Raw genomic sequence first — 141,341 nt, 5'->3', positions numbered from 1 at the left:
AGATGTAGAGCACGGGGCATTAAACCAGCCTTCGGAGACCACAGCAGGAAAAACGCTGCCGTGTTACACTGTCAGATTCAAGCGCACTGGTGTGACCACATTAGCAGCCCTTGCAACGCCACAGAGAGCAGTGCATTGTGGTAGCTATCCCAGCATTCAAGTGGCTGCAATGTGCTTTTCAAATGGGGGGTGGTGGAGTGTGACAGGGAGTGTGTTGTGTGTATGTGGGAGGAGAGAGAGTTGGTTTTTGGGGTGCCGAGAGCGTGTCAGAATGCTGTCTTGTAAGTTCAGACCCCCCCTCCCCCCGCCTCTCTCTCACACACACAGAGCAAGCAGCATTCCACAGATAAGCAGCTGGCTGTCAGAAAGGAGCTTTGAAAGGGGATATCTGCATTTCTACAGCCAAGTTCAAAACAATGACAGGAGTGGCCACTTGACTTCAGGGGATTATGGGACGTTTCTGGAGGCCAATCACAGTGCAGTAATGCAACAACTCTTTCACACTGATGCCTGGGTGTTCCAGCCTAGGTGCAGCAAGCTTTATGCTTCTCGTGGAGGTGGATTACCAGGAGCACTCCAGCTGTAGAGTCCGGCCGCTCTAAGTGCCCTGCCAGTGTGGATGGGTTGGGAGTTAGGGTGCCTGGGGCTGCTTTAATGCTCTCTAACTTGCAAGTGTAGCCAAACCCTGAGAGAATATCTCAGATGAAATGAAAATTGTCAGGGAATTTGAACAACCCTATGACCAAGTGGCTGTGCTTGGCCAGCTTGTTGGGAAGACAATGGTGTTGGGACAGGAATGTATCCATGATGATTTTTTAAGTGAGCAGTCTGCACTTCAGAGTGTGAGGACAGATTTGGTTACTGATGTTTCAGAGCAGAACAGTTTTATGGATGAATGCTTAAGGATGCAGGGGAGAGCAAGCATACAACCTCACAATCTTTGGATTTGTGTGGTATCTCTTTAAGACAGAATCCAGCCTTGAAATTGGTAGCAGTTAAGGATCTGAATACTGGTGAAAAGGGTCCTGTCTGCGTTAATGCAAATTACCTGGCTGACAGGAAGAAAGATTTGCTATTAGCTGTTAGCAAAGAGAGCCCACCCCATCAGGCAATGGATTCTGTTCAGCAAGAGAAATCAGGGTTTGATTCTTCAGGACAAGGAGGAAAGAGAGAACTTTATTTTGCAAAGGAAGCCACAGGTTAACCCTAAAATGCCAAAACCCCAATATTATTGGGCCAAAGGTGTGGCATAATAAAAATAATTGTAGATGGACACTTGCAATGGATTTGTTGTTATTGCTAATTGCGATTTTTGTTACTAATGTGTTGTTATTACCAAGAACTGTAAAAATGTATAATGTGCCTAATCTTTTGGAAAAACCCTTGAACACGTTAAGAGTGATACATAAGAACACATTTTATGTTAAAAGGCCTTGTAATGCTGATGTGGCACAGTTAGTGCCTGTATACAGTCTTGGAACTTTTCACAGGAGAAAAGACATTCCACACCTGATGTGCTGTATGAAAAGAGAAACTGAGGCACACTTCTATATTGCTTTCACAGCTAAATGCCACGATTCCTATACTATGGACAACATTAATATTTACATTGACTTGATATTAATTGGGTTCCAAACATTTGCTAGAGCTTGTACGGATAAAGTAGCGATGTTCTTTAGCTCTTGGCAAGATCACATAAGACATATAGGAACCATGCTGCTAGAGTAGATCCAGTCCGCTATTGTACTAACCAGGTTTTACCTTGAGCTTGTAAAGAGATTAAATCATGTTATTGAACATGACTTTGATTAACCATTTCTGTTATACACTAATACAGCTTCTAACCCAATACTAGCTGTAGTAAATGAGAACCAAGGATGGGGAGCTCTTGGGATGCAGTCAGCAATGTTTGTATCATCCCTTCCTGCATCAGTTTTGCATTGGGGGTGTGACGTTATTGACATGAACTGTGACCGTATAGATCACTGTTGCAACCAAGGTCCTATAGTGGCTTCAAATCTTGTACAAAGGAGGTCTAGTAAGGTGTCTATGAAAAAGTTGTAATTTGCTGGTTATGATTATACTGTCTGTATGTGTATCATTTTTGTATTTGAAGTTGTGAATATTAGCTATGTACTTGGATCTCAATGGGTTTGATTCTAAGTAGCATCAGTGAAGCATTTGGCCAGCTTATTGAAAAGAGGCTGTTCAGATTAAGTGCCAAATCAAGAAACACTTAACTGACAATGGACCTTGGCAGTGGTGGATTTAGAGTTAGTGGGGCCTTGTGCTCAGCTTCACTTTTGGGGCCCCTCCTTGGAACGCAGCCAAGAAAAAGAACATTCTCTCTTATCTCTCCCCCGCCCCCGTTTTTCATTCTTTTTTTCTTCATCCTCCTCCTTTAAGTAATAGGAAGTAAATGAAAATAAAGTGAGGTAATTTGATTGTTTTTGTAGTCTAACTTATTTTTCCACAGACCACTTGAAGATCGCAGAGGGGCTCGGCAGACCACTTAATGAACTTTCCAAATATTGTTTGTACCGTTAGCTAACTATTGTTAAAGCGCTTTGGATAAAAGCGTTTTATTAAAAAAAATGTAAAGCATTGGGGTGTGGGGTCTCGCCAGGACTCATGGTGCGGGAGGGGGCTCAGGGCTGGGGGTGCAGGGTCTGGGAGGAAGTTTGGGTGCAGGAGCAGGCTGGGGGTTGGGGTGCAGGGTCTGGTCAGGAGTTAGGGTGTAGGAGGGGGCTCAGAGCTGGGGCAAGGGGTTGGGGTATGGAACGCTTACCCAGGGCAGCTCCTGTTTGGTGCGACGAGTGCAGGTGGGGATGTGGTGGCGGTGCAGAATTCAGGGAGGGCAGGGGGCTGTGTGTGTGATGGGGGTGAAGAAGTCAGGGCAGAGGGCTGGAAGTGTGGCCTGGGGTCATCGGGGTGCTCCCAGCCCCCTGCCTTACCCCAACCCCCTGCCCTGAGCGGCTCACGGCAGGGGGCTGGGGGCGGTTGTGTAGGGAGAGTGTGGGGGCCCTGCCTTTGGTCTGCCCTGCCCTGATTCCACCCCCTTCCTCAAAGCCCCGCCCCACCTCTTCTCTGACCCTTCCCCTGCACACTCCTGCCCCGCTCCTCCAGCAACAGCTGTTCCATGGTAGGGAGGGGTTGAGAGGGGCAGGAACGCGGCACGCTCGGGGGAGGAGGCTGAGAAGAGGCGGGGAAGGGAGGAGCTTGGCTTCAGGTGGGTGCGGAGCCTGTAGCAGGAGCCCCAGGAACCCCTGTCATTTCCGGGCCCTGTGCCAGGGCACCCTGGGTTTTACTGTAAATCCACCTCTACCACAGGGTCTTCCTTAAGACAGGCTTTCAGTTTAACCACTTCTTTGGGGTTTTGGTATTTTAGGGTTAATCTGTGCCTTTTATCTGCATGATAAACGTGTCCCCTTTCTCCATGTTCTGGAGGGTCAAAATCTGAGCTCTTTTGCTTAACAGAATCCATTGGCCAGCTGGGTGTGTCCTTTTTGCTAACAGCTACAGGCATGTCTTTCTCCCCACAGTCAGTCAGGAAATTTGCATCAACACAGACACTCACCTGTTTACCAGTTTTCAGATGCTCAAGTGTTACCAGTTCCAAGGCTGGACTCTGTCTTAAAGAGATTCTGTCCGTTTTCATTGGCACGTTAGACTCAAGGTTCTTTTGTCTTTCCCTGACCGACCTCTGCTTCCACATGGAATCAGATGTCAAGCCCACTAAGAGACAACAGGTCATATCCAAAATATCTAGAGATGAGAGTTTGCCTGCTCTCCCCTGCATCCTTGTAACCCGGTAACCAGTATCCCACTCTTTCCTCAGTACCTGAGTCACAGACTATTTACTTAAAGTATCAACACAGAGACATTCATGTTCCAACAACACTGTCTCCCCAACAAGCTGGTTAAGCCTATAGGGCTGTTTAAATTCCCTAACAATTTTTATTTCATTTGAAACCTTTTCAAAGCTATCCACAGTGGGTCTTTCTAAAGCAAAGTCAGTGGCTCTATACACCTCAGAAAGACTCTGGCAGTTAGGAACTGGAACTAGTCTCCCAAATAAACTGTTGCTTTCTCTATTCAGTGATTCACCCTGAGTTAACTCAATCAATCCCTTCCACATCCATCAGTTGCAGCAAACTGTTTGCAAAAACTACCCTGAAGATTTTTCTCTTCAGGAATCTTTCTTAGCAACAACCTATTTTTCACAGAATTTCTGCCTTTACCCTTTTCACCTAGGGCTTGCTCTAAAGGAACATTTTCCTGAGCAACAACAGACTCTTTCTGGGTTTCATTTAAATCCAGAATCACCTCTGTCCCATCAGGAGGATTTTCACAACCCTCCCCTTTCAGGTAAACTGCTAGACTTCATAGTCACAAGATTAGAAGCATTCTTTTCCTTGTTACAAGTTTCCACACTGTCAGTGGGTAACATAGTAAAATCACCTTCTTGCTTTCCTTGTGCCCTGATCAGACAAGGTTGTCATATCTTTACCCAGCAACGCACTAGCAACAGGCAAAATAGAAGCATCAGAATTGCTTGGTCTCTGGGAGTTATTTATGACATTAACTGGATGCAACGTAGTTACAATATCATCATCCCTAGCAGACACAAATTCAGGACTACTTCCTTCTTGGGCTTTAGTTGTATCCAGAATCTGGGTCAACTGATACATTTTTAACCATCATAGGCTGACAGGCTTCTTCTGTCTGCTTTACAGACAGAAACGTGCCAGAGAAACATTCCCCTTTACCAGACACACAGCTTGGGATATCATTTCTCTTGTCCCAGCACACATGGCTGTTCATGGACGATTGCTTGGAGATTGGGGTAGCTCCCTTCATAGGCAAGCCATTACCCTTAACAGACACAGGAACATTGCCTTCACTCTTACAATTTTCCATTCTGGTAACAGGTAAGGTGTAGGGATACTCATGTTGCACTAACCTTACCTTCCCAAACTGCTGATTAGACAAAGGCTGCCTATGCTCATTTAAACTCTCTTTGCCCTTCCCTCCCTTAACAGATAAACTGCTGTTTTCCACAAATAGTGTCTTATTATACTGAGTTACTTTAAGCACATCACTTTTACCTGGGTCAGACTTACTTCCCCAAGCTTTACTAGCCAACAATTTATCACTCACCAAGAATGTCGCCATTCTTCCTCTATTAGGGCTTTAATCTGACCACCAATTTGAATTTGCTCCAGAGAAACATCTTCCTGAGCCTTATCTAATGCCAGATTTACATCTGAGATACCAGACAGACACTCAGAATTTTTTTCCATATATGCACTGCTTCTTTGCACAGACAAGCAGCCATCTTCCTCAGACAAACATTTGGAGAAACTCTCCACAGGCAAATCCTTGCCCCTAGTAGACACAGGTTCAGGATTATGTCTTTCCTGTGACTGGTTTATGTCATCAACTTGACTGAACAATGTTTTAATATCATCCCCAATCAAAAGATCCTTAGGCAACAGCTTCCTTACATCAGCTATAACTTCATGTTTAACACCATTCCATTCAAGAGGGATTCTGGCTAAAGGCACATGTACAGAAAACGCATGGAGGATCACAATATTCACACTCTTATTTTGTAAGTAATCTTCCTCTTTGACCGGCTTTAACAAGAGTGATGTTAGAAGCTGTAATTTACTCTAAACAGCTTTTACCATTGACTTTTACGTTCTCTGCACATTCTCTGTTATGGGGTTACCTTCAGCTGAGGTCACAGTAAAAGCATTTACATAAAAGGCGGAAATGTTGGGGTAAATTTGGATACACACAGAGAACCGCTTAGAGTCAAACAAAATACCAATTGTTACAAACTGGATAGATTTTATCCCCATCTTTGCTGTTGAGAGGAGCTGGCTTTCCAGGATGATACAGTTCCTGTTGTTCCTTTATTCTCATGAGTTGGAGCTTCAGTCTGTCCACTTTTGCCTTAGCTTCTGGTTCCTGCAATCGAATATCTGCCATTTTTTGTTCATGTTCAAAACACAGGCTTGTCTTTCAGCAGCTTCTCCTTCCATATCAGCTGTTTTTTGCTTTTGTTCAAGTTCTAGCTGCTGGATTCTCACTGCAAGTAGTTTTGCCAGGTGGAGCCAGCAGCTACAAGGACCGGGTTCGGTATCTAGGAGTTCCTTTTCAACAATACAACACAAAACCGGCTCGAGCCCCCACCCAGTGACCTGGGGCAGTTACACACCAGCCCCTCTTACAAGCACAGAGTCTGACGGTAACAAACAGCTTTTAATAAAAGAAGGGAATTAACTCAGCATTAATTTGGGAAAACACTACAACTAGGGTTCATAAACACAAAACATGAGCAAAAGACCCACCCTCAAGTAAGCTGGGCAGTGTCCTTTTCCCCTCAGGGTCTTAAATTCAGCAACCCCAAAGTCTCTTTAATGCGCCCATCCCTTCTCCATACCCTATTCACAGTTGCTGTCCTTGGCCAGTGTAGCCTCCGAGTTCAGAGGTTCATCTGCAGAGTTAACCTCTCACCCTGTGTGGAATGCAGGGGTGGGCAAGAAGGCACCTGAAATGCCACAGTGCTCAGGCACTTGCTCATCACCCCAATGGTCAATTGCCATGCATCTGTGGGGCTCTGCTCTGACCCTCTCCACCAGCATTTATACTGGCTTCTTGCCACACCTCTCCACCAGATGCCCACTCACCAAGATATCTTCAAGACCCTCTCCCACAGCTCTCAGTGATTTCAGTTGTTAGTATGAGATTCTCACTGCTGGTGCATACTAGGCAATCTTCTACAATACAGACACTGTCCTAAAGTAAGGGCTTGGCTACACTGGCACTTTACAGCGCTGCAACTTTCATGCTCAGGGGTGTGAAAAAACACCCCCCCGAGTGCTGCAAGATACAGCGATGTAAAGCCTCAGTGTAATCAATGCCGCAAGCTACACCCGTAAGTGATGTGGTTTACGTGCAGCGCTGGGAGAGCTCTCTCCCAGCACTGGCGCTCCAACCACACTCACACTTCAAAGCGCTCCCGCAGCAGCACTTTGAAATTTCAAGTGTAGCCATACCCTAAGTCTAATGCTTAGACCAAAGTATCAGTGACTTCTACTCTGTAGCATGTAACAAAACCTTCAATTGGGTCTAAATAAACTTTTATTACACTAAAAAGAACAGATGAGTCAAAGGCCATCTAGAGCATTAAATAAGACAAACCCCTCCACCCTACTCCCATTGGCAGTTGGAACCCATGTCCCCTGCCTAGTGAGTATTATTCAGTGGAGAGTGAGTCCCTCCATTGGGGTATATCAGGTACAGTTCTGCTGCCCTTGGTTCACACAGCAAAGATAACAACCCTTTATTACTCCTGCCCCAATAACAAGGAGACTGAGGATCCAACAGCAGCTAGAAGTGATCATTTGAGCAAGCAATCCCATCACGCCAAGCACGGAGGGTGGGTGGGTAGTCCATGCAAACGAAATCAACTTCTGAAGTCTTTTTCCATAGCTCACCATTAGATGTCAGGGGAGAGCTCATTCAGACTCTGCTTACATCTGTAAATACATAAAAACACAAACATTATCTCCCCACATGTCTTTGGAGGGTTATTTATTTTGCAGAATGTTTAACCCTTTCTTGCCGTGCATCACGATCCCCACGGCACTTTACCCAGCATGCCTTGTCAACCTCTAACTCCCATGCATCTCTCTAGACTAGAACTCCCAGAATCCCTCTACTCTGGGCAGCAAGCAGGAATGGGGCAGTGCTGGACCTGAAGCCTCTCTTAAAGGGTCACCCACTATACCATGAGCTGCTCCCATTTGCAGTAGATTTGCTGGTCATTTGTAGCTGGGAGCTATAAATCAATCCTTATGCTGAATCTCATGGCATCTAGTTTAGGGTTACCTCCTGTCTGGTTTTTACCTGGACAGTCTGGTTTTTGGCTTCTCTGTCAGGGGGCTATTAAAGGTTGTCAGGTGACTGGTTTTTGGGATTTGGCAACCCTAAATGGCACCCAAACCAAATGCCTGGTTACCGCAGGGCAGGGGGAGGCACCGGGTCATTAACTGTGACCAGTCCCTGCTCAGCCAGCACCAGCTCCTGCTCAGCTGGGCAGCCTCCTATCTGCAGGCAGGCTCCTTGAGAGGATCCAGCGCACGATGGGGGGCAGGGGAAGGGAGGGAGAGGAGCAAGTGATAGAGATGGGGCCTTGGGGAAGAGGCAGGGCAGGGGGTGGTTCCATAGGGGTACAGTTATCAGCAATTAGAAAGGTGGCAGCCCTAACAGCATCCATCAGGCTGGTGTGCAACGTCACAACGACACAAAGCTAAACAGTAGAGGGCAAGGAAGATATCAGAATCCCTAGCGCTTCTATAGTGCTGTTCATCCGTGGATCTCAAAACACTTTGCAAGGAGGGCAGTATCATTATCCCCATTTGACAGATGGGGAAACTGAAGCACGGGGTGAGGAAATGACTTGCCCCAGGTCCCCCAGCAGGTTAGTAACAGAGCTGGGAATCAAACTCAGATGTTCTGAGCCTCAGGCCAGTACTTGATCCACTGGCCGATCCTACCTCCTTCACATATTGCTCAGCTCTGTAGGTTTGGTGTCCACTCACCTCTGGTGGGGTTCTGCTGAGCAGTGTCTGCCCTGAAGCATTTTAGATGAACTTTTAGGGGAGAGATTCGATGGTTTAATTAGCGCTGAAGCAATTAAAAACCCTTCAGAGAGACCCATTTTTAAAGAAACACGAACAGAAAATCATTTTGTTACCAATTCTCGAGTAGATGGTTTGTCTGCCCAGGCTGCCAAAGCCCTATTTGGGGTCTTTAAGTAGGACAGAAGCGGCCTGGTACTGTCCCTCTGCAGTCCCCTAAAGGGACCGATCCTGTGTCACACTGGGCCACACTGACATTGTGAAGGGGATGGAAATTGCCCCTGCCCAGGGCAGGGGGAATCACAGGTTAGTGTGGAGCTCGCGTCAGAGCCCTACACCCGCTTGGCTCCCAGCCCCTGGTGTAAGGGATGGATCAGGGGCTTGGCTGGAGCGTGCTGCACCATGGTTATTCTCTGCTTCCCAGAGCTGGCAGAGAGGGAGTTAGAGCATCCCAAAGGCTGCTCTGACTGTTGCCAGGAGCCCAGGTTCCAGGCATTGCAGAAGAGACTTCGAGCAGGGCCCATGTCGCCTGTAAGTGGCCCAATGTTGGGAGCCGTGCAAGAAGCTCTGAGATGACCATGCTGCACTTTGGCTGCTATCTTCCTTTCCTCCACCAATCCAGGTGCTGTCCATCTTTCGGTGTCTGGGGAGCTGGCCGCTGTGAAGGAGTCTCGCAGTAAAATGCAAGAGCAGATCACGGCGTTACAGAAAAGAGTAGGTGAGGAGCACAGAGCCAGCTGCCGTGCCCATGCTAGGGCTGCAATCAGAGGGAGGTGGCAGCAGACATGGGCTCGCAGGGCCAGATGCTCCAGGGAACTCTCAGCACACAGCAGCTGCCCTTGCAGGATTCTCTGTTGTTCTCAGTGGGAGCTGCAGGGCAGGGGATTCTATGAGCCAACCTCAGGCCCACTGAGGCTGCTGACTACAGCCATTCCCTGTGCATTGCTCTCCATGTGCCTACACAGGACCTGGGAGGATCGGTAAGAACCGGTTGGACAAGCACCCAGCAGGAATGGGATCAGTTTCCTTGGTCCTGGGGGAGGGGCTAGGTGACCTCTCAGGGTCCCTTCCAGCCCCACAGTCTAGGGCTCCCCCTGGAGTTTTTGTCATTTCTGTTGGGAGGGGAATTACCGGGATGTTTTCTAAGCGATCAGCTAGACAAACCTAGCATGGCTCCACCCTCAGCAACTGTATTTTCCCCCATCACCAGGTCATGTTTCCTCCAGGCAACCATCCCTCCACTTCTCCCCAGGAGCTCAGGCCCCACACACACCCCCCTTCAGGTCTCTTAGTGCTCAGGGATGAGAGCTGGATTGAGACCACACCCACTCATTTCACCCACCAGCCAGGAACAGCCCTCAGTTACTGCTGGATTTCAGGTGGTGATACATCTAGGGCACTTAAGCTCCTTTCCCCACTCCCCCGGCATGTCACACTCTTCAATCTTGTTATCCTGCTAGCACCCTCAGGGGCAGAGCTATTGTTCAGTTGGGGGAACTGAGGCATAGAGAGATGCAGGGACTTGGCCAGGGCCATACAGGGAGCTGGGAGTCAGTAGCAGAGCTGGGACTTGAACCTGGGTCTCCGGCCAGCACCCTGCTCACCAGGCCATCCTTCTTGGCATTGGCAGAGTGTGTGGCCTGTCCCCCACCCATTCACCCCCTTAGCCTGTTCTTGTCTATTGCAGGCATTCTTGGTGAAGAACCGCACAATGTCCCGGGTGTAGTGGCTGGGGCTGAGTGACCAGAAACTGGAAAGTCAATGGCTCTGGGTGAATGGCTCCCCTCTGAAACTCAGGTATGTGGGGTGAAAGGCTCCATGCCCCCCTGCCCCACCCCTTGCTCTTCGCTGTGGTCTTCATGGGGCTTTACTCTTCTTCACAGCTTCTGGAGCACCAGGGAGCCCAATGACTCCAGCGACGAGGACTGTGGCACCATGGCGATTGACGGGCGCTGGAATGACATAAACTGCTACATGACCGACTACTGGATCTGCAAAAAGCCCTGATTCTGCTAGAGCCTGGCTCGGCCGCCAGTCCACGCCCTTCCTGAGCCATGGGCTGACCGGTGGGACCAGGCCCTGCCTCCTCCAGATCAACAGTCTCCCCAAGCTATGTTCTCTTGGTGATGCTCCCTATCATGCAGTTCTTTCTGGGAGCTAGGAGTTGTTCCGAATCCCTAGGGGGGATGATATTTCTGCAGTGTGTCCTAGTGGGTAGGGCTTCAGACTGGAGCACAGCAGACCGGGGTTACATTAATAATAATACATGGAGATATACCAATCTCATAGAGCTGGAAGGGACCCTGAACAGTCATCAAGTTCAGCCCCCTGCCTTCACTAGTAGGACCAAATAGTGATTTTGCCCCAGATCCCTAAGTGACCCCCTTGAAGATTGAACTCACAACCCTGGATTTAGCAAGCCAATGCTCAAACCACTGAGCTATCCCAAGATTTACATTAAGTGTAAAATTAATTACATTAAATGTCTTTTTAATTCAAATTAAATACAGTTTTTTTAAAAATAAATCTACTTAAATTTACATTTCAAATTGACAACCTATGTTGAGGAGGCCTAACCTTATTATAACAACTTCAATAAGCTATTAAATGATTTATATTAAATACAAAAAAATAATATTAAGCTGTACATGTTTGTTGCCAAGTTTTAAAGAAAGGCAAACCATTAACTGGTGGACATCACTGCTGAGCACCTAGAACCAGAGTCTGCCAAAGTACTAGACAAGCTTTTGACAGCAGTTGCCTCCCTTTTGCAGGTGCAGGAAAAAACCTGTCATTCAGTTCACTTAACTAACACAGTTCAATTACTCTTCAAAGTTATTAAACTAATTGGGAGTTTAAAAAGGAGATCTTGTTTTCCTCTTCCAATCTATGAATAAAAACTAAATGTGAGAGGCTGAGATCTACTAGTTCTAAAGCCTTGATGGACATGGTGATGCAGAAACAATCAGCTTAATTAACTAACTACAGACAATATTTCCTTTCTTTAATAAATCAGTTAGCTTTGAAAGCAAAATGTGTTTTAATATATTTGATCATTTTTTCTTATGTTTCCAGCACTTACAGTAGTTTTATTTAATAAAAAAGGTGCTGTTCTGCATTTTTAATTGAATTTGAATTACCAATCAAACAGAACTTGACACAAATCACAAGTAAAAAATTAATCCTTATCTAGTAAATAAGAAATGCATTATTCACAATTTTCTAATGTCTAAAAATCAAGAATCTGAATAAATGTAAATTAAGTTATATAAACTGCTTAAGTAAATGTGTAGAGATATAGTGTATCCTCCTGATTAGCAAAAAAAAAAAGAGTATCAAACTTAGCATAAAGACTGTACTGAGTTTTTAAGTCAACATGTTTTAATGGTTACCAACAAATGAGAATCAATCTTTCTTTAGGAAAAAAATGTAAGTACAAATGCAAAACAACAATTAAAACGTGATTTAAATCAGGGATTTCTGCTTGCTGATTTAAATCATGATTACAATCTGTGATTTAAATCAATTCATCTTAGTTTTTTTTTTTTTAAATAGGAAACGAAAAACTTGCTCTAGAAAGAGCACGTGCGCGCACACACACACACACACACACACACACACACACACACACACACACACACACACACACACACACACACACACACACTGGGAGTGTACTAGATTATCCAGTGCCCCACAGCACACACACATACCAAGAAAATACTGAATTACTCAACAACTTGCCTTCCATTGCCATCTGCAACAAGTTCCCCATGCCTCAGCTTTCCCTTGTAAGGGATCAGGTTGTATTACTTCTGAAATCTGGATGATTGTATGATACTGTACCATGGAATGCCTACGTGTGTGTGGATGCCCCAGGAGGTAGCAGGGTCGGAATGTCTCTGCCAGGCCAGATACAATGGCCACGGACCAGCATGCAACATTACATTAAGCACCGTGAGACAGTGAGTTTCCTCTGCGTGGGAGATGCTGCTTTCTGCTCTTGTCCAAGGTGAGGGAGGCTTGGAAGTAATGGAAAGTTACCACAAGGCAGAACAAAAGAAGCAGCAGTTTAGAAAGGGACACCCAGGGGCGAGCTTTCTCAGGGACAGAGCCACCTTGCACCAGATTAGGGGCTGGTCTACACTAGAAAATCAGACTGATCCACTTTTGTGGGTGAATAATCCACCCCCCTGAGCAATATAGTTAAACTGACCTAACACTTTGACACCATGGCCCTTCTCCCTCAACACTGGGCTTTGGCATCCAAACCCCCTGCTTTGTGAGCTCAGTTCAGCTGAGGGAGACCCTGCCATTCAGGGCCGGCTAAGCACAGTTCTGCTGCCCATTCCTCCCACAATCAGGATAAAAACATTTCAGTCCCCTGCATTCTAAAGTGATTTGTAACCCAGCACCAACCAAAACTAATCATGTGGGCAAAGCAGCTCCGTCTGCTGGATACCCAGGCCGAGCAGGTGTGTCTATGTAAAGATCGTCTGGCCCTGAAACCTCCCCCCACCCCTTGCAGCTCATCACTAGCTGCTTCAGATCTTGCTTCCATAATTATTAACCAGTCTAAGTTATTAACTTACCAGGATGCTTTTACTATGTAATTAACCAGCTGTAGTTAATAAAATAGTGATACTTGGTCAGTCATTGTGTGCTGAGAATACATATATGTATAAAACTGACATACTGCTTAAATATCATCACAGAGTCCTCTAGTAAACAAAGCCATGAATTCACCCTACTGTGACCCTCTTGGGTAATGCTGAGTGCTAATTTGGCGCCTGAGGTCTGAGTATCACTGCCTCAGGTCCAGGGTTTGAGCCCAACTACCCACCCCATTATGTTATCTTTAAAACTAGCCTGGGGAGAACAGAGCTGCTCTGGGACGAAGGACCAGATGGGACCTAGCAGGGCTGTTCCCTTTTTGAAGCTGTGACTCACTCAGGGTCACCACTGCCCCGCGCAGGAGGCAGGGTGATGGGCGGTGCTCTGACATTGCCCATGCAGGCTGTCCCACGGGAGTGTCTGAGTATCTGCATGTATAAGAAGCCCAGAAGGAGATAACAGCAGAGCACACGGGGCACCCACCCAGCCCGCTACCCTTGGCCCCAAAGGGGAAGACGCCTGCATGACTGAGAGATCTGAGGGGACGCAGAGCAGATTCCCAACCCGCCTGGAGAACCTCAGTGGGACTGGAAGGACCCAGGAACATGGGCTGGGGTCTGTCCCCTCCCCGCGGTGAGACAAGCAAGCTCATTTGCTGGCTGATGAGGAACCTGCTGCTCTGAGTGTTGCTCATTTTCTGGGGGTGGCAGTCGGGTTCCTTCCCTTTTTGCTCCTTCGTGGTGCTAGAAGAAAGCTCAAAAAGAAGTTTGGCTTTTCCTCTTTTCAAAAACAGATCAGAAATGACGGTCTCACTTATTCTGCCATCTCTGGAAGCCTTGGGGGTGACTGGGGAGCTAGCAGGACTGACAGAGTCACACCGTGCACAGGGGAACTGAGTTTGGCCCTTTGGTGTCATGCTTTTCATTTTTGCGGGTGCCCATTTAACTCAAATGCTTGAGAAGCAGCGGGGAGAAAAGCTCTTTCAGCTAAAGATGCTACACACAGATCCCTGTCTCTTCAATTACTGTCAGGCTTGATCCAAAGTGCGTCCCACTCAGGGCTTGCGGTGATGGTGAGAATAAGAGCCAGCATGTGGCCAGGACAGGGTTATCAGAGCCATTTCCCCCCTTTCCAGATCTCCCCTTCACAAACCGGCAGCTGGTGATCACCACCATGATCATTATTGCCGTCAAACTGCTCCTGATGACCCTGGTCCTCCACTACCTCCTCTACTGTGAGTATTTACTATGACCTGGGCCCCCTACCCCCACCAGACCTGGTCTGGTGAGGGCTCAGCACCTTCTGAGACAACATGGACTAGTAGAGACAGAATGGGACTAAGCCTTAGGTGACCAGAGTGCTATTCCAGCTGCGTGACCTTGAGCAATTCACATCAGTGCCCCATGCCTCAGTTTCCCCCGTCTATAAAATGGTGCTCATGAGCTTGACCCCCTTCTCAAAGTGCTTCATGTGCTCTATGGATGAGAAGGGGGAGGTGTTATTATTATTATTAGGGTTTGAGATTCCCCCCTCCCCAAATCCTGCTCATCCATACATGGAGGAGGTGAGAGCCCCAATTGGCCAGGGGGCCCGTCGCTGGGATTCCTGCTCCCCACATGCGACTGGTAAGATCAGAGCTGGAGGACAGGGGTAAATGGGAGGTGCTCTCTGGGCTCCTCTTGAATGTTGCTAGTCTTCCTTTCCTTAATGTCCCAGCCTGTGCACTGAGAACAGGGATGGCATCACATGGGGCTTAGGGAGGGGGATGAGCACCCAGCAGGGATAGGGGTCTGGGGTGTTGCAGTGTCTCCTTCCAATTTAGGGGTTCTGGGATCAGAGGTGGTTCAGCCTGCAGATGAGGTGGAAGAGAAAGATGCTGGAAGTCTTGATCTGGTTTAGGGGTGCAGGGAGGAGGGGATCAGGCATTAGGCAGAGTTGGGGTGCTGCAGCATCACCCTCTGGGGTGCAGGGAGGTGGGGTGATCAGCACCCTGCGAGGGTGGGGGGTGTATCCTATCAATGGCCCTGAGACTAACATAGGCCGTGCTCAGTTTCACAGGCTGCTCCTTCTCCCACCAAGCCAGGAGACCCTGGCCCCACAACCCAGAGGAGCATAGCAGGTGAGAGCAGAGTGGGGAGAATCCAAATGCAGTGTTACGTTCTAGCTGGGGTGGGGAGTCCCCCCTAGTTGGGGTGTGTGGCTGCAGAATCCCCCATTAGTGCCAGGGGTGGGGGCTGGAACCTGGGAATGGGGCCCTGCCACTCGCCCTGTGAAAGCAGAGTCCATAAGGATAGATGGAGGGCCTGCCTGTGCCCCATGTCTCTGCCTGTAGCTTCTGCTCTCACTTGTGGCTTAGGTTTCCCGTGGAGTACCCACACCTGCTGTGGTTTGGCCTGTACTCTGTGTCTGTGGGGAGGAGGTATCAGCCCCTCGGCAGCACATGAGGGGAGGGATTGGAGCTCCATCAGCGCATGGGGTGGTGGTGACGGGACGGATTGGCCTTCTGTCAGCATGTGTGTGTGGGGGGGAGGGATTGACCCCTCAGTGGAGCATGTGGGGGAGATATCGGTCCTGCGTCAGCATGTGAGGAGGGTCTAATCAGCCCCTCGTCGGCATGCTGGGGGGAGGGATCTGCCTTCTGTTGGCATGTGGGGTGGGGGGATTGGCCCCTAGTCGGCATGTGGGGAGAAGCGTTGGTACGTGGGGGGGCAGGAATCGGTCCCCCATCATCACCTGAAGAGGGAGGGATCGACCCATCGGTGGTATGTGTGTGGGGCATTGGCCCCTAGTCGGCATGTGGGAGGGGATCAGTCCCATGTCGGCATGTGAGAGGGAGAGATTGGCTCCTCTTTGGCACATGAGGTTGGGGGAACCGCTCCTTGTCGGTGCGTGGGGGGAAGGATTGGCCCCTAAATCAGCATGAGAGGGGTCAGGGATCAGCTTGTCATGGGAAGGGAGGGATTGGGTCCTCATCGGCGTGAGGGGTGGAGATTGAACCCTCATTGGTGTGTGGGTGGGGATCGGCCCCTCATTGGCAGGTCGGGGGGATTCGTGCCTCGTTGGCACATGGGGGGGATCTGCCTCTCATTGGTGTTTAGGGGGGAGGGGCTCACAGCTGCATTTTCTCCTGCAGGTGTTCCCTGGTGCCAGTTAGGCTGGTGCCAGGAACAAGGGAGGTGCTACCTTTTCTCCCAGACTAACCAGACCTGGGAGGCAGCGAGAAACTCCTGCTTAGCCCAGAATGCTGATCTGGTGGTGATCAACGACCAAACGGAGCAGGTACGAGCCCTCGGCCCCACCCTTCCCTGGAGTGTAATGACACCTGGGCAGAGGGCTGGCATGAGGCTTTGGTGCTGTTTGGGCCTGATGGGAAGAAAGCAACAGTGGGAGTTCCCGGTGCAGGGCTGAAGCAGGGCTCCTGCAGTGACAAGGGCTAGACCTGTCCCTCCTCCCCCCTCCCCTGGGGTGAATTTTGCCTCGGCGGGGGCAGGAGGGGCTTGGGGCAGCAGCACAGAGAAGGGACGATGTGGAGCAAACGGTGGGGAGGTTTGAGGAGGGCTCGGAAAGCAAAGCTGCTCGGCAGATAAGAGAGGTGGTTACCCGGCAGGGTAGCCAGACTCCCTGGGGGGCTGGGAACACGAAACTATCTTGCCAGAGGAAGATTCCCACCAGACTGCAGAGCCCAGGGGTGTCTGCTGGGAGAGAAGAGCCAGGACTCGACTGTAGTACCACAGGCGCTGACATTAATTTTTCCGGGTGGGTGCTCCACCCCGCTTCAGCCCTGCCTACACTACACCCCTTCTCCCAAGACCCTGCCCTTGCTCTGCCTTGTCCCACACCTGCTCCCTCCCCTCCACCAAGCACCTCCCACCGGCTGCCAAACAGCTGATCAGCGGCTGGGTGGCCAAACAACTGATGGGCGGGTAGCTGGTGGGTGCTGAGAGCCCCAGGGCACCCACAGAGTCGGCGCCTATGGTAGTGAATGTATTTCCTTTGGTCAGTGCTTTCCAGTGCCAGGAATGGGCCAGCAGCCTGGCTGGTGCACAGCAGCTGCCATCGGCATGATCCTGATTGACATCAGCTGGGGATTCGGCCCAAACATCCTGCAACAAGAACTTGGGTGACAATTCTAATGAGGCTTGAACCAGATCAGGCCCTGGCTGGTTCTGCTGGGCATATGGGAGGGAAAAGCAGGAACAACTTAGGTTAGTTCCTGTGGCCAGCAGCTCTGGCTCATACACACAGGGATGAGGGAGCCCATCTGGGGGCAGGCTTTTTACAGTCATTTTCAAAGTGGAAGAGCTCTTTGGAAAGAGGAACTCGGACGGTGCATTCGTAACGCTCACCCTTATCTCCTGCTGCATCCGGTCGTAATAACTGGCCTGACAAATTTACCCTCACTGTGAACGCAGCTGTAAAAGTTTGTGAGCGTTCCTGAGATGGTACAATGACCGAGAGTAACCAGGATTGATGGGAAAAGATCCCAAACGGGAGACAGACGGAGTTAGTCCAAACGAAAGAGCCTCCTGCTGTAACTCAACGACTGGGTTCAGATCACGCCTGGCAAACAAGAAACGCATGGGACCAGAAAGGTGTGAATTCAGGGTTGGAGATTAAACCTACTTGGCGGCCACAGAAACGATGGGCTGTTCCACCCATTGCTCCCTTTTGGGGCCCTGGAAGAGAAAAATAGACTACCGGAATGTACTTCACCATCAAATCTCCCCCATCCCCCACATCTTCTGGGACCCGAGACCTTTGTCATCCTGAGCCTGAAACGTCCTGACCAGACGGGGTCAGAGAGAGGGACCCAGATGGCGTCGCCTTTATGGGGTCCAGCTAATCCCAACCACCAGCTGGGATGAAACGGGTCGGACTGTAACAACAACCGCTGCTCCAGCCTGTCTCAGCTGCAGGATGGTTGTTACCAGCTCTGATATCATCTAGTCCAGTCCCCTGCGCTCAAGGCAGGACTAAGCGTTATCTAGACCATCCCTGACAGTGTTTGTCCAACCTGCCCTTAAAAATCCCCAATGATGGAGATTCCACAACCTCCCTGGGCAATTTATTCCAGTGCTTAACCACCCTGACAGGAAGCTTTTCCTAATGCCCAACCTAAACTGCCTTTGCTGCAATTTAAGCCATTGATTCTTGTTCTATCCTGAGAGGTTAAGAACAACAATTTTGCTCCTTCCTCCTTGTAACAATTTTTTTTGTACTTGAAAACTGTTATGGCCCCTCTCAGTCTTCTCTTCTCCAGACTAAACAAACCCAAATTTTTCAGGTTTCAGAGTAGCAGCCATGTTAGTCTGTATCAGCAAAAACAACAAGGAGTCCTTGTGGCACCCCAGAGACCAACAAATTCATTTACAATGGCGCCAATGGTGCCGGGCCCACACTGAGAAGGGACCCTGGTGCCCAGACTGTAGCCCTGCCCCCTGCGTTCTGCCCATGCTTTGCGCCAATGACCCACCCCACTCGGCCTCTCCCCACCGAGGTCCGGCCTGCTGCTGATTCCTCTCCGCTCCCTCCCAACAGTGCGAGTGGTGGGTAGGGCCTTGGAGGGGAAGAGGCTGAGCAGGGGGGGGCCTTGCAGCAAAGCATGGGTGGAGCAGGGGGCAGGGCCACAGTCCAGATGCCAGGGCCCACAAATGATTAATCTGGCTCAGGGAAGAGCCTGTCACACAAGGGGGAGTGGGTTCCTTATAAAAATTCTGCAGCTCAACAGGACAGGCTCAAAGGAGGGTGGTGGACTGAAAGCCTGGCTCAGTGCTTTACCGTTCAAAGGCTTTCCCTGGTTTTTCCCTTTCCTCTTTGTCTTTGATCAAGGTTAAAAGGGTTTTTAAGGGAACTAAGCAGGCCGGGTTAGCGCTGTTTAATGTCGGCCAATGGCTGGGTTCTGATAACACCTTAGTCTCGTATATTCCAGCTAAATTAATACAACAGGCCCTCCCGGACTCCCTGTGCATTATCCTCCCCTGCTGGGTTGTGCCCAAGTTTGACTGTAGGGTTGGGATCTGTTTGGCTTGGTGTGTGGGTGATCTATGCCGCAGCCCCCTCTGTCCCACTGCAGGACCCAATGCCCTCCTTCCTCCTTCCAACACCATCCATCCCCCAGGCTCGGGGCCTCCTCTCCCCACCCCAGGCTGAAAGCATCACCAACCCCTGCTCCTCCACTGACGTCTCTCCATCCCCCACACCCTTACTGGAGGGAGAAGAGAATCGGGCTCCTTGCTGCCTCCTCTGGCGTACGCAGCACCGAGTGCCCAGGTCATCCCTTGGGGTAAGTTCCTGCCATGGGAGACACCTCAGGATCTGGCTTCAGTTCTAAACACACAATTTTGTGTGTCATCCTCTCTAGAATTACTTGGTCCATAGAGCTGTATCTGTACGTCACTGGATTGGCTTGACCGACCAAGGGACTGAAGGCATCTGGCGCTGGGTGGACAACACTTCTGCGGTATTTATGTAAGCATGGGGCGATCCTCTGCTCTCCCATTCCTGTCTTGGCCTGCCCCAGCTACCCCTGTGGGCACTTTCTACCTCAGGAGCTGCAAGGCTGAGGCCAGGGATGGAGTCACTCGGGTTTGATTTCATGCCCTGAGGACTGAACGACTTGAGGCTTTATCGGTCTTCCGCAGGTCACTGTTTGCAATCTTGCCCAGGTCTCTAGTGACCAAATGGCATTGCTGCTGGGTGCCCTCTGTATGAAACGAGCTTGAAGGGTCTCAGCCCAGTTTCCAGTGGGTAAAGCATCCACAGATCGCACTGGGTGCTCGTTGGCCATCACAGCCAATGGACTGAGGATGGAATGAGTCACAGGGACAGAGCGCCCCTCTCAGCGTACAGAGGGGTCTCTCCAAGGCTGGTCTGGTCTGAGACATTGTGATGAGGGGAAGCTTCTGCTGCCATGGCGTGTGTGGGTAGCAGCCTTTACCCCTGCACCAGGGCCTTCAACAGCGCAGCCCTCCCCCACTTATGCCATTAGCTGGTAGTAGGTTGTTATCCTCTAGTAGGCCAATCAAGACGCCTGCCCTGTGATCAGGTAATGCTGTCTCTGGCCCCATGTTCATTTGGATACTTCAGAACAAAAGATCTGTCTCCTCTAGGGGGAATGTCACAAACCCTTGAGACTGGGGTGCAAATTGTTCAACCCCCCCTCCCCTCCATGCAGAGAGTATTCAGCCTGGCATCATGGGCAGCCATATTGTTCCCTCTACTTACTTTAATCCCCCCTAGCTCTGGCCAAAGTCAATGGAATGAGCCCAATATTCCATTGCTCAAGGGCTCTTTACGTTGCTCTGGCAGCATCAAGGGATTCTGAAGGAGATTTAATCTCCTCCCTCACCCTCGCTCAGGATATAACCAGCATAAAGGGGCTGGAGAAGAGCTGGCACAACAGCCCTGGTGCAGGGGCGTGGCTCAAACCCTGCCGGGCTCTGGCTGTTCTGAGCTTTCCAGAACTTCACTGGGCCTGAGCATAAGTTCAATGAAGCCCAGGGCTGCTCTAGGTTACTCTGAGGGTGGGTCCCAGTTTACAGGTGGGTGTATCTCCTCTTGGACAGGGAGTCAGCGGGCCAAGGGCTCTGAGGGCTCGTCTCTCTCTTCTTGTTCAGGAACTGGAACAAAGGGGAGCCCAATAACGTGCTCAGGAATGGAATCGGTGACGAGGATTGCGCCCACCTGCTGGAGACTGGCCTATGGAATGATGAACACTGTAGTAACTCTTACAGGTGGATCTGTGAAAGGGCTGCCACTGTGTAAACAGCCCCATCTTCCCCTGGCTGCGAACACAGGCTGAAATTCATCCTCCCGCTGCTATTCCTGGGCGCCATTCATGGCCTGCACATAATCCTGTCAGGCTTGTGACGTTGCACTCCATATGCTTTATAAAAATATGTTTATAAGTGTGAATATATTGTAATTATGCAAAGTGTGGGCCATTAATGGTGGTTTAGAATCTTGATGGCTCTCATTGACTAAAACAATTGGTTGTAAATGGCTCTGTTTACTTGCAAACCTTCCGGGGTACATGCGGGCCAGCCCTGGAAGAGTGAAGACTGGAAGTCTCACAGGACATATGAACATGTCACCTGATACTGGAATCCATCTTAAAACTGGTGCTTTTCCATTTAGAAAGACGGGTGGGGACCCAGAGAGACAAAAGATTCCCACTTTGTGCCAAAGCTATAAAAAGGGGTGGAACAGAACAAAGTGGGTCCCAATCTTGAGAAAGCCCTGACTTTTCACATAAGATGCCTGCTGCAACTAATAAGGACAGTACCAGGGAAAAGGATTGGCCCAGACTAGGAAGGAGTCTAGTCTGTGAAAGAAGCTTATTGGAACATCTCTGAGGGTGAGATTTACCTGTAACCAGTTTCTTAATGTATTAGGCTTAGACTTGCATGTTTTGTTTTATTTTACTTGGTAACTTACTTTGTTCTGTCTATTACTTGGAACTACTTAAATCCTACTTTTTATACCAGGGGTCGGCAACCTTTCAGAAGTGCTGTGCCGAATCTTCATTCATTCACTCTAATTTAAGGTTTTGCGTGCTAGTAATATATTTTAACATTTTTAGAAGGTCTCTTTCTATAAGTCTATAATATATAACTAAACTATTGCTGTATGTAAAGTAAATAAGGCTTTTAAAATGTCACAGAAGCTTCATTTAAAATTAAATTAAAATGCAGAGTCCCCCAGACCAGTGGCCAGGACCTGGACAGTGTGAGTGCCGCTGAAAATGAGATCACATGCCGCCTTCAGCATGCGTGCCATAGGTTACCTACCCCTGTTTTATACTTAATAAAACCACTTTTGTTTATTGATAAACCCAGAGTAAGTGCTGGAGATAGGTGATCTGCTGAGCAGTTTTTGGTTAAAGTCTGCAGCTATGGGGGTGTGGCCCAGACCCTAGGTCTGCGTTGCAGCACGCTAGCATGTCTGGCTCAACAAGACAGGGTTATGGAGTCCCAAACTGGCAGGGAAAACGTGCTCAGAGATAATCTCAGCACATCAGGTGACAGTCCCAAGGGGATTTCTGTGACTAAACCTGTCACAGGGCTCTTGTGCTGGCCCTTTGCCAGGGCTGAATCTCACCCACATCCTAGCTCTGCTGAGGTATCCCGGCTCCTCTCCCCATTTGCTGCTCCCAGGGAAAGTGCCTTCCCCCATCATTCCCCGGTGCCTGGGTCAGGTTCCTACCATCTCCCAGCCTCACTGAACCCTCATCGCTTTCCAAATCCAACACTACAACTCCTTTCTCCCCTCTGTCATGGAGATAACGAGGCTACACCAGTGTAGGTGTCCCTAGGGGAGGAGAGTGCTGGGAGCTGGTCCCTTGCTCTGAAGGGGCTAGTGGTGTACACAAAGGGCTAGGAGTCAGGACTCCTGGGGTCTATCCCAGCTCTGGGAAGGGAGTGGAGGCTAGTGGTTAGAGCAAAGATGGGCTCGGAGCCAGGACTCTTGGGTTCTATCCCTGGCTCTGGCAGGGGAGTGAGATCTAGTGGTTAGTGTGGAGTGGGTCTTGAGTACCTGGTCCTCCATAGTCACCTGGGGGGAGCAGGATTCAGGGCCAGTGCAATGATATTTTGTATCCTAGGCAAAACTTCCACCTTGCGCCCCCGCCCCTCTCCGGTAACATCGGTTCATTGAGGGGCAAATCCCAATGAACCTTTATAGACCGCAGGGGCCAAGACCAGATTCCCCCCTGAACTCCCCCGCAGGGCTGCAAGGCCGCAGCTCGGGCAGAAGGGGTTGGGGGCGTGGCTGCTCCCCGCTAATGGCACCACTGCCTTTGCAGAGCTGCTGCCTCCCTGTGCCATGCTGGCTCCTGCATGGCTGGGGCTCACTGCCCCCACAAGCCTATGCTCTGGCTTTCCAGTGCCTTCAGAAGGTGGCTCCTCCCTGTCGAGCCAGGGCACCTCTTTTTGGCGTCCCCAGGGCCGTCTTTAGGATTTATGGAGCCCTGTGCAGTATTATTAAACTGGTGCTCCTATGCCTGACGGCACCCTGAGCTTGCAGCCCGATGGGAGCGGGGGCAGGGGCAGAGGGACAAGGCAGAAAGAATAACAAGATGCCCAGCCTGCGTCACAATGGCAGAGAGTGACAGTTCCCCGCAGAGACCCCTGTACCCTCTCCCTCACGCAGAATGGACATGCAGAAGGTACTTAATTAAAAGCACTAAACTTTGGAATAAAAAATGTCAGTTACAGCTTTTTTATATGCCCTGAAGTTTGTCAGACACTTATTTGCAAAAACTTTGTAGTAAGGGTGAGTCAGCTGTCTTGCTGAATACAACATTAAATATTATGGAATACATGATTTAGTTCTTCTCTGTTTTACATTTTCTTAATCAGTATTTCTAAGCTGATTTTATATTTTAAATGTACTCTTAAACCTTCATGAAGTAATCATTCCAGATTACTATATATTTAACACACTGAAACAAAGACATTATTTTAAATTAATCAGTCACAGAGGTTTAGTGTGTTCATAACAATGTTCATCGCTTTTAGAAAAAGGGAACACTAATTTACTGTGTGTGATCTCCATAACAATAGACATGTTTATGAAATTTCTTCAACTTTAAAAAATATGTTTCCAAAGATTTTAGGGATAACAAAGGATGTTATAGCTTACTAAGGTACTGATTTTGCTAGAGGGTTCTTGTCATAACTAGAAGGGAAGGGTAACAACCCTCCTGCGTACAATGCTATAAAAGCCTTCCTGGCCAGAGGCACCAAAATCCTTTTACCTATAAAGGGTTAAGAAGCTCAGGTAACCTGGCTGACACCTGACCCAAAGGACCAATAAGGGAACAAGATACTTTCAAATCTTGGTGGGGGAGGCTTTTGTTTGTGCTCTTCGTTTTGGTGGTGTTTGCTCTTGGGACAAAGAGGGACCTGACATCAATCCATGTTCTCCAAATCTTCCTGAACAAGTCTCTCATATTTCAAACTTGTAAGTAACAGCCAGGCAAGGCGTGTTAGTTTATCTTTTTTTTCTCAACTTGTGAATTTTCCCTTTGCTAGAGGGAGGTTTATCCCTATTTTGTTGTAACTTTGAAACTAAGGCTAGAGGGGGGTTCCTCTGGGCTCTTTGAATTTGATTACCCTGTAAAGTTATTTTCCATCCTGATTTTACAGAGATGATTTTAACCTTTTTTTTTAAAAATAAAATCCTTCTTTTAAGAAGCTGACTGATTTTTCCATTGCCCAAAGACCCAGGAGTTTGGGTCTTTGGTCACTTTTTGTAACAATTGGTTACGATATTATTCTCAAGCCTCCCCAGGAAAGGGGGTGTAAGGGCTTGGGGGGATATTTTGGGGGAAGAGGAACTCCAACTGGTCCTTTCCTTGTTTCTTGTTAAATCACTTGGTGGTGGCAGCGTACCAGGTTTTAACCTAAGCGGGTAGAAATAAGCTTAGGGGGCTTTTATGCGGTTCCCCACATCTGTACCCTAGAGTTCAGCGTGGGGAAAGAACTCAGACCGTTCTCTTAAAACTAGTTCATGAAATAGTTAGAAGTAAAGAAAGGGAAACTCATTTGTCCAGCTATCTGGCAAGAAAGGGGTGTTGTCCCTTTAAGGCTGTCTTCAAGATGGGAGTGAAGGGAGAAAAGGATGGACAGAAAGGACAGGAAGACTTTGGAAGTAAGTTTTTTGTACTATAGTCGTTAAAAATAAAATGTGTATTTTAGATAAGAGTGGTCCTTTGAAGGATTTATTTGGGAAAAAAAACATGTCTGAAGATCCAAGCGTTTAAGGCTATAGATGAATACTCAGATTGTGCATCTAAAAATCTATGCAAGGATTTTTTAGAGATGTGATTTTATCATCTTCAGCAACACACTAATGAAATATTTTTAAAGCAAATTTTAAATGAAGGTCCTATAGACTAACACGATCTGAGTAAATATTACAGTGATGTACAACTGTTTTTGTCAGTAAATTCAGAAACTGACAGTATATACCTACCCCTTGAATGGCTCTTTAACAGTTTCAGTGTCGTGCTAATAGGTCTGGCAGACTGGAAGGTTATTCACTTTTAAGTTACTAGATACCTTCCAGAGGAAGACTCACCAGGCTGTGGTGGGAGCCTGCAGGAAGCCTCAGAACAGGGATAAGAAAAACTGGAAGGGTGGACACTAAGACCCAGGGGTGCCCCAAATTTTCAGGTGCCCTACGCAGACAAATAGCTCTCTGCTCTTACGTGCTGTGCTCCCCTCGGTTGTGGGGCCAGGGTCTCCTGGCTTGGTGGGAGAAGGGGTGGCCTGTGAGTCTCAGAGCCATCGATAGGATGCATGTCCCCTCTATGCACATTTTGTTGGTGGAGCACATCCTCACTAGCAGGGCTTGCTTCGACTCATGGAGTGATGCACTGTGGGTAGCTATCCCACAGTGCACAGAGCCGATTGGAATGTTGGGTTGGGCTCGCAGTGCCTCGTGGGATGAAAACATTTGTGCAGGTGGTTTTGGGAACATGGCATCAGCCTCCCATGGTGTATTTACCTCCCTCTCTCCCTGAAATCAATGGCAAACAAACCAAGCCTTTTTCATGCCCTTTTTCCTAAGCCAGGGTTACCCATGCAGATGCAATAGCATGGCAAGCATGGACCCCACACAGTCGTACACTGTTGTTGTGAGCATTGAAAACACCTCACACCTTAACCTGCAGTATTTGCAGAGCCAAAGCAGGAGCTGCCATGTGGAACAATGTGACATGCATCACCTTGACACTGTGGAGCACCGCTTCTGGGCCCAGGAAACAAGCACAGACTGGTGGGACCACATCGTTATGCAGCTATGGGATGACAAGCAGGGATGACATTTTCAAATGTGTAAGGCCACTTTCATGGAACTGTGCACAGAGCTTTCCCCAGCCCTGAAGCGCTGCAATACCAAAATGAGACCTGCTCTGACAGTTGAGAAGTGAGTGGCGATAGCTCTGCTGAAGCTTGCAATGCTAGACTGCTATTGGTCAGTGGGGAATCAATTTGGAGTGGGTAAATCTACTGTGGGGTCTGCTGTGATCCAAGTTGCCAGGGAAATCAATAGACTTCTGCTAAGTCTGGTAGCGATTCTGGGAAACGTGCAGGATATAGAGGATGGTTTTGCTGCGATGGGGTTCCCTAACTGTGGTGGGGCGATAGACGGAATGCATATCCCTCTCTTGGTGTCAGACCACCTTGCCAAAGAGAACATAAACCGACAGGGATACTTCTCAAAGGTGTTGCAAGTGCTGGTGGATCACAAGGGCTGTTTCACCGACATCAATTTGGAATGGTTGAGAAAGGGACATGACACCCACATCTTCAGAAAGCTGCAAGCAGGAACTTTCTTTCCAGAGTGCAAAATAACTGTTGTTGATGTTGAAATGCCAATCATCGTCCTTGGAGACTCAGCCTACCTCTTGCTCCCATGGCTCATGAAGCCATACACAGACAGCCTGGACATCAGTAAGCAGTTCAACCATAGGCTGAGCAAGTGCAGAATGGTGGTGGAATGTGCCTTTGGACATTGAAAAGCCTGTTGATGTAGTTTGCTTACTAGGTTAGACCTCAGTGAAAGCAATATTCCCATTGTTGTTGCTGCTTGTGGTGTGCTCCATAATATCTGTGAAACAAAGAGAGAAAAGTTTCTGGCGGCTTTGGGGGTGGAGGCAGATTGCCTGGGAGCCAGTTTTGAGCAGCCAGATATCAGGGCAATAAGAAGAGCAAATCGAGATGCACTGTGTCTCCGTGAAGCTTTAAAAACTAGTTTCATCCATGACCCACAGGGATGTGAACTTTATGATGCGTCTGAAGAGGTGAGGTTTTTTACCCACAAAAGCTTATGCCCAAATAAATCTGTTAGTCTTTAGGTTGCCACCAGACTCTTTGTTGGTTTTATGTGTGTTGTTCCTTACCAAGCTGCTCCCTTCATTGCATATCCCAGCCTGTAAACTATACCCCCGCTAACCACAGTGTGCTGAGCGAAAAGACGGTTACTTACCTTTGTAACTGTTGTTCTTCGAGATGTGTTGCTCATATCCATTCCAGTTAGGTGTGTGCGCCGCGCGTGCACATTCGTCGGAAAACTTTTACCCTAGCAACTCGGTGGGCCGGCAGGTCGCCCCCTAGAGTGGCGCCATCATGGCGCTTGATATATATCCCTGCCGGCCCACCCGCTCCTCAGTTCCTTCTTGCCGGCTACTCCGACAGTGGGGAAGGAGGGCGGGTGTGGAATGGATATGAGCAACACATCTCGAAGAACAACAGTTACAAAGGTAAGTAACCGTCTTTTCTTCTTCGAGTGATTGCTCATATCCATTCCAGTTAGGTGAATCCCAAGCCATACCTAGGCGGTGGGGTCGGAGTGAAATGTGGCAGAATGAAAACTGCTGAGCCAGAGGCTACAGCATCTCTTGACTGTTGAACCAGGGCATACTGCGAAGCAAAGGTATGGACCGAGGACCAATGGAGCTGCGCGACAGATCTCGTGGGTAGGAACACGAGCCAGCAAGGCGGCAGATGAAGCCTGAGCCCTGGTAGAATGCACGGTGATGTGGCTTGGGGAAATATGAGCCAAATCATAACAAGTTCGGAAGTCTGCCATCACCCGAGATGTGATCCTCTGAGAGGAAAACCAGCAAGCCCTCCCTTTGGCCCGCTACCGTGACAGAGCTGGGGCACCTTATGAAATGGTTCTGGCAGCGCAATATAAATGCGAGCACTCCACAGATGTCCAAGGAGTGCAATGGTTGTGCCCATTGCGTTGAGCTGTGGGTAACATGAAAGGCCGAAACCACCTTAGGGAGGAAAGCCGGGTGCGGTCATAACTGCACCTTGTCTTTGTGAAACCTAGTGTACGGCGGAACCCTCGTAAGAGCTCTGAGCTCGGAGACCCGTCTGGCCGATGTAACAGCTACGAGGAAAGTTTGTCGTCCAAGACGGGTATATCAGAGGGCCAGTCGTGAACGGCTCGACTGGGGGAGACATAAGTCTGATTAAAACTAGGTTGAGGTCCAAGGTTGGGGGTGGCGGCGCACCCGAGGGTGCAAGCTCTCCAAGCCCTTGAGGGATCTCGAACCCATAGAGTGTGAGAACACGGAACGTCCACCTTAGCCTGGCTGGAAGGTAGAGATGGTTGCTGAGTGTATCCTCAGCGATGATACCGCCAGGACCTGCCGCTGAAGGCCAGAGGTAGGCCAAATAGAAGGGGTCGAGACCTCAGCAGGAGCAAGATCGAGCGTATTGCAGCTGTAGAAGAAACGCTTCCACCTGGCCCGGTACGTTGACCAGGTGGAAGGCTTCCTGTCACCCCAGCTCAGTTACGCAGCGGCCACACCGTGAGGCGAAGAGGCTGCAGGTCCGAGTGACGAAGCCTGTTGTTGCCCTGAGTGATGAGGTCTGGGTGGGGTGGCAGGGTAATTGGGTCTGTTATTGACAGGCCGAGCAACGTGGTATATCAGTGCTGCCTGGACCACTCCGGAGTGATCATGATGATGCGCGCTCTGCCCCTGCGGAGTCTGAGCAGGACCTAATGAACCAGTGGGAACAGTGGGAAGGCATAATGGAGTTGGCCTTTCCACGGCATCAGGAATGCGTCCAAGACCGATCCTGAGGAGAGACCTTGGAAGGAGCAGAACATCTGGCATTTTCTGCTCTCTCGGTGAGCGAACAGGTCTATGTGAGGAAACATCTCCGCTTCTGGACAGCAGAACGCCTCACATGGGGCAGAGTGATCACTCGTAAGACAGGAAAGACCTGCTGAGTCAAAGCGCCAAGACGTTCCGAATGCCTGGGAGAAAGGACGTCACCAGCTCCATCAAGTAGGCCATGCAAAAGTCCCGGAAATGGATGGCCTCCTGACAAAAAGTGTGGGGGGGAGGACCATGTCCCTCCCTGGATACTTATGAAGCACATGGCCGCTGTGTTGGCTGTAAACACCTAGATACAACGGCCTCGCAGCTGTCGCTGGAACCCCTGGTACTCCAGGCGGACTACTCTCATTTTTGGGGCATTGACGTGGAATGCCAGCTCCCGAGAAGACCAAAGGCCTTAAGCTCGGAGGTGACCGTGAGCACTTGAGCAGAGAGATGACGCGTCCGTCGTCAGGGGCAGTGAGGGCTGGGGCGGAGGAAACCGCCTCCCTGCCCACACCAGGGAGGGAGTTAGCCACCACTCTAGGGAGCCTAAGGTGCTCGAGGGAACGGTGACTACCATGACCATTGGCTCCCTGCCCGGGTGGTACGCCGAGGTGAGTCGGACTTGGAGAGGACGGAGGCGGAGCTTGGCATGTTTGGTTACCAACTTGCGGGCAACCATGGACCCAGGAGACTGAGACAAGTACGAGCCGAGGTCGTTGGGAAAGCCTGCAGACCTCAGATGATTGTTGCCATCGCTAAAACCGCAGTTGTGATAAGTAGGCTCCGGCTAGGTAGGAGACCAAGATAGCTCCTAGGAAGTCCAACCTCTGCGTGGGAACCAGAGTGGATTGCTCTATAGTAATCATCAGGCCTCGACCTGTGAATAAGACCGTGACGATGCCCACGCGCTGAGTGGTTTGTGTCTCAGAGTCTCCTCGGATAAGCTAATCGTCCAGATACGGAAAAACGCATATCCGACATCAGCGAAGGTAGGCAGCGACTATGGCCGTAAACCAGAAGTACTGACAGTCAGCTAGAAAGCGGAGGTATCTCCTGTGCGGAGGGAAGATGGCGTAGCGAAAGTACGCGTCCTTCATATCCAGGGCGGCATAGTAGCCCCCAGGAGGCAAGGATGGAATAATGGTTCCCAGGGATACCGTGCAGAACTTCAACCTTATCCTAAACCGGTTGAGTCCGTGCAGGACTAGGAAGGTCTGAGACCTGCATTCGAGTGGGGAACTAGGGCATAACGGGAGTAAAACCCCTTGCCCCTTTCGTCCATCGGCGTCTGCACCTCTTGTACGAGGAATTGCTCATGAGAGGGGTCCCTGAACGGGGACAGGGCTGGAACAAATTAGAGGTGGTATCTATGCTCCACCGTGCGCAGGATCCAGCGATCTGAAATTAACTAGGGCCACGCCAGGAGAAAGCGGGATTGGGATCCCGGTCTGTGACTGGTACACCGCCCTCAGGCGCACCTTGGAAGGTTCGTCTTTGGTCCCAGTGGTAATTGCAAGGGACCTTGACCTGGGCTCTTTAGGGGTCCTGACGTTCGTCTGCGACCGCCTTGGCCTCGCCGTTTGTCAAAGTCCTGTCTCTGGCTAGGCACAGAGTATGGCGGGTGGGGGCAGAAAGGCCTGCGTTTGGTCGCTGGCATATGCATGCTGAGAGAGCGCATTAGGACCCTATTGTCCATTAGGCTTGGCAGCCTGGGGCTGTCTTTGCCGCGAAAGGCCTTTACCACAAAGGGTAAATCCTGAATGGCATACTGCAGCTCCGGCCGGAGGTTTAAAACCTGGAGCAATGAGATGCCCCTCATGGCGACACCAAAGGCCAGAGTCCTGGCTGCAGAGTCTGCTGCATCCAACGAGGCCTGGAGGGATGCTCTGGGTACCTTTTTCTTTTCCCCCGTCCTCCAAGACGGCGGCGAACTCTTGGCCGGTTTCGGGGCTGGCGCCCGCTGGCCATCATATCAGAATCGTGGTCCTGAGCATAAGATCTGGCAGGCCGAGCCCATTTTAAAACCCGGTGAGCCGTGCATGGGCTCCGGCACCGGGTTCATGGAAGGGGCTACTTCCTGAACCCCGCTAACAATTATCAATCTAACTATGTTAGCAGAGAAAAAACGTATAACTATACAAATATATATATAAAAGAATTATAACTGTATAACTATATACGAGAACTACGAGTAGCTAGGGAAGTGGAGGTCAGCTAAGCCGCGCTCCACTGTTCCAACGACCGACACGGGCGGTAAGAAGGAACTGAGGAGCGGGTGGGCCGGCAGGGGTATATATCAAGCGCCATGATGGCGCCACTCTAGGGGGCGACCTGCCGGCCCACCGAGTTGCTAGGGTAAAAGTTTTCCGACGAATGTGCACGCGCGGCTCACACACCTAACTGGAATGGATATGAGCAATCACTCGAAGAAGAATAAAGAGCCTTTTCTCCTCAATCCATTAATTTTTATTATGCTCACAAGCACTGATGAGAGACAGCAAAGAAAAGTAAAGATTAATTGGGGCTCATAACACTATGAGTTGGGGGAGAAACAAGGACAGGTTGCTTACAATTTGTACTGCAATAACAATCAAAGCTGTGGGAATGGGGGCCTTCTGTTTCTTGTACCCTCCCCTGGAGTTGAGTACAAGGGATACTGGAGCTTCCCCTCTCACCTTCCCCCCCGACCCCGCATCCTAGGATGTCTGGGGAAGGAAGATGTGGAACTTGGCAACTGGGGCAGCAGGTTCAGCATAGGGTGCAGTGGGACTCTAGCATCCAGCTGCCTTTCTTGAACCTCAACCAGATGCCTCAATATGTCTGTTTGCTCTTTCATAATTTGCACCATCTTGTCCTGCATATCACTCTTGTGTTCCCTGCATGCTCTCCTGTCCTTGCAGCCATTGTGCATGTTCTCCAACAGTGCAATCCTCCATGCACTGAGCTCGGTCTTGTCACCCTTCGAGGCACACATTAACTCATTGAACATGTCCTCCCGAGTCTTCTTTTTCCACCTTCTAGTCTGGGAAAGTCACTGTCCTGGTGTGGAGGATGCACCCACGGACAAGGTTTCAGCTGCAAAGAATGCAAAGCACAAGGGTAGCATTGACAGTGCAGACATTGTTTGAGGTGCAGGGTTAAATCTTTTAATAAAAGAAACAGCCCTCAGTGGACTTCCCCGCAAGCCACAAAGTAAGCAGAATCGCTGGCTACTGCAAGAGTCGCATGCAGCTGCTAATAGAAGCGACTTGTCTGTGGCTGAGAACCAGAGCAACTGTTCACCTCCCTTGTCTTCTGGTACTGCTCAGTGTAACTAAAATAAGTGCTCAAGAGAGTCTGCTGGGAACTCGCTGCTTCACTTAATGGCATCCTCACAAAATTAGAGTGTTCATAGGCACCAACTCCATGGGTGCTCGGCACCCACTGGAAGCCCCATGGATCAGCACCTCCTCCTCTCTCCCAGTGCCTCCCGCGCACTGCCATCAGCTGTTCAGCGGCATGCAGGAGGCACTGGGGGAAGGGAAGAGAGGGGTGGGAAGGGGCAGAGAGGGAGCGGGAAGAGGTGGAATGGGGGCGGGTCCTGGGGCAAAGCCGGGGCGGGAAGAGATGGGGTGGGGGTGGGTGTTTGGGGGAAGGGGAAGAGTGGAGGTTGAGCACCCTCCCAAGAACTGAGGAAGTTGGTGCCTGTGTGTATGTGAGTGTGATTGACTTCCCATGGGGGGGGAGGGGGCATTGCAGGGGGAAGGGAAACCCACTGACTAAAACAGAAAGTAAGTGGCACAGGACAGCACAGGCTGAGCTAGCAATTCAAGGCAGAGCAGGGAAAGATTCCATCTCATAATATTCTGGAAAACTCTATGGAAACTCTAAAGACCACTTTACTACACCCCCCTCCTCCTGCCCCAGAGAGATGGGGCAGAGTAGTGGGCCGCCCTTTCCCACCCCCAGGAGCAGCAGCAGTGTCCCTTTTCTCCCACAGAGCTGGCAGTGGGGCCCTCCCCATATTTACCTCGGCAGCCTGGGTGTCTCTTGGGGGGAGGGGCAGGCATGCTGAGCTCTTACCCTCCTGCCCCCACCCCACCAACCCCTGCCAGGGGAGGGGCTGTGGCTGGCAGAGCCCCCCCTGCAGGGCTCAGAGTTAATGCCCCAGTGGGATGCACAGTACAGCGCTCTCTTCTCTGAGCTACTGTCTCACAGCCTGGACGAAGGGTGGCTGCCACACGCACCAATGTCAATAATGTCTGGCTTAGGCCAGAGCACCCTCATCTCTGGGCAGGGCCCACCATGATCCCATCCCCCACCTGATCCTTTTTCCCCAGGCAGGGCCTACCATGACACCCTCCATCCCTGATCCTTTCCTCTCTGGGCAGGGCCCACCTTGAGACCAAGCACCTCCCTCTCCCTCCCTGGGCCCACCACAATGCCAAGCTCTTCCCTTCCTCTGGACAGGGCGGCCAAACCCAAGGCTGCCAACTTAAGCCCTTCCCTGCACCCTCAGCAAGTCTGCAGATGACACTAAGCTGAGAGGAGAGGTAGATATGCTGGCTGGTAGGGATAGGGTCCAGAGTGACCTAGACAAATTGGAGAATTGGGCCAAAAGAAATCTGATGAGGTTCAAAAAGGACAAGTGCAGAATCCTGCACTTAGGAATGAAGCATCCCATGCACTGCTACAGGCTGGGAGCCATCATAGAAGGAAATTAGGTAAGTCAGGCATGACTTGCCCTTGGTAAATCCATGCTGACTGTTCTTGATCACTTTCCTCTTCTCTAAGTGCTTCAGAATTGATTCCTTGAGGACCTGCTCCATGATTTTTCCAGGGACTGAGGTGAGGCTGACTGGCTTGTAGTTCCCTGGATTCTCCTACTTCCTTTTTTTAAAAGATGGGCACTACATGAGCCTTTTTCCAGTCATCCGGGACCACCCCGATCGCCATGAGTTTTCAAAGATAATGGCCAATGGCTCTGCAATCACATCCGCCATCTCCTTTAGCACCCTCGGATGCAGTGTATCCGGCCCCATGGACTTGTGCTCATCCAGCTCTTCTAAATAGTCCTGAACCACTTCTTTCTCCACAGAGGGCTGGTCACCTCATCCCCATACTGTGCTGCCCAGTGCAGCAGTCTGGGAGCTGATCTTGTTTGAGAAGACAGAGGCAAACAAATCATTGAGTACATTAGCTTTTTCCACATCCTCTGTCACTAGGTTGCCTTCTCCATTCAGTAAGGGATCCACACTTTCCTTGACCTTCTTCTTGTTGCTAACATACTTATAGAAACTCTTCTTGTTACTCTTAACATCTCTTACTAGCTGCAACTCCCCTACACTTCCCAAAAACTTCCTGGATAGTCTGTGCACCACTGTATTGTTCTCCCAGCAGATATCAGGGTGATTGAAATCTCCCATGAGAACCAGGGCCTGTGATCAGGTAATGTCTGTTAGTTGCTGGAAGAAAGCCTCGTCCACCTCATCCCTCTGGTCTGGTGGTCTATAGCAGACGCCACCATGACATCCCCCTTGTTGCTCACACTTCTAAACTTAATCCAGAGACTCTCAGGTTTTTCTCCAGTTTTATTCCAGAGCTCTGAGCAGTCATACTGCTCTCTTACATACAGTGCAACTCCCCCACCTTTTCTGCCCTGCCATCCTTTCTGAACAGTTTATATCCAACCACAACAGTACTCCAGTCTTGTGAGTTATCCCACAAAGTCTCTGTTATTCCAATCGCATCATAATTCCTTGACTGTGCCAGGACTTCCAGTTCTCCCTGCTTGTTTCCTAGGCTTCTTACATTTGTGTATAGGCACTGTAAAGGTTATGATCTACGGAATCTATTCATCCTATTTGTATGCATGTATCATTTTTGTATTTGAAGTTATGAATATTGGCTGTGTAGTTGCTTGATTTTTAAGTAGCCTTGGTAAAGCTTTTGGTCAGCTTCCTGAGAAAGGAATGTGCAAATTAAGTGCCCAATTAAAAACCACTTAATGGACAATGGATCTTGGACAGCTCCAATCCACATAAGAAGTCTACCTGAGGACCTTCAAGGTACCATGTGAACCATGGCTACTACCTGTAGGTTCTGAGTTGTGCATAGACATGTGACTTGCCCATATGACTCCAAAACTCCATCTTGTAGCTGGAATTCTACACAGGGGGACGGAGGGGTATCCACCCACAAAAGAAAGTCTATTTAAGCCCCTGGGGAACCCCTCCATTTTGTCTTCAGCTGGCTCAAGAGATAGCCTCTCTACCCCCAGGGATACCTGAAAGAAACTGGAACAAAGGACAGTAACTGCAGAGGTGTGAGAGATTGCTGGACCCAGACTAGAAGGAGATTAGTCTGTAAAAGAAGCTTACAGGAACACCACAGAAGCTGAATTTTTTTCTGTATTCAGTTTTCTTACTGTATTAGGCTCAGACTTGGATGTTTTGTTTTATTTTATTTTACTTGGTAATTCACTTTATTCTGTCTGTTACTACTTGGAACCACTTAAATCCTACTTTCTGTATTTAATAAAATGACTTTTTACTTATTAATTAACCTGGAGTATGTATTAATACTTGAGTGGGCAAACAGCTGTGCATATCTCTCTATCAGTGTTATAGAGCGTGAACAACTTATGAGTTTACTCTGTATAAGCTTTATACAGGGTAAAATGGATTTATTTGGGGTTTGGATCCCATGGGAAGTCGGGCATCTGAGTGTTAAAGACAGGAACACTTCATAAACTGCTTTCAATTAAGCCTACAGCTGTTAGGGGATGTGTTTGGACTCTCACTCTAGGGAAACAGGAGCTGAGATCCGCAGGGTCAACCTGGGTTAGCCCTAAACCACATTCAGTGCTGACAGGTTACTACAACTCTGTCACCTTTTGGAACCATAGCATGTAACTCATTTGCATATGCATGCTGCCTGCTTTAACTCTCTTATTTCATTTGCCTAGTTAATAAACCTTTAGTTAGTTTTTTACAGGATTGGCTGCAAGCGTTGTCTTTGGTGTGTGATCTAAGTTCTAGCTTGCCTTGCAAGATAGACTGGAATGACCCCAGGGACTGTGACTCTGTGGTAAGACTGTTATAGCGCTTCAGGAATTCACTCTTCTTACTAGGGGTATGGCTACACTTGAAATTTCAAAGCGCTGCCGTGGCAGCGCTTTGAAGTGCGAGTGTGGTTGCAGAGCCAGTGCTGGGAGAGAGCTCTCCCAGCGCTGTACGTACTCCACATCCTCATGGGGTTTAGCTTGCAGCGCTGGGAGCCGCGGTCCCAGCGCTGTGGCACTGTTCACACTGGCGCTTTACAGCGCTGTATCTTGCAGCGCTCAGGGGGGTGTTTTTTCACACCCCTGAACGAGAAAGTTGCAGTGCTGTAAAGCGCCAGTGTAGCCAAGGCCTGGGTTAGCGAAAGCTAATCATCAAACATACACCAGTTTGGAGTCTCTGCCCTGAGATTGGCACTCAGGGTAGTGGGCAGTGTGACAATGACCATTTGTCTCCAATATTCTCACTCTCGATTATGGGAATCTCTGTTGGATGATCAACTTATTCTTGTTTCCACAACAGTAGAACCTCAGACTGGTTAACCACACTCCTCATTTGCAACCAGAAGTGCGCAATCCGGCAGCAACAGAGACCATTCCTTTGCTAATGGTTGTGAGATTGCCTTAGCAGCTAGTTCCTTAGGTAGGATGAATTGCATTGAGTCCTGCCATCTTGGATACATCTAACTCCTGTTCAGGTCTGGAGAAGATAAACACAGGGGCGGCTCTAGGCATTTTGTCACCCCAAGCACGGCAGGCAGGCTGCCTTCGGCGGCTTGCCTGCGGGAGGTCCCCGGTCCCGCGGATTTGGTGGCCTGCCTGTGGGAGGTCCGTCGAAGCCGTGGGACCAGCAGACGCTCTTCAGGCATGCTGCCGAAGGCAACCTGCCTGCTGCCCTTGCGGCGACTGGCAGAGCGCCTCCCACCCCCATAGCTTTCTGCCCCAGGCACGCGCTTGGCATGCTGGTGCCTGGAGCTGCCCCTGGGTAAACAGAGTGTCCAAGAGTTCAGTCTGATCACCATCCAGTCTGGCTGTCTGGCTGCAGGTGTTGGCTGGGGTGGGCACAGCTACAGGTGCTGGGGGGAGCTGTTTTTCAGGGTCATCCTCCTCCTCTCTCAGCCTGATTTTATGTCTGTTATAAAATAAGTTATAGTCTTTTTTACATGACGCTTAATGCCTATTTTGCTTCAGTCTTCAGGTTAATGGTTAACAGAGACCAGGTACTCAGCACAATTAATATTAACAACCAGGGGGAAGAAACACAAGCCAAACTAGGGAATGATCAGGTTAAGGAATAGTTCTGTTATTACAGAAGTTAAAGTCTTTTTTGACATGGTTTAAACAAAATTTGTTTTATATATATATGTAAAAACCTGTTATTTTTTTTTTGTTTGTATTTTTATTAGCATGAGGCGATCTGTTTCTCTTGTGGGATTTGCAGGAGCTAAGGTTTTTATGGGTGGAAGCGGGATAAAAACACAAGAAGCAATGCGGGAGTGGGTGGATCTGTGTATTGCAGAGTAGGACTAGAGCGGGGTTAAAAAAATAGTCATATGCAGGGCTCCCATACACATCCCAGGTCATGCCGTCAGCAGCCTTGTCTCCAGTGTCTTTCCTAGGCCCAGACGTACATGTCCTGCCCGATGTGTTTCAGCTCTGGAGTCCTGCTGACCAGACAGCACAACTCTGGGTGTGCAATGGGAAGGTGTCGCGTGCTCCCTGGGAGGAAACTATTCTGCATTTACAGAAGATTTTTGATTCTTTTCTTCTTCTCCTGGGAAGCGAAAGGCGGTGATGTGTGGGATGGGGCTGATGTGGGGGTTGGGGACACAGTTGCTTCCTTCCCCTCCCCAGCCCCCCCGCTGACAAGAGCACAGTGGGGTGGCTGGGGTGCACAGGGCACTGTGCAGGGTACAATCCACAGAGAGGTGTGGCAATTGGCTGTTGAGGGCCAGAGCAGCAGAGAGTGTGAGGTGCCTCCATTCCTCCTCCTCTTTCACCCGGGTTGGAAGGTGAACTCTGCAGATGAACTTCTGAACCTTGGGGCTTCACTGACCAAGGACAGCAACTGTGAGTTGGGTGACTCTTGAGTTGCTGGACTTAAGACCCTGCGGGGAAAAGGACACTGCCCAACTTACCTGGGGTGGATCTTTTGCTCAAAGTTTGTGTTATGAATCCTGTTTGTGGTGTTTCCCCACATAATGCCGCATTGTTACTCTCCTTTATTGCAAGGCTTTTCCTACACACAGACTCTGTGCTAGTGAGAGGGTAAGTATTGCCTCTTAGAGGAGCCCAGGGGGGTGGTATGTAATTGTCCCAGGTCACTGGGTGGGGGCTCAAGCCGGTTATGCATTGTGTTATTGAAACAGAACCCCTAGATACTGAACCCGGCCCTTGTTGCTGCCAAGCCTGACAGGTAGAAGGGTTACATAAATAAAAAACAAACAGAGTGATATTCCTCAGGGGCTGCTTAAATGAAACCTACTCCCTCTTCAGGAGTTTGTTGCACTCCCAGGAAGCAGGAGGTAAAATTTCAGAAGACCTGCAAGAGATCTGAACAGAGCAAGCACAGACACCACAGCCAAGTGTTACCATAGAACATTTCAAGTGTCATCGCAGAGTGAGGAGCAAGGTGAAACTGTAGCTGTGTATGTGGAAGAGCTAAAAATATTAGCTGACTAGCGATTGGATGGAAATGTCCTATGTGCTGCAGGGGAGATTAGTGATACCACAAACCAATGAGGGAATTCAAAGACGATTGCTGGCAGAAGGGGACATAAGTTGGCCCAAAGCAACAGACTGAGCAACAGCAATGGGAGCAGCAGTGAAAAAATGTACAAGCTTTGCACTTAAAATGCAGGGACAATCAAAGTGACTCAGGCTCCTGAGAGGTGTTTCCGCATCAGTTTGTAACTTTAAAATGGCAGATCTTATGCCTCGGAGGGCAGAGCTGGATGTACACCTCATGTGCTCCTAGGCACTGCATCTTCAGCGCCTCCACTGCCTACAGCTGACCTTCATGTTGCACACAGTTTTAGAGAGGTAAGATGCCCCTAGAATGCCTGGCACCCCTAGACATGTGCCTACTATGCCTATTTGGAACTCCAGCCCCGCCCGAGGGTAGACCTCAATGGTATGTCTACACAGCATACTAAGTCAGGGTTCTGACTCAGGTTTAAGACCAAGCCCCGCTTCTGTCCACACAGAACTTAGTTTGACTCAGGCTTTCAGTGTCTGTGGGGTCAGAGCTGAAATCCCACTGTGATGCAAGTCAGAGCCCAAACGTTTTGTAGTGTGGATGCAGCTCAGCTCCATGTCACCAGACTCGGGTGTGGAGAGTCTGCCAACACTAACATTCCCCAGGGACTGCGCTTCCTGGCCCTTCAATTCCAAAACTTGCCACTTGCTTCCCAGGAACCTTACATAACATGGGGATCCTGATAATGGCCTCCTTTGTAAACGACATCGAAACTTTCTGAGGAAATGAGCTACAGAAGAGGTAGGTAGTCTTAGGGTGCAGGTCCAACACAGGCTGGTGAGTCCCCTCTCCTCAACAAGGGGTCAGCTGCTGCTCTGGAGATGAAAGGCTCTTGGTATCCCCTCAACCATAAGGCCTTGTAATGTCCTAGGGACGATTCCCCTCTGGGTTCCTGACTGGGACGTCGGTTATTCCTTCCCCTGAGAATCCATCCTTAAGATTGGAGACTGGAGACTGGCCACTTCCAGGGGCTGTGGGAGATGAGTCAGAGCTGTGGGACACCAGTGTGGTGCTGAGGTGGGCCAGCTACTGCTCTCATTTACCCGGGTGCAGGGCAGGAGTAACTCTTCTGAATTCAATGGGATTTCTCCAGATTTTTCTGTGGAATATTCCAGCTGCAGGGATGGTTCCAACAGGGTTCCCATGCCCAGGAAAAACAGAGCCTGCTCCCTTCCCCTACCTCAATGAGCAGCAATCAGCTGTTTGTAAAGAACCAGAAGCTTCCTCTCCCATGCAAAGGCTGCAGTGCCTGGAGCTGGGTAGGAGCAGGGAGGTGTTTCAGACACACAAGGCTCTGCTTTCCCTCCACGTTCTTCATTGCTGTGTAGGTGGGGTTGGACTGAGCTCCCCTCTGACATGGCGTGATGAGCTGGGGGAACAGACTCCAGGAGCACACTGTGTTTCTGGAAGCACCCTGCTGTGCCTAGGAACTCAGCACAGGGAGCTGCTTTGTCAAAGTGACCCCTTTTGGCTGGTGTTGGGTTACAAATCACTTTAGTAGGGAGTGCAGGGGAATGGCATGTTGTCACCCTGATTGTGTGAGGAAAGGGCAGCAGAACTGTGCTTAACCTGCCCTGATTGACCCACACTCACTAAGCAGGGGGGTAGGGGTGCCAAATCCCCTGAGAGTGAGAGAGAAAGAGGGTGGGGACAGGTGTCTGTATCTGGGGGTGTGGGCTCTGCCTAAAGAGTCCTAGATGCCATTTGACCATGTCCCTCCCCACTGTGTAAAGGCAGAGCTGATCAGACACACTGGAGAGTCTTTCTTTTGCTAACAGGTTTCAGAGTGGTAGCCGTATTAGTCTGTATCAGTAAAGAGAACGAGGAGGACTTGTGGCACCTTAGAGACTAACACATTTATTTGGGCATGAGCTTTCATGGACTAAAACCCACTTCATCGGATGTATGCGGTGGAAAATACAGTAGGAAGATATATATATATATACAAAGAACATGAAAAAATGGGTGTTGCCATACCAACTGTAACAACTGTAATTAATTACGGTGAGCTATTAGGTGAGCTATTATCAGCAGGAGAAAAAAATCCTTTTGTAATGATAATCAGGAGGGCCCATTTCCAACAGTTGACAAGAAGGTGTGAGTAACAGTAGGGGAAAAATGAGCCTGGTGAAACAGTTTTTACTTTGTATAATGACCCACCCACTCCCAGTCCTTATTCAAGCCTAACGTAATGGTGTCTAGTTTGCAAATTAATTCCAATTCTGCAGTTTCTCTGAAGGTTTTTTTGTTGGAGTATTGCGACTTTGAGATCTGTAATTGAGTGACCAGGGAGGTCAGGGCCGTCCTTAGGATTTATGGGGCTCTACACAGTATTATTAAACTGGTGCCCCTATGCTGGATGGCAGCCCAAGCTGCCTGGTGGGGGAGGGGGAGGAAGGACAAGACAGCAAAGGATAATGAGATGCCGGGCCTGCCTCACGGTGGCAGAGAGTCACAGTTCCCCACAGAGACCCCGATATCCCCTCCCTCATGCAGAATGGACATGAAGAAAGTACCTAATTAAAAGCACTAAAATTTGAGAATAAAAAATATCAGTCACAGGTTTTTTGATATGCCCTGAAGTTTGTCAGAGATTTATTTGCAAAAACTTCGTAGTAAGGGCGAGTCAGCTGTCCTGCTGAATACAACATTACATATAATGGAATACATGATGCAGCTCTTCTCTGTTTTACAATTTCTTAATCAGTATTTCTAAGCTGAATTTATATTTTAAATGTACTCAAACCTTAAACCAGCATTCCAGATTACTACATATTTAACTCACTGAAACAAAGGCATTCTTTTAAATTAATCAGAGAGGTTTAGTGTGTTCATAACCATGTTCATTGCTTTTAGAAAAAGGGAACAGTAATTTACTTTGTGTGATCTCCATAACAATAGACATGTTTATGAAATTTCATCAATTTAAAAAAAATATGTTTCCAAAGATTTTAGGTATAACAAGGATTTTATGTTTTACTAAGCTACTGATCTTGCTGGAGGGTTCTCTTAAAGCTAGTTCATCGGATAGTCAGAATTAAAGAAAGGGAACCTCTTTGTCCAGTTATTCAGAAGGGAAGGACTGTTGTCCCTTTAAGGACTCTCTTCAGTGGGGAGTAGGGGGAGAGGTGGTGAAGGGATGGACAGAAAGGACAGGAAGACTTGGAAGCACTTTCTTTTTTTAACTATAGTAATTAAAATGTGTATTTTAGATAAGGGAGGTCTTTTGAAGGATTTATTTTAAAAACTGCATGTCTGAAGATCCACGCCTTTAAGGCCAAAGATGATTGTGCGTCTAAAACTCTATGCAAGCATTTTTTAGAAATGTGATTTTATAATCTTCACCAGCTCACTAATGAAATATTTTTAAAGCAAATTTTAAACTAAGGTCCTGTAGACTGACATGTTCTGTGTAAATATTACATTAATGCATAACTGTTTTTGTCAGTAAAGTCAGAAACTGACAGTATAAAAACTTATTTGGGCATAAGTTTTCGTGGGCATCTGATGAAGTAAGACATAAAAGCCTTGTTATACCTAAAATCTTTGGAAACATATTTTTTTTAAAACTGGTGAAATTTCATAAACATGTCTATTGTTATGGAGATCACACAAAAGCTTATGCCCAAATAATTTGTTAGTCTCTAAGGTGCCACAAGGACTCATCCTTGTTTTTGCTGATACAGAATAACAGGACTAACAGTTTCAATGTTGTGCTAATAAGTCTGGCAGGCTGGAGGCTTTTTCACTTTTAACTACTAGATTCCCTCCCAAGGAAGACTCACCAGGCTGCAGCAGCCATCTGTGGGAGCCTGCAGGAAGGGTCAGAACAGGGATAGGAAAACAACAGGGGTGGACACTAAGACCCAGTGGTGCCCCAAATTTTCAGGTGCCCTACGCAGCTACCTATGTTGCCTATGCCTAAGGACGGACCTGAGGGAGGTTGACGTGTTCTCCGACTGGTTTATAAATGTTATAATTCTTGACATCTGATTGGTGTCCATTTATTCTTTTGCGCAGAGACTGTCCGGTTTGGCCAATGTACATGGCAGAGAGGCATTGCTGGCACATGGTGCCATATAGCAAGTTCTTTTTTTCTCCTGCTGATAATAGTTCACCCTTCCATCTAAATGGAAAAGTACCAGGTTTAAGATGGATTTCATTATCAGGTGACATGGTCACATGTCACTGTAAGAGCCCTAGTCTCCATTCCCCATGGGCTGGCCCACACGTACACAGGAAGGCTTTGAAGTAGCGAAGGCCATTTACAGCTGATTGTTTCTGGAGCACCCTAAATGGCCTCCACTTAATATGTTTTTCATCAGTGATATAAGTTTATATCTTATTCTCCTAACTCCGGATAGAGAAATAACACATGTAAACAAACGGGATGTAAACACTTAATGGATTACAAGCTTTCTAAAGACACCATCCAAGGGGTATTTAGCATCAAGCACGTTCCAATTATGTCATATTCATAAGAATATTTCCATAAAGCACACGGAGTGCAACGTCACAGGGGCTCCAGCTGGTTCCATTTTGTATTGGAACCCCCTGCGCATTGACCCTGGCCCTGGTTGCTGCCGACTCCGCCTGGCAGAAGGGTTAGTCCTGGTAAGAAAAGCAGAAAAATGACAATAGGTTCCAAGGTCACTGAGAGTGTAATGTGCGAACTGGTGGGTTGTCTCTGGGAGGCGACACACAAAGCCCCTGGATCCTGACCCATAGGGATAATGGAGCCAAGGGAAATTCTTCACGGTGCACACTGCCCGTTGGGGACGATCCATCTGCGCTGACAAGGTTTCAATCCCAGGGGACAATCTGATCTATTCAGATCATTACACTGCAAGAGCCAACGCCTGCCTAGTCCACAGCGAGTGACCCCTGGAGCTCCCAGGAGAGCCAAGGGAAGGGAACGCAGTGGTGCCAGGACAGGACATTCTGGTCTGGTGCCTAAGACATCTAGGATACCATTTGATAGTGACCGACTCTCACTAACACTTGCTGTGATGTTCCCAGCTGGCTCATAACCAATCCTGAGTCATTTGGGGGGCAAAGCACCTTTACAGCAATGATGAAACCCAGCTAGAGATGACTATTTCACAGGCTGGTACTGGAACACAGCAGAGGATCTCTTACCATCTTGGTGCTGGTGGTGGGGACAGCAGACATGGACAGATCGGATGTCTGAGATTTTGTGCTGAACATTTGGAATCCCTTGATCCATCTCCTGTACTCCTCTCTCACCTAGAGAGTGAGGGACACGGTCACTGCACTATGTAACTAAAGCTGAGAAGATCAGACATGGCCACCGCAAGGCCAGTGAAGGTGCTGGGTGGGCACTGATGGGCCATGGGCATTACCTGGCGATTGAGCAGACAGTGCACCAGGAAGATGAAGGCTCCCTGCAGGCTGTTGATGATGGTGAATAAATACGCCATGACTGTGGCTGCTGGGCCGAATTGGAGGAGACCAACGCTCCATGTGCAGCCCAGAATGAAGAGCTGGGCGATGGCTTTAAAGGTCAGTAACCTGCATAAAGGCAGATGGAGAGATCCCGTTACAATAACTCTATAGAGAGCAATTGGGTCAGGAGGATCTGGGCAGAGTGGGGTGGAGCTACCGGTCCTGGCTTTCCTGTGTGGGATAGGGTTACTGTCAGTGCAAAGACTATGGGAATTTGTTCCCATGGATCCTAGATATGCTGTTCCCCTCCTGCAATCCTCCACACCCTCCGGTGCCAAGGACCTTCCAAACCAAGGCATCTGACCCTCCAGGATTGTTTCGTTGCCATCTCACCTGTGGTCTCTGAAGGTGGACACATCTGCATTGAGGGAGGAGAGTCTGTTTCTCAGGATCCACAGGGTCAGGGCAAAGAACATTATATTTATCTGTGGGAACAGTGGGAAATATTTCCTGTAAAACATCCCATCTGGGGCCAGCGACTTCAGCTGAGGCAGAGAACGATCCCTGGGGACCAAGCCAAACACTGCACAACCGGGGACTGCTCATTTCCGGTGGGAATTATCCCCTCCCCGTAATATCCCCTGGCAGATCTTGGTCCCTCCCCATGCATGGAGCTGACAGCACAGCCAGAGCTGAGATGAATCAATGGGATCACAGAGGCCAGATGCTGCTCAGAGTTCAATATGGAGCCTTTCCAGTGCAGTCAGGAGTTATTTTGGGTTTACACTGGTGTAATTGAGAGCAGAATCCGGCTCAGAGATTCCACATCCTGCCTCTAGAATACTTCCTGCCACTTCCAGGATGTAACAAGTCCCCCCTACCCCTCTCCCCCAACTTCCCCAGGGGTAGGGAGGAATATGGAGGGACATTTGTTTCCCCCACCTACAAAAACCACTGCAGAGTGGAGCCCTCTCCCTTCCTCGTTCCTTGGGTCATTAACTCGACTAGATCAAACTCTTCTGTCTTCACTTGGCAAAACTCCTGCTGATGTCCCTGGGAGCTGGGCCCGAGTAACAGCTGTAAGCCTGGGGATACTGCACAGGGACTCATCCCGGACTGACCACAGCAGATGAGCCAGCTGGGACCTAACTGGGTCTTTCCTTGTGTTTTATGGGCCACGTTCCCCTCCCTGCTTCACTGAAATCAATGGGGTCACAGAGGTGAGAGGAGAATGTGGTTCTGTGAGGTACCCACCAGGATTATGGCACAGACTGGGCCCAGGAAGCTCCAATGAAAACCTCTCTCCAGGCTGAGCCAGCAGCTACAAGCAGGGAGGAAGAAGAAGGTGACTTTAATGGGATTACTGCCCTTTTTCAGCCCTGGGGGGCAGAGATGGGGTGTCAGAGGGCAGCTGGATCACAAAAGCGAGATGGATCTCAGCCTGCCTGTGACATGGCTGACTCTCTTGCAGGTAGCAGGCAAACAGCCCTCCCCATGTATCTCAGCATCTCCTGCTTTCAACAACCACTTCCTCTTCCACGTCCTCACATGACCCTTTCTGGCGGATGGGCCAGTATTGCTGGAGGGCCAGATATGCAGCGGAGGGACCTTGGCCTAGCTGCACTGAAGGAAGTGGAGCTGCCTTGATTTGCACCAGCTGAGGATCTCACCTGGGGTGTCTTGAACACGCCGCACCCTGTTTTAGTGGAGTCTCTCACTTTAGAGAGGGGATGCTCAGGGATTTGCTCACAGTAAGAAGGTGCATTTGTTTCCTACCCACCAGCCCCACAAACCCAGCCTGGGAGCTGGGAGTCCAGTGGGATCTTTCTGGCTTGTTCTTCCATATCATCAGTGGGGTGAGGAGTGCAGATGTCTGACAGTGGGCAATTCAACTGCAGCGCTCGGGGCAGCTTAGTGTCCCTGGGGATGGGAAGGGTCCCAGGGGGACATTCAGCTCCCAGGCAGGGTGAGCAGGGAAATCTAGGTTCAAGTCAGACCTGGGATGAGCCAGACAAGCACCTGGAAGCCACATCCCAGCTCCCCTTCGGGATGGGCGCTGCACGTACTGTGTGGAAGTTCTGTAGCCCCCAGGATTCACCGCTGCAGAAATAGCCACCACCAGGGCTGGGAATCCGTAGCCGACCGGGTACATGAATCTCTTCTTGAACCGGCTGGCGCTGGTGTAATTCACGACCTTCAGGTTCCAGACGGTGAGGAAGAGGTGCAGCCCCTCCAGGAACATCCAGCTGAAGCAGGCCAGGAAGAGGTAGTGTAGGAGGCCAGCAATGACAGCACACGCCACCTGGGAGAGACAGAGAGCCCAGGGACACTGCGGTGGGGAAGGGAAATGCTGAGTATGGGGGAGACCAGCCGTGGGGTCACCCCGGGATTCTTGCTAGCACAGCTTTCCAGTTATAGTGCTCCATGTCCCAGAGACGGCAGGTTCCTCGGGCTATGGAGGGTCCTGCGGGTGCACATTGCTGATGCAGGAAGGGAGCAGAGATTAGTGGTTAGAGGAGGGGAGCAGGGCTCAGGGGATCCAGGTTCTGTTCCCAACCCTGACACAGAGTCCCTGGGTGACCATGGGCAAGTCACGTGGGAGAGGAATTGAGGCAAAGGGAGACTGTGACATAGGAATAGAACTGGCTGAACTCCAGGAGTTGGGGACACTCAGAGCACTGTGCCCAGTGTGAAGGGGCCTAACAGGATGGAAACATCCCCCCAGGAACACTCCCTGTGTCCTGCACAGCACAGAATCTAGGGAGAACAAAGGGGTTCAAAGCCACACACCCCAGCCCTGCTGCGCGTGGAGGCACAGAGCTGGGGAGAATCAGGCCATACCCGACTGCCGGTGCGGGTCGCTGCGGTGAGGAAGAGCAGGTTGGCCAGGAAGAGGCAGAGGCAGAGCTGCAGGTGGAGGGAGGTGCTGACGTTGCGGATGGAGCGGCACAGGAGGAAGGTGAGGATGGCGAGCAGGAGGCACAGCAGGGAGAGGGTCAGTCCCACATAGGTGATAATGGTCAGTGGGGAACTCTCCTGTAACACAGCAAAGGGAGAATCACCAGTGATCCCAGCCAAGCCCCCTCAGCTCCAACTCAGCCTTTTCCCCAGCAAAGCCTCCAGTCACTCCAGGGAGAGCTTTGCCCATGGCTGAGTGAGGAGCTCAGGGTCCTGCCCTGTGACCTGAGTCTCACGGTGAGATACCGTCACTGCGGTGGGAGCCATTAGGACGGCGAAGCTGGAGAGATGGTCACAGCTGCAGGTGGTGTGAGTACTGTTCGTGTGCACGGCGGTGCAGCCATCCGGAGACCAGCTGCCGCTCTCGGCCACCACTTTCCAGTAGACGCAGAAAGCCTCTTCCTCCTCTTTTTTGGCCTGGAAACACAACAGAATGATCCTCATCCTCACGGGACCACAGAATGTCGGTTCTCTTATCACACGTCTATAGCAAACCCGAGGCCACTGACAGCTCCACGGCTCTCCCCACACAGCCCCCGCTGCCCACTGGGGCCATCCTGGTGACAGCGGAGAGAGAATGCAGATCCTGCTGCTCCAAAAGCCCAGGCCCTGCTATTGGAGCGAAAGGGAAATAAATCCTTCCTTGCCATTAGCACAATAAGGAATGTGGCATGTGGCTAAGCAGTTCCGACAGCATCCAGCAGAGGGCAGTGCTGTGTGCACACATACACATACGCACCCCAACACTTCATTACCGTATCAAAGTGTTATAAGATGATTTCCTGAACCACAGTCTCTATAGAAAGCAGCTTTCCAGTTATTCCGATTCAGGGGTGAGCTAGGCGGAGCTGTTACCCTAGAGCAGAGGTAGGCAAACCTTTTGGCCTGAGGGCCACATCATGGAATAGAAATTGTATCACTGGCCATGAACACTCACAAAATTGGGATTAGAGTGTGGGAGTGGGTGAGGGCTTTGTTTGGGGGGGCAGGCTCTGGGGTGGGGCTGGGTATGAGAGTTTTGGGGTGCAGGAGAGTGCTCCAGACTGGAATCAAGGGGTTTGGAGAGCAGGAGGGGGCTCAGGGCTGGGGCAGGGGGTTGGGGTGTGGGGAGAGCCTGGGGGGTTCAGGGGCCAAGCATTGCTTAACTCAAGTAGCTTCCAGAAGCAGTGGCATGTCCCTTCTCCAGCTCCTACACGGAGGCGCAGCCAGGCGACTCTCCACACTGCCCCATCTGCAGGCACCGCCCCTGCAGCTCCCATTGGAGCACCAGAGGGGGCCATTGGAGTGTGTAGGAGCTGGAGCAGGGCCATGCTGTGGCTTCTGGGAGTCGTGTGGTGAAGCCCGTGACGCAGTTGCCAGGCCAGAGTGGGGTCTAGCCACATGGTCAGTCCCCCGAACCAGTGCTCTGGCCGGAATGGGGCTGAGCTGCATGGTGCGTCCCCCAACCCTAGTGGAAGCTTGTGTGCTGTCTTAAAATGGCTTCCCGTCCAGATGGCGCCTGCAGGCTGTATTTTGCCCACCCCCACTCTAGAGCACTTTGCACAACCATGTGTTGTGGTACAACCCCCGGTAACCTCTTCCAGTAAAACAGCCCCAACGCATCAGGAATAAGGAGACCTCCTCTTCTCAGGACCATCGGGAGCCAGAAAGGCAGCACGGTCCAAATGCCCGGGAGGAGATGGTAACTTCTATATGCCCCTCTGGAGCCCCAGGTACAGAGCAAAGCGAGGGGATCTCCCTCCACACACCTGCCTGTGGCGCAGGGTGAATTTTGTGGGTCTGGAGAGGTGAATGGGTCTCCCGTCTCCAACGGCCCCACTCACCACCCTGGAGTTGAGGTGACTCTTCTCCAGCTTCCCACCAACCGGCAGATTTCCCTTGCTGAGATGTCTCGCACTGATGATGGAGTCCAGGGTGGAGTAGGAAATAAAAGCAGCAGACCCCAAACCTGCTGGGAGAGGAGAAGATCCCTTGTTAAGGAGATGGGGACACTATGGCAAAGAACGAGCCAGCCAGGTGCCCAGAGGTCACAGTGAGTCTATGGCAGATCTGGGAATAGAACCCAGGATCCTGGCCACAACTCTTAAGATTTAGCCACTGGACCATGATACCATCTCCCTCGGAGCCCCCAGGAACACGTCTGCCTGGAAATGTCCAGCTGCAGGATGCAGAGATGAAGATTCAGTTTTTCCTCAAGAAGAGCAGGAGAAGGGCTGGTCAGGGATGAGCTCCTGGTGCTGGAGGATTCAGGGCCCTGAATAGGCAGCTGAAGGTACACGTTACCCTGGGCCCCCACATCTCCATTTGGGGGTCTAGCTAGCTGCCCTTTCCATTTTCTGGGCCCACTGCATACCGAAGATCCTCCCATGAGCCGTCTCCCCTCTGTGCCCCCAACTCCTCACTGCTCAGGGGTCAAGCTGTGGGACAGACAGGAACGAAGGTGTCAGCTCCATGGCCCAAAGCCTGAGAACCACTGGCTCAGCCAGCAAGCAGCACTCCAGGGCTAGAGACAGAGGCCGGGGCCAGCCTGGGGATCCATAGGGAGGGAGAGAGGGAGGAACGGGGGAACCCAGACTGGAGTTCAGTGGCCGGGAACCACTCTGTGCCGTGGTTTGTGCCCGGATGTCTCCATCCCCAGGATGGTACCTTGTGTGGCTGCCCCGGTGACTGTATCACAGTGCACGTCCATCGTCTCCTCGTAAGCTCTCAGGGTGAAGATCTCGCTGTGCTGGCTGCAGTTCCCTGTGACGAGCCATGTCTGGATAGCTGTGGGGCGTGGGGGTGAGAAATGACACAGCCCCTTGCTGTGAAACCACTTCCCTGGGAATCTGTCCATTCTGGGTCAGATCCACCCCCCTCCCACTCCGCTTGGAGCCAGAGGGGCCTCAGGGCTCTTTTGCACTAGGGGAGGGGGAAGTTTGGTGCCCTCCCCCTCGAGTTGCACTGATCACCCCTCCCATATCCCCTCCCCCCATTCTGGCCGTGTCTCCCTGGGGATGCTGCATCCCCAGCAGGGGGAGTAGTGTGGGTGGGGGGAGGCGCCTGGCTCAGCGTGGCAGCCCCTAGTGGTGAAATGCCAAATATCAAATTTAAACCCTTCTCAGGCATTGCTGTTGCTCCTGGGGGCACTGGCGGGGCTGGGTTATATTTCCTGGTGCAGGGGCAGTGCTGTTCTCTGTCTGTACTGAACACAGGCTCACATCACAATGATATATAGGCTCTAACTTCCAATGGATTTGGGGCACAGAGTGTAACCCCATATCTCACAGCAGCCAGCAGGTGGCGCTGAAAGCCACACGTCCCCCCTCACCCAGAGACTCTGTCGTCACGTTCTGTGTTGTCCTCTCCAGAGACCGGAGAGCAGTGGCCAGTGCAGCCAGTTCCACGCTCTGCAGCAGGACGGTCACGGCCGACCCCACCACCCACTTGTCTCCGCTGTCCCAGAGGGAGGTGCTGTTCAGGAGGGCATTGAAACGGAGAGTCGCGTTCTGGGGATAGGAAAGAAAAAGCCCTGGGAGCGAGGAGTCCGGGGTTTCAGGTGCCACGTCCCATGTGTTCCCAGGGGGTGTCAGGCATCACAGCCAATGCCAGTTCAGGGGCTGCAGTGCTCTCAGAGGGGGAGCCCTATACAAGGGAGGTTCACTGAGGCTGACTCAGGGCCCCACTGGGACCTGAAGCTAACTGGGGCTAGAACCCTTTGTCCTTCCTTCTTCGCTCCTGCTCCCCCATCTCCCATCCTTCCACTACAGATGCCAGGGAACAAGCCCACGGTTTCCTAGGCTGTCTCTATGCTGCATCAGGCAGCTGCTCAGAAATGTCTGGCAGGGCAGGAATAGGGCACAGATCCTGCTGCCTGAAACACTTAGGTCACTGATGGATGAGCTGGAGGAGAATCCCCATTAACTGTTAGCAGTATAGCACCTCTGATGAACAACAACAGTTCTGAACACTAGAGGGCGCATGTGGGTGTACAACACAAATGTGCACTCACACAAACACCACTAGAGGGTGCACCCCCCCTCCCCACAGCAGTGGAGGGCACAGATCTTGTCTGAGGAGTATCTACATGTCTCCCTCCCCTCCAGTGACACTCCTAACCTCGCACAGCAGCACATAGGGCTCTGGGGCACACACAGGGGCACTAGCCTGCAGGGCACATTTAAGGAGCGGAGCCTCTCACCTCCAGTGATAACGCTGCACTCCCGTCTCTGCGCGTGGACATCAAAATGTCTAATGTTGAATTAAAGAAAGAGCAAAAACTGCTGCTCCTGCTGCTCCGCTTTCCCTGCAGAGAGACCCAGGGCAGAGGGTGAGTGCTGCAGATGCCAAGGGCGACCGACATTGGTGTTTGCCTTATGCAGGGGCCTGATTCTGCCATCCCTCACTGAGTGAATAAAGCTTTTATACCAGATGTGTCCAGGACATGTACGATGGTACTGTTGCCACAGCGAGAGGTTCATGTGGAGAAAGGAAACAGTTTCTAGTAACAGTTGGAATACATCAAGGCTTGGGACTAAGCCCCTTTTTGTTCACATTGGTGCTGGATGCATTGACAGAAAGCAGCCAGAGAGGAGTCCCCTGGCACCTGCCTTTTACAGATGATGTAGTGCTTGTGGGGGAGAGGAAAGAGAAAGTGAAAGAAGATGCAGAGAGACATGCAGGTGCATATTGGAAAGAAACAACATGAAAATTAGCAGAAGAAATCAGAGTACATGGTCTGTAGATTCAATGCTCTCCTGCAGGAAGACAATGGAGGTGTAAGTCTGGGGACCAGCCACTCGCAAAGCTACAGAAGTTTTAGAAGGTTCAATATCAGTTTGCAAACACCTAGAAGATAATAAGGTGATAAGTAACAGTCAGCATGGATTTGCCAAGAATATATCCTGTGAACTGACAGCTTCCTTTGGCAGGGTAACAAGCCTTGTGGCTGGGGGAAGCAGTAGATGGGGTATATCTTGATGTTAGTGAGGTTTTTGACACTGACTCATGTGACATAAACAAACTAGAGAAATACAATCTATATGCAGCCACTCTAAGGTAGGTGCATAACTAGTTGGAAAACCATTCCCAGAGAGCAGTTATCAGTGGTGCACAGTCAAGCTGGAAGGACAGAACAAGTGGGGTCCCGCAGGGATCAGTGCTGGGTCCGGTTCTGTTCAATATTTTCATCAGTGATTTAGATCATGGCACACAGAGAACACTTATAAAGTTTGCAGACAATCTCAAGCTGGGAGGGTTTGTAAGTGCTGTGGAGGATCGGACTAAAATTCAAAATGATCTGGACACACTGGAGAAATGGTCTGAAGTAAATAGGATGGAGTTCACTAGGACAAATGTAAAGTTCTCCACTTAGGAAGGAACAATCAGTTGCCCACATACCAAATGGGAACTGCCTGCCTAGGAAGGAGCCCTGCGGAAAGGGCTCTGGGGGTCAGAGTGGATCACAAGCTAAATAATACACTACGCGTTTATTTTGAATTTAGCAGCGTTAAACCGAATTAACACTGCACCCATCCACACAACGTAGCTCTTTATTTCGATATAAAGGGCTCTTAATATCGATATCTGTACTCCTCCCCGAGAAGGGGAGTAGCGCTGAAATCGGTATTGCCATTTCGGATTAGGGTTAGTGTGACTGCAATTCAGTGATATTGGCCTCTGGGAGCTATCCCACAGTGCACCATTGTGACCACTCTGGACAGCAATCTGAACTTGGATGCACTGGCCAGGTAGACAGGAAAAGCCCCACAAACTTTTGAATTTCATTTCCTGTTTGCCCAGCATGGAGAGCTGATCAGCACAGTTGACCATGCAGAGCTCATCAGCATAGGTAACCATGCAGTCTGAGAATCGAAAAAGAGCTCCAGCATGGATGGCACGGAAGGTACTGGATCTGATCGCTGTATGGGGAGAGGATTCCGTGCTAGCAGAACTACATTCCAAAAGACGAAATGCCAAAACATTTGAAAAAAATCTCGAAGGGCATGATGGACAGAGGCCACAATAGGGACTCACTACAATGCCGCATGAAAATTAAGGAGCTCAGACAAGCCTACCAGAAAACCAAAGAAGCAAATGGAAGGTCCGGGGCAGAGCCACAGACATGCCACTTCTACGCTGAGCTGCATGCAATTCTAGGGGGGGCTGCCGCCACTACCCCACCCCTGACTGTGGTTTCCGAGGTGGGGGTAATCTCAGCCATGCCTGAGAATTCTGCGGATGGGAAAGATGAGGAGGAGGAGGAGGAGGACGACGATGAGCTTGCGGAGAGCACACAGCTCTCCGTTCTCCCCAACAACCAGGATCTTTTTCTCAGCCTGACTGAAATACCCTCCCAACCCTCCCAAGGAGGTATCCCAGACCATGAAGCCATGGATCATAGGCTAAATAAGAGTCAAAAGTTTAATGCTATTGCAAAAAAACCCAAACCTCATTCTGGGATGTATTTGCACAGTAGTTCTCAAACGTTTCTACTGGTGACCCCTTTCACATAGGAAGCCTCTGAGTGTGACCCCCCCCATAAATTAAAAACACTTTTTAAAAAATTTAACACCATTATAAATGCTGGAGGCAAAGCGGGGTTTGGGGTGGAGACTGACAGTTTGCAACCTCCCATGTAATACCCTCATGACCTCCTGAGAGGTAGCAACCCCCAGTTTGAGAACCCCTGTACTAGCAGGAGCATTGTAAGCAAGACACAAGAAGTAATTCTTCTGCTCTGCTAGAGAGATGAGAAGGATCGAGTCCCAGCGATGAAAGAAACAAACACAGAATTGCCGTGATCTTGGATTGGGGTTTACAGGGGTCACTGTAATACCAACAGCAAAGGTTTTTGTCTGGGAATTTCTGTATTGGTGGTAAAAAACACAGGGCAAAATCCCCAACAAATGAATGATGGGGTCAAACGTACCTGCAGAGAGAAATTCCTGCATGTCTTTTTGATTTCCTCGAACTCAGCGCTGGAGTTAATGCTGGGGACTTGGAGCGATGGGAAGAGAGGAGCAGACGTTAGAGCTTTCATATCAGATTTTCATCTCAACTCACTCCTGTCTGGGGGAAAATCCCCTTCTCTTCCCAGCCCCGATGGCTGCTCTCTGTGCACATGCCAGTCCTGCCCTGACAACAGTTTAACATGCGGCTGCTCCAAAACTCCCTCCCTTCCTCCCCGTCTCACTCTGTCTCTCTCTCCCCTCCCAGAGCTTGCATCCCACTCCCCCTCCCGCACCCAAACGCCCTGCCTGAGCTCTGAGCCCCATCCCAGAACCTGCACCCCGCCCCCCCACACTCCAACCCTATTCCCCAGGCTTGACCTGGAGCCTGCACCCCCTCCCACACCTCAACCCCCTGTCCCAGCCTGGTGAAAGTGAGTGAGGGTGGGAGAGAGTGAGTGGCAGATGACGAGGGATGGAGTAGGCAGTGCAGGGGCCTTGGAAAAGGGGCAGGGAAGGGTGTTTGGGTTTGTGTGATTAGACAGTTGGCAACCCTAGGGAAGAGACACCTGGCCCCTGGCAGCCCTGCTCACTCACTTCCTGTCCTGGCTCTGGTGTAATCCCAGCCTGGCCCTGGCACAGCCCCTGCTCCGCTCCCCAAGCCAGACCTGAGCACGCTGGTGGCTGTGGCTCTGAGACAACCGGAAACACCCCAGTGGACGGACAGGCTGGGCTGGGGGGAGGTGAGGGTCTGGAGGCTGAGCTCTCCCCGTCCAGGGTTGAGACCCAGAGGGACCCCGTCCATGGGGGCAGGGGGCTGGCGCACCGTCCCAGACCAGTTCCCAGCTCACTGCCCCCTTGGGCAAACCCTCTGCCTGCTTAACCCCAAGCCCTGCCCAGCCCCCCAGGTGTCCCCTCCATGCTCCGTGCAGCAGGACCCACCTTGGCACAGGGTCGTGTTCCCGTTGGAGGGGACGTAGCCGGCCTGGCACTCACACAGGTAGCTTCCGTAGGTGTTGATACATGTGGCCTTGGGGCCGCAGATATCTGGGAACTTCTTGCACTCGTCAATGTCTGAGAGGGAAAAGTATGTGTGGGGGGTGTCACACACAGCACAGCTGGGGACTCATGGGGGGCAAATGCCCACGGAGGCACCTCCCACCCATTGAAGGGGGCGTGGTCTGTCAGTCAGTATCTCTGCTCCATCTACCCCCTCCCCGCCTCCGTTCAGTTCTCCTTTCTTCCCTGCTATTTGCAGGGCTCCAATCCCGGCGGCGCAACCCCTCCCCCACCGCCTAGATTGGGGGCCCAACCTTTTCCAGACCAGGACCCTGCCATCCCGTCCCTGCACCAGCCCTGACAGAGCGGGGTTAAGGGGGGGCTCGATCAGCCAGTTAAGCTGCAAAGGGGAAGTGACTTAGGCTGCGTGCAGGGCGCTAGCTAGAAGGAAGCTCGCCTGGGAGGGGACAGGTAAGGCTTCTCTACAGCCTGAGGGCTGGGCCTGGTGGTGGGGGATTGAGGCAAGGGGGGCTAGGAAGGCCAGAGGGGGGGATAGGAGCCCCAGAGGAAGGTTTTCACTAGCAGGCATAGGAGAGAGGGGTCTGATTTTGAAAGACTCCCCCAGAATAGGGATCACAGCATGACCTGGCCGGATGGCCAAGACACGGGGCAGCCGCGACTCTGTGAGCTGCAATGGTGGAAGAGAAGAAAGGGGGCGCTGAACTGGAGCTAGTCGCCAGAAGGGGGCACCACGCTCAGCGTTACAGACCCCAGCCCGATGGGTCCCCTCCCTGTTTGGGATACACCCAGCCCCGCCCCTCCCATGGAGCACTAGGAGAAGGGTGGGTGGGCTGCAGCCAGGAGAGTGCAGGGGAATTGGGTGCTGTCCCTTTAATCTAGTTTCTTTGCTCTCTGGTGGCACTCACAGGGGTCTATGGCAGAAGCTTGCAGATCCCCACATGCAGCCAGGCCCTGCACGGCTGGTAAACGGGTTGTTTGAAAGCGAGCTGGATCCAGGGGATCCCCCTATTCCTAACACTGCGCAGTGAGCAGCGGCCCAACGTCCATTCCTGGACCCTGCTGTGACCCCCAGGCCTAGGGCCCTGCAAGGTGAATCCACCGAATCCTCAGACGGATGATGCCAGCTCGACACTCGCTGCCGATCCGGCCTGTGGAAGCCGATGCCAGAAGATACCCGCCCAGCCTGACCCCCAGCATAGCCCCAGACGGAGTCACCACCCAGCGGGTCACCAATCTGGTCTCAAACGGAGGGGACTTTACTGCCGTCGCTGGCTCCTGGGACCTTTCACCACAGTGAAGAGTCTGATCTGACATACGGGCCCCGCCCTTCCTAGGCACAGAGAGCCCTGCCGTGATTTAACCAAACGCTGAAGGGCCGTGCCCCCGCCAGGCTGCCAACGTGGGTAGCGCCAGCTGCCGGGCAGAGGGGGATACGCGGGGGATGTTGGGACTCCATGGTGCAGCAGGGTCACTCACCCCATGCAGAGAGTGGGGTTTTCTACCTAGGGACTCGGCTTGTACATGCAGAGACGCACTCATTCCGGCCAGCCAGCCCCTGGGGAGCCTGCAGTCCTATCTGGGGCAATGAGAGATGGAGACGCAGAACTCAGATGATCTCTGATTGCACCTGCAGGTTTGGGGGGATGCTGCAGCTTCTAACAACATCCCCAATGCCTTATGCTCATGCCTCGGTGGAATTAGACAGCATGGCAAGAGACATGGCGACTTTCATCCCTGGGCTCAGTTTCCAATTTGTAAGACAGGCTAGGAGTTAGAACAGACACTTTGCCCAGGTGTGGCGCAGAGAAAGAATGAGACCTAAGGGAACCTGGTTAGTTTCACCATCCATGAATGCTGGTAAGTTTCAAGATACTGGGTAAGCTCAGTGGCGGTGCATTAACAGCATAACCAACATCAAGCAATCAATAAAACCCCAAACCATGAGCCAGGCTGCAAAAAAGTCACGAGCTTGGTTTAAAAATCACGAGATTTTTTTTTTAAAATCCATTTTGGCGTCGTTTTGTCAGTCACCCCGGCGTAAAGTTTGGCAGTTTTTCCTCCACCATGTGGGCCAGACCCTAATTTTGATTTTAGACAAAAGTGGAATCACATGACTCTGGGAGGTGGGGCTTTAAGGCAACACCACGAGTTAACAACACTGCAGAAAAGCCAGGAGCATCATGTCTTTGCCACGACTGTGTACAGCTCCCGTTGTACCTGTGCAGATCTGAGCCGTATCCTTTTGACTCTTCCCAAATCCCCAACTGCATTTACACATGTAACTCCCTGGCATGTTGATGCAGTTCCCGTGGGGCTCACAGATTGTGGCGTTTCGCTGGCACTTGTCAATGTCTGCAAGGAGAGAGAAAGCGCTAGACCAGGCTGATCTAGGAACTGGACCTTGGGCACTAGGGGACGCTGCTGGGGGATAATCCAGGCATCCGAACTGCACCGTGCTCTGGGGAGACGGGGCTGGTTAGAGCCAGGAGTTCAGTGACTGGGTCAGCGAACGGGAGCAAGTTGGCTATTGTCTGGAATGAGACGCTCCAGCTGGAAAGGGAAAAGCAGCCCTGCTGGGACACGTGCCTGCTGCTTGCTAAAGCCACCAAGCGGATCTGGCGATGCCCAGTGCCGCAATATCAGTGCAGACGGCAATGCCTGAATGAGCCGTCCGCCCCTGGAGGGGACAAATGGGGAGCTGCTTTGGTGGAAGGGGATAGAGAATAACATGAGGGCTGGTCTAATGCCTGGATATCAGTCAATGAGGTGACCTCCTCTGCACCCCACAAGCTGCCCTGGGCTCCCCCTTGCACACAGGACAGTGCAGAACCAGAGGGATTCAGAGACAGGCAATGAGAATGATCAGGGGCCTGGAAAATCCCTCTATGGAGAGAGATTGAAAAGACTGGGGCTGTCACCTTAGAGTGAACGTAAGAGGGACGTGTTAAGAGTCTATAAATGCCTGACGGGGATAGAGAAGGGAGATGAGGAGCTTCTGTTCTCCCCACCTAATAACACGAGAGCAAGTGCCAGTCAGGGAAGTAAGAAGAGGGGAAATTCGGAACGGAGCCAAGGAAAGGCTGTTTCACGCAATGTGCGATTAGCCAGTGGAACTCCCCACCACAGGAGTCCCTGAGGCCAAGAATTTAGCAAGATTCAAGAAGCGACTGGACATTCCTGTGGATGATGAGAACAGCCAGAGGGATCATAGTTAAAGGGCACAAACATTTGGGAAGAGAGAAAACCTCCTGTTGTGGGGCTTCAGCCCAGCTGAGTATTGGAGACCAGGAAGTGAGGGCAGATTATCCCCTGGCTGCCACTGCAGGGCTCTTCCACCGTCCTCTGCAGCATCTGACTTTGGCCCGTTGCAGCCGGGATATCAGGCTAGATGGGCCTCAGCTCTGATCCTGTCTGTACTGTGCAGGTGCCACGTTACTTGTGTCTCAGCCTGGCCGGTGCCATGGTTTTGTCTTTTCAGAGGCTAAGCTGCTCCCAGGGCAGACTGAACCTGTCAGAACCTACCAGCTGCTTCCTGCCAAGTGTTGCCTCCTCTGCCCCTCGACCCTGCGACACTCGCGGGTTCTCCTGACAGCACCAAGGTGGCTCCGTGTTTCCAGAAAAGACGGTTACTCACCTTTGTAACTGTTGTTCTTCGAGATGTGTTGCTCACATCCATTCCAGTTAGGTGTGCGCGCCGCGCGTGCACGTTCGTCGGAAACTTTTTACCCTAGCAACTCCAGTGGGCCGGCAGGTCGCCCCCTGGAGTGGCGCCGCCATGGCGCCCAATATATATCCCTGCCGGCCCACCCGCTCCTCAGTTCCTTCTTGCCGGCGACTCCGACAGTGGGGAAGGAGGGCGGGTGTGGAATGGATGTGAGCAACACATCTCGAAGAACAACAGTTACAAAGGTGAGTAACCGTCTTTTCTTCTTCGAGTGATTGCTCACATCCATTCCAGTTAGGTGAATCCCAAGCCATACCTAGGCGGTGGGGTCGGAGCGAGAAGTCGCGGCATGGAGCACAGCAGATCCGAAGGCCGCATCCTCTCTAGACTGCTGGACCAGGGCGTAGTGGGAAGCAAAGGTGTGGACCGATGACCAGGTCGCTGCCCGACAGATTTCCTGGATGGGCACACGGGCAAGGAAAGCCAGCGACGACGCCTGCGCCCTGGTAGAATGCGCAGTCACACGGCCCGTAGGGACGTGGGCCAAGTCATAGCAGGTCCTGATGCAGGACGTTACCCAAGAGGATAACCTCTGGGAGGAGATAGGAAGCCCTTTCATGCGGTCCGCTACTGCCACGAAAAGCTGGGGGGATTTGCGGAAGGGCTTAGTCCTCTCCACGTAGAACGCGAGAGCCCTACGGACATCAAGCGAGTGGAGCTGCTGCTCCCTGCCTGAGGAGTGAGGTTTCGGGAAAAAGACCGGGAGGAATATCTCTTGGTTGACGTGGAAGGCTGAGACCACCTTGGGGAGAAAAGCAGGGTGTGGTCTCAGCTGCACCTTGTCCTTGTGGAAGACCGTATATGGGGGGTCTACCACAAGAGCCCGGAGTTCCGACACCCGTCTAGCTGAGGTGATAGCTACTAGAAAGGCCGTCTTCCAAGAGAGGTAAAGCAGGGAGCAAGTAGCTAACGGCTCAAAGGGGGGCCCCATGAGCCGGGACAACACCAGGTTAAGATCCCAGGTTGGAGCAGGGGGACGGACGTTAGGGTATAAACGTTCCAGCCCCTTAAGGAATCTAGACACCGTCGGGTGGGAAAAAACAGAGCGACCATCCGCACCCGGGTGAAAGGTGGAGATAGCTGCTAGGTGGACTCGTAACGACGATATGGCCAGACCTTGCCCTTTGAGGGACCAAATGTAGTCTAAGATGTCGGCTACTGAAACTTCCATAGGGCGGAGATTTTTCTCCACGCACCAAAAGGAGAAGCGCTTCCATTTGGCCAAATATGTCGCTCTTGTGGACGGCTTCCTGCTGCCCAAGAGCACCTCCCTCACCGGCGTGGAACAGCGCAGCTCAGAGCCAGTCAGCCACGCAGGAGCCACGCCGCTAGGTGCAGCGACTGCAGGTCCGGGTGACAGAGGGTCCCGTGCTCCTGGGTAATCAGGTCCGGATGAAGGGGCAGGGGAACTGGGTCGGCTATGGTCAGGTCCAGCAGCATGGGGTACCAGTGCTGTCTGGGCCATGCCGGGGCTACCATGATCACGTGAGCCCTGTCCCTGCGCACCTTCAGAAGGACCCTGTGGACCAACGGGAATGGGGGAAACGCATAGTACAGGTGGGTCGACCACTGGATGAGAAAGGCATCCGCTATCGACCCGGGCTCCCTGCCCTGAAAGGAGCAGAACGCTTGGCACTTCCTGTTCCCTTTGGACGCGAAGAGGTCCACCCGGGGATAACCCCACCTCCGGAAGATGGAGAGGGCGACGTCTGGGCGGAGGGACCACTCGTGTGACAGGAAGGATCTGCTCAATCGATCCGCCAGCGTGTTCCGTACTCCGGGGAGGAAGGAAGCCATGAGGTGAATGGAGTGGGCTACACAAAAGTCCCAGAGTCGTATCGCCTCGTGGCACAGGGAGGAGGATCTGGTGCCGCCCTGCTTGTTGATATAATACATGGTCGTCGTGTTGTCGGTGAACACCGCGACACAACGACCCTGGAGCTGATGACAGAACGTTTGACAAGCAAGACGGACCGCTCTCAACTCCCGCATGTTGATGTGTAGCCGCACCTCCTCCTGGGACCACAGGCCCTGCGTCCTCAGGGTCCCTGCGTGGGCCCCCCAGCCGAGATCTGAGGCATCTGTTGTTAGGGACACCGAGGGCTGAGATGGGTGGAAGGGGAGACCCGCACACAACACTGACTGGTCCAGCCACCAGTCGAGAGAATCTAAGACCCCCTGGGGGATCGTGATTAACATATCTAGTGGCTGTCTTGTCGGCCTGTAATGACCGATGAGCCACAGCTGGAGTGGCCTCATGCGGAGCCGAGCGTAATTGGTCACGAAAGTACAGGCCGCCATGTGGCCTAACAGGGTTAGACACGTCCTCACTGACGTCAAGGGGGCTGTCTGTAGCCGTTGCACGATGGCCGACAAGGCCTGGAACCGCTGCAATGGCAGCAAGGCCCTGCCCACAGTGGCGTCCAGGACGGCCCCGATGAATTCCACCCTTTGTGTGGGGGCCAGGGTGGACTTGTCTGTGTTCACCAAGAGGCCCAGAGCGGCGAACATGTCGGTGATCACACGGACATGGCTGCAGACTTGTTGGTGCGACGTGCCTCGAATCAACCAATCGTCCAGATACGGGAACACGTGGATACGACTGCGCCGAAGCTGCGCCACAACAACTGCCATGCATTTCGTAAACACTCTCGGGGCCGTGGACAAGCCAAATGGGAGGACTGCAAATTGGTAATGCAGAGACCCCACAAGGAAGCGAAGGAAACGTCTGTGGGGTGGCCAGATAGCAATGTGAAAATACGCGTCCTGCATGTCGAGGGCGGCGTACCAGTCTCCCGGATCCAGGGATGGGATAATGGTCCCCAAGGAAACCATGCGGAACTTCAACTTCACCAGGTACTTGTTGAGCTCTCGCAGGTCGAGGATGGGCCTGAGGCCTCCCTTGGCCTTGGGGATCAGAAAGTAGCGGGAATAAAACCCCTTGCCTTTCTCGTTCTCCGGCACCGCCTCTATAGCTCCTTTGCCGAGGAGCGTCTGCACCTCCTGCCGAAGGAATTGCTCGTGAGAGGGGTCCCTGAAGAGGGACGAGGAAGGGGGGCGGGGAGGAGGAAATGAAACAAACTGCAGGCGGTATCCCGACTGCACCGTGCGTAAGACCCAGCGGTCTGATGTTATTAGGGACCACGCCGGGAGGAAAAAAGAAAGGCGGTTGGAAAACGGGGGGAAAGGATCCAATGGGGAAACTGTTACTGCGCCCTCGGGCGCACCTTCAAAATGAAGGCTTGGGACCAGGCGGGGGCTTAGAGGAGCCTTGGTTTTGGCCCCCTTGGTTCCCCGAGTGCCTGCGCCTTCCGTTCCTGCCGCGGCGCCTGTTAAGGTCCTGCCGCTGGCGGAACTGGAGATACGGCCTGCGCTGTTGTTGCTGTTGCTGCGGCCGGAAGGGTCTGCGTTGCGTCACTGGAGTGTGCATCCCCAGTGACCTCATGATGATTCGGTTGTCTTTTAGACTCTTGAGTCTAGGGTCTGTCTTATCCGAGAACAGCCCTTGGCCTTCAAAAGGAAGGTCCTGTATTGTGTGCTGGAGCTCCGGCGGAAGGCCGGAAACCTGCAGCCAGGAGAGGCGACGCATTGTTACACCTGACGCGAGGGTACGGGCAGCCGAATCCGCAGCGTCCAGAGAGGCTTGTAAGGACGTGCGTGCGACCTTCTTGCCTTCCTCTAAGATGGCCGCAAACTCCTGACGAGCATCTTGTGGCAACAGCTCCTTGAATTTGTCTGCTGCCACCCAGGAGTTAAAGGCGTATCTGCTTAACAGGGCCTGTTGGTTGGAGACCCTGAGTTGCAGCGCCCCAGCCGAGTACACCTTACGGCCGAGGAGATCCATCCGCCTGGCCTCCCTGGATTTGGGGGCTGGAGCCTCCTGACCATGACGCTCTTTATCATTGACGGATTGGACCACCAGGGAACACGGAGTCGGGTGTACGTGGAGGTACTCGTAGCCCTTAGAAGGAGCCATGTACTTCCTCTCGACGCCCTTCGCAGTGGGAGGAATGGAGGCCGGAGACTGCCAGATGGTGTTGGCGTTGGCCTGGATGGTCCGTATGAACGGCAGGGCGACCCTGGTGGGAGCGTCTGCCGAGAGGATGGTGACAATAGGGTCCTCTACCTCCGAGACCTCCTCGGCTTGTAGACTCAGGTTTTGGGCTACTCGCCGGAGGAGGTCCTGGTGCGCCCTGAGGTCCAGCGGGGGGGGGGGCTGTTGGAGGAGGTCCCAGCCACCGCTTCATCAGGGGAAGAAGATGAGGAGACCCCCGGCAAGAGGGTGTCTAAAGGGGGGTCTCCCTCGGCCCTCGCCTCTGCCTCAGGAGCCAAAGTGGAGTCCTGGTGCTTGGATCCTTCCTCCCCATCCGGGGAGGGAGGGGGGCGAGACAACGAGGCCTCAGGTGCCCTGCGCTCCGCAGTCGCCGGCCTAGCAGGGAGCTGTTGGGGGCCCTGGGCCTGATGATATGCCCAGGGTGTCCAGAAACCCCATTGCTGTGGGGCTGGGTCCTGCTGTGGAGGCTCGCTGAACAGCGCCGCCTGCCGGTCGGTGCCCAGCGCGTACCCACTGTCCGCCAGCGAAGACACGGACGGCTGCCTAGAGGGCCATGGCGGGGCGGACCCTGGATGGTAAGGGTCCGCGCGGGCCGGCACGGGCGATCGTCTCGGTGCCGGGGACCGGTGCCGGGAGTCGTAACGGTGCCGGGAGCGGGACCGAGTTCTGCCACGGTGCCGGGATCTGGATCGGTACCGGGCGCCGCTTCGGTGCCGGGATCGGGACCTGCCACCGGTTCGGTACCGGGAGGTCGACCGGGACCGGGACCTGCCACCAGCTCGGCGCCGGGAGGTCGACCGGTGCGGCGAACGTCTGGATCGGCTCCTGGACTCGCGGTGCCGGTAACGACGGCTGGAGTCTGACCGCGATCGTCTCGGTGTCGACCGGCGCCGCGAGTGCGACCGGTACCGCTGAGGGGAGCGGTGCCGGGACTGCGAGCGGCGGCGGGATCTGGAGCGACCGTGACGTCGGGACCTGGAGCGAGAACGAGAGTCCCGGGACGGTGCCGACATCATAGGCTTGCCTCTGGACACGACCCGCACCGGAGGTACCGGGGGTGGTAGCTGAGTGGGCTCGGTCATGGCTATGAGGTCCCGTGCCGAGGCGAAGGTCTCTGGTGTAGATGGCACCACTATCTCGACCCCAGATGTCATGGGGGAGCTTGGCGGCACCGGACTCGACGGACCCGCCGGGCCCGGAGTCGACGGTGCCGGCGGCGCCGCGGCCGATGCTGAGGCCGGGCGCTCCACTCGGGTGTGCCTGGCCGGAGTAATGGACTTCGACGGCCTAGGCTCTGTCCCCGGTGCCGGAGAAGGTCGGTGCCGGGGAGTCTTCTCGGTGCCGGTGCGATCCGGTGCCGGCGCCGAGATCACGGCCTGCGAAGCCGCCGGGTCAAGTGCCGCCTCCATGAGGAGAGTCCGGAGCCTTTGATCCCTCTCCTTCTTAGTCCTTGGCTTAAAAGCCTTGCAGATGCGGCACTTGTCGGATCTATGCGATTCCCCCAGGCACTTCAGGCACGCGTCGTGGGGGTCGCTGGTGGGCATAGGCTTCTTGCAGGCCGCACACTGCTTGAAGCCCGGCGAACCAGGCATGAGCCCGGTGCCGGGTGCCGGGAAGGGCTAAGCCCCCGGCGAAAAGACGGTTACTTACCTTTGTAACTGTTGTTCTTCGAGATGTGTTGCTCATATCCATTCCAGTTAGGTGTGTGCGCCGCGCGTGCACATTCGTCGGAAAACTTTTACCCTAGCAACTCGGTGGGCCGGCAGGTCGCCCCCTAGAGTGGCGCCATCATGGCGCTTGATATATATCCCTGCCGGCCCACCCGCTCCTCAGTTCCTTCTTGCCGGCTACTCCGACAGTGGGGAAGGAGGGCGGGTGTGGAATGGATATGAGCAACACATCTCGAAGAACAACAGTTACAAAGGTAAGTAACCGTCTTTTCTTCTTCGAGTGATTGCTCATATCCATTCCAGTTAGGTGAATCCCAAGCCTTATGTAGGCGGTGGGGTCGGAGTGAAATGTGGCAGAATGAAAACTGCTGAGCCAGAGGCTACAGCATCTCCTGACTGTTGAACCAGGGCATACTGCGAAGCAAAGGTATGGACCGAGGACCAATGGAGCTGCGCGACAGATCTCGTGGGTAGGAACACGAGCCAGCAAGGCGGCAGATGAAGCCTGAGCCCTGGTAAACTGCACGATGATGTGGCTTGGGGAAAATATGAGCCAAATCATAACAAGTTCGGAAGTCTGCCATCACCCGAGATGTGATCCTCTGAGAGGAAAACAAGCAAGCCCTCCCTTTGGCCCGCTACCGTGACAGAGCTGGGGCACCTTACGAAATGGTTCTGGCAGCGCAATATAAATGCGAGCACTCCACAGATGTCCAAGGAGTGCAATGGTTGTGCCCATTGCGTTGAGCTGTGGGTAACATGAAAGGCCGAAACCACCTTAGGGAGGAAAGCCGGGTGCGGTCATAACTGCACCTTGTCTTTGTGAAACCTAGTGTACGGCGGAACCCTCGTAAGAGCTCTGAGCTCGGAGACCCGTCTGGCCGATGTAACAGCTACGAGGAAAGTTTGTCGTCCAAGACGGGCATATCAGAGGGCCAGTCGTGAACGGCTCGACTGGGGGAGACATAAGTCTGATTAAAACTAGGTTGAGGTCCCAGGTTGGGGCTGGCGGCGCACCCGAGGGTGCAAGCTCTCCAAGCCCTTGAGGGATCTCGAACCCATAGAGCATGAGAACACGGAACGTCCACCTTAGCCTGGCTGGAAGGTAGAGATGGTTGCTGAGTGTATCCTCAGCGATGATACTGCCAGGACCTGCCGCTGAAGGCCAGAGGTAGGCCAAATAGAGGGGGTCGAGACCTCAGCAGGAGCAAGATCGAGCGTATTGCAGCTGTAGAAGAAATGCTTCCACCTGGCCCGGTACGTTGACCAGGTGGAAGGCTTCCTGTCACCCCGGCTCAGTTACGCAGCGGCCACACCGTGAGGCGAAGAGGCTGCAGGTCCGAGTGACGAAGCCTGTTGTTGCCCTGAGTGATGAGGTCTGGGTGGGGTGGCAGGGTAATTGGGTCTGTTATTGACAGGCCGAGCAACGTGGTATATCAGTGCTGCCTGGACCACTCTGGAGTGATCATGATGATGCGCGCTCTGCCCCTGCGGAGTTTGAGCAGGACCTAATGAACCAGTGGGAACAGTGGGAAGGCATAATGGAGTTGGCCTTTCCACGGCATCAGGAATGCGCCCAAGACCGATCCTGAGGAGAGACCTTGGAAGGAGCAGAACATCTGGCATTTTCTGCTCTCTCGGTGAGCGAACAGGTCTATGTGAGGAAACATCTCCGCTTCTGGACAGCAGAACGCCTCACATGGGGCAGAGTGATCACTCGTAAGACAGGAAAGACCTGCTGAGTCCAAGCGCCAAGACGTTCCGAACGCCTGGGAGAAGGGACGTCACCAGCTCCATCGAGTAGGCCATGCAAAAGTCCCGGAAATGGATGGCCTCCTGACAAAAAAGTGGGGGGGAGGACCATGTCCCTCCCTGGATACTTATGAAGCACATGGCCGCTGTGTTGGCTGTAAACACCGAGATACAACGGCCTCGCAGCTGCCGCTGGAACCCCTGGTACGCCAGGCGGACTACTCTCATTTTTGGGGCATTGAAGTGGAATGCCAGCTCCCGAGAAGACCAAAGGCCTTAAGCTCGGAGGTGACCGTGAGCACTTGAGCAGAGAGATGATGCGTCCGTCATCAGGGGCAGTGAGGGCTGGGGCGGAGGAAACCGCCTCCCTGCCCACACCAGGGAGGGAGTTAGCCACCACTCTAGGGAGCCTAAGATGCTCGAGGGAACGGTGACTACCATGACCATTGGCTCCCTGTCCGGGTGGTACGCCGAGGTGAGTCGGACTTGGAAAGGACGGAGGCGGAGCTTGGCATGTTTGGTTACCAACTTGCGGGCAACCATGGACCCAGAAGACTGAGACAAGTACGAGCCGAGGTCGTTGGGAAAGCCTGCAGACCTCAGATGATTGTTGCCATCGCCTAAAACCGCAGTTGTGATAAGCAGGCTCCGGCTAGGTAGGAGACCAAGATAGCTCCTAGGAAGTCCAACCTCTGCGTGGGAACCAGAGTGGATTGCTCTATAGTGATCATCAGGCCTCGACCTGTGAATAAGACCGTGACGATGCCCACGCGCTGAGTGGTTTGTGTCTCAGAGTCTCCTCGGATAAGCGAATCGTCCAGATACGGAAAAAACGCATATCCGACATCAGCGAAGGTAGGCGGCGACTATGGCCGTAAACCAGTTTTAAGTACTGACAGTCAGCTAGAAGGCGGAGGTATCTCCTGTGCGGAGGGAAGATGGCGTAGCGAAAGTACGCGTCCTTCATATCCAGGGCGGCATAGTAGCCCCCAGGAGGCAAGGATGGAATAATGGTTCCCAGGGATACCGTGCAGAACTTCAACCTTATCCTAAACCGGTTGAGTCCGTGCAGGACTAGGAAGGTCTGAGACCTGCGTTCGAGTGGGGAACTAGGGCATAACGGGAGTAAAACCCCTTGCCCCTTTCGTCCATCGGCGTCTGCACCTCTTGTACGAGGAATTGCTCGTGAGAGGGGTCCCTGAACGGGGACAGGGCTGGAATAAATTAGAGGTGGTATCTATGCTCCACCGTGCGCAGGATCTAGCGATCTGAAATTAACTAGGGCCACACCAGGAGAAAGCGGGATTGGGATCCCGGTCTGTGACTGGTACACCGCCCTCAGGCGCACCTTGGAAGGTTCGTCTGCGACCGCCTTGGCCTCGCCGTTTGCCAAAGTCCTGTCTCTGGCTAGGCACAGAGTATGGCGGGTGGGGGCAGAAAGGCCTGCGTTTGGTCGCTGGCAAATGCATGCTGAGAGAGCGCATTAGGACCCTATCGTCCATTAGGCTTGGCAGCCTGGGGCTGTCTTTGCCGCGAAAGGCCTTTACCACAAAGGGTAAATCCTGAATGGCATACTGCAGCTCCGGCCGGAGGTTTAAAACCTGGAGCCATGAGATGCACCTCATGGCGACACCAAAGGCCAGAGTCCTGGCTGGAGAGTCTGCTGCATCGAACGAGGCCTGGAGGGATGCTCTGGGTACCTTTTTCTTTTCCCCCATCCTCCAAGACGGCAGCGAACTCTTGGCCGGTTTCGGGGCTGGCGCCCGCTGGCCAACATATCAGAATCATGGTCCTGAGCATAAGATCTGCGCATGTGGGATGACACGCATGCGTGTCCGGATGGCCATGGAGGTACTAAAAGAAGGCACAGGCAGAGTCTCTGACTCTATCGGACCTTGCCCAACTCGGCACCGGGAGCCGGCACCGGGATGCGTACTGGTACCTGGAACGAGATCCAGACGCGCAACCAGAATGGTGCCTGGAGGTCGACCGAGATCTCGAGGCTCGGGGAGAGGCTACAGGAGTCAAGGTACCTGTCGCGGTGCCGGGAGTCGGAACGGTGCCGATAGCGGGTCGGCGAATGGGATACCGACCGGTGCAGCGAGTGCGACTAGTACCGATGAGGAAAACAGCACCGGGACTGCAAGTGGTGTCGGGCGTGCCGACAGGATCTGGAGTGTCTGCGGGACCGTGATCATGAACGGTGCCGCTCTGCTGTGCTGACAGAGGATGGTCACATGAAGAGACTGTATTACCCGCACCGGCGGTGCCGGGGTCAGGCAGCATCGACTCTGTCATGGCAATGAGATCCCTCGCCGTTGGTAATGCCTCCAGCATGGAGGGAACAGCAGGCTCAACCACAGTGCATACTGGGGAGCTGTCAGGCACCGGATTCGAAGGCCCTCATGGGACCGGGATCGACGGTACCGAGGTCGTCAGAGCTTCGGTGGGCGTCAGTGCCGGGCGATCCGAGTTAGATGAGCTGTGTGGCTGCGGTGCCGTCGGCACGGAAGCAGCAGGAGCAATAAGCTCAACCACGGCGCGCGCCGGGGAGCCGTCAGGCACCGGATTCCAGGGCCCTTGTGGGACTGGAATCGACGGTGCCGACGTTGTCGGTGCCTCAGAGGTGTCGGTGCCGGGCAATCCGACTTAGACGAGCTGGCTGCGGCGCCGTTGGCACGGAAGCAGCAGGAGCAGTAGCTCAACCACGGCGCGTGCCGGGGAGCCGTCAGGCACCGGATTCTACGGCCTTTATGGGACCGGGATCGACGGTGCCGACGTCGTCGGTGTCGCAGCAAGTGTCGGTGCGGGGCGATCCGACTGAGACGAGCTCTCTGGCTGCGGTGCCGTTGGCACGGAAGCAGCAGGAGCAATAGCTCAACCACGGCGCGTGCCGGGGAGCCGTCAGGCACCGGATTCTACGGCCCTTGTGGGACCGGGATCGACGGTGCCGACGTCGTCGGTGCCGCAGCAGGTGCTGGTGCCAGGCGATCCGACTAGACGAGCTCTCTGGCTGCGGTGCCGTTGGCACGGAAGCAGCAGGAGCAGAAGCTCAACCACGGCGCGTGCCGGGGAGCCGTCAGGCACCGGATTCTACGGCCCTTGTGGGACTGGGATCGACGGTGCCGACGTCGTCGGTGCCGCAGCAGGTGTTGGTGCCAGGCGATCCGACTTAGACGAGCTCTCTGGCTGCGGTGCCGATGGCACGGAAGCAGCAGGAGCAGTAGCTCAACCACGGCGCGTGCCGGGGAGCCGTCAGGCACCGGATTCTACGGCCCTTGTGCGACCGGGATCGACGGTGCCGACGTCGTTGGTGCCTCAGCAGGTGTCGGTGCCGGGCGATCCGACTTAGACGAGCTCTCTGGCTGCGGTGCAGTCGGCACGGAAGCAGCAGGAGCAGTAAGCTCTACCACGGCGCGTGCCGGGGAGCTGTTAGGCACCGGATTCAATGGCCCTGGGGGACTGGAATCGACGGTGCCGATGACATCGGTGCCTCTGCAGGTGTCGGTGCCGGGCCATCCGACTTAGGCGAGCTCTCTGGCTGCGATGCAGGTGGCACGGAAGCAGCAGGAGCAGGGGGCTCTACCACGGCATGTGCCGGGGAGCCGTCAGGCACCAGCAGGAATTGTAGGCTCTCTCAACCTCGGAGGAAGGGAGCGGTGCCGAGTCGACTTCGGTGCCGGCGACGGCCGGTGCCGAAAGGCCTTGGCAGTACCGGCGGAGTCCGGTGCCGAGGAGGCGCTTCTGCCAGCCGCTTGATCATCGCTCGGCGCCCAAGGTGGAGGGGTAAGTGAAAGTCCCGCTCCTTTTTGTTCTCGGCTTAAAAGCCTTGCAAATGGGGTACTTAGCTGTCAAGTGATTCCCTGAGGCACTTCAAACAGGAGTCGTGTGGATCTCCCTTCGGCATCGGCTTCTGGCAGGCCGAGCCCATTTTAAAACCCGGTGAGCCGTGCATGGGCTCCGGCACCGGGTTCATGGAAGGGGCTACTTCCTGAACCCCGCTAACAATTATCAATCTAACTATGTTAGCAGAGAAAAAACGTATAACTATACAAATATATATATAAAGGAATTATAACTGTATAACTATATACGAGAACTACGAGTAGCTAGGGAAGTGGAGGTCAGCTAAGCCGCGCTCCACTGTTCCAACGACCGACACGGGCGGTAAGAAGGAACTGAGGAGCGGGTGGGCCGGCAGGGATATATATCAAGCGCCATGATGGCGCCACTCTAGGGGGCGACCTGCCGGCCCACCGAGTTGCTAGGGTAAAAGTTTTCCGACGAATGTGCACGCGCGGCGCACACACCTAACTGGAATGGATATGAGCAATCACTCGAAGAAGAAAAACTATTTACAACTACTTAACACTTAACTACTACTATCTAACTTAACAGTCTAATTAACAACTACAATAGAGATAACGATAGAAAAACAAGGAGAGCTAGGGACGTGGAGGACAGCTATGCCGCGCTCCACAGTTCCAACGACCGACACGGCGGTAAGAAGGAACTGAGGAGCGGGTGGGCCGGCAGGGATATATATTGGGCGCCATGGCGGCGCCACTCCAGGGGGCGACCTGCCGGCCCACTGGAGTTGCTAGGGTAAAAAGTTTCCGACGAACGTGCACGCGCGGCGCGCACACCTAACTGGAATGGATGTGAGCAATCACTCGAAGAAGAACCTGCTTATTCCGGAAACGACATACAATCGGGTTCCGCTCCCGAAGGCTTCCCAGAGTCCATGTGGGATGGGAACGGAGTTTCCAGCGTCCTTATTCATCCCGTCCTGGTCCCATTGGGATGTTTACAGTGGGTAGCGCCGCAGCTGGGGCCCCGTGGTGCCAGGTGCTGTACACACAACCAGCCACAGGACAGCCACTGCTCCAAAGTGCTGTCCCCAGCCCTGTCTGCTGGAGAAGTGCCATGCGCTGGGTTTTCGGTGCTGCGGCCAGAGCTCTCCCCTCCCTCAGGCACACAGGTGTCCCATGGCTTCCAAACTCGCTCCGAGTTGCAGGGCATCTCTAGGGGCGTATATACATGGGGATATTGATGGTAACAGCTTCTGTGGAATCGCTCCCCATCCAGACACTCTGGTCTGGACTAATCAGTGCTCTTCCAAAGAGAACAGCGATCGCGATCAGTTCCCCCGGGGGCAAGCTCTAGGGATTCTCCACACGGCTCCCGATACCAGCTATCCCCGCACAATCCCCGGGATGCTGGCTGAGATACCTGCGACGCTGATTTCTTCTTGTGCCTAGACCCACCCCAGGACACTGGCTGGGGTTATCCCACACAGCCTGGGGCTGGCGCAGGAACGGCTGGGCGAGGTCTCCACCGGGGGAGGCATTTGGACCAATGGGCTCCTGAGTTCTCCCAGTGCTACGGGCCCGGTGCTCTGCCCCCCCAAATGGGGGTGTAAAGGGCGGTTTCCATGGGAACGGCCGGCTGGGACTTGATACAAGCTCTAACTACTGGCTGAATGTCGCAAACAAGGGCCTGGAACGCCCCGGCCCCTTCTCCGGTCAGGCCGCCCTGGCTGCCTAAGGGGGCATAATGGCCCCCTAGGGAAACACCCTCCCATCCAGGAGGCTCCCTGTCAGTGTGGGGCTGGAAAAGGCTCTGCTCCCAGCCCTGAGGGAGGGGGCAGATTTGGGGCATGGCCGGGGTGCCCTGCGCTGGGGCTATTCCCTGCTCCCCAGGCCCATAGGGGGCAGAGCGCACTGTGCTGTATGTGGACTATACACAAGGCCCCTTCCCAGGCTCAGGGGCACCAGCAGCCTGGATTCTGTGTGCTGGGGGCAGCAAGGGCCCCACTCATCTCCCTGGAGCCTCTGTGCAAACCTCTCTTGGTTTTCACACCTCAACTGCTAGAACAGGGCCTCATCCTCCCTGATTGAACTGACCTTGTTATCTCTAGCTTGCTTGCTAGCATATATATACCTGCCCCTGGAAATTTCCATTACATGCATCTGAGGAAGTGGGTATTCACCCACGAAAGCTCATGCTCCAAAACGTCTGTTAGTCTATAAGGTGCCACAGGATTCTTTGCTGCTTGTGCAAACCTAGAGGTTTATTCCCAATCCAAACACCGAGGCAGGGGAGAGCCTGGCCCCCACATGCTGGGGCAGCAGTTGACGGTCACAGCTGATCACAGCCCCAGTGAGTGGATCAGGTGACTTTGCTGAAGCCGGCAGCAACCTCTGGCGCAGCACCAGGCCTGGCATGAGCCCAGGGGTGTGTCTATGGGGGGGGGGGGAGACAGAGACTGGAGGACTGAGCAGGGTGCGTTGGGGGCAGGGGAGAGCTCACCCTGGCAGCTGTTCTCACTCGTGTGCGTGAAGTTGGCTTTCCCATAGCTGGGCTCGTAGCCATCCCTGCAGGTGCAGTAGAAACTCCCAGGCACGTTGTTGCAGTTTGCGTTGAGGCTGCAGTTTGGTGGGTTCGACCCCAGACACTCGTTAATATCTGTAATGCAAGAGGGGATGCTCTGTACAGCCCTGGTAGGGAGACGTTCCCGGTATCACTCCCCACCCGCACTGAGCTGGGTGATGGGACCCAGGTGACCGGGGCCCTGAACGGTTAGTGATTAAGGCCCTGATTCTCAGTTACCCATTTCTGCTGCTGGAATGTCAGAAACAGCCCCCCACACCCCTCCTGAGCCTTCTGTCCCAAGTACGGGGGGGTTCAGCCCCACAAACACCCAGATTCCCCATGTGAGTGGAGCGTGGGGAGACTTCCCCTGGGGGTCCAGGATCCCTTTGTGTTGATGAGAGGTTAGAAGCTGCCTCTCCTCTGCCCTCTCCCTCCTTGGATCCTTGCGTGGCGGCGGCGGAGGAATAGCCAGGGCTGCCTCATTCTGCTGCCATGGGGCCCCTCTACCCCTGCACACCCAGGGGTTGATTAGGGCCCAGGCTGGGATTCAGATGGGTCAGTGTGATGGGCCCCCCCACCCTGTGCCCAATTCACAGAGCCCAACACTCCTGGCTCCTACTGCAGCGGCTCCTGCTGCTCACTCTGGAGGCCCCCGGTTTGATCTCCAGGAAGGCGGCTGTTATATCCTTGGGGGCAGCAACTTTAGGAAGAAATCACTGGAGACACAGAGAGCTGTAAACCTTAGAGCAGCCATTTATTGCTACCACAGAACTAACCAACAGCCAGCCAAACAGGCTGGGCTATCCCCTAATAATCCGACTCAGTTGCCATAGCAACACAAGATTCTTTTACCATGACAAACAAATACACAACATATTCCTCCCCCCTTAATAAGAATGTCTCCAAAATAAAACAAACACTAACTAGAGAAGGAGGGTAGACTGCCTCCATTCCTGGCTAAACCCCGAAGATTATTTTGCCCCATAACCGGGTTCGCCCTAGCTAAAGATCCAGCCGACGAGGAGACTTTCTGTCTCTAGGTGGATTATGGCGGACTTCTGGTGTTGTTTCACCCGAGAGTGTCTTGGGCACAGGCCTGACAATGGGCTCAGGGTTCGTAGGGCGAAGGGGTGAGGATGGGGTATCAGCTCGTGCCGGGCAGAGAGGTATCTCTGCCGCTAGCAGTAATGGAGGGGAAAAGTCAAGAACAGGTGACTCTTGATTCGATGTCTCGCCGGAGGTAGTGAAGTCAGGCAACTCAACTGATGATGTGTCCTGAGGACTGGTATGACCTGGCAGGAGCTGATCTACATGTCGCTGCCAGGTGAGATCCTCTGCAGTCCAGACGCTGTAGGAAACAGGTCCCATTTGAGGTATGACAATGGCAGGGACCCATTTAGCTCTAGAAGTATAATTCCGAGCCAAAACCAGCTGTACCGGGCTAAAGATTTGGTCTTTTGCTCTGGGTGCACGCCTGATGATTTGATCTTGTTGCTGACGTTGCACAATTTGTCGGGGTTCAGAAGGTTTCAGCAGATCAAAGCAAGTGCGCAGCTGTCGTCTCATCATTAGAAAGGCCGGGGATGCCTTGGTTGTAGCATGAGGTGTGTTTCTGTAGGATAGTAAGAAGGTGTCCAGATGCTTTTGAATGAATAATTGTCCCCTTACCGATTTCAAAGCTTATTTCACTGTCTGCACAAATCTTTCAGCTAATCCATTAGTGGATGGATGATACGGTGCTGAAGTGATGTGATGTATCCCATTTGCCTTCATACACTTCTGAAACTCCTGAGAGATGAACTGCGGTCCGTTGTCACTCACAAGTTGTTCTGGCAGACCGAAACGACTAAAGAGTACTCGTAGTTTTTGGATAGTACTCTGTGCAGTAGTGGACTGCATTATAGATACTTCTGGCCATTTAGAATAGGCATCTACCACCACCAAGAACATGCTTCCTTCAAGGGGGCCAGCGAAGTCAACGTGAATACGTTGCCACAGCTTTTCAGGCCAGTCCCATAGATGTAGGGGTGCCCACTGGGGTGCATTCCTCACACCCACCCTAACATGACATACAAGCTCTTGCCTTCTCTTCAATAGCACTGTCCAACCCAGGCCACCAAAAATAGCATTATGCAATTTCCTTCATGCGCACTATTCCAGAGTGACCGGAATGGAGCTGTTTTAACATCTGTGATCTCAGTGGTGGTGGGATAATGATACGTCTCCCTGCAACAAACAACCAGATTGGATTGATAACTCCGTCCTCCTGGACATGTAGGTAACAAGGTCAGGTGAGACCAGAAAGGTTCGCCGAGATGTTCCATGCATCACCAGGTCCATAACTTGGGACAATATTGGGTCAACTCGAGTTGCGTCCTTTACCTGAATAGCGGTGATAGATGTATTCTCTACTTGTTCAAAGTAAAAGATTTTCTTCTGGGCAATATCTCGACGGTTGATGGGCAACGGCAGCCTTGAGAGATCATGCGCATTGCCGTACAGAGTGGATTTCCTATATTTGATTTCATATGTGTGCGCGGAAAGCAGCAACGCCTACCATTGCATACGACTAGCGGCTAATGGAGGAATGCCTGTGTGGGGTCCAAAAATTGAAGTCAGGGATCGATGGTCAGTGAGAAGAGTAAACTTCCATCCAAACAGGTACTGATGAAACTTCCGAATTCCAAAAGCGATTCCCAATGCCTCACGTTCGATTTGGGCATAGTTAGTTTCTGCTTTGCTTAGAGTGCGTGAAGCAAAAGCAATAGGTCTCTCTTCTCCTGAAGGCATTAATGTGTGATACGACTGCTCCCACTCCATAAGGAGATGCATTGCAGGCCAACTGTAGGGGTAAGGACGGATCACAGTGCGTCAGAACTTAAGAATTTAGCAATGCTCCCTTAGCTTTGTTAAATGCAACATTACAGGCTTCAGTCCACTTCCAGGCCTTGTTCTGCCCAAGGAGTTCATGACGTGGTTATAGCAGTGTGGCTAACTGTGAGATAAACTTTCCATAATAGTTCAATAGTCCTAGAAACGAGTGAAGCTGGCTAACATTTCCAGGAGGGAGAGCCTCCACAATAGCCTTAGCCTTGGCAGGGGCCTTACGAAGACCTGTAGCATCAGTGATGTGTCCCAAATATTCAACAGAGGGCTGGAAGAATTCACACTTGTCTTTGCGGACTCGCAGTCCATACTCTTCCAGTCTTTGTAGGGTAGCCTCTAAATTCCTTAGGTGATCCTCCTCATTCCTTCCAGTGACCAGGATATCATCCAGATAACACTGCACTCCTGGCAAGCCACACAAGATCTGGTCCATAGCCCTCTGGAACAGGGTGGGAGCAGATGTTATTCTGAAGGGTAGGTGACAGTATCGATAAAGCCCCTTATGCGTCACAATAGTCAACAGCTCTTGGGACTTTTCATCAATGTGCATCTGTAAATGTGCTTGACTCAGATCAATCTTACTGAACTTTTGTCCCCCAGCCAGGCCTGCAAAGAGGTCATTGATGCGGGGAAGCGGGTATTGCTCTGCACATAACACTGGGTTGACAGTGTCTTTAAAATCACCAGAAATCCGGAGGGAGCCATCTTTCTTCACTATTGGAACAATAGGAGTTGCCCATGGGCTGTGAGTAACTGGTATTAGGACTCCATTTGTGACCAGGAGCTCCAGGTCTGCTTTGACTTTCGGCCTGATGGCATATGGCACAGTTCTGGCTTTCAGATATTTTGGTGGACTGTCAGGTTTAACGTTCAGTGTCACAGTGATTCCCTTCATACTTCCCAGATCCTCTCCAAAAACAGCAGCATGTTTCCTTAGTATAGTGGTCAGACCGGTTTCTTCTTTAGTCACTTGGTGCACTTCTGCCCAATTCAGCTGGATCTTCCTAAGCCAAGACCTACCCATTAAGGCTGGGTAATTACCTCTCACCACAAACAGTGGCAATTTAGCAGCCTGTCCATTGAGCTCCACCTTAACATCAGTAGTGCCCAACATGGGCACAGCTTCTCCCGTATATGTCTTCAGCACTGTTTTTGTTGCTTTAAGTGGAAGATGCTGTAGCTTTTCTTTATACACAGTCTCTAAGACCAGTGAGAGGGCTGTACTGGTATCCAGTTCCATGCGTATAGGTTTGCCGTCCAACAGCGGGGTTACCCAGTATTCATGTGAGCCCACTGCCAAAGACAAAACGTGGAGTGGCTCTTCTTGTGAGGAGGTATCTCCTTGGTCATCCTGGGTCTGCTCTAGGGTATGCAGATTTCCCTTTTTGGTCGGCCAGACCACAGGCCTTTTTTTCTTTTGTTTACAGGCACACTCAATGTGTCCCTTTTTGCCACAGTATCAACACACAGGGTCCATACACCAGCATTCTGATGCACGATGACCTGGCTTACCACAGTGGTAACATTCCTGACTCCCCAGAGTTTTGTGGGTAGGTTCTTGTGATACCTTATGCACCCTAGGGGATGCATTGATGGCTTGTGCCTCCTTTGTAGCCAGTTCCATGGAGACAGCAATATCAATGGCCTTCTGTAAGGTAAGCTGGGCCTCTGTCAATAGGTGTTTCCGTATAGCTTTACTGTGCAGGCCACACACTAACCTCATTTAATATCTCCTTAAATTCACAGTGTTCCGCCAGCTTTCTCAAAGTTGCTACAAATCGTACAACTGTTTCGTCTCCTTTCTGGTCTCTTTTGTGGAACCTGTAAGTGTAGCCATGGTTTTAGTTTCAGTTTCACAGTCAGTGCAAACAAGCCAGTTCTCACCCCCTTCCAGTAGCAAACAAGGTGTGTTTGTTTTTGTACCTTAACTTCTACTTCCTTCTGTTGCTGGGGCAGCACAGAGATCCCATCCTCGTCGCCACGTTGTTATATCCTTGGGGGCAGCAACTTTAGGAAGAAATCACTGGAGACACAGAGAGCTGTAAACTTTGGAGCAGCCATTTATTGCTACCACAGAACTAACCAACAGCCAGCCAAACAGGCTGGGCTATCCCCTAATAATCCGTCTCAGGTGCCATAGCAACACAAGATTCTATTACCATGACAACCAAATACACAACAGGGGCCCTCACCTGTGCTGCTGCCCCCCTCATTCCCCAGCCAGGCTGAGCACCCCCAACAGGCCCTGGAGTCAGGGGAGTTGGCTGCTCCAGCCCTTACTGCCCTGCTCTGTCCCTGCTCCCGCAGGACAACGTGGGAGCCTCATACCGTCACAGGTCTCTGTTGGGTCGGTGAAGAAGCGATTCCCATGTGACTGGTATCCATCCAGGCAGGTGCAGTGTGTGTTGTTCACACACTTGGCGTTTTCTGGGCACAGCATATGGCTGTTACAGTCCTCAGTGGTACCTGCAGGGGCGGGAACAGTTGGGCAGGGTCAGTCAGTACAGAGCAGCTCCCCTTCCTCCCCCCCCGCCCACAGTGATATCGACTCCTTTCACACGCCTCATTTGCTGATTTTTGTCACAGACAGGCAGAGCCGCTGGAGTCAGGTGTCGGTTCAAGTAAAACGTTTTTGATCTCACCCATTTTTTTTCCTTTTTGTTGTTCTCGTTGTTACTCTCGGCATCAATTTCAAACTGAAACCTCGCTTCAAACTGGAAAACTGGATTTTTTTTGTTTTGAAAATTATTCCACCCTCCCCCACCCCTTGCCCACACAATTTTTTCCCAAGTAAAACCAAACATTCCTCTGAACTGAATCAGCATTTTCTGGCAAAAAATGGTTCCTTGGGAAATTCCTGCCTAGTTCTGCTCTGGATTGGCTGAGAGCGGAATTGGGCATGAGGCTAGTTTGGATCCTGAGCTGCCTCCCATGACCCAGATTGTGACCTGCCCATAGGGGCTCCTGAATCCTTTAGCTGCCTGGTGTTTGGGGCTCTGCTGGGATCCATCCCTCTGACCAGCATGAGGGGAAGGATCCCAGCACAGCTTAGCCCGCTGCAGGGCTTAGGATGGGAGCAGACGGAGCAGGGAGGGTGCAGCACTGGGGGACCCCAGTGGGTCAATGGGAATTTGCCCGAATCCCATCTTGGGATTCACGACAGAGCTGGGCTCAGAGCTCAGAGTCCTGATCCGAAACACTCCCTCAGCTGGGCACGTGGGTCCCAGGGTTCAGGCCAGCCCAATTTTGGGGGGGGGGGCACCTACAAATGCCACTTCTAACATCTTCACCATCAGGGGTTTGATCTGGGCTGGTCAGTAACATGGCCCTTGGCTACAAAGGGGATCTGCCCCACACTCCAGCCCCCAGTGTAGAGCCCTGGGCCCCAGTGTCTATTCTCTACTGGCCATGGGGCTGGGAAGGAAAGGGAGGGCTACACAGGGGCCTTCTCCTCTCTCCTGCACGCACTCACCATGCTCTATAAACCCACCCCAAGACGCCCATGCCAAGGGGCTGCTCCCGGCTCGCCCGACCCCTGACTCTGCTCTCCTCCCACAAGGGAAAGAGACCAGAGGGGGCGGAGGCTGGTGACCCCTGGCAACTGGGAGCACTGGGGAAGGTTAGCCAGGAGGAGTCGGCCTTACCTTGTACGCCATGATTCTGGGCCACGGTGCCCCACAGGCACAGGGCGATGCAGAGCCCTGGAAGGCAGAGACAGGGTAAGGCACCATGGGCAGATGGTAACCGCCACTCAGCTGCACACGCCCCCAGCCGCCCCAGTCCTGCCAATCCCGGGCCAATGGCCAGTCAGGGTCCTGCCAATGGTGGAATTAAAAACGCAGAAACCTGCTGCGCTGGGAAATCAGCCCCAGCTGGGATCCCTGGTCATATTTTTAACTGGTTTCAGTTGGGAACTGGACTTTTGGGCAGGGAAACTGAGTCTTTTATTGTGTGTATGAGCAACAAAGATCAGGAGCCCCCATTGTCAGGGCAGGATTTATACTTAGGGTTCCCCAGGCACAGGTGCTCAGTGGTCGTCCCCTCTGGCTTGGAGCTCCGGGGGCCCTGACGCCTGGAAGTAGCCGGGAACTGAAGGATTCCTCTGCTGCCCATAAGCTCTTAACCACCATGGGCAGTCGTAGAGCCCTGCCACTTTTTACTTTTAGGTGCCCTGCTGCCCAGCGCCCCTCCGCCCAGTGCCCCCCACCCCTTCTGCCCAGAGCTGCCCCATGAACTCCCCCTGAGACCCACTCTCCCAAGACCTGCTCCCCGGCCTGCACTCACTGGCCCCCGGGAGGTGACACTGTCTGCCGGGCAGAGGGAGGAGCGCTCCAGCAGCAGGGGTGTGTGGGGCTGTCTCCCCCTCAGCCAGCCCTACCTGCTGGGACCCAGGAGCAGCAAAATTTGAATTTTTAGGTGCCCCATAGAATATGGCATCCCTCGGCACGTGCCTCCTGTGCCTAATCGGAAATCCGGCCCTGCCCATTATGCCGGGATGTGCCCAGAGCCCACAAGCTCTTCCCCAAAGGGAAGTGAAAGGGCTTGAGGGTACCCCACAGGGAGGAATTCCCAAGTTCTCCTTCCTAAGTTCAAAGGGTTTTTTTTGCATTTGGGCGGTGACAGCGTTTACCAAGCCAAGATCAGAGAAAAACCTGTAACCTTGAGGGTGTAATACAAGCCTGGAGCGGCCAGTATTAATTTTTAAAATCCTGGCGAGCCCCACTCCTGCACTCGAGGTGCCAGAGTGGGGATTCAGCCTGACACCATCTTTGACCTCTCCACGCTCTGGTCTCATAGTAAGCCCATCTCAGATAAGCCCATCTCAGCCAGCCCCAGGAAACTGGCCCAGTAAATCTAAGGGTGTTTCAGTGAGTCTGGATGGAATCTCAGTTGGTGCAACGTGAGCATTGGAGGGAGCAGAGGAAATTGCACGTTACACCAATGTAGCGTATGCCTAGGGGTAAATTCTAGCTCGAGGAGATATACCCAGGTGCACTCTGACCCAGCTGGCATGACAAAAATTGACGTGTGGCCAGGGTTGAGAAAGTACCGAGAGAGGCTACTTGCCCTGACTACAACCCCGTCGAAGACCGCAGGTATGCACTCAGGGTGGCCAGTTCCTCCTGCCTCCACGGTGACACTTCTATTTCTAGCTAGATGAGAGCTAGTGCAACTATGTCTTCTCGAGCTGGAACATTCACCTTCCAGCCCCAGTGCAGACAGACCTGTGGGCCCCCTAGACTCTCCTAGCTCCACCCATGTTCAGCCCATGGACTTTGTTCCACTCACCCAATGGATACACGTCACCTCGGGTTCCCATGGTGGCTCAGACACTGTCAGGGCAGGTTGAGATCTGAGGATTTTGAACTCTGCAGCCTCCTTATCTTGGAGAAATTAGACAGGAAGCCAAGTCGACTCATGTCCTGTTGCATTATATTGTATCAACTCACAGCACTGCACTGTGCACACAGGAAAGCACTGTCTTCTCAGCACACCCTGCTCTCCTTCCTTCTGCCCTACCACTTCTCCCAGCCCCATAAGCATTTACTTTCCTGAGTACCTATGGGGAAAACTGACCACAGTGCAGAGGGCCTAGCACCACTTCACAGAATCACAGAAATGGGGAGTTGAAGGGAACTCAGGAGGTCAAACTGTCCATCCCCATGTGCTGAGGCAGGACCACGTGCACCTAGACCATCCCTGGCCGGTGTTTGTCCAACCTGTTCTTAAAACCCCAATAACAGGGGTTCCACAGCCTCCCTAGATTACCTGTTTCTGTGCTGAACCATCTTTAGACTAAAGTTTTTCTTAATATCTAACCTAAATCTCCCTTGCTGCTCACTAAGGCAATTCCTTCTTCTCCTACCCTTGGTGGACATGGGCACCAATTGATCACAGTCCTTTTTATAACAACCTTTTGCATATTTGCAGATTGTTATCATGTCCCCCCTCAGCCTCTCATCTCTGGACAGAACATGGCCAATCTTTCAACCTTTCCTCACAGGTCATGTTTTCTAAACCTCTGATCATTTCTGTTGCTCTCCTCTGGACTCTGTACAATTTGTCCTCATCTTTCTTGAATTGCAGCACCCAAACCTGGACATGGTTCTCTCGCGCCGAATAGAGGAGAATAGTCACCAGACATTTGCCTGTTTTCAATAGCATCACACTGCAGACTCACATTCCATTTGTGGTCCACCAGAAAACTTATACCCTTTTCTGCAGTGTTGCTGCCGAGCCAGTGAGTCCCCATCCCTCCCCTGCAAGTAATGACTTCCAATTAGCTTTGCACCTTCCTTATGGTAGTTTCATCTAGTTCATATTTCCTTAGTTTGAGTAGGAAAATGTCATGTGGGACTGTGTTGAAAGACCTACTAAATTCAAGATACATCATGTCAGCCTCTTCCCCCACAATCCACTAGACATGGTACCCAGTCAAAGAAGGATATTATGTTTGTTTGTCAGGACTTGTTCTCAGGGCCGGCTCTAGGTTTTTTGCAGCCCCAAGCAAAAAACTTTTTGGCTGCCTCCTGTCCCAGCCCTGGGCTCCCCCCCGCACTCCTCTGTTGCCCCAGTCCTGGGCTCTCCCCGCCCCCTGCCACCCCAGCGCTGGGCTTTCCCCTCCCCCTCCACCATTACCCGCCACACACACCTCCTGCCACCCCAGCCCTGGGCTCTCCCCCTTTCCCCCCCACCAGTACCCTCCCCGCACCCCGCTGCCGCCACAGCCCTGGGCTTTCCCCTCCCCCCCCACCATTACCCGCCACACACACCTCCTGCCACCCCAGCCCTGGGCTCTCCCCCGCCCCATACCTGCACCCTCCTTCCGCCACAGCCCTGGGTCACTGGTAACTTGCTCCCAGGGCGGGTCATTCAGCAGGAATTTTGGATGTGCACAGAACACAAACAGGATTGGGTCCCATATGGTTACAGAACTGCAGTAAAGTGGAACAATTTTCAGCTTGTGTGATTGGAGGATATCAGGCTGCATATTATAAGACTGTCCTACATAAATGAGGAAAAGTTGAGGTGTCTTTATTATTTTTTTGTTCCACTCTTTGTTTCTATGGAGAATTTGCCAATGCAAGATTACTGTCTTCCTTTTCAACAAATAAACAAACAAAAAAAGGCAATGGGTGTTGAAAATAGCAATTCCAGTCCTAATAACTACCGAGAAGCATTTCATGCTTAATTTTATCCTAGTTTTTCTACAGCATGTTACAGTGGATCAGTATATCTGATTTGGGAGAAATGAAGTAACAGCTGCCCAAACTGAGCCTGAGCACTCCTGAATTTTGAGGTGTTCAAATCTGGAAGGGAGGTGCTTGGGTGGGGGCGGAGGGGGGTGCTGTGGGCTCCGCAGGGGAGCACGGCAGCATGTATGCAGCAGTGTCTCTGGCATGGCGCTGAGCCAGACAAGCTGGTCTGAATGGCACGGTAAGGGGGCTGGGGGGTTGGAGAAGGGGTAGGGGGTTCCGGGGGGGCAGTCAAGGGATAGGGAGCAGGGGAGCTTGGATGGGGTGGAGGTTTGGTGGGGCAGTCAGGGGCAGGGAGAAGGGGGGGTTAGATGGGTAAGGGGTTCGGGGGGGCACTCAGGGGACAGGCAGCAGTTGGATAGGCATGGGAGTCCCAGGGGTTTGTCAGAGGACAGGTAGGGGGTGAGGTCCTAAGGGAGAAGTTGGGGAGGGGTCTTAGGAGGGGGCAGTTGGGGACAAGGAGAAGGGAGGTTTAGGTAGGGGCTGGGGTCCCAAGAGGCAGTTAGGGGCAGGGGTCCTGGGAGGGGGCAATCAGAGGACAAGGACCAGCGGTGCTTAGATAGGGGGTGGGGTCCTGGGGGGCAGTTAGAGGCAGGGGTCCCGGGAGGGGACAGGGAGTTGGGGAGGGGAGTTGGATGGGTTGGGATTTCTGGGGGAGGCAGTCGGAGGGAGTGGATGGTGGCAGGGTGGGGCTTCCCTCCCCGTGGAGCGTCCTGTTTTCTGAATGTTAAAGTACGGTCTCCCCACCATTCACAGCACTCACAGCACGCTGCCACATGAGGTCCCCCTCCTTCCTTTCCAGTTGGTAGTGGCCAAGGGAATGCTGGGAAATGTAGTTCTTTCCCTGCTCCAGGGCTGGCTCTATAGGCAGGGAGCTAACCAAGGAACTACAGAGCCCCCTGTTGGTTCTCAGCTTCCCTGCCGCCCCTGCAAATGGGCTGCCCCAAGCAGGTGCTTGCTTTGCTTGTGCCTAGAGCCGCCTCTGCTTGTTCTTGACAAATCCATGTTGGTTCTTACTTATCACCTATTATCCTCTAGCTTTTAATAAATTGGTAGATTCACCATTTTTTCCAGTATCTTTCTGGGTATTGAAGATAGCCTGTCTGGTCTTTACTTCCCTGAGAACCCTTTTTTTTTGAAGTTTGCCCTTGTTATGAACCTCATTCACCCTCTATGAGTTCTGGAAGATTATCGCTAATGGTTCAGACAATGCTTCAGCTAGTTTCTTAAGTACTCTAGGGTGAATTTCATCTGGCCCTGCAGAGTTGCATAGATCTAACTTAGTAAATATTCTTTATCTATTATTTCCCTATTCTGGCCAGTGTTCCTTCCCTCTCATTAAAATTAACCAGTGTGAAGTATCTGTTCACAACTGACCTTTTAAATCCTGCATTCAGTAAAACTGAAGAGATGCCCATACTGAGTGGCTGGTTGCTAACATAATGGTCAGAGATGTCAGTGTCCTGGGGTTGTTAATAAGTCTTGCTGTAAGCAGCATCTAAGGTGGTGCAGCTGTAATGCCGAAGTCACATTCTGAGCAGTAGCTCTTCCTATCAGAAACAAACAGAAGAACAGATCTTCATCCAGCTCACAATGTGGCTCCCTATGCGTGAGTTGGTGATGTCCAAGTCTCAGCTGTGACCTTAGCTCTTGTCTGCAGCTGTCGTCTTGGAGACGCAGACAGAACATCAGTCCTGTTCCAGGTGGTGCCGTAGTAACAGGGTTAACACAGGAAGAAGGTGGAAGAGGCAGCTAATGACTATCCGTGCTTAATGGTGTCAGAGAGCGGGTGCTCAGGTCTAATGGTCAGAGCAGGACCTGCAGCCAAGAACCAGAGCTGCGGGTCAGAGCCAGGGCCAAATGCCAGCACCAAGGGTCAGAGCCAGGGGCAGGAGCCAGGAGTCAGAACCCAGGGTCAGAATCGGGGTCGGAGCCGAAGCTGGAGATGAGGAATCGGAGCTGAGGGTCAAAACCAGGTTACCTGGAGAGAGACAAGGCAGGAGCAGGGCTGGACCAAGGCTGGAGCTACCATAGCTGTGGGCTAAAGCTTTAAGCAGCTACTGAACTGCCACTGCTGGGCTTAAGAGCCTCTCTGCTGACCCTTCCCACCAATCAGTCAGCTTGGTACAGGCTACCTGAGCTCGTTAGGTTGCCTGGAGACTGGCTCTGCTGCAGGCCCTGATTCCCTACAGATGGTCCTTGTTGATGGTCCCATATGGCAAGTTCTTCAAGGGAGTGACTCGTCAGGACTTGGGGCTTTCCAGTCTTCCCATCCTGGTGTCCATAAGCTCAAGGTGAAGAGAGGCAAAGAAATATACGCAAGCTCCTCCTCCTATGATCACTCTCATGTGTGGGTCTTACCAGGTCCCCTTTTCTTGTGGCTCCTCCTAGAGGAATAGCTCTGGTCCAATCAGTGTCACAGATGTGCTTCTTCCAAATAGATCAACCTTCCATTGAGGAAAAACACTGCACACACAAGTGGGTTTTGCCCATATAAAGTCAATTTCTACTCAGTGACTTCCCCTTTCTCAGGTGTTTCCTGGTGGTTACCCCTGTCCTGTCTGGATTGTGGTGAGCAGTGTGGTGTGGTTCACCTGCCTTATTTCCTCCTCTGTCTGCTTTAGAACAACACATTCCCTGTGGCTAAAGAATTTTTTCCCTCTCCTGTTTGCCATTGCCCAGTGGAATCTATCATAGAATCATAGAATCCCACTGGGTAACAACATAGGGAAGGATGGGAGAGAGATCCTGGAGGCCAAATTTAGGCTCCAAGGTAACATTTTTTGAAAAAGCAGCAAAGAATCCTGTGGCACCTTATAGACTAACAGATGTTTTGGAGCATGAGCTTTCGTGGGTGAATACCCACTTCGTCAGATGCATGTAGTGGAAATTTCCAGGGGCAGGTATATATATATGCAAGCAGGCTAGAGATAATAAGGTTAGTTCAATCAGGGATGATGAGGCCCTGCTCTAGCAGTTGAGGTGTGAAAACCAAGGGAGGAGAAACTGGTTCTGTAGTTGGCAAGCCATTCACAGTCTTTGTTTAATCCTGAGCTGATGGTGTCAAATTTGCAGATGAACTGAAGCTCAGCAGTTTCTCTTTGAAGTCTGGTCCTGAAGTTTTTTTTGCTGCAGGATGGCCACCTTAAGGTCTGCTATAGTGTGGCCAGGGAAGTTGAAGTGTTCTCCTACAGGATTTTGTATATTGCCATTCCTAATATCTGATTTGTGTCCATTTATCCTTTTCCGTAGAGACTGTCCAGTTTGGCCGATGTACATAGCAGAGGGGCATTGCTGGCATATGATGGCACATAGTACATTGGTGGACATGCAGGTGAATGAACCGGTGACAGTGTGGCTGATCTGGTTAGGTCTTGTGATGGTGTCGCCGGTGTAGATATGTGGAGTGAAGTTCTGGAACAGCCTTCCAAGGGGAGTAGTGGGGGCAAAAGACATATCTGGCTTTAAAACTAAGCTTGATAATTTTATTGAAGGGATGGTATGATGAGATAGCCTAATTTTGGCAATTAATTTTGGCAATTGATCTTTGATTATCAGCAGGTAAGTATGCCCAGTGGTCTGTGATGGGATGTTATATGGGATGGGATCTGAGTTACTGCAGAGAATTCTTTCCTGGGTGCTGGCTGGTGAGTCTTACCCACATATTCAGGGTTTAGCTGATCGCCATATTTGGGGTCGGGAAGGAATTTTCCTCCGGGGCAGTTTGGCAGAGGCCCTGGAGGTTTTTCGCCTTCCTCTGCAGCGTGGGGCATGGGTCACTTGCTGGAGGATTCTCTGCAGCTTGAGGTCTTCAAACCACAATTTGAAGACTTCAATAACTCAGACATAGGTTAGGGGTTTGTTATAGAAGTGGATGGGTAGGGTTCTGTGGCCTGCTTTGTGCAGGAGGTCAGACAAGATGATCATAATGGTCCCTTCTGACTTTAAAGTCTATGAGTCTGTGAGTCTATATATTTAACAACCCCGGGTGGAGGGAATGCCACAGCAGCCCACCACAGGAGCATTTAATTTCCGAAAGGGGAACTATACAAAAATGAGGAAGTTATTTAAAGAGAAATTAAAAGGTACATTGCTGAAACTGGAATCTCTACAAGCTGCAAGGAAACTTTTTAAAGACACTTTAATAGAGGCTCAATTTAAACGCATACCTCAAATTAAAAAATATACTAAGAGAACCAAAAAAGTACCACCGTGGCTAACAACAAAGTAAATGAAGCAGTGAGAAGCAAAAAGGGCTCTCTTAAAAGGTGGAAGTTTTGGCGAGTAGGTGCAGGGGAAGGAAAGGGTAAAGGCAGGTTAAAGGAGTATTTGTTGGACTTTCACACCACAAGGGGAGAAACTGAGGCAAAGGACACTGTCCAATATATTCTGGGGTAGGAGTTTTCTCATGGTTAAGGCTACAATTATGTCATGGAGGTCACGCCAATTAGCTCTGTCCCCCAATAATCCCCACCCCAGAACTGACCAGGGGGCAGGGAGCTCCCTTGCCTGATGGAGGAGGAAGGCCATGGAGTGCCTGCCCCCCCCACCAGCATGTGCACTGGGCCCTACCTGGAGCGGTACCGATGCCTAGGCCCGCGGGGTTTGGCCATGATGCTGATCTTCTTGATTCCATGGAAGGGGGCAGCATGGGGCACAGTGGTGTGGACAGGGAAGGCCGTCTCCACCACCAGGCATCTGTGGCTCCCCCAGCTTCAGGGCCCAGCGGCTGGCGTAGGACTCCTTGGTCTACAGGCTCTATGCCTCTAGGGCCGGTGGGCCACATTCATGGCTGTGCTGGCAGCAATCTCCAGCTCCTGCTGCACCTGGATCACCTGACCAGGAGTGGGGTGGGTCAGAGATGGGAGGTGACTGTTCTACTCTACTCAGCGCAGGAGAACCGTGTCCAGATTTGGGTGCTGCGCTTCAAGAAGGATGAGGACAAATTGTACAGAGGAGAGCAACAGAAATGATCAGAGGTTTAGAAAACATGACCTGTGAGGAAAGGTTGAAAGAATTAGGTGTGTTTTGTCCAGAGAAGAGACAGCTGAGTGGGGACATGATAACAATCTGCAAATATGCAAAAGGTTGTTATAAAGAGGACTGTGATCAATTGGTGCCCTTGTCCACCAAGGGTAGGACAAGAAGGAATGGGCTTAGTTAGCAGCAGAGGAGATTTAGGTTAGATATTAGGAAAAACTTTCTAACTCTAAGGATGGTTCAGCACAGGAACAAGTGATCTAGGGAGGCTGTGGAATCCCTATTACTGGGGGGTTAAGAACAGGCTGGACAAACATCTGCCAGGGATGGTCTAGGTGCACTTGGTCCTGCCTCAGCACATAGGGGTGATTGTTTGACCTCCTGAGTTCCCTTCAACTCCACATTTCTGTGATTCTGTGAAGTGGTGCTAGGCCCTCTGCTCTGTGGTCATTTTCCCTCTGAATGTATCAGTTACTCAGCAAGGCAGATGCTTTTGGGGCTGGGAGAAGTGGTAGGGCAGAAGGAAGGAGAGCAGGGCATGCTGAGAAAACAGTGCTTTCCTGTGTGCAGTGCTGTCAGTTGATACGATATAATGTAACAGGACATGAGTCAGCTTGGCTTTCTGTCTAAGTTATCGAAGATTAGGATGCTGCAATGCTCAAAATCCTCAGAATTTGACCTCCTGCCCTGATAGCATCTGAGCCACCATGGTAACCCGAGGTGATGTGTACCCATTGGGTGAGTGGAACAAAGTCCATGGGCTGAACTCGGGTGGGGCTAGGAGAGTGCAAAGGTGCCTACGGGTCTGTCTGCACGAGGGCTGGAAGGTGAGTGTTCCAGCTCAAGAAGTCATAGTCACGCTAGCGCTCATGTAGCTAGAAATAGACGTGTCGCCGTGGTGGTGGGAGAGGCTGGCCGCCCTGAGTGTGTACCTGTGGACTTGGATGGGATTGTAGTCGGGGCAGGGAGCCTCTCCTGTTATTTGCCCATGCGCGGCCACACTTAAATTTTTTGCAGAGCAAGCCTGGGTCTGTCTCCTCAAGCTGGAAGTTACCCCTAGGCATACACTACATTGGTGTAACGTGCAATTTCCTCTGCTCCCTCCAGTGCTCACATTGCACCAACTGAGACTCAATGCAGATTCTCTGAAACATCCTTAGATTTACTGAGCCAGATGCCTGGGGCTGGCTGAGATGGGCTCATCTGAGATGGGCTCAGTATGAGACCAGAGCGTGGAGGGGTCCCAGATGGCTTTTCACCCCTTTCACAGCTACTGAATCCTAGGGAATAACTATGGATCAGTCTGGTTAAATCTAGTTCTGAAGTGTTCACCCATATATGCTGGGCTAATGTATTACATGATCAATAGCTATGATTCAAATTACATATATTAACATGGATAGTATGTGCTTAACACGTTAGGATATAGATATTCAAGCCTGTCTGCAAAGGCCTATACTTTAAGAATTTAGGTGTGTTCTTATCCCTTAGCTACTTACAGAGGTATAAAAGAAAGACAATGATTTGATTCTATCTGTGTAAGGGCCTTCTCTCACTGGGACAGTTTGAGGCCCTGTTTAGTCATATGGAAATAAGGCAATCGGGGACTGTTAGGAAGGTGATCCAATCTATCACCTCCAGAGAAAGGGAAGAGCCTAGAAGATATGAAAGAAAATTTAGTTTGATAGTTTTCTGCCTGGAAAGAACTTGCTTATTCATAGACACAGGCCATGGCTACACTGGAGAGTTGCAGCGCTGGTGTGGGGGTTACAGCGCTGCAACTCAGTCTGTGTCCACACTTGCAAAGAACAGCCAGCGCTGCAACTCCCTGGCTGCAGCGCTGGCTGTACACCTGGTCTGCCTCGGGTGTAGCGATTCCAGCGCTGGTGATGCAGCGCTGGTCATCAAGTGTGGACACCAACAGCGCTTTTATTGGCCTCCAGGGTATTAGGAGGTATCCCAGCATACCTTTTCAGCCACTCTGCTCATCGTTTCATGCTCCACTGCCCTGGGCTCAGGTGACCCCCCCTTTAAATGCCCCGGGAATTTTAAAAATCCCCTTCCTGTTTGCTCAGCCAGGTGTGGAGTGCAATCAATCAATCAATCAGTGACCATGCCTCCACGCCCCAAACGAGCCCCAGCATGGAACAATTCCGAGCTGCAGGACCTCATCAGTGTTTGGGGTGAGGAAGCTGTGCAGTCACAGCTGCGCTCCAGCCGTAGAAATTATGATACCTATGGGCAGATATCAAAGTCCTTGCTGCTAAGGGGCCATGAACAGGACGCGTTGCAGTGAAGAGTAAAAGGAAAGGAGCTGTGCAGTGCCTATTGCAAAGCCCGTGAGGGAAATCGCCGCTCAGGAGCTGCCCCCACGACCTGCTGTTTTTACAAGGAGCTGGATGCCATACTTGGGTGTGACCCCACTGCCAATCCGAGGAGCACGATGGAGAGTTCAGAGCAGGGAGAAGTGGGGGAGGGTGTAGAGGAAGCCGAGAGTGAGGCTACTAGGGTGGTGGGAGACACCCCGGAGTCCCAGGATGCATGCAGCCAGGAGCTCTTCTCAAGCCAGGAGGAGGCTAGCCAGTCGCAGCAGCTGGAACTTGTTGGTGAAGAAGAAGCAGAGGAGCGTGTTCCTGGTAAGCAGATTTTATTTTTAGGATGGAAATGTTTTGGGAGAGGAGGGTGGGGGTTATGGCTGCCTGCATGCATGCCTAAATGTGGAATAGCCCATTGATTTGGTCTATCACGTCTCTGTAATCGGCCTCGGTAATCTTTTGAAAAGTTGCAGCCAGAGCGTGGGCAATGTGCTTGCGCAAGTTTATAGGGAGAGCCACCATGGTCCTTGTCCCGGTCAGGCTAACTCGTCCGAGCCACTGTGCCGCGAGGGGTGGGGGGACCATTGCTGCACACAGGGAAGCTGCATAGGGACCAAGGCGGAATCCACATTGCTGTAGAAGACCCTCCCTCTCTTGCCAGGTAACACGCAGCAGTGATATATCTGGCAGTAGAAAACCCTGTTGAGAATGTAGGGATAGTGTTCAGTGCAGGTCCCTGCTCTCTGCTTTCCCCAGTGCAGGTCCCCAGGTCCCTGCTCTCCGCTCTCCCCAGTGCAGGTCCCCAGGTCCCTGCTCTCCGCTTTCCCCAGTGCAGGTCCCCAGGTCCCTGCTCTCCGCTTTCCCCAGTGCAGGTCCCCAGGTCCCTGCTCTCCGCTTTCCCCAGTGCAGGTCCCCAGGTCCCTGCTCTCTGCTCTCCCCAGTGCAGGTCCCCAGGTCTAACCTCGTCGCAGGATAAAATTCCATGCCATATCTCCAAAGGTGATTTCAAAAGAGGTGTCTTCGTTGATAGTGTTCCGGCTGTGCGGGTATTGTATTTCCACTATCCCCACCTCCCAGGCACTCTGGAGATCGCAGGGCTTAATTAGCCGTATTGTAAAGTTCAAGCTGTGTTTTGAGGAAAAACTGCAGAGCTGGCATTGCTGGGCAAAGTAATGTAGAACCCATTGTTGCTCATTTTTCTCTCTGTCTTTGCAGGAGGAATCTTTTTGTTTGTTTGTTTTGTTCATGTCTAAATGTCAAAGAGTTGAAAAGCTTCCACCCAGCTGTTAAACTTATCATCCCCTAACCATTTCACCAGTAGCAGCTTTTTTCTCCCTTTTCCTTTATCCACTAGAACTTTTTCGATCCTGTAAATCCTGTCTTGTTTGGGGTTTACTTTTTGTAATTCTTCAGGGTAAAAAGATCTAGTAACTGTCTCAGCCTCGTAATCTTTTAATCAGTATACAGGTCTCTGGCTCCTGGTTAAGGCTTCATCCACTATAAATATCTCATCAGTAAACGTCTGTTCATAACCTTTTTCAAAGGCTCCTTTGATTTTAGATAGTCTCACATGCTCACCTTTTCTAAAAGAGGAAACAACCAGTTTTATTTTAAAATCATCTCTACAAACTATTTTCCATATCTTCAGAGAATGTGAAGGATTAACATCAGCAGGTCTGGTACTTATAGTTCTGTGAAAGCTCTGGTTGTAACTCTTTATAAAGTCAGATAACACGTCAATGTAGCAAAAGGTGTTATGGGCTGCAAAATAACTCCACATCCTCCACATCTTTTTAAAGTTCTGTTAAATCGCTGCTTTGACTTCATTATTAGTTAGAAAATGGTGAACGCCGTGCTGTTTTAACAACCTGCTAAAAGGTTTGTTTAAAAATTCTTTCCACCGATGGGTTTGTAATTTTTGAGGCATGACCTTCTCTAAAAATAGCTTTAAAGGCCTTGGGTACCTCACCACTCGTCTTGTCTTTTAGGCCTAAGGCCCAGGCATATTTGGATAGAATGTCTATCACCTTTAAGATGTACTTAAAGCCTCTGTTGTGTTTGGAGAACCAGTGCACATCTACCAAATTTGCCTGCCATTGCGCGTCCACATCTGAAACAATGGTTTTGTTTCTTTTAAAATGTATTCGAGCTGGTTTGTGTAAAGTGTAAGTCTGCTGGTGTGAAAGCCAAGCCGTTGCCTGTCTTCTATTTAAAGTTTTACTATGCTTTTTGGCCACTGGAAAAAGAGGATTCCCCCCGCCAAAGCTCCCAGCTTCCCCGGGGGTATAATATATTTTCTTTAACAGAGCCGTCTGTGGAGACAGGACTGTTGCTGGTACCGTCTTTTACTAACACAAGTATGGAGGAGGATACAGTCATATGGACACATTTAAATAAGTTTAATTAATTGCTTGGTTTAACACAACCTTTGAGAGCCACCTGTAAAAATGGACACCATGACCCCTACAATGAGGGACTCTGAGCTGGTTCATTCTTCTATTTTGTCCTTTTCTGGATTTTCCTCTTGAGATCTGCGTCTCAGACAGGAGCAAAAACAGCTGATGCACGACAGGGCTACCGATGTGTAAGTTCTCAAAGGCTTCTTGAAAGGCATCGTCGAGCTGTTGAGAGATTTTCAGACAAAAAAGTTAGCCCCACACTGCTTGTTCTTAGATTTGTGCAATGCCAGGTCGATTCTTAACCCCATTATACCCCCATGATTGACCGTCACTTCTTAATCATTCATTTACCTGAGCGACGTCTTTCACGTTCACCTTGTCCACTGGTGACTCTCCAAGCCATGATCATCTTCCCACTTTGGGGGGGTGGACAATGAGAGGCCGTCACACTCATCAGGGTTCTTCACGAGGCAGGGCCGGCTCTAATATTTTTGCCGCCCCGAGCGAAAACAGAGCGCTGCCCCCCCCGAGTGTCGCCCTGCCCGAGTCCCCACCTCCTCCAAGCGTGGCGTCACCCCGCCTGAGTCCCCACCTCCTCCGAGCGTGGCGTCGCCCAAGTCCCCGCCCCCCAAGCATTGCACTGCCCAAGTCCCTGCCCCCCAAGCGTCACACGGATCAAATCCCAGCCACCCGAACGTCGCCTCGCCCAAGTCCCCGCCCCCCAAGCGTCGCACTGCCCAAGTCCCTGCCCCCCAAGCATCACACGGATCAAATCCCAGCCACCCAAACGTCGCCTCACCCAAGTCCCCGCCCCCCCCGAGCGTGGCGTTGCCCAAGTCCCTGCCCCCTGAACATCGCGCCGCCCAAGTCCCCGCCCCCTCCCAGCATCGCGTCGCGCTGCCCAAGTCCCCCGCCCCTCCCGAGTGTCGCACCACCCAAGTCCCACGCCCCCCTGAGCGCTGTGCTGCTAAAGCCCTCCCCAGCCGAGCGCCATGTCACCCAAGTCCTCGTCCCCCAGCATGGCATCACACCTTCCAAGCCCCGCCTCCCCCCAGCACCACCCGGCCGAACTAAAAAAAAACAAAAACAAACCCCGAGTGCCACCCCGTCCCGAGGTGCCGCCCCAAGCACGTGCTTGGTGGACTGGTGTCTGGAGCTGCCCTGTCACGAGGGTTCGGGGTCGGGTTCCGAGGTATCTATCAATGGTTGAGTCAAAGGGCCCTCCTCGGAACTGTCACTGCTATAGCGCTTTATCCATACAAGCCCAAAGGTTCTCAGGGCTAAAACAAAGTCCGAAGTTCTCAGGAGGGTGGTAAAGGAGTTCATGTCTCCTCTCAGCCTTTCCACAATTCATAAAACACGTCTTCTTGGTAAGAGATGGCCTCCTCTGCCCAGTGCTGGGACTGATGGGGTGATGGTGCTGCACTCCGACTGGTAGAGGGCATTGGAAGGAATTCTTAAAGGGGTCACACGACCCTCTTCTGGGCCGTTCACCCCTTCCAAGAACCTACTCTATTTTGGTCAACTCTTCTCTTGGGGCAGTCCTATGCAGCTGAAACCCATCGCAATTGGTAAAGGGTGGTGGGAGGAGTTCTAAGAGGGGTCACATGAAGCACTTCCAGGTGGGTCACCCCATCCCAGAATTCCCCCCGGTTGGTCAAATCTCCTCTTGGGGTGATCCCCAGTGGCTGAAACCCCTCCTGATCAGTAGACGGCGGTGGGAGGAGTTCTCAGAGGGGTCACACAAATCACTTCCGGACACGTCACCCTGCCCCGGAACTCCCCCTGATTGGTCAAATCTTCTCTCGGAGCATTCCTATTGGGGTGAAACCCATCCTGATTGGTAGAGGTGTCATAGCATTCTTTCTGAGATCTGAACCTTAGAGTTCAGAAAATGAGATACTAGCACCTGAATCCTCTAAGCTTAATTACCAGCTTAGATCTGATAGCACTGCCACCAACCAAAAATATAGTGTTTTGGGGCACTCTGATCTCCCCAGCCTTCCCTGGGGACCCCAAGAACCCAGATCCCTTGGGTTCTTAAAACAAGGAGAAATAAACCATTCCCCCACCTTTCCCCCTCCCAGAATTTCCCTCCCTGGGCTATCCTGAGAGATACTGATCCAACCTCTTAAATCACCATACAGAGAAGCATCTCCCTTCCCTTCCACAAAGAGGCAAACAGATTCAAGGAAAACAAAGAGAGATTCTATCTCTCCCCCTCCTGTCTCCCCCCGACCCGTCCTGGTGAGTTATCCCAATCCCCTGGAATAACACAAGGGAAACAAGGAAAAAAAACCAATCAGGTTCTCTAAAAAAAAGAAATCTTTTAATAAAAGAAAGGAAAAAGTAAAGAATTATCTCTGTAACTTCAAGATGTAAATATTACAGGGTCCTATAGCTTACAGACACCAGAAAGAGACTTTCCCCCCAGTTCCAATACAAATCAAAATATTCCCAGCAATTACACATATAAAAGTTAACCAGCCAGATCCACAATTGCAAATAGAGTAAAATAATCAAAAAACCTAAACCACCTGTTTTCACTTACTATTAGAAAAGAAACTTAGAAAGCCTGTAGTAATGTCTGGTCTCTCTCAGACCCTCCGAGAGAAGAACACACAACGGACAAAGAACACACACAAAAGCTTCCCTCCGCCCAAATTTAAAAGTATCTTGTCTTCTGATTGGTCTTCTGGTCAGGTGTCCCGTTCCCTGCTTGTAACACTTTACAGGTACAAGAGACATTAACCCTTAACAATCTGTTTATGACACGCCCCCCAAATCACAGACAGCGGGGAACCTCGCTGGCGACGATTTCTTCCTAGAACTCTAAAATAAACAGATTAATACAACACATGCATGTTTACATATACTACTAAGTATATAACTAACAGACTTCTACATTTTAAGAACACTTTTTAACTACTAGATTCTGGGAAACTTTCACGAGAGAGTGCATCAGCTACTTTGTTAGAAGCTCCTGAAATGTGTTGAATTTCAAAATCAAAATCTTGGAGAGCTAAACTCCTTCGAAGAAGTTTTTTGTTGTTCCTCTTGGCAGTATGAAGCCACTTTAGCGCAGCATGGTCAGTCTGTAGCTGGAACCGCTGTCCCCAAATGTATGGGCGTAGCTTTTCCAGGGCGTACACAATGGCGTAGCATTCCTTTTCACTGACTGACCAGTGACTTTCCCTCTCAGACAATTTCTTGCTGAGAAACACGACAGGATGAAAGTTGAGATCTGGTCCCTCCTGCATGAGAACTGCTCCTATACCACGCTCAGATGCATCCGTGGTTACTAGGAATGGCTTGTCAAAGTCCGGGGCCCTGAGCACAGGGTCAGACATGAGTGTCGCCTTAAGCTGGGTAAAGGCCTTCTGACACTTATTAGTCCACTTGACTGCATTCGGCTGGGTCTTTTTGGTCAGGTCGGTCAGCGGGGCAGCGATTTGGCTGTAGTGTGGTACAAATCGCCTGTAGTACCTGGCCAAGCCTAAGAAGGATTGGACCTGTTTCTTTGACTTTGGGACAGGCCACTTTTGGATAGCATCCACCTTGGCCTGTAGGGGGTTTATGGTTCCTCGACCCACCTGGTGTCCCAGGTCAGTTACTCTGTTTTGGCCTGTTTGACACTTTTTGGCCTTAACAGTTAGTCCGGCCTGCCTGATGCGCTCAAAGACCTTTTCCAGGTGTTCTAGGTTTCGGGTCAGGAGTCAGAAAAGATGGCCACATCATCGAGGGAGGCAACTGCATATTCGCCCAGTCCTGCTAGTAGACCATCTACCAGCCTCTGGAAGGTGGCGGGTGCATTTCGCAGCCCGAAAGGAATTATATTAAATTCATACACTCCCACATGGGTGATGAATGCTGACCTTTCCTTGGCAGGTTCATCTAGCGGTACTTGCCAGTACCCCTTGGTTAAGTCTATTGTAGATATGAATTGGGCACGTCCCAACTTTTCCAATAGCTCATCGGTGCATGGCATTGGATAGTTGTCTGGACGAGTTACCGCATTTAGCTTACAGTAGTCCACGCAAAAGAGTATTTCCCCATCTGATTTGGGTACCAGAACCACTGGAGATGCCCATGCACTGGTAGATGAGCGGATTATATCCATCTGTAGCATGTTCTGGATTCCCGTTCTATAGTAGCTTGGGCATGAGGAGACACCCGGTAGGGTGGGTTTCTAATTGGGTGAGCATTACCTGTGTCAATGGAGTGGTATGCCCGTTCAGTCCGTCCTGGGGTGGCTGAGAAGAATGGGGCGAAGCTAGTGCGCAGCTCCTTGATTTGTTGCCGCTGCAGACGTTCCAGGGTGGTTGAGAGGTTCACCTCTTCAGGGCCGTCCTTAGCCATAGGCAGAATAGACAGCCGCCTAGGGCACCACTAGGTCTGGGGGCACCACTCTGCGAGAGCCTGAACAGATGGGAAGCAGTGGAGCATGTAAGAGCAGGACTGCTGGGTCCTAGAGAGAGCTGAATGCAGCACAGTCTGAGGGTGGGGATTGGCTGCTAGTGTCTCTGGGAAGGGGTAGGGGAAGGAAATCACCTGTGAGTGTGACTCTTTCCCCTGGTGTGAGGTGAGGCAGGTTCTGCGGCTCTGGCAGTATCCTTTGTTGTCCCCCATAAAGTCCATTCTTCTCCTCTCTGCCCCACAGAGCATCCCTCTGTTTCTCCCCCTCCATGGAGCACCCCTCTTTTCCCCCTCCCCTCCATCAGGGCTGGGTTGGTGATGTGCTGGGGGAAGGGGAGGCTGGCTGGCTGCCTGCTGAGGAATGAAAGTGAAGGTAACTCACTTCCTCGGCAGGCAGCCAGGATTAGAATGGTCGCACAGGGCTGGGCTGGGGATATCCAGATAGCATGTGTGAAAAATCAGGACAGGGGGTTGGGGTAGGGTGAACAGATGTCCCACTTTTATAGGGCCAGTCCCAGTTTTTGGGTCTTTTTCTTATATAGGCTCCTATTCCCCTCCACCCCCGTCCTGATTTTTCACACTTGCTGTCTGGTCACCCTAGATAGGGGTAATTGGTGCCTATATAAGACAAAGCCCCAAATATCAGAACTGGCCCTATAAAATCAGGACATCTGGATCTGATCACCGTAGCTGGGGAGTGCATCTCTCCCCTGGGCTGGCAGTGATCCATCTCATCCAGGGGGAGCTGCACAGGGCAGGATGAGCTGCTGTGGCTCCATGGGTGCCCCGTCCCTGAGATCAGATGTTGTGCTAACTTCACCATGGTCCGTTGGGCTGGTGGTGGTGCCTATTGGCGTGTGATCAGACCTGAGGGTTTGCTGCTGCTGTTTCCACTCTGCACCCCAAGAAGTGGATTTTGGGGTCCTGCAGTTTTCCACCTATCTCCTCCTCTACTGCAGCTGTTGGACCAGCAGGCTGGGGGTTGAGCCAAGCATGAAAGCAGTACTGTGTTGCCATTTAAAGTGTCATTTAACAACTTTGTTTGCAAAATATGCTTGCTAACAACCCTGAATTCAATTTCAATTTTTTTTTTAAAAAATCAGTATCTTAGCCAAAAACAGAAAATTAAGTTGTTGACAATTATTTGTGACAAGTTTGGTATGGGGAAGGGAGTGGACCAGTTTCATCAGAGAAACAAAAAATGTTGACTGACTTTCCTATAGCCCTGTTACTGCTAAATAGAGCCCTCCAACAACTGTAATATGCTCATCTCCTTACTAATGTATAGAGCAGGGGTCCGCAACCTACAGTACACGTGCCAAAGGTGGCACGCGAGCTGATTTTTGATGGCACGCAGCGGCAAGCTGAGCGGCTCAGCCCGCCACTGCTCTGGAGTTCCAGCTGCTGCCCCATTGACACCCAGGGTCCCGGCCGCCGGCCCCACTCAGCACCCACTGCTGGCCTGGGGACCCCCAAGGAACCCCAGGCTGGCAGCGGCTGAGCAGGTCGGAGGCTCAGATCCCGGCTGAGCCACTCAACCCACTGTTGGCCTGGGGTTCCATTCACTCAGCTGGCAGCGGGCTGATGGGACTAAATTCAACGAAATAGGAAAACAAGAGCAACTACTGACAAAGTGCAAGAGCCTAGAGCAGTGGTCCCCAACCTTTTTCATCTGGCGGGTGCCAGATGAAGAACCGTGGTGGCAGACAAGCATCTGCCAAAATGATGCTGAATTTTGGCGGCATTTCGGCAGATGCTCGTCCTCTGGCCAGTACGTGGGTGCACTGAGAGGCCCTTGCAGGTGCCGGGACATCTGCGGGCACCGCATTGGGGATCTCTGACCTAGAGAGCCTCCTGAAGCACGGTGATCGTTTTGATTTAAATGAACTTGAACTGTACGAAAAATTGAGTTGTTGCCACATGCAAAATCAATGATGGACATTGTACAGTTTATTCATACCAGCAAACTTGTTGACATATATCCTAATGTGTACATTGCCACTCGTATTCTACTAACAATTCCTGTAACAGTAGCATCAGGAGAAAGGAGTTTTTCAAAACTAAAGCTAATTAAAAACGACCTTCGCTCTACAATGAGTCAGGAACACTTGACTGGTCTTGCTATTCTTGCAATCGAACAAGACGTCACTTTGTCTTTGTCATACGATGACATTATTATTGATTTTGCAGCCAAAAAAGCCAGAGAGATTGCTTTTAATTAAAAACTAATCCTTGTTTCAATACTTCTTCATATAAATTTCCTATAAAATGTTGACAAATTTAAAAAAATGATATTATTTGCATCATTCTGTCAAATCAGAATTTTTTCTATAGTGCTACTTCTTTAGTGCTAGTCCATCAGCATTACAGTGTGCTTAATTAAGTTAAACTGGTTTTAATAATATGCATGTGGCAAGTTTTCCAGTACTGTAAGCTTATGTTTGTGTTGCTAAGAGCAGGACAGGCACGGGGGCACCAGTTCAATAATCTCGCCTAGGGCACCATAAATCCTAAGGACAGCCCTGCTCTGCTCCATTGTACTGCATACCCCACAACCTCCAATCTCGTGTCTTTCAAGCACAAGCCTCTGAATGGACACATTCAAATCCTTAAGAACTAAAGTCCTGCTGGTGAGCAGCATTTGAGCCACAGGGCCACCCAGAGGATTCAGGTGGCCTGGGGTCTTCGGCGACAGGGAATTGCCACCGAAGACCCAGCACTTCGGTGGTGGGTCCTATGGCGGAAGGACCCCCTGCCGTTGAATTGCTGCGTAAGACCTGGATCCACAGAAACTCTGGGGCCCCGGGCCCCGTGACAGTTTTCCAGGGCCTCTGGTGTAAAGGACCCCGCTCCAGGGGCCCTGAAAAACTCTCATGGGTGCTCCTGTGGGGCCTGGGGCAAATTGTCCCACTTGCTTCCCCCAGGTGGCCCTGGTGAGCCAAACCCTGCAGGCATTAGACTGCTCCCAACCTGACACTCATGAATTAACAAATAAGAAGGCATCACAGTGCCAGGAAATGTGGCAGAAAATAGCCTACCTCAGATGTTCAATGGCAAGAATTGCCTTGTAGCGAACTGGAGATGCCAGGGAATCCAATGGTTCCTTTTTAATGAAGTCCTGAAATGCATGAATAGGGACATCAAAAATGGGAAATGGATTTGAAAGGCAGAGAGGCCGTCCTCTCACCCCCCAAAACAGGGCCATCTGCCAGACCTGGAATAAACAGACACTGTGCTCAGCAGGCTCTCTGCCTCAGAAATGAACCATAGGGCCATCTGCAGGCTATACAGAGGACAGAAAGAGAACTCACAAGACACAGGCCGTTCCTTCCAGTTACAGCCCACAAGATGTCAGCATCCCTGCCAAGCTCAGAGTGGACCCAGCATTCTGGGTGCCATGCAGGTAGCTCATGAGACTGCAGTAGTACAATCACAGCCAATGGATAAAATAACATCCCCCTGGAAAACCAGTCTTATTACATGACAACAAACGCCTAATCACTCACCAGCATGTAGCCAAGGAGCTCCAGTTTGTAAGAGAATTCAAACTCCTGGGAGTCTCTGGTCTCCAAGATGGCACAGCTAATCTCCATGACATTGTGGATGAGGGTTAATTTTAGGTACATGTCCTACATAATCCAGAAGGAGAAACAAGAGGATGTGGATAAGAACCTGAGAGAAGAACCACAGTCCAGAAGATAAAGATCAGGAATTAAATCTAGCCTCAGGGAAGGAGAGAGGTGCCTGCAGACCCCAGAAGGTAGAGGCCCCTGGCTCTGCACCCACCTCAGACGAAGCGAAACCCCAGGTTCAAATAAATAAATCCAGGTCCATTTACACCAGAGCAGCCAGGACTCCTGCTTGGTGCAGCAAGGAAACCAAGCTCTGTGCAATTTAAACAAGCAACTTGTGTATAGAAAATGCAAAAGCTGAGGGCAGATTATTTAGAATGTACCTTGTTCGCAACAGTGATGCCCAGCACCTGAAAAACGAAATGCAAAACAGCTATTAGCAATGGAGATAGTCCCACATAACACACACCCTCAAAACGTCCTGGCTGGTGAATATGGAGCAGAGAGAAATCACTATTGTTAAATCTTCCAAAAGGCAGGAAATGTATCCAGAGGGGGTGTTTTGCAGAGGTCGGTATCAGAGGCCATCCTCCGTAATATTTGCATTTGTGAACTACTGGAAGATCTCAGTTTGGTTCAACTGTTTTTGGCAATTCCTAAGTGAGAGTCTCAGTTAGACAAGGCAGAACTGAATGGCAAAGTGACATGGAGAGGTTGCACTGAGATGAGAGTCAGGACCAGCAGTCAGACACCTGGCGAACAGAAGTAACGGAGCACACAGACAAACAAGAAGACAGATAAGAGGTAGAAAGTAGTGAGTCCAAGAAACAGCGTGACAGCAAATCAGAGGTGTAGCAAGCGCCCTCCGTACCCTCCGACCGGAGGGGGCCCCACAAGGAAGGGGACCCCTAAAAGTGGCAAAAAAAATGTAAGGTATAACTAGGTAAATGACATTTATTGACGCTATTGCACAATCCATGTCGGTTTTACTGACAAAACCGTGAAGTCATTATGATACATCATAATGCTATTGGCTACATCAGTTGTCTGTCATTCAGTTTCGAATTTTAGTTGGACCCATTCAAAGAATGTGTATTTGTGTTCATAATGGCTGTCGGCGGATAAATGTTCTTAATTTAGTTGTTTAGTTTTTTATCGTTTCCAACGCAGAAGCGTGCTTTGTGATGTCTAAGAGAATGTATAAGAGTGGAGCTAGTAAACGAAAGGCAGCAAAAGATGCCGAGAAGGAACTTGAGAAAATTCCAAAGTTGTCAAAGTATTTTGCGCTGCAATCCAACGTACAGGTACAGGCACATGAAACGAACAGTGCTAGCAGCGACGAATCGTATCCAGAAGTATCCAGAAGTGCTTCAAGTGAGGTCGAAGGTGAAGCCAGTTGTTCTACCAAACAAACTGTGACAGATATTCCAGGTGCTGCCGGGAAAGAAGTATCTGAATCTGAACCACTGACTGATGATCCAGGAGATTGTCCGTCTATAATATTGGACAGGCAAGCATGTGACATTGTTGCACGTGGCCCACCGCAGCAGAATGAAAGTTACGAATTTCCATTTAACGAGGAAAGACGGAGGTTCACAAGTACTCATTTCTATCGAACCATGGCAAATGGCGAGAAAATAAGACGTTCATGGTTAATGTACTCAGTTCAGAAAGATGCCATTATTTGTTTTTGTTGTAAATTATTTGGCACTGGCGACATATCGCTACGTTGTGGAACATCTGCTTGGAAAGCACTGCCAAAAAGACTTCAGCAGCATGAAACAGGCAAAGGTCATCAAGACTGTATGGTGAAATGGTTTGACCTTCGGTCAGGCATAGTAAACCGTACATCTATTGACCAACTCGAATTGCAGGCTTTTCTGAAAGAAAGAGATTTCTGGAGAAATGTTGTCAAACGCATGGTTGATGTCATTATTTTCTTGTCCGAAAGAAACTTGGCATTTCGAGGAAGTAATGAAAAGCTTCCTTCGAATGGCAACTTTTTGGGACTGTTTGAATTGCTTGCAAAGTATGATACTATCCTCAGCAAACTTTTATAGAGGATTAAGAAGGCAGAGACACATGTTCAGTACCTCAGTCCACAAATCCAAAACGAGCTGATTCCACTTGTTGCCAGTAACATTCAAGAGGCCAACATAGCGCAGCTTAAAAAAGCAAAATATTATTCAGTTATTTTGGACTGTACTCCCGACGTGTCACATGAAGAACAGATATCTGTGGTGTTACGCTTTGTTGAATGCAACGGTGAAGATGGTGTCAATATTCGTGAAGTGTTTGTTGGTTTTCTTAATGTTCATGATACAACTGGCGAGGGCTTATTGGAAGCGTTTCTTGAAAAGGCAAACAACTTAGGAATAGACATTGCTGACATGAGAGGCCAAGCTTATGATAACGGCGCAAATATGAGAGGAAAGAATAAAGGAGTTCAAACCCACATGCTAGAAATAAATGACCGTGCCTTGTATGTACCGTGTGGAGCTCACACTTGGAATCTTGTGATCTCAGACACGGCAAAGACATCTTTTGACTTTTTCGGTCTGATTAACAGAATATATGTTATCTTTTCTTCTTCACCTTCACGTTGGGATATACTTCAAGAACATATGCCAATATCTGTTAAAGGGTTATCGGACACTCATTGGGAGTCGAGAATTGATGCTGTGAAGCCATTGCGTTATCACCTTGAAGAATTGTGCAATGCTTTGTCATCTTTGCGAGAATATGCGCTTGAAAAGAAAGATGGCAATACAGGAACAGAAGCCAGTGCGCTTTTAGATCATGTTACTACGTGGCCTTTTGTTCTGACTGTGTACACGTGGTATGATATACTATTTCACGTCAATAAAACCAGCAAATTAATTCAGTCACCAGATGTGTCAACTGACGTACTGCAGGCAGAAGTCGGTGCTACAATGAAGTTTTTGGAAGACTATCGAAATACAGGATATAACTCTGTGGTCACAAATGCATGTGAAATAGCAGAGCATATGGGTATTGAGCAGGTGTTTCCAGAAACAAGGGTGCGACGTAAGAAGAGAATGTTTGATTACGAATGTGCTGATGATTCGAGTCGTCTTTCTGCCGAAGAAAAATTCAAATCGCAGTTCTTTCTTGTTCTCACTGATCAGGTCATATCTTCTGTTTCGTTGTGATTTGACCAACTCGTGGAGTGGTATAAGTTGTTTGGATTTCTGTACAATGCTAACAGCCTGAAGCAGTGTCACAGAGAAAATGAACTGGAGAATCACAGCAAAAATTTTGAAAGAAAAATGGGAGACATTGATGCCAACGAACTCATAATGGACTTGAATCGTTTTATTTACGTCATCGAGAAAGAGAGAGGACTTGTCACGGCAAACAATTTTTTAACGTACATATACAAGAACAGCCTTCAGGAGATATATCCGAATCTTTGCTTTTGCATCAAAATTCTTCTGACCACACCAGTTACTGTCGCTGGTGCTGAAAGGAGCTTCAGCAGAATGAAACTGATCAAGAATATCCTGCGCTCAACCATGACAGATGACAGGCTTTCTGCACTTGCAGTTATCTCAATCGAAAACAAGATTGCCAGACTCTGGACTATGTCGCATTGATTAACCAATTTGCGGAGAACAAGGCTCGAAAGAAGCGCTTTGCGTAAATACGGAATACATGTACACTGTAGGCCTATGTATACATAATATGAACCCTGTATATTGTATGAAATAAATACCGCATTCCAGTTTCTGCATTGTAAGGGGCCCCGGACATATGTTCGGAGGGGGCCATGTTCTTTGTTGCTACGGCCCTGGGCCTGGGAGAGGAATGATCGCGGGGCTTTTCTTAGCCTTGTGGCTGGCTGGAAAGCAAAGCAGAATGGCTTGTTCAAAGTGACAGAGTAAAGTCCTTGGCAAAGCTGGGAATGAGACCCAGGCGTCCTGGCTCCCAGCACCCCCAACTCCAACCACTAAACTCCACTCCCCTCCCAGAACTGGAGATAGAACCCAGCAGTCCTGGCTCCCAGCCCCTGCCCAACTCTAACCATCAGACCCCACTTCCCTCCCAGAGCCAGGAGAGAACCCAGGAGTCCTGGCTCCCAGCCTGCCCTAACCACTAGACCCCCACTCCTCACCCCTCTGCCTTGCTGATGCCCCGTCTCCACCCCCCAGATGGCCTCTGCCAACAACACCCGGCAGGCCCAGAAAGATGCCGCCGACCAGAACTTTGACTACATGTTTAAGCTGCTGATCATAGGGAACAGCAGCGTGGGGAAGACATCCTTCCTGTTCTGCTACGCCGATGACTCCTTCACCTCGGCCATCGTCAGCACCATGGGCATCGACTTCAAGGTCAAGATGGTCTATAGGAACGAAAAAAGGGTCAAGCTGCAGATCTGGGTGAGCGCCAGGAAGGGGAGGGAAGTGGGACCCTGGTGGGGAGGGAGGGAGGCCCAGGGGATCCCAGTGGGACAGTTTATCTCTTGGGGGCAGGACTGTGCTGTGTTTTGTACAGCATCTAGTGCAATGGAGTCCTGGGCCATGGCCGGGATGCCCAATGTTACCGTAATACTGATAGTAGCTGATGAGGATAAGCCAGGGCCCAGGCAGCCCCGCGCTTATCGATCAGGGACCTTGGGCCAGAAGAGATCCAGCACCCTGTATGCTCTGGTGTCAGCACCAGACACTGGAGAGAGAGAGAGAGGTGTCCAACCCACCCTGCTGCCCCTAGCAGAGCAATACTATACTGCAAGTGAATTCCCCCTGACCCCGAGCTGGGGATCGGCCTGTGCCCTGAAGCATGAGGGTTGACGGCCCTTTTCCTTTCAATCCTCGCCAGGTGCCGACCCTTCAGTCCCAGATTCCTGGGACTTCTGGCCCCATGCAGGGTGCACACCTTTCCCCAGCTCCCTGTTCTGTACAGCCCCCCTGCAGCCAGCCCCTAGTCCTGAGCCCACACTGCCCAGGGGGCGGTGGTTTGGAGGCCTGGCTGTTGGAGAGGCTCTGCCCTGCGTGGTGGGGTGTTGGGACAGCTACCCATATGGGGAGTGGATCAGAACTTGGTGGCTTCCAGAACTTGTGTGCAGCAAATGGCTGTGAAATAGGCACACATCCCCCCGCCCCAGGGAAGGGGCTGTTACTGTAATCACTGGAGTGCTGTAAAGCTTCCTTTTTAAAACTTCATTTCCTCTTCTGTTGGAGGAAGACGTTCTGCGCAGTGCTGCAACCCTACAGGGAAAAGACCCCAACTTCTGACTCTGAGCCAGCCAGTCCCCTGCCCAGGGTTAGATCAGAGCCGGCACCCCTTGGAAGGGGAAAGGCCTTGTGCCCCATTCCCCCAGGACTGGATCAGAGCTGATGCCCCCTAGAGGGGAAAGGCCTTGTGCCCCATGCCCACCCCCCTGAGCCAGCCAGTCCCCCCATTCCCCTGGGGCCAGATTGGAGCTAGTGCCCCCTGGAGGGGAAGGGCCCTGTGCCCCATTCCCAGCCCCCCTGAACCAACCATTCCCCCCTATTCCCCTGGGCCCGGATCAGAGCTGGTGCCGCCTGGAGGGGAAAGGTCCTGTGCCTCATTCCCAGCCCCCCCCGAACCAACCATTCCCCCCATTCCTCTGGTGCCAGATCAGAGCCAGCGCCCCCTGGAGGGGAAAGGCCCCATGCCCCATTCTCCACCCCCTGAACCAACCATTCCCCCCATTCCTCCCGAGGCCGAATCAGAGCCGGCACCCCCTGAAGGGGAAAGGCCCCGTGCCCCATTCCGAGCCCCCTTGAACCAGCCAGTCCTCTGCCCTGGGCCCAGCCCAGAACCAGCGCCCCCTAAAGGGAAAAGGCCCTGTGATCCATTCTGTGGAGAGTGACACTTTTTAAGACTCTCTTTATTTCTTAAATGCAAATTGACACCGGCCCCGGCCCCCAGCTGGTGTGATTCAGCCTTGCTCTCTTGGCACGAGGTCACTTTACACTGGCCGGGGATCTGGCACGTTGGCTCCACTGGCTCTGTGGCCGAGTGGGGGTCGGGCCCACTTCATGCTGAGGCCCCAGTGGCCGCCCTGTCCCACGGTCCCAGCTGGTGGGACCGGATTAGCATGTTCTTTTCCTGTTATCTCCATGGCCGGCAGCTGCAGCGAAGTCCCTAAGTGCAGCCGGATCCCCCTGTGCTGAGGGTAAACATCCCATTCCTCCCCAAGCGGCAGCTGCAGCTGTCGCTGGCTTTCGCGGGGAGGGAGGGGATTCAGAATCTCTTTGCTTCTGAAAGCCTCTGGCAGTCACCATGGTAATGGCACCGGCCTGCATGTGCTTTGGCTCAGGCAGCTGCTGGCGTTACCTTGACTCCGGTAAATGCCGCTGGGCACCATCGTGCAAACTCTCCACCCGAAAAAGATTTTTTTCCTCCCTGCCCTCAGATCCTCTGGGGTCTCCCCCACCAGCCTGGGGACCAAGAAACCCAATCTGTCTCCCCTTTTCTATTCTGTTTTAGCCTGTGGAACTCATTGCCACTGATTTTTTCCATGCTGGGAACTTCACCACCCTCCTAATGCCACCTCTGAACTATGTCTGCATCCTCATTTACCCTCTGTCAATGCAGTTAGCCTGTGGAACTCACTGCCACAAGATGCCACTTTTGGAGAAAGGCAGCCTGGCCAGACGGAGCCCTGCTCTGAGGATTTCTATAAGGCTCAACGGTCTCTGCATGTGCTGTGGCTTGAATCTTTGCAGGCTGTAACTCCACAGACTCCAGCAGGGAATTTGGCCCAGTGTGTGTTTTTTTTTCCATTGCAACCTCTTGCCCCACTGTAATAGGTGGGAGAGACCTGGAGGAGCAGTGTTAGTGAATGGAAGCCCTCTCTGGACACTGATCTGACCACTAGGAGGTATGAGTGATTTAGATCAGGGGCACATGTAGGAGCGACATTACAGTAGGAGGCGGTTAACTCTTTGGCTTGGCTTCACTGGAGTCACTTCCCTGCTTAATTAGATCTGAAGCTTTTGGGGGCAGGGTCTACCTGTTTGTTCTGTGGATGTACAGCACCTGGCACATGGGTTCCTGAGCCATGATGCTGAGACACTGCCACAATCCATCTCATAAATAAGTATTTAAGCCTGTGCTTTGCTTTAAGAGGACACAGCTGAATGGAGAGGGGTTCATTGAAATGAGGATGGACAGATGCCTTCCTGCCACCTCCCAAAAGGATCTGTGGAAGTGTCTCTGCCTCTCTGCAGACTCTGCCTGACCCTCCAAAAATGATAGATCAATAAGTAGGTGTATTAGGATAGCACTTAGCAGCCCCAGTGATAGCCCAGGACTCCGTTGTGCTGGCTGCTGTACATGATTAGGTGTACTATGGTGGTGCCTAAGAGTCCAGTCATAGCCCAAGACCCCGTAAGGCCAAGCACGATACATTATTTATTAGGTGTATTACGGTAGCCTCTAGTAGCCCCAGCCATGGATGAGGGTCGGGGCAGTCAGGGGACAGGTAGGGCGTAGATTCCAGTCTGGGGACAAGGAACAGGGAAGCTTAGATAGGGGGTGGGATCCCAGGAGGGGGAAGTCAGGGGACAAGAAGCAGCAGGGTTGAGAGTTCTTAGGGGGGCAGTCACCCAGCCCTCTCCCCTGACCGCCCCACACCACACCCTCTGCCCTGAGCCCTGCCCACCCCCTAGGGCCCCTGCCCTGAGTCCTGTACCTTCCTCATACATACCCAGCCCTCTGCTTGACTCCTTCATCCCCACCATACCCGCAACCCTAGCCCTGACTCTGGCATCCCTACTCATACCCAGCACCCCCTCTGCCCTGACACCTACACCCCCTCAGATACCCAGCCCTGACTCCAGTCCTCCGGGTCCTGGTTCCCAGCCCTGCACAGCCCGCTGCTGGTCTGGGGTTCTGGCTGACGGACCCTTGCCAGCCGGGGTCCTGGCCGCAGGCCTCGCTCAGCCTGCTGCCAGCCTAGGTGAACAGAACCCTAGACCAGCAGTGGGCTGGCAGTGTAAGATCAACATTTTAAATTTCATTTTAAATGAAGCTTCTTAAACATTTTGAAAACCCTGTTTATTTTACAATACAATACAACACTAGTTTAGTTATATAATATATAGACTTCTAGAGAGAGACCTTCTAAAAAACATTAAAATGTATTACCAGCACAGAAAACCTTAAATGAGAGTGAATACATGAAGACTCGGCACACCGCTTCTGAAAGGTTGCCGACCCCTGTGCTAGGCACTGTATAGTGACTAATCAAATGCAACATTAACAGAATTAAAATATCATATTGCCTCTATATAAATCCATAGTACATCCATATCTTGAATACTGTGGGCAGCTGGATTAACCCCATCTCAAAAAAGATATATTGGAAATGGAAAAGGTACAAAAAAGGGCAACAAAAATGATTAGGGGTATGGAACGACTTCCATATAAGGAGAAATTAATAAGACTGGGACTTTTCAGCTTGGAAGAGAGATGACTCAGGGGGATATGACAGAAGTCCATAAAATCATGACTGATGTGAAGAAAGTAAATAAGTGTTATTTAATCTTTCTGTAAGCCCCTGGCCGTACCACCACAGCACCTCATGCTGGTGACTTCTGGGAATTAGCTCATTCCAGCTCCAGAGTGCCTTCTGCAGACCAGCGATCCATCCACCTTACCTGTGGCCCTCCCAGGACACCAGTGCCCCTTTTACCTGGGGTGCTGCCCCCTGGCATTAACCCCTCACAGCCTCAGGGTCTCCCCCTCCCAAGGGAACCCCCACCCACTATCCCCACTTCACCTCAGTGTTTGGCTACTGCCAGTCCCCATCTAGCCCCTCACTCACTGGGGCAGACTGCAGTGTAAGCCACTCATCATAGCCAAAGGGGGTTCAGACCTGCTGCCTCTGCCTACCCATGGGCTGCCCCCTGCAATCCAATACCTGAGGGGCCTTACCAGGCTTCAGCCTGAGGCTTTCCTAGCCTGGAGCTCCCAGGGCCTTTTCCCAGCCCTGCTCCACTCTAGGGTCCCTTCTTGACACCTTGCAGACAGACCCTTCTCCCTCTACAGGCAAAGAAGACTGTCTGGGATGCTGGCTCACAGCCTTTTATAGGGGCCAGCTGGGCCTGATTGGGGCATGGCCCCAGGTGAGCCTACTTTCCACCAATCAGCCCAGGCTTCTTGCCCCAGCCACAGCCCTCTCCTGGGCTGTTTTAAGCCCCACAGGGCAGGAGCAGGAATCACTCTGCTACACCTTCTCATAACACAAGAACTAGGGGTCACCAAATGAAATTAATGGACAGCAGGTTTAAAACAACAAAAGGAAGTATTTCTTCACACAATGCAGTCAACCTGTGGAATTTCTTGCCAGGGGATGTTGTGAAGGCCAAGACTATAACAGGGTTTAAAAAAGAACTGGATACATTCATGAATGGCTATTAGTCAGGATGAGCAGGGATGCAAAACCATGCTCTGAAGTGTCCCTAGCCTCTTTTGTCAGAAACTGGGAATGGGTGACGGGATGGATCACTTGATGATTACTTGTTCTGTTCAGTCCCTCTGAAGCACCAGGTATTAGCCCCTGTTAGAAGACAGGATACTGGTCTGACCAATGTCAGGCTTCCTTACATTCAGTAATGGCTGTCTCAAAGCGGTGGTGCCTGACAAATCTGCTCCTTTGTGCACTCGGCAAACAAGCCTGATGAGTGTTCAACAGCCCAGAAACGAGCGACGTTATCTTTGACTTTCAGTAGAGGTTAAAATGTTGGACCTGATTCTGATCACACTTGTACTGGCATGACCAAGTTTAGCACCTTTGAGCTAGATGCAGCGTCTCATTTTCATTGAGTTCCCCACTTAATTTTTAACATAAGAATGGCCATACTGGGTCAGACCAGAGGTCCACCTAGCCCAGTATCCTGTCTTCGGACAGTGGCCAATGCCAGGTGCCCCAGAGGGAATAAACAGAACAGGTAATCACCAAGTGATCCATCCGCTGGCACATTCCCAGCTTCTGGCAAACAGAGGCTAGGGACACCCTCCCTGCCCATCCTAATAGCCACTGGTGGACATAATGGACCTAATTAATTTTAAATTAAATAATTAGTTAGTTACCTTTAATAAGATAAAGAAAAGCCAAGGCCTGGCCCCTAAGAAGCATTGGCTCAGCCAGGATCATGTCTTGGGAATCTTTCACAGCTGTAAGCACCCAAATTGCAAAGGGGTTGCTGAGCATCTGCATCAGCCCCAACTGAAGCAAGGGAGATCCAGCATTTTGAAGGTCATTGGCCATTCATTAGAATTTGACCAAGGGATGGGTATTTGGACCAATCTGTTCCCATTTGGGTGCTTTCAAGTTTGGTACCTACATCCCTGTTTAGGCACCTAAATAAGTGGGCTGATTTTTCAAAGTTGCTGAAATCAGCAGGAATCCAGTGTCTCCAAATAATCAAGCTGCTTCTCAAGGTGCCTAGATCTGGCTTTAGATACTGGACGTTAGATGCTTTGAAAGCTTTGGCCAAAACCAGCTTTAGTTTTTCACCCCAGTGCTGGGTTTTGGCTAGTGGGTCTGCTGCGTTCAGCCCCCTTTCTTATATGTCCACTGGGGCTTCGGGTTTGGAGCACCAAATTGCATGTACAGCACAGGCAGCTGAATGGCTCCCAACATGAAGTGCAGGTAGTTGGGGCAGGATTCCCTCTTAGCATGGAACAAGCTGGAGATCACAATGGGTGAAGTGGCCACAGACCCATTGGACTGGCAGCAAAGGACAAAAACCCTGGAAAAGTGGTTCAGTGTTGCTGCGTGGTGTGTGATTTTCCCTCTGTTAGCACCCTTGCTGTGCTTAGCTCTGCCTGCACGAATAGAGACGAGGGTCCCTGCCCCACAGAGTTTACATTCTGTGGAAAAGACCAAGGGTGGAGTGAGAGGGATAAAATATAGAGTCACGTGTGTCTTGGCTCTTCCCCTTGGGGCCCCTACCTGGCCAGGGCTAATTCCTTGTCGGGGGGCCTGGAGGTAGGATGTGAAGGAAAGTCGAGTAGCTTTATGGATGAGTTCTTGGAGGACATTCTATCCATAAGGACAGCCTAAATCAATTGGAATATAACTATTGTACTGACATTTCAGTGTACAGTCTATAGAGCAGTATAAACACATCATTGCCTCTATGAAATTTTAGTTTGTACTAACTTTGCTAGTGCTTTTTATGTAGCCTGTTGTAAAACTGGGCAAATATCTAGATGAGTTAATGTATCCCCTGGAAGACCTCTGTGTGCTCCTATGGGTTCGCGTCTCCCTGGTTGAGAACCAATGGGCTCCTGGCTGAGAGGAAGTGGTCACCATTGAAGGGAAGGTTAAAAGGTGACTTGAACTCAAGTACCTACACAGGGAGGAGATTTCCAATTGCAGAATGTTTTTCAATGGAGCTGACAAAGGCAGAACGAGAGCCAATGGTTGGAAGCTGAAATTAGAGAGATTCAGATGAGAAATAAGGTGCAATTTTTTAATAGTGAGAGTAATTAACTACTGGAACAACTCACCTAGGGTCATAGTGGATACTTCATCCCCTGAAGCCTTTAAATCAAGAAAGTATCTTTCTAAAAGATCTAAAAGTGATGGGTGTGATGCAGGAATCACTGGGTGAGGTTCTCTCTGACCTGTGCTAGGAGGTCAGACCAAATGGTCACAACGGTCCCTTGGACCTTAAAATCTATGACTGAGACTCCTCCTTGCTACCACAGTACAAATAAGAAGCCTTCCTACTACTTGTATTTGCTTATACTAGACAGCTGCCAGGTGAACCCTATTCATAAGGTGCCTCATATGAAAAAGGGGCCAGGTGAATTAGTCCACACAGTGGCCATTAACACCTGCCAAAATGCTTAGGACCTAGAACTGCCAACTTCTCAGACTGGAAGCTCTCTGGGGCAGGGGCCATCTTTTTGTTCTGTGTTTGTACAGCGCCTAGCACTATGGGCTCCTGATCCAAGAGTAGAGCTCCTAAGCACTACAGCAATACAATGAATCATATTAGTATTTAAGTCTATTGCACTAGTGCCCAGGAGTGTTAGGCTGGAAGCAGGTATCACGGAGTCCCCGAGCGATGCTCTAGAACTGCCCCCCACAAAGCCAGGCAGGACTTTGAGGAACCTCCTCTACCTTGGAGCAGACTCTCTTCAGGGCAAGAAGCTCACACGGCTCCACCTCCTGGGTCTCTCCTTGGAGCATTCAGCATATGCCGCTCCATGCGCTTTCCACAGCAAGTCCACCCAGGCGGGATCCTGAGGAAGCCAGAGGGTCCTGCACACACACTCACTTCGCAGTCAGACGTGACTCTCAGCCAGCCAGTAAAACAGAGGTTTATTAGATGACAGGAACATGGTCTAAAACAGAGCTTGTAGGTACTGCGAACAGGACCCCTCAGCCGGGTCCATTCTGAGGCCCAGCAAGCCAGACAACCCCATCTGCCCTCACTTCCCATCCACAGCCAGCTCCAAACTGAAACCCCCTCCAGCCCCTCCTTCTCTGCTGAGTTTGTTTCCCAGGCCAGGAGGTCACCTGACCTCTTTGTTCTCCCATACCTTTAGCATCCCCTTGCAGAGGGGAAGGGCCCAAGCCATTTGTTGCCGGGAGACAGAGTGTCAGCCATTTATGCATGCTGGAGACTTAAGAAATGCATAGGGGAAACTGAGGCACCCACATAGTATTCAGAGGAAACATTAAGAACAGTCCCACTTCGTCACAGCAGGACCCCACTGTGCAAACCCCTGTACAAAGCCAGAATAGAAAGACAGTCCTTGCCCTAAAAAGTTTCCAATCTAAGGACAACACAACAGATGGATGCTGACAGCGAAGGACCATGAAACAATGAAACAAATATTGGTAGAGCTTTAAAAAAATTGCCAGTTTAAAACAGCTAATCATGCATTTGTTTTGCAATTGCCAGCCTAACACAAGTGAAATTGGTTATCCTGGTTGGTTTCTGACCTTGATTTGACCTTCCAAATGCATCACACCTCAAGAGCTAGACAAATACTATGAATAAAGAACTGGCCTTGACATAAAGAGATTTGCTCTCTGCTGTTCTGCATTTAGACTGATATATATTGCAATTCAATAAAACCTAAAGCTGGAGAAAAGAAAAGAAACCTGACAGTTTTGTGTCAAAATAAAATTACAGGGCCCACTGCCCTATGCATGGTAATCTTCCTCTTTTTGCATTACTGGGTTTCAAAATATTCAATCTCACTCCATGACACCTGCTGCTCCAGTAATTTCAAAATTCAAATGATAAACAAGTGCTAAGACTTTCAAGAAGATTCATGTTTAAATATGGAACCAGGACTCTGCTCAAATTTAGTACATCATCAAGACTTTTCTTTCTGCCACATGGTAGGAGTGTTTGTCCAGTGATTACAGCACAGTGCCAGGCTGCTCAGCATGACTATTGCCTCATGAGGTCTTTGTGTTAAAAACACACCTGCCCTCTCTGTATGTCTACTCTTCTGTAAAATGGGACACTAAGTCTCCTGTACCGCTCGGGGAGAATGGTAGGCCATTCACTAGAGTCTGAAGAATTTTCAGATCCTTGGAGGAAAGGTATGACACAAAGACAAAGAGAACACTGAGGTGGCACATGATATGTCTTCAAATATGTAAAAGGTTGTTAAAAGGGATGATGATCAATGGTTCTCCATGTCCCCCAAGGGCAAAACAAGATGTAATGAGCTTAGTTTGCAATAGGGGAAACTGAGGTTGGAAAAACTCTGACCATAAGTCTAGTTAAGCACTGAAACAGGTTACCGACGGAAATGGTCATTGGAGGGTTTTAAAAACAGGTTAGACAATCACCTCTCAGGGATGTTTTAGGTATATTTAATCCTGCCTCTGCATGGGGGAAGGACTAGATGACCTCTTGAGGTCCCTTCCAGCCTTACATTTCTATGATTAGATTTGTCAACCTGTCTGGAGTGGCTCACAGGCAGGGTAATAACTTTCTCTTCTTCTTTGAGTGCTGTCCCTGTGGGTGCTCCACTCTAGGTGACGGTGCGTCCCGGCGCCGTTGATCGGAGATTTTCGGTAGCAGTGCCTGGTTGGGGCGTACGCACCCAGATGGTATCTCCCATCTAGTTGGAATCTTCCTGAGTGCGTGCGCCCCACACCCTCCTCAGTTCCTTCTCAACCGTCCTCGGCTGAAGATGGGACTCGGGGCAGTACTATCTTCTCTTCCCTGATATCTATAGGAAACTCTAACAAAGAACATAGAAATAATTATTAATTACTTCCCAATTGTTTCCCTTCCTTTAGTATAGTTACATAGGTTATTTTGTTTAAAAAACAAACAAACAACCCTCGGGCTTGTCTCCCATTGAGACTCTCTTCTCTAACTCATAATGCCAGGACCTTCAGGTTTCAAAAGATGTATCTCCTGTCAGGACTCCATGCCATGCTCAGATGGCCACTCTCATTGTGTGAAGTGCCTCGGGGACACCCACATCCCCGTGAAGTGCCTCCATTGTGCGAGCCTCAAGTCAAGAGCTCGCCGTGACAGGGATCTGCGCCTCAAGATCATCATGATGGAGAAATCCCTGCAGCCACTGTTGGAGACGGGAAAGGTAGAACCCGCTCCCACACGCTTCCCAGCCAGATCGGAACCGGTGGGGAGCGTTGCTTCACCCTCCCTGGAGCGGAGGCAAGAAGCTCAACAGTCTCACAGACGAGACTCTAACAAGGGTAAGGGGTCTCTGGTGAGATCCCTACCCACTGTGCTGACAGCCCGAAAAACAGCTGTTTCAGCCTCTCCTAATGCCTCAGGAACTGCTCTGACAGAGCTTAGAGGCAGGGACCAGACCTCCTGTGCGGGGAAGGCACCTACCGACTCAGTCCCCTCAGGGCCGCAAACGACTGTGGCACTGACTCCTCACTCCTCTTCGGCACCGAGGAAGGCTATGGCACCGGCACCACGTTCCTCCTCGGCACCTGCACTGGCCGCGGTGCTGGCAGCGCGTTCGGCTCCGACACCCAGAACGGCCGCGGCACTGACAGCCTGGTCAGTTTCAGCGCTAAAAGCGGCTGCGGTGCCGCCAGCGCGCTCTGCTTCAATGACGAAAATAGCTGCGGTGCCAACACCGCGATCAGCCTCGGCACCGCGAACAGGGTCGGCACCCAGCCATTCTTCTGCCCGCGCACCAGCAGCAGACCCCCTGCAGGACATGTCCAGGCTCAACACAGCAGGACACTCTCTGCCACTCTCTTCTACGAAAGAACTAGGGCAGAGAGCAAGCTTAGATCCGCCTAGAGAGCAGGAACAACAGCTTCTCACTCAAAGTGACCGTCTAGTGCCACCTGAGCCTCACTCTCCGCTCCTAGACACAGAGGACTCCTTTCTTGACCTGCCACTTTCTCCACCTGAACTGGCTTTCACCGACGGTGACCTTGAGCTACAACAGCAAGCGGAGTTCTCCCCTCCTGCTTCTCCTCCACAGGCACCTTTACCACCTCAGGTCATGGCTCAAGCCCAGCAGCCTCAGTTTCCCTATGTTGCCCCCCCGTGGGCGATGCCTGGGTTCTCCTACTCTATGCCTTGGCCTCAGTGGTACCCATGGCAGAATCCTCTGACCAATCATCTTCCTTCCGTGCCTCAATCTCCTGATCCATCCACTTCCAGGGCGCCTGAGCGCCTCCAGAGTCCGGGACCTATGCACCATATCCTGACTCGCCTAACCCTAACTCTCCATTAGCCTCAGATGAAGCCATCCTCCCTCCACCTCCACAGTCCGTGGACGACTGCAAACAATTTCAAGAACTTTTCAGGAGAGTTGCAATCAGTCAGGACATCCCCTTAGAAGAGGTTCAGGAGAAGCAGCACAAACTCCTCAAAATTCTTCAACCATCTGCGCCCTTGAAAATCGCACTCCCTATAAATGAAGCACTCATGGAGCCAGCTGACACCCTCTGGCAAACCCCAGCTTCTCTAGTACCAACTTGTAAGAAGATCGAAAGTAAATATTACGTTCCTGCAAAGGACGCAGACTTCCTATTTTCCCATCCACCACCGAACTCTCTTGTCATTGATGCAGTTACACAGCGAACTAAACAGTCACAATATTGACCGACCCCACAAGACAAGGACCTTAGACGCCTTGAAGTCCTGGGCCGCAAGGTTTATACATCCTCTACACTACAATTCAGGATTGCAAACTATTCTGCTCTCCTCGCCAGCTATGATTTTGACAATTATAATAAGCTTCTCGAATTTGCCTCATACATCCCAGAGGACAGAAGAGCAGACTTCAAATCAATCCTGTCTGAGGGACAACTGATCTCCAGAACGGCCTTACAAGCATCCCTAGACACAGCAGACACAGCAGCCCGTACCACTGCAACTGCTGTGGTTATGCGCAGATTCTCATGGCTCTCTGCGTCAGGCATTCCTAAAGAACTCCAGACCAAAGTGGAGGACCTCCCCTTTGATAAGGACAAACTCTTTTCGCAAAAAACTGACGAACTCCTCCACACCATGAAAGATTCGAGAGCGACACTGCGCACCCTGGGCATTCACCCATCACTTCCCAGGAGACAACGATACCAACCATACCAAAGACCACGCACACATCAGTATTATCGACCTCAATCCAGACCATATGACGCAACTAGGAATCGTACTAGACCTCCCAAATGCAGACAAAATCAAAATCAAGCCACCACCTTCCGTCCACCAGGCAATAAACAACAGTTTTGAAGCTTTGGTCGAGGGTCTGCACGTCCACCCCTTGATTCCACCACTTACTTGTCCATTTGGCCACCGCCTCCAGTATTTCCAACATGCTTGGCAGCGGATTACACAGGACCGTTGGGTCCTCGAAACAGTTCGGACCGGTTACTCCATCCCGTTCATATCCTACCCTCCTACCCTTTCCCCTTCCCTCTTCAGGGACCCCTCTCACGAACAGTTACTTCGCACAGAAGTGGCACACCTTCTGCAACTAGGTGCAGTGGAACCTGTGCCGACGCAACACCAGGGGACAGGGTTCTACTCCCATTACTTTCTAACGCAGAAGAAAACCGGGGGATGGAGGCCTATACTAGACCTACACCGACTGAACAGATTTGTGAGGACACAAAGATTCAAGATGGTCACATTGGGCACAATAATTCCTACATTGGATCAAAGGGACTGGTTCACAGCCCTTGACCTACAAGATGCTTACTTCCATATATCAATACATCCAGCTCACAGACGCTTCCTACGATTCACAATCGGTCACGATCACTTCCAATACAGGGTTCTCCCTTTCGGACTCTCCACAGCTCCAAGAGTTTTTTTCCAAGACCCTAGCCGTGGTTGTGGCTCACCTCCGCAAACACGGGGTCACACTTTTCCCCTACCTGGACGATTGCCTCATCAGGGGCGACTCCTATGGAGAGACACTTCAAGCCACGCGCTTCGCCACTTCCATTTTGCACAGCCTAGGTCTCCAAATAAACATTCAAAAATCTACCCTGATACCTACGCAACAGATCGAATTCATTGGAGCCCATCTTGACTCAACCCGGAGCAGGGCCTCGCTCCCATACAACAGATTCCTCGCTATCACGCAGCTCATACGTACGCTCTCTATTCGTCCCAGGACGCAAGCGAGAATCTGCTTACAACTCCTTGGTCACATGGCAGCTACCACCTTCGTGGTTCAACACGCCAGGCTACATATGCGATGCCTCCAGGGCTGGCTCAATTCCAGTTTCAAACCCAGCAGACATTCCTTAGGGATGCTGCTAACTCCTCCACCTCATGTTGTAACTTCCCTACAATGGTGGACAAGTCCAGAAAACCTCTGCACAGGGGTTTCCTTCCAGCAACGATCCCCAATGCTCATGCTCACCACGGACGCTTCCCTGATTGGTTGGGGAGCGCATCTAGGGAAACACAGGGCACAAGGCCGGTGGTCTGCATCAGAGACACATCTACACATAAATCTCTTAGAGCTCAGAGCAGTGAGGAGAGCGTGCCTTCACTTTCTTCCCCTCATAAAGAACAAATACTTGCGAGTCTTAACAGATAACATAGCATGTATGTATTACATAAACAGACAAGGGGGAGCACGATCACATTCCCTCTGCATGGAAGCTATTCAACTATGGAATTGGTGCATACGACACCGAATACAGATCATCGCTTCCTTTCTACCAGGCTGTCACAACACAACTGCTGACGCACTCAGCAGACACTTCTCGATGGAACACGAATGGGAACTGCACCCCGCAGTACTCCAACAGCTCTTCTCCCACTGGGGCACGTCGTCCATAGATATCTTTGCCACGACTCGAAATCGGAAATGCCCTCTGTTTTGCTCCAGAGCGGGGCTCGGGATTGCATCCTTAGGGGATGCATTCCTCATCCCATGGAACAACTATCTCCTGTACGCCTTCCCACCTATCCCTCTACTACACAGGGTCCTTCGGAAGATCGCAGACGACAAGGCCCAGGTCATCCTTATTGCCCCAGCCTGGCCAAGACAGACATGGTACCCTTACCCTCTCCGCATGTCTTCTCATCACCCATGGGCTCTCCCCAACAGACCAGACCTCCTTTATCAGGACAACGGACAAGTCCTTCACCCCCAGCTCCAGAAGTTACACCTCACAGCCTGGTTCCTTCATGGTTCCAGACCCATGAACTAGCCTGTTCCGAGCAGGTCCAACATGTCCTCTTGCACAGTAGGAGAGACTCAACTCGTAAAACCTACCTTCAGAAGTGGAGACGTTTCACTCTTTGGTGCTCGCATAACCATTTAGCACCCAATAATGTGACCCTCCCTAACATTCTAGACTATCTCCTGGAACTAAAACAAGACGAACTCTTGATCAGCTCCATCAAGGTGCACCTGGTGGCGCTTACCACCTTCTACGACCTATTGGATGGGTACTCACTCTTTACACACCCCACCATTAAAAGCTTTCTCGCTGGTCTGCAAAATCTTTACCCTGAAATTCATCCAACAGTGGCTACATGGAATCTTAACCTCATACTTCATGCCCTCATGAAACCTCCATTTGAGCCGTTGGCTACCTCCTCTCACCTCCATATGTCCATGAAGGTGGTTTTCCTAGTTGCCATAACATCAGTGAGGAGAGTTAATGAAATGAGTGCCCTCATGGCCCACCTCCCCTACACAATCTTCTCCAAAGATAAAGTCACTTTGAGACCACATCCTAAATTTCTTCCTAAGGTGGTGTCAACCTTCCACCTCAACCAACCTATATACTTACCTACTTTCTATCCCAAACCTCACAAAACTCCGCAGGAAGCAACCCTGCATACTCTCGATGTGAGGAGAGCAATTGACTTTGTGGAGACTTTGAAACCACCACGTGGGATCATTTTCTCCTGATCGGAGTTTCTGCGAAAGCTAAAAGTCAGGCCCCAGGAATGAGGCTTGGACCCTCTTCTCTGAACCCGGATTTTGTGGCCTGTGAGCTACACCCTGTGTGTAGAGGGCACCTTTGATCGTAGCCATCGCAGCTGGGAAATCCCTCTTGGGCCTGCCCATACCTGCCCCTAGACCAGAGGTGTGGGGAGGTGTTGGATCTTCTAGGTCTCTAGCACTAAATACTCCAAGCAAATAAAGCTCGTGCCCTCTCATTAGTTAGTCCGTTCCCCAGGCATGTCTGTGCAGCAACTCCCACTGCAGGTGTGTGCCTGGGACCTTGGGCAGCACAGGGCAGCCCCTCTGGCCCTTGAGCTAAAGGAGTAACAGCAGCAGCTGGCAGCAGTAGAAGGCTGTTATCTCCCAGATAGCGAGTGCACTGCATAGTGTGCTGTGTGGAAGCCAGACCAGTGGATCAGGCTCGCTAGAGATGTGTTCACGCCCTGAAAGGGAGGGGCTAATAACGGAGCAGGGGTGTGGGGAGCAGTTTCATTCTTGTGTTGCAGGCGCTGACTCCGTTGCTGCTGCATTTCTTTCTAGGATAACTCCAATCTGTACATGGTGATGGAATACATCCCGGGCGGGGAGATGTTCTCTCACTACGGCCGATCGGGAGGTTCAGGTGAGCGTTGCCACAGGAGCCAATGTTGGGGTCAGTGTCCCTAATGGTTAGAGCTGGGTGATGGTTAGACTCCTGGGATGTATCCCTGGCTCAGGCAGGACAGTTGGATCTAGCACTTAGAGCAGAGGGACTGGGAGTCAGGACTCCTGCGTCCTATTCCTGCCTCTGCCGTTCACTCCATGTGGGAAGGGGGGAGAATCACTCTGTGCCACAGTTTTCACAGCTGTAAACTTGTGATTTAGTTCGGTAGAGAACTAGACCTTTTATGCACTAGCACCATCTGCAGCGACGCTGGCTTTGATCCTCATGCTGCAGGGCGTGACCTGATCCCCAGCTGGGCTGGTCAGGAAGGGATTCCCCATGGGGAGGGCTGCTGAGGTCTTCTGCCAGCACTAGCCACAGTCAGTGGCCAGGGATGCCAGGGCTAGATGGGGCCAGGCTGGTTGGAGCTGGGGTCCATGGGTGTGTGTGTTAGGGCTAAGGGGGAGATGCTGGTCTGGGAGGGACTTGCCCTGAGTTGCCAGGCTGGATGGAGTCAGGGATCTATAAGGAAGGTGAAGGTGGGGGCGGCAGGGGGCCAAGGGTGCTGGGCTGGTTGAGAGAGGGCAGATCTGGCCCGGGATGCCCATGTTCTCCTCCCACCTCATTGCAGTGAACCTCACACCCGGTTCTACGCTGCTCAGATCGTCCTGACCTTTGAGTATCTGCACTCGCTGGATCTCATCTACCGAGACCTGAAGCCAGAGAATCTCTTGATAGACCAGCAGGGATACACAGAGGTGAGGCTGCCGCCCCTCCCCAAACTCCTTCCCTTCTCCATCACCATAGTAACCAAGAGCCCATAATATTCCTCTGCCCACCCCAATGCCTTTTCGCCAAGGATCTCCAAGCACTCATGTTGGACACGGTCAGCTTTAAACCTAGTGGGGAACTCAACAGGTCTGGGTTCTGTTCCCGGCTCCCCTACCTGCTGAGTGACCTGGGGCAAGTCATGTCTCCCTGTGCCTCAGTTTCCCGTTATATAAAATGAGGCTAGTGATGCGGCAGCCCTGCTTTGAGATCTGTGGAGGAAAAATACTCAATAAGAACTGGGGGGCAGCTGCTAATTAACCATTAACCTGGCTCCCTGCACCCCTCCCACCGCAGCCTGGCACCCTGGCCTCTCGGCCCTGTCTCCCGGTGGGGACCTCGGCTCCAGAAGCGAGGAGGGGTCCTAGGAGGGGTTGCAGTCAAAGTGCCCAAGTAAGTGGGGGTGGAGCCAGGACTGCATAGGAGGCGCGTCCAGGGTTGGTCCGCAGCAGGGCAGAGCTGGGCTGCACCTAGGGCCCCGCAGGACTCAGGCTGGGCTCGTTGCCCCAATGAGCCTGGATCACACGCCCCTGCCCAGTGGTAGACACTTCCTCAGTGCTTTTCCCTGGGTATCAGAGCCACCCCCTGGGTCCCTGGAGCCCCAGCTCCCTATGAGGCAGCCAGCTCCAGCCCCCTTGGGTCTGATCAAGCCCTGAGCCAAGCCTCACCCCCTGCATCCCACGGGCCCTAGTGGTCCCCTCCCTCTTGCCCGCCGGCAGGGCTGTGCTGGGGCAAGTGCTGGCAGGAGTGACCCCCGGTAAAGGCAGTGACCTCCTTTACTGGGAGTGACCTCCGGTGGAGGGGGGAGAGTTTGTGTGTTTGCTGCTCTGAGGCCTCCCCCCGCCCATTATCACTCAGTCACTGCTGGCCCTGTGGGCGTGTGCCTGGGCCAATGAGCTGCGACCCAAAGGCTGGCCGAGGTCTCTGCTGCTGTTCACAGGCGGGGGAAGGGAGGGACAGGGCGGGACGTGTAGCTGAGGGCCCAGGGAGCGGGATCCCCCCAGCTCCCCCTCCGGCCCCGCTGCAGATCCCAGGCATCCTGGCTGTAAGTCACGCGGCCAGCGCTGCCTCCCCGCACCTGGGAGCAGGGTGGCTGCTCCTTTCACTGTTGGACCAGGGCCTGGGGGCAGCTCTGCTCTGGCCTGTGGATGCCCCTTGCTGGTGCAGTGCTGGCTCACCCAGCCGTGCCCCCACAGTTCCCCGTGTCTCGCTGCCCCAACGCCCTTGTTCTGCCTCTCTGATCCGTGTGCCAGAGGGACCAGCAGCGAGCCCCAGGAGTCCCCCCAAGCCAGTTATAGGGTCCACATCAAGTGTGGGGTTGGCGGAGACACTGAGTGAGCACCAGGGCCCAGCCTCTGGGCTGGCCCCCACAGGGAACCATACCCACCCAGCCCCTGCCCCTCCTGGAATCAGTGCTGGAACCCAGCCCCCTCCGTCCCAGCCCCTGGGCTGGCCCCTACAGGGAACCATACCCACCCAGCCCCTGCCCCTCCTGGAATCAGTGCTGGAACCCAGCCCCCTGAGTCCCAGCCCCTGCTCTAACCACTAGCCCCCGCTTCCCGCTCAGATCTTGGACAGAACACCTGCCTCCTTGCTCCCCCTCTAGGGCCCGGCCTTTATCCCAACCCCCACCTCCTCCATCCTCCTGTGCCTAGAGCTGCCCCAGGGTCCTGCCACCCCGGCTGCTGCTGGCCCCCAGCCCCTGGGGCCTTGTTCCTGCACTGGCACCTGCATTGTGTGAGCAGCTGCTGTAGGCTCGTCCCACCAGCCAGGCCAGGCCTCCTCTCTGGCACCCTCTAGCCTGTGCCAGCAGCTGGGGGTGCAGTGGCTGTGTCCCCCTCCCACACACATACACCCGTTGGAGGGTGAAAGGAGACAAGGAGGGGCTGAGAGAGAGCCCCATTCTCCTATCCTTCCCGCACCCTGGTCCTCCAGCTCAGCTCGGAGACTCACCCTGCCTCTGTACTCACTGAGCATGGGGGCTAGTGCCATCAGCAACCCCACCTCACCCCCATCAGCTGGAGACAGTGAGAGACCTGTGCCAGGTCAAGGACCTGCCCCAGGTCCCAGAGGGATATGAGGGATCAGGGCTCAGACCAGGGGTGACCGCAGCAAGGGATCAGACCCAACACTCATTAGGGTTGGGGGTTGTCCAACTTCTCTCCAACTGCTCATGGGCCATGGCCCCTCCTGCCCTCTCCCAGCCCACTCCCAGTGCCTCTAGCGCCCAGGGGGCACTCAGCAAGTCACACATGGTTGCGCACTCCACGACGTGGGAGGGAGGCTCCAGGCCTTTGAGCTGTGCTATGCCAAGGACCAAACCCGCCTTACCCCGATTCTGGGAGATTTTGGTGATGCATAGAGTCACTGAGTGGCTTTTGTTCCCTGTGCCAGACCAGCGTGTAGGGGAGGGCAGCATTGCTACTGCAGGTAGCTGGGGAGGGCGAGGGCTGGAGGGCACTGACTTGGCCATGCAGCCATGGGTTGGGCCCTGGGCTGGGCCAGTTTGGCACAGGGATGGGCTGGCTGGGCGCGTCCTGTTTGTGATCATCTGGGCCTGGCCTAGGCCACGTTTGGCTAGCACCCCTTCAAACCCAGTGCCCCTGGCTGGTTCACGGGAGGAGGGCAGGGGAGGAGAGGGCAGGCGGCTGCTCTGGCTGGGAGAGAGGCAGAGGAAGAAAAATGACAGAATCATAGAATATCATCTAGTCCAACCCCCTGCTCAAAGCAGGACCAATCCCCAACTAGATTATCCTCTTAGAGCAAAAGGTCAACTATTTGAACTATTTGCTTATCATCGAAGCTGCTCCCTTCCCACACGTAGCTGCTGTCTGCGCACATACTCAGGCTACTCTGTAAAAGAAGTTGAACAGATGTGTCCTGTTTACCCCTATAGATATCCCCAAAGAGGACTTCAAAAATGCATGGGCTAGTAGAATTTACGCACTCTAAGTTGTTTGTTACAGGGTGTAAAAGGGCTGCTCTGCGCTTGTAAGGTGTGCTTCTCCCTCTGGCATGAGTCGAGAGGAGCACCCGCTCAGCTGACTGATAAATAAAGAACTTGGTAACCGTCTTTTGGTCTTCCGTGCCTCCTTGGGGTAACTGAGCAAGCTCCAGGGGGAAACGAGCCCATTTGGCTAACAATGGCACCCCAGATGGGACATCTCTCCCTGTAGAGGGTGCTGACCGGTGGCCGAGGCGATTCCGAGGAGTGGCCACCTCGAGCTGTTGGTTTGCTCAGGCTCCAGATCGTCACAATCGGCCGGGGCGGCTGCATCCTCTCTAAAGAGAACTCTGAAGGACACAAAAGCGAGACGGCTCCTGAAGAAGGGGAAGTCCAACTGCTGGACGCGACTACTTTGGGCGGTAAGTGCGTTTACCTCCCGGGTTTGAGGAATAACGCCCCCGAAGTGTGGGTTGGACGGTGGAAATCCTCTAGGCAGCCCCATATATGGGAGGGTATATTAACATTATTGTGGTTTTGTAAATGTCTTGTTGTTGTGTTACTGGTTAAGGAATAAGTAAGTAACGGCCAATGAGTAACGTCACTAACTCCAGTAGTTCATGGGCCGTCCTTGACAATTATTGGGACTTGGAGCAACCTCAGGGATTGCTTTTGTTCCTAGGGGGGAGTAATCTTGTTTTTCCTTTAAATGATGTATTGGAAACCGAAATTGTAACTAACTAAGGTTCTTGTGTGAAAGGTGAATGAGTGCCGCTAACCAGGTCTGAGACTTAAGCTGACTCAAGCCACCCCAAGACTCCTGCGAGGGGAAACCCGGTGACCAGGATATCTTGATTGCAAGGGGGGTCAGCCGAACCTCGTGACCCAGTAGATATCTGAGTTGGGGCTAGATCCCTACCCTTTCCTCTGTCTCGATACCTCTGTCTTGATAAAAATTAGGTAAAGCATAATGGGGTCCAGACAAAGTACCTTCCCTGGGACACCCTTGGGATGTATGCTAGATAATTGGAAGGCATTTAGGTGTCAGGCTGATTATGGAATTGTATTATATAAAGACAATCTTGTAAAATTCTGTAGTCTTGAATGGACAACTCTCGGAGTAGAGTGGCCCGAGGAGGGGACACTGAAACCAGAAATTGTACAGGCTGTACATAGCATTGTGAGCCGGGATGGGCATTGGGACCAGTATCCCTATATAGATATCTGGCAGGACCTTGTGGCCCATCCTCCTCCGTGGTTGCAAAAATGTAGATCACGAACAATTAAAACCTTAATGGCTCGTTCCCCTGTTAGGAAACCCAGTCCCCCTGTTAAGAAATCTTGTCCGCCAGCTGTGATTCCATCTGCCCCTGATCCTATGCCCCCTCCTCCTTTGTATACAGGCCTCCCTGTTCTGGCACCCCCGAATGAACCCCCCCCCCTTTCTGAGGATAACGCCTCAATTAAGGAAACAAGGGGTGAGTCAAGTGACCGGGACTCTTCCGAACAGGAGCCCCCTCAGGTCTCTCCGACCTTCCCGGCTCGGGAGGACGGGCCACCTTACAACCTAAGGAGCAAGAAGACTGGCCCCTCGATAGTCCAGAGCTCTGAAACACAGTGGTGGAGCATGTCACCTGACTATAATCCTGGGGATACTAAGTTTACCCTTATTAGCCCATCGGGCACGGTACGCCAAATGCCCCTAAGGGAAACTATAGCCCCCGGCGGTGGGCTCACTATGGTGTATGTCCCCTTTACCACCAGTGATTTATATAATTGGAAACAGCAGAATCCCCGGTTTTCGGAAGCTCTCGGCCCACTAACAGCCGTATTTGAGACCTTAATTACAGCTCATAACCCTACGTGGGGGGACATGGAGTCGCTCTTAACACTCTATTAACTGCGGAAGAGAGGCGTTTAGTCCTCTCAAGGGCCTGCGAGTGGCTAGCTGAAACAGTAAGAAACCCAGACGAGGTGGCTGCGCAGCTGCCTGAAAACCCTCCCACCTGGTCACATGACGATGAAGGCCGGGCCTGCCATGGCCAGTACGCCACGGCCATAGTACAGGGGATGAAATGCTGCATTAGAAAAACCCCAAATTGGGCCAAGCTATACGACAGGAAAAGAATGAAAATCCAGCCGCCTTTTATGAGCGGCTTTGTAATACTTGTAAAAGATACACCGACCTTGATCCTGAGGACACCAACGGGAAGCGGGTATTAATCCCCCTGTTCATTGGGCAATCCTATGAGGATATTAGGAAAAAGTTACAGAAGCTGGAAGGGGCGTCGGGCAAGAACGTAGAGGAGCTTTTAGAAATTGCCATGACGGTTTATGATCGAAGGGATGATGAGGAGCGAAAGAAAGGGGCCCGCGTTTTAGCCATGGCCCTGAGAGAAGGATATGAAGAAAGGGGGGACAAAGTTAAGGGATGGCCAGGGCCACCGGGGAAGGGACAGGGCCCCCGCTTGGGTCGGAATCAGTGAGCTATTTGTAGAGAGGAGGGACAGTGGAAGAATGAATGCCCCCAGCGACAGGCCATGGGAAGGGAACATAAAGATAGAACCCCGCCCCTTCCCATTCTCTACAACAGTACAGGACTCTTGGGGGAGGGATCTTCCCCATAAGGGGGCCGGGGGACCCAGCAGCCCCTCCTGGCAGCACAAGCTGCCAGCCTGGATCCCACGGTAAAAATTAAAGTGGAGGGCCGCCAAATTGAAGCCCTTATTGATACCGGGGCCACCCTTAGTTTGCTCCCCCTTAACAAAGCTCCCCGAGGTAGAGCTCAGGGACATGCCATAGTACAAGGGATTGAGGGACAAACTACAGCTCTGGAAAAAGACTCTGCCTCTCCTAGTGAAAATAGGGGATCATCAGATCTCACACCAGTTTGTTTGCAGCCCCTCCTGCCCCACTGCGCTGCTTGGACGAGACATACTTACTAAATTGCAGGTGGAAACCTCGTTCAACAATCGGACCATGGAGGTTAGACTCCCTAAACAGCAAACCTCTAACTACCAGATGGCCCTCATGAGCGCTAGAAATCTTCCCCCGGAATGCCAGGGGAGTAAAGAAGGCCAGCTACTGGGGGGTTAACCTTGAGGTTTGGGCAGAGGAGGGAGGTGTCGCTCGGGCCCGGAATGCCTATCCAGTGCATATTACCCTTAAGGAGGGAAGCAGCCCAGTCCGAATTCGACAATACTCCCTTAAGCTGACTACTCGGATCGGGTTAAAACCCCTGATCCAAAAGTTTCTGCAGTGCGGGTGGCTCAGGGAAGGTACATCCCCATATAATACTCCGATAATGGGGATGCCTAAGCCTAATGGACAGCATCGATTGGTCCAGGACCTGAGGCAAATTAACAAATTAATAGAGGCCCCAGACCCTGTTGTCCCGAATCCTCATACCATCCTGGGTCAAATTCCCAAGGACCACAGCTGGTTGTCTGTAATAGATTTAAAAGATGCCTTCTTTTCCATTCCCCTTGATTCGGAGTCTCAAAGACTGTTTGCCTTTGAATGGGAGGATCCGGATACCCACTACAAGGCTCAATATCTTTGGACTGTTGTCCCACAGGGGCTTACCTGTGCGCCCGAGATTTTTGGTAGCCAGCTAAAAAGAGACCTTGCCCCATTCTTGGCTAGGCATCCTCATGCAATATAGTTCAGTATTGTGTTGATCTACTCCTGAGTACTGAAACAGAGGCATCCTGTAAAGAGCAAACTATAGAGCTCCTCAATTACCTTGGGGCACAGGGGTATAAAGTCTCAAAGGAAAAGGTCCAATTGGTTAAGCAGCAGGTCACTTTCCTTGGATATCATCTTTGTCAAGGAGTCGTAGCTTGGGTAAAGAAAGAATCCAGGTTATACTTGATAGCCCTCAATCCCGGAACCCTCGAAAATTGAGGGCTTTTCTGGGACTGACTGGCTTTTGTCGGCTTTGGATTCCTGACTATGGGGGAAAAGCCAGACCCTTATATGAATCCCTAACCAAGAAAGGCTTGCTCCATTGGACATGGACCAAAGAAATAGAAAAAGCATTTTGAGAGCTCAAAGAAGCCTTGGTTCAGCCTCCCGCTCTAGCCCTCCCAGATCCCCGGAAGCCATTCACTCTATACGTCCATGAAAGGGGAGGGGTGGCATCTGGAGTCTTGTGCCAGAGGTCAGGACCAACTTGGCGACCCATTGGATATTACTCAAAGGTTCTGGACCCTGTCGCCAAAAGGTGGCCTGCTTGTTTACGGGCCGTTGCAGCAACCGCTCTCCTCGTCCAAGAAGCTGAAAAGTTAACCCTGGATGGGGACACCGAGGTTGTGGTCCCCTATGGGGTAGCTCAAATACTGGGGACAGGAGCCGGGGAAAAAACACCTAAATCCCAGCCTACATACTAGACATGAGGTGGGGCTCTTGCTAGCCCCCAATTTGACCTTTAAGACAGTTAGCTCCATCAACCTGGCTACTCTAGAGCCTGATCCTTGGGTTTCCCATGAGACTGGCCCCACTCATGACTGCATTGAAGTTTTGCAGTAGGAAACTAAACCCCACCCTGTCCTTTCGGACCTGCCCTGGCCTAACCCAGATATTGAGGGCTATGTTGACGGGTCCAGTTATGTGGTGAATGGCAAGCGGTTTACTGGAGCGGCAGTAATAGTTAAGGGTGAAGGAATATACAAGTTTAAACTTAGCCCTAATTTGTCCGCCCAAGCAGCGGAGTTAGTGGCCCTTATTGAGGCTCTCCGGTTGGGGACTGGGAAAACTCTTAACTTATATACTGACAGTCGTTATGCCTACATGGTGGTGCATGCTCACGGGACCCTGTGGAGGGAAAGAGGATTCATTACAGCCTCAGGCCAAAAGATTGCACACGGGAACCTCATCAAAGCACTTCTTGAGGCTCTGATGCTTCCCCTCCGGGTTGCCGTGATACATGTGCGTTCCCATGGAAGGGCCCCTGAGGCCGAACAGCGTAGATATAATCAGTTGGCTGATCAGGCCGCAAAGGAGGCTGCACGAGAAGGGGCCTCATGGCTCCTCTTGGTTCAAGATACAGAAGCTAAAACCCCTCCTCCCCAATACACAGCTGAGGAAGTATGCCATGCGCAGGCTGTGGGGGCCCGGCAGGTTTCCTCTAGGTGGTGGAAATTGCCTGGAGGGGAGATTTTTGTCCCTTGGCCAGTGCTTCAGGAAATTCTCCAACTCCTACATAAAGAGGGACATATGGGGTTGGGAGCAATGGTTGATTTGGCCGCCCGATCCCTTAAGGGGCTGGGCATGCACATGGAAGCCCAGAGAATTGTTAGTAATTGTCCTGTTTGTCAACAAACTAACCAAAAGGGGTGTGGTCCTCCTGCCCCAATGGGAGGTCAGCCATGGGCCACCTTCCCCTTCTAAAGGTGGCAAGTTGACTTTGCAGAAATGCCCCCTTGCAGGGGCTATAAATATCTACTTGTATTTGTAGATCAGCTTACTGGACGGGTGGAGTGTTATCCCACCCGGCATTGTCAGGCCCGGGCTGTCACCAAGGCTTTGTTACATGAAATACTTCCTCATTTTCATCTCCCTGAGGTAATTGAGTCTGATCAGGGAAGCCACTTTACCTCATGAGTGGTTCAACAGGTTTCCCAGGCCCTCAGTATACAATGGAAATTGCATACACCCTGGAGGCCACAGAGTTCGGGTCAGGTAGAAAGAATGAATAGAACTCTCAAGGATACCCTTACTAAAATATGCACAGAATCTAGTTTGAAGTGGCTTGATGCTTTACCACTCGCCCTTACCCGCATTCGAAGGGCCCCGCGTAAAGGTCTTAAACTTTCACCCTTTGAACTGGTCTTTGGGTTTCCTCCCCAAATACTGATCCCGGGGCTCCGGGAGGATGTGAACCTGGGAAATGGGAAATGACTCTTTATGGAAACAGGTCTCTGGGCTGCAATCTGTTTTGTTACAGCTGATACGTGGTGCCTTTCCAGGCTCTTCCCTTGGATCAGCCCGTGCATCCGTTCCAGATCGGGGACCAGTTCCTTGTCAAGAAGTGGAAGCGTGACCCCCTCACACCACAGTGGGACGGTCCCCACACTGTTTCGCTCATCAGCCAAGTGCGGTTAAAATTCTTGGAAGTGACAAATGGACACACCATACTCGGGTGAAACGGTTCCTGAACCCTAACTTGGAGACCAAGTCAGCGGAAGAGGACATCAGCCCTCTGCCCGCCCCGGCTCCGGAAGCCCGGGGTGGCACAGGTGAAGACTCCACCTGGGAATATCAGCAGCTGGACGGACTAAAAGGACTGTTTAAGAAAAGATCATGAACTTATTGTTAATCTTTCTGCTTATGTACTTCCATCATTACTATGGTTGGGAAAATAGGTTTTTGCAACTGGGAGAGACAATAGCAAATTTCTTTAATCTGAGTAATTGTTGGGTGTGTGGGGGCTCAGGAGATTTAAATGAATGGCCCTGGGTAGCCCAGCCAGTGCAACCCAAGTGGTGGATCAGTAATTTAAGCATAGTCCACAATTGAATTGAGGTTTGGGCTGGGGATAGTAGTCCCTGGCGACTTTATTCCTCTGGAATGGGTATTGTCTGCCTTAATCAGACGAGACGAGAGGGAATGCACGTAGGAGAAAGTAGGTGTGACTGGACTATATCCCCAGGATTTGATTGTTATGACCCCAACTGCCACTCGTACGACTGTTCCAAATATCGAGGACGATGGAACCACACTCATGTGTGTCTTACTAACACTAGCTGGGTAAAATGTTCCTACCAGCAACACACAGGTGAAGGTTGCAAGGCGGTGGGACAGGATAGGTTCTTTGATGCCCTGTTTTTAACTTGCCAGTGAGACAATACCACTAGCGAGGACCACGTAGTACGAGTCCATCGGTGGGCATGGCAGCACTATAATGGAACCCGGACCTATTTAAAATAATTTTGGTCTAGTACCAATCGGCCGGAATGGGGCTGTAACTGTTTTTGGAAAGCGGGAGCCGGGGCATGGAAATGTACCTACTGTAATTCTGACGGTGAACCGACCATTGTGGGGGGACCTTTAGGGCCAGGAAATTATTTATACTATGAACAACCGTTGGACTCTGAAACCTGGGATGGTCCCTTTGCTAATGGAGTATGGGCCCTGAAGGGCCATTACTGGATTTGTGGACATCATGCATATCGCATATTGCCTCCAAACTGGTCCGGAATATGTTATGTTGGATATATTAGGCCCTTGTTCTTTCTATTACCCCAAACACAGGGAAACAAGTTAGGAATTAAAGTATATGATGATTTGATTAGAGAAAGGCGGTCCGTGGACTCCACATTGGCCGCCGGGAGCTCCCAAACATGGGGAGCTCAGGAGTGGCCTCCCGAAAGAATCATAAACCACTATGGACCGGCCACCTGGAATCCGAATGAATTAATATCAGGGGCCAGGGAACCTATCTATAATCTAAATCGGATAATTAGACTGCAGGCTGTCTTGGAAATAATAACCAATCAAACAGCCGCGGCTCTCGACCTTCTAGCTGATCAATCAACTCAAATGAGGAATGCGATCTATCAGCACCATACAGTCCTTGACTATTTGCTGGTAGAAGAAGGCAGAGTCTGCAAAATTAAATGAGTCTAACTGCTGTATGCAAATTGATGATAATGGAAAGTTAGTAAAACAGCTAACAAAGGAAATGAGAAAGTTAGCCCATGTCCCAGTCCAGACCTGGGGAGGGTGGAATGTGAATTGGTTTACTTCCTGGTTACCACAATTAGGATGGCTCCGAAAAGGTTTCCTATTCTTTGCGTTCTTTATTACAGCCCTATTAAGCCTAACCTGCTCTGCTCCCTGTTTAGTTGCATTAATCCGACGAATGGCTAGTCAGGTTGTATATCAATGAATGATGGCATTATACCAGCCGATAAAAACTGAAGATTGGGGGCCATAGGGCTCTCAAAATGCTTTTAAGGGGGGAGAACCGTGTTAGAGCAAAAGGTCAACTATTTGCTTATCATCTAAGCTGCTCCCTTCCCACACGTAGCTGCTGTCTGCGCACGTACTCAGGCTACTCTGTAAAGAAAGTTGAACAGATGTGTCCTAACTCCACCAGAGAGGTCCTTTGGGGCCATCTACCTATCCCAAGTCAGGATAAAGGAGGAGGGTTGGGCGTGGGGCTAGCAACTCCACCCTGTAAAAAATCAACCTGCTACAGAAATGCCAACAATAGAGACAACAGAGACTTTTACCCTGGAAAAAGAATGGTCTTCAACTCGAAGATTCATGACGCTGGGTGGTAAAAGCAGTGAGAAAGCCACTAAGCCGGTTACCCTTCTTGCAACCAGGAGGATTACCATAGGCACATGGAACGTGAGGACCATGTACGAGTCAGGAAAGATGGCGCAGGTTGCAGCAGAGATGAGGAACAACAACCTGACCCTATTAGGCATTAGCGAGACAAGATGGACGCAAGCGGGACAGAGACGACTGTTGACAGGAGAGCTGTTGCTGTATTCAGGACATGAAGAGAGCAACGCATCCCACACACAGGGAGTAGGCTTCATGTTGTCCAAGCAGGCACAGAGAGCACTGATTGGTTGGGAGGCACATGATCCCAGGATCATCAATCCGCTGGCCAGACACCATCAGTAACATCCACCTCTTGGAGAGGACCTGTCAACTCCCAGCAGAGGAAGAAATCAGAAGGAGAAGGTGGGGTTGGATAGAACATACACTACGTAAGCACCCAACTAACATCACCAGACAGGCACTGCATTGGAACTCCCAAGGCAAGCGGAAAAGAGGCCATCCAAGAAACACCTGGCGACGCGACCTTCAGGCTGATAGCAAAAAAATAGGCTATACCTGGAACCAGCAAGAGCGAATGGCCCAGGATAGAGGACTCTGGAGATCTGTGGTTGGTGACCCATACCCCGATTGGGGTGACGGGCATGAGTGAGTGAGTGATGTGTCCTGTTTACCCCTATAGATATCCCAGGATACTCTGTAAAGGAAGTTGAACAGATGTGTCCTGTTTACCCCTATAGATATCCCCAAAGGGGACTTCAAAAATGCATGGGCTAGTAGAATTTACGCACGCTAAATTGTTTGTTACAGGGTATAAAAGGGCTGCTCTGCACTTGTAAGGTGTGCTTCTCCCTCTGGCATGAGTCGAGGAAGAGCACCCGCTCAGCTGACTGACAAAATAAAGAACTTGGTAACCGTCTCTCAATCTTCCGTGCCTCCTTGGGGTAATTGAGCAAGCTCCAGGAGGAAACGAGCCCATTTGGCTAACAATCCCAGCCAGGGCTTTGTCAAGCCTGACCTTAAAAACCGCTAAGGAAGGGAATTTCACCACCTCTCTAGGTAACCCATTCCAGTTCTTCACCACCCTCCTAGAGAAAAAGTTTTTCCTATATCCAACCTAAACCTCCCCCACTGCAACTTGAGACCATTATTCCTTGTTCTGTCATCTGCCACCACTGAGAACAGTCTAGATCCATCCTCTTTGGAACCCCCTTTCAGATAGTTGAAAGCAGCTACCAAATCCCCTCTCATTCTTCTCTTCTGCAGACTAAACAATCCCAGTTCCCTCAGCCTCTCCTCATAAGTCATGTGCCTCTGCCCTCTAATCATTTTTGTTGCCCTCCGCTGGACTCTTTCCAGTTTTTCCACATCCTCCTTCTAGTGTGGGGCCCAAAACTGGACACAGTCCTCCAGATGAGACCTCACCATCGTCTAGATGTCGAATACAGGGGATGTGCTGGCAATGCCCCTACTTATAGAACCCAAAATGCTGTTAGCCTGACCTCAATAACAGGCACCCAGAGTGGGAGTGACTCACATTGATTTGGAGACAGAACCGGGGAAGGAACCAGCGCCCGAGAGAACCTGTGGAGGCAGGAGCAGCAAGAACCTGAATCATTAATTGCAGGAGAGGGCCTTGATGGTGAAGATGAGGGACTCCCCAACCAGCCGTGACTGCACCTTCCTCAAGATCTCCAAGTCGGATTTCTATGTGTTGGTGTTCCCTTTCCTCTCATCCTGTGGACAGGCTCAGCCCACCTCCCACCCCATTAACTGCAGGAGAGGGCCGGGCCCGGCGGCCTCAGCCCCCAAAACTCACAGTCCCGGTACTTATGGGGGACCAAGCCACCACGGCCCTGGTCGACTCAGGCTGTGGTCAAACGCTGGTCCGTCAGGCTCTGGGGCCCCCGATCGATCCTAGTCTGGGGCCCATTCACCTACAATGTATCCACTGGGATGTTCGGCCCTATCCCAGTGCTCAGGCTCACCTGACTGTTAATGGCCTCACTCGATCGCTGATCGTCGGCGTGGCACTTGACTGGCCTATCCTGTCATCCTGGGATGTGACTAGCCCGCCTTTGACGGGCTCCTTCAGTCTATACCAGCCCTAGCGGCCGAGTCCCGGGAAACCCCAGTGGAAGCCGAGACAGACGCTGAGGGGGCCGGACTAGAAACCCCAGAGGCCGAGGAGTTAATCGAGAGAGCGCCCCTGCACCCCATTTTGACACGGACTTCTGCCGGGACCAGCGGGCTGACCCCACTCTCCGATGGGCCTACGAACAGCTGGCCGCAATTGATGGGTCCATTATCGACCCTGGCCGGGCTACGCAGTGGCCCCACTTTGAGCTTCGCCGGGACCAGCTTTATTGGGCGGAGCGGGACCCCCGCACACAAGAACTGCGGACACAGCTCCTCGTGCCCCTATGCCATCGGCGGGCCGTCATGAGCTTGGCCCATGATGTACCAGCCGCGGGCCACCTGGGGCATGAAAAGATCCTGGCACGAATTCGGGCTCGGTTCTACCGACTGGGGCTGGACGGAGAGGTAAAACAATACTGCAACTCCTGCCCGGAGTGTCAGTTGGCTGCACCAGCCCGAACACCCAAAGTGCCCTTGGTTCCCATGCCATTGATTGACACTCCGTTTGAGCGCGTCGCAATGGACTTGGTCAGCCCGCTTCCCTGGAGCGCAGCCGGCTTTCAATACGTCCTGGTCCTGGTCGACTATGCCACTCGGTTTCCAGAGGCCATCCCCTTGCGGAGCATCACGGCCCGGACCATCGCGGGCGAATTAGTGAAGGTCTTCGCTCGCGTGGGGCTGCCTAAGGAGATCCTGACGGACCAGGGCACTAATTTTACATCCCAGTTGCTAAACCAAGTCTGCCAACTCCTGGGGGTAAAACAACTGCGGACCTCTGTCTACCACCCCTAAACCAACGGATTGGTAGAGCGGTTCAACCGGACCCTGAAGGACATGATGAGAAGGTTCCCGCCAGACGAGCTACGCGATTGGGACCAACTCGTCCCGCTGCTGCTCCTGGTTGTCCGAGAGGTCCCCCAGGCGTCGACCAAATACTCTCCCTTTGAGCTCCTATACGGGCGGAGGCCTCAGGGGCTGCTGGACCTGATGAAGGAGACATGGGAGCAGTAGGCCTCCTCGACCCAGGGACTCCTCCAGTACGTCCTCCGGCTACGGGAACGCCTAACTCAAGCGGGGTCCCTAGCGCCCTGGAGACCAAGTCCTACTGCTCCTGCCCTCCAGCGAATCGAAATTGTTGGCCCGGTGGCAGGGCCCCTACGAGGTACTCAGGAAAGTGGTACCCGTCAACTATGAGATCTGCCAACCCGGTCACCGGAGGGAGAAGCAAATATACCATGTTAATCTGCTAAAATCGTGGCATGACCGAGAGGGCCTGTTAATCGACCCATGCCCGCCAGAGCTGGAACTAGGTCCAGAGGTGGCCCAGATGGAGGAGGTGATGGAACCCATGCTGGGGAGCGCCCTGACGGTCGAGCAACAGTGACAGGCCAAATGTCTCATACGGGCCTTCCGATAGACCTTCACAGCCCTACCGGGCTGCACGACTGTCACCTGTCATAGGATCCAGACCGAACCAGGGAAGGTCATGCGGAAGACCGCCCGGCCGATATCATACCGAATGCGCCAGGCGGTGGAGGAAGAGGTTCAAGCCATGCTCGCCCTGGGGGTCGTTGAACCGTCCCGGAGCGAGTGGCGCAGTTCGGTGGTCCTGGTACCCAAGCCTGATGGCTCTTGACGCTTCTGCATAGATTTCCGGAAAGTTAATGCCATATCCCGTTTTGATGCCTACCCGATGCCTCGAGTCAACGAGCTGCTCGGCTGCCTCGGGGAGGCCCGGTACATCACCACACTGGACCTCAGCAAGGGGTACTGGCAAATCCTGCTGGAAGAGACATACAAAGAGAAGACTGCCTTTGCCACTCCATCCGGACTGTACCAGTTCACCAGGATGCCCTTTGGTCTCCATGGGGCCCCCGCGATCTTTTAGCGGCTCATGGATCACCTCTTGTGGCCACACCAGGAGTATGCCGCTGCCTACCTGGATGACGTGGTGATCTACAGCCGCTGCTGGGACGACCACCTAACCCTGGTCGCGGCGGTTCTCCGGACCCTTCGACAGGCGGGGTTGACCGCAAACCCCCAAAAATGCCGGATAGCCTGGGAAGAAACGACGTACCTCGACTATACCGTTGGACAGGGACAGGTGAAGCCCCTCGTGGGGAAAGTGCAGGCCCTAGCAGAGTGCCCCACTCCGACAACAAAGCGGCAGGTGCGGCGCTTCCTGGGGCTCATGGGGTATTATCGGCGGTTTATTCCCCATTTCATGTCCACGGCAGCCCCCCTGACCGAGCTACTAAAGAAGAACAGCCCTCGGACGGTACAATGGAACCCCGAGTGTGAGGCAGCCTTCAGGAAGCTCCTTAGCTGCTTGTGTCGAGAACCAGTTCTATACAGCCCCGACTTCGACAAGCCCTTCGTCCTCCAGACGGATGCATCTGACGTTGGCTTGGGGGCCGTCTTGTCCCAAGAAGGAGACGGCGGTGATCACCTCGTGCTGTATATCAGTCGGAAACTGTTTCCCCAGGAGCGGAATTACGCCACGATTGAGAAGGAGGTCCTCGCAGTCAAGTGGGCCTGCGAGGCCCTCCGGTTCTTCCTCTTGGGTGGGCAGTTCACCCTCGTTACGGACCACGCCCCCTTCAATGGCTTATGAGAATGAAGGACAACAATGCCCGCATCATGCGCTGGTATTTGGCCTTGCAGCCCTATGCGTTCACCATCCAGCATAGGGCAGGCAAGGACCATGCCAACGCGGATTTTCTGTCCCGCCTCGAGGAGATGGGACAGCCCAGCCCCGACAGGCGGGGGCCGGACTTGAGGGGGTAGGGTGTAGCGAGGCAGTGTGGCTCCCCTCCCCCTCAGGGAGGGTCGAGCCCCATCAGTCATCCATGGGGGGGGGGGCCGCTGGGCAGAAGTCCTGCCCCTCAAAGGGTCAGGCGGCGACCTGGAAGAATAAAAGCTAGGCCCCAGCCTTCAGTTGCGGCTCGGCCACCGGCAGGAGCAGACGTGCCCGCCACCGCTCGTGACTGGGAGGCTGCCCAAGCCAGAGGTCGAGACCAGCAGCTGCCAGAACTGCCTCGCCCCTACTACGACAAGGGGCCGCCAGAACTGCCTCATCCCTACTACGACGAGGGGCCGCCAGAGCTGCCTCGTCCCTACTACGACGAGGAGCCACCAGAGCTGCCTCATCCCTACTATGGCCCTGAGGAGCCCCCAGACCAGGCGTGGCCCGAATTCCCTGAAACCCTACTGGACCTGCCGCCCAGCCCGGATTGGGAGGAACCGATGGTCCTGGACATCTCCAGAACAGAGGCCCTGGACAAGGTAGGAATAGAGTGGGAGTTAGGAAGTAGCCCGGGGGCAGCTGACTCCAGTCAGGCTGCAGAGCCACCGTTGCCCATGTCAGTGTGTTGCAGTCAGGACCCCACTGACCACCAGTAGCGGTGACAACCGCTACCAGGGCCCTGGGCTGGAACGCAGACGAATGGGTGGGCCTGCGTTCCCCCTGCCACCCATAACCGGGTGGCAGATTCCCCCTCTTCCCAGTCGGAGAGGCCTGTAACTGTTTAAATTGTGTTTGGTGCCCCGCCCGAACGAAGGCTGAGCCCCCGCTGACTTTGCCAGTGCTCTGCCCTGCTCCAAAGGGCCAGGGCTGTTTAGAACTGTGTTTGGTGCCCCACCCGAACCAAGGGCTGGGCCTTCGCTGACTTTGCCACTGCTCTGCCCTGCTCCAAAGGGCCAGAGCTGTTTAGAACTGTGTTTGGTGCTCCGCCCGAACCAAGGGCTGGGCCCCCTTTGACTTTGTCACTGCTCTGACCTGCCGAAAGGGCCATAGCAGACTGTAATTGCAGAGAAGACATCAAGGCTGGTGTGGCTCCTCTCCCCCTCAGAGAGGGTCGAGCCCCGGCGGAATCCGTCGACAGTGCCACACAGCTGTTAGCAAGCACATGGAGTCTTAAGGTAAAAGCATCGCAGGGAAACCCTCTTAAAACCCAGCAAAGAACCAACGCACCTGCTAATAAGCTTTCCAAAGATTATCCCGCTTCCAGTCACGTAACTCACAGTCAGAGGGTTTCTCCTCAGGGAGCAGTTTCCAGCAGCTGTGGTTTTGCGTAACCAGAGGTGTTACATTTGCACACCCCTTCCCCTAGAGATTTTCTAGGAAACGTACTTAATATTAAAAGGCCCCGTAGTTTCAGAGGTCCCTCAAAGCCCATAACCCTTCCCTGGGTTTCCGTTGTAAACATCACATACAGTCCCACAATAAAACATAACCACCTGCCTTTGTAATGCAATGAACTCCTAAGCTACTTAAACTTAGTTCTGTAAGGTCTGGCCACGACAGTGCAGGAAATTGTCTTATCTGTCCTGTGTCCATGCAAGGATCCCGCTGCACCCCACCCGGAGCTGAGATCGATGGCGGGAGACAGTGGCTGGTGAGCCAAGCCTGTTTCTATAAATAATCCAGAGAGAAGGGGAGACAAAGTGAAAGTAGGTCAGACAGACTGAGCCGCGGCTCCTGCGCACGACTTGGGGGAAGCAGATGTGAATTCAGCCCCCTTCTGTGTGGCTCCACAGGAAATGGGGTGTGGGACGAGAGGGTGAAGGCGGTATCGGCCGGAGTAGTTAGCCAGCAAATAGCTGGTCCCTGGAACCATTTCAGGTCTGCCCTGCCCTATCCTATGGGATCAGGGGAATCCCCATAATCTTGGTCTCCTTCCCTCCAGCAGTGAATCAGTCCCATCTGTAGGATGTTGTGCTGCTTCGCTGGTGCATTTCGGGCCCTCGCCTGGCATATTTCTCAGCCCTTTCCTTCAGGCAGGGACAGGACTGGAGCGTTATGGTGCTGGGTTTCCACAGAAATGTTGCTATTTAGCGATTCAAGTGGGGGGCTGGGAGCGAGGGCTCCTGGGAAGGGACTGGGTTGTAGTGGTGAGAGTGGGGTGGCAGGGAGCTGACCCCTGGGTTGTGCATCCGTGACCCCAAGAATTGCAGCACCCAGATCTGGATCTAGGCTTTTAGCTTATCCCCTTCCTGGCATATGAGCACCAGTGATCCCCGGGGAGGTAATTAACTTTATACACCTCTGGTGTGGGGGAGACTTGCCTGTGATGGTGGGGGTGGGGTGAGCTCTCAGTACCAAATATCCCTCCAGATGCTGCAGATTGCTCCAATCCCCGTCCCCCCTCCCATGGTTCTGGGATCTGGCAGCAAGGAGCGGGAGCCCGGCTGGCGAAGGAAAGATCACCTGATTGGGTGCCAGAGAGCAGGGCACTTGCTGTTTCCAGGCTGCTGCTGTGGAGGCTGCGGCTGGTTGTTTTAACCCCTTTGTGGGCAAAGCCCAGCTGGGGTTTGCAGCTTTCTGCAGCTCTCTCTCTCTGTGTGTGTGTGTGTGTAGCACCCCCTTGTGGGCTGTTGATGTCATTGGTGCGTGCTGCCTGCATGGTTGAGAGAAGGCTACACACAGGCCTCTGCCCTTTGAGCTAAGGGGAATCTCCTCCCCCTTCACCCGCTTTGCTGGCAGCAGTAGTAGATCCAGTATCCTCTCATTAGGGCAACGTGATCCATGTCTCTTAACGTCATTTGACTGGAGGGTTGTATGAGTGTCTCCTTGTGGGGTGCAGGTTGTGTGTCAAAGGTCGTGGAACAGGCACCCCTGAGTGGCATGTTCAGCGGGAGGGTAGAGGCACAAGTGCCCCCCCTTTGGTAGGCACTGGGAGCTGCATCAGTCCTCCCTGAAGGGGCTGTTCGGTGAGTCCAGGGGCAGGCCCGGGGGTGCGGGTGTGGCGGGAGCGCTGCCGCGTGGACCTCTCTCTAGCCAATCCCCAGCTGGGCCACCGTTTGTGGCCAATCATTCACCGGCAACCTGTTGATACGCTTACAATCCCTGCCCCCTTGTGTGACTGCATGCCTCTTCACTGGGGAGGGGCTGAAAGCGGAGCTCTGTCCACCAGCCTGGGTGCCCCACCCTGCCTGGCTCCTCATGCTGCTCCCTTTCTGTTCCCCTTACAGTGAAGGACAAATTGGCCCTGTCAACAGTAGCCAAAGCCAAAGCCAAAGAAGACTTCCTGAAGAAATGGGAGAACCCCTCCCAGGTACTGTGTCCCCATCCCAGATCTCCCCCCGCACCTCCACCCCACAATCAAGGCCTCTGCAGCCCCAGGCTGATTACTCTACAACCACCCCCTGGATCTCTTTCCCCATCACTGAGCCCCCTTCCCAAACAGCCTCCGCTGAGAGTGTGGAGTTATTTTTGCTCCTGGAGGGGGACTGAGTACTCTTCTCCCCCCCGCCATCTGCCCTCTGATAACTGGAGGGCCAAGAACAATGGAGGTTCAACTCCTCTTTGCTGGGGGAGGGGGGCACTAACCATGTGCGACTCCTGCTGAGCCAGCCTGTCTCCCCCTCCCGCATCCTTCTCCCAAGGCTCCAGCTTGGTCGTCCAGCCCAGCCTCAGATTGGCTCCCGGGGGGGATTGAGCTAACAGGGACCGTGTTCAAAGGGCCTCCATTTGCTGCCCTGTGCTTGGGTGCAGTGCCTCAGTTTGGAGGTGCCAGAAAAGCTTTTGGGGTCAGCCCTGGGTCTGTCCCCACTGGAAATCCCCTCTGGGGTGGTTCTGGGTAATTCCTGAGGCAGAGCTGCTGGTCCCTCTGCAGCACTGTCACTTTGCTAGGCCTCCCGCACACCCTGTGCCATTAACGCCATGACACAGATGGGGAAACTGAGGC

At 51.9% G+C, this 141,341-nt stretch overlaps 4 protein-coding genes and 1 pseudogene across 10 annotated transcripts; 3 read left to right on the top strand and 2 right to left on the bottom strand.

Annotated features, from left to right (window-relative positions):
- The first annotated feature begins 13,718 nt into the window (after positions 1–13,718).
- LOC127035296 (C-type lectin domain family 10 member A-like) lies at positions 13,719–21,174 on the top strand. Its single transcript, XM_050925012.1, has 6 exons — positions 13,719–13,901; positions 14,404–14,502; positions 15,319–15,387; positions 16,402–16,547; positions 19,630–19,736; positions 20,885–21,174. The coding sequence occupies exons 1-6, from the start codon at positions 13,874–13,876 to the stop codon at positions 21,030–21,032; spliced, it is 597 nt and encodes a 198-aa protein (XP_050780969.1). The 5' UTR covers positions 13,719–13,873; the 3' UTR covers positions 21,033–21,174.
- Positions 21,175–43,081: 21,907 nt separating this feature from the next.
- Positions 43,082–80,819, bottom strand: LOC127035280 (adhesion G protein-coupled receptor E3-like). 7 transcript variants are annotated; one of them, XM_050924976.1, is made up of 19 exons: positions 80,757–80,819; positions 79,112–79,168; positions 77,796–77,933; positions 72,519–72,674; positions 57,224–57,358; positions 54,929–55,060; positions 53,968–54,035; positions 51,238–51,342; positions 50,368–50,545; positions 49,704–49,823; positions 48,806–49,008; positions 47,304–47,474; positions 46,941–47,135; positions 46,166–46,401; positions 45,354–45,420; positions 44,493–44,584; positions 44,057–44,225; positions 43,833–43,940; positions 43,082–43,304 (listed from the first exon to the last, which is right to left on the bottom strand). In XM_050924976.1, exons 1-19 carry the CDS (start codon positions 80,785–80,787, stop codon positions 43,299–43,301), a joined length of 2,367 nt encoding a protein of 788 aa, XP_050780933.1. In that variant the 5' UTR covers positions 80,788–80,819; the 3' UTR covers positions 43,082–43,298. The 7 variants fall into 7 exon arrangements, with proteins under 7 accessions (XP_050780933.1, XP_050780935.1, XP_050780934.1 ...); XM_050924978.1 differs by having other exon boundaries at positions 48,881–49,008; XM_050924977.1 differs by having other exon boundaries at positions 48,806–49,005.
- On the bottom strand, positions 73,335–77,402 carry LOC127035283 (uncharacterized protein K02A2.6-like). The gene is made up of 2 exons (XM_050924987.1): positions 77,391–77,402; positions 73,335–77,288 (listed from the first exon to the last, which is right to left on the bottom strand). Exon 2 carries the CDS (start codon positions 76,705–76,707, stop codon positions 75,559–75,561), a length of 1,149 nt encoding a protein of 382 aa, XP_050780944.1. The 5' UTR covers positions 76,708–77,288; positions 77,391–77,402; the 3' UTR covers positions 73,335–75,558.
- Positions 80,820–89,210: 8,391 nt separating the features above from the next.
- Positions 89,211–106,682, top strand: LOC127035548 (ras-related protein Rab-3C-like). The gene is made up of 3 exons (XM_050925555.1): positions 89,211–90,339; positions 104,578–104,829; positions 106,593–106,682. Exons 1-3 carry the CDS (start codon positions 90,241–90,243, stop codon positions 106,680–106,682), a joined length of 441 nt encoding a protein of 146 aa, XP_050781512.1. The 5' UTR covers positions 89,211–90,240.
- Positions 106,683–138,817: 32,135 nt separating this feature from the next.
- The window catches only part of LOC127035292 (cAMP-dependent protein kinase catalytic subunit alpha-like), a 7,318-nt pseudogene continuing 4,794 nt past the window's right edge, over positions 138,818–141,341 (top strand).

The sequence above is a fragment of the Gopherus flavomarginatus genome, chromosome 16 (assembly GCF_025201925.1).
Source record: "Gopherus flavomarginatus isolate rGopFla2 chromosome 16, rGopFla2.mat.asm, whole genome shotgun sequence".
Classification (NCBI taxonomy): Eukaryota; Metazoa; Chordata; order Testudines; family Testudinidae; genus Gopherus; species Gopherus flavomarginatus.
Note: the sequence above shows the minus strand (reverse complement) of the source record. Positions and strands in the feature narration are given on the sequence as shown.

Bases quoted from the DNA above. Each gene is read 5' to 3' on its own strand.
- LOC127035280 (XM_050924976.1), bottom strand. From the start codon at position 80,787: ATGGGAACCCGAGGTGACGTGTATCCATTGG. The intron at 51,343-53,967 runs GTACGTTTGACC...GTCTCTCTGCAG, and splicing joins GCAGGAATTTCTCTCTGCAG to GGAAAGCGGAGCAGCAGGAG. The intron at 47,136-47,303 runs GTATCTCACCGT...GCTGTGTTACAG, and splicing joins TGGCTCCCACCGCAGTGACG to GAGAGTTCCCCACTGACCAT.
- LOC127035296 (XM_050925012.1), top strand. From the start codon at position 13,874: ATGGGCTGGGGTCTGTCCCCTCCCCGCG. The intron at 13,902-14,403 runs GTGAGACAAGCA...CCCCCTTTCCAG, and splicing joins GGGTCTGTCCCCTCCCCGCG to ATCTCCCCTTCACAAACCGG. The intron at 16,548-19,629 runs GTACGAGCCCTC...CATCCTCTCTAG, and splicing joins TCAACGACCAAACGGAGCAG to AATTACTTGGTCCATAGAGC.
- LOC127035548 (XM_050925555.1), top strand. From the start codon at position 90,241: ATGCATGCAGCCAGGAGCTCTTCTCAAGCCAGGAGGAGGCTAGCCAGT. The intron at 90,340-104,577 runs GTAAGCAGATTT...TCCACCCCCCAG, and splicing joins AGCAGAGGAGCGTGTTCCTG to ATGGCCTCTGCCAACAACAC. The intron at 104,830-106,592 runs GTGGGACCCTGG...TTCCTCCCCAAG, and splicing joins GCGCCAGGAAGGGGAGGGAA to CGGCAGCTGCAGCTGTCGCT.
- LOC127035283 (XM_050924987.1), bottom strand. From the start codon at position 76,707: ATGGAACTGGATACCAGTACAGCCCTCTCACTGGTCTTAGAGACTGTG.